General features: G+C 43.7%; 6 protein-coding genes across 12 annotated transcripts in view; 1 reads left to right on the top strand and 5 right to left on the bottom strand.

Annotated features, from left to right (window-relative positions):
• Positions 1-4524, bottom strand: part of setmar (SET domain and mariner transposase fusion gene) — a 4775-nt gene extending 251 nt beyond the window's left edge. The window contains exons 1-2 of the mRNA XM_056437460.1: positions 4362-4524; positions 1-2385 (exon numbers count right to left, since the gene is read on the bottom strand). The exon at positions 1-2385 is cut by the window's left edge and continues 251 nt beyond it. Coding sequence (XP_056293435.1) covers positions 1582-2385; positions 4362-4460 — 903 coding nt within the window. The 5' untranslated portion in view covers positions 4461-4524 and the 3' untranslated portion in view covers positions 1-1581. The remainder of the gene's footprint in view (positions 2386-4361) is intronic.
• Positions 4525-19585: 15061 nt separating this feature from the next.
• Positions 19586-31580, bottom strand: lrrn1 (leucine rich repeat neuronal 1). The gene is made up of 2 exons (XM_056438590.1): positions 31288-31580; positions 19586-22840 (listed from the first exon to the last, which is right to left on the bottom strand). The coding sequence occupies exon 2, from the start codon at positions 22686-22688 to the stop codon at positions 20535-20537; it is 2154 nt and encodes a 717-aa protein (XP_056294565.1). The 5' UTR covers positions 22689-22840; positions 31288-31580; the 3' UTR covers positions 19586-20534.
• Positions 31581-74967: 43387 nt separating this feature from the next.
• Positions 74968-78347, bottom strand: avpr2b.1 (arginine vasopressin receptor 2b, tandem duplicate, 1). Its single transcript, XM_056437348.1, is given in 3 exon segments — positions 74968-75230; positions 77443-77942; positions 77944-78347. Coding segments are annotated over 3 exon segments (1131 nt in total). The 5' UTR covers positions 78312-78347.
• Positions 78348-78690: 343 nt separating this feature from the next.
• trnt1 (tRNA nucleotidyl transferase, CCA-adding, 1) lies at positions 78691-84462 on the bottom strand. The gene is made up of 8 exons (XM_056438088.1): positions 84384-84462; positions 84060-84189; positions 82722-82915; positions 82064-82202; positions 81852-81978; positions 81017-81210; positions 79743-79996; positions 78691-79365 (listed from the first exon to the last, which is right to left on the bottom strand). Exons 2-8 carry the CDS (start codon positions 84187-84189, stop codon positions 79120-79122), a joined length of 1284 nt encoding a protein of 427 aa, XP_056294063.1. The 5' UTR covers positions 84384-84462; the 3' UTR covers positions 78691-79119.
• A 131-nt stretch (positions 84463-84593) lies between these two features.
• Positions 84594-87620, top strand: arl6ip5a (ADP-ribosylation factor-like 6 interacting protein 5a). Its single transcript, XM_056438093.1, has 3 exons — positions 84594-84831; positions 86649-86866; positions 87112-87620. Exons 1-3 carry the CDS (start codon positions 84653-84655, stop codon positions 87285-87287), a joined length of 573 nt encoding a protein of 190 aa, XP_056294068.1. The 5' UTR covers positions 84594-84652; the 3' UTR covers positions 87288-87620.
• A 4059-nt stretch (positions 87621-91679) lies between these two features.
• frmd4ba (FERM domain containing 4Ba) lies at positions 91680-137901 on the bottom strand. Of its 7 annotated transcripts, none has more exons than XM_056438085.1 (24): positions 117818-118054; positions 113871-113936; positions 113626-113720; positions 113323-113415; positions 112943-113027; positions 111616-111672; positions 111206-111228; positions 107256-107339; positions 106462-106527; positions 105878-105935; positions 105141-105227; positions 100157-100233; positions 99496-99634; positions 98376-98520; positions 98141-98274; positions 97546-97662; positions 96941-97169; positions 96752-96808; positions 96518-96644; positions 95869-96033; positions 94907-95649; positions 94662-94800; positions 93306-93452; positions 92720-92808 (listed from the first exon to the last, which is right to left on the bottom strand). In XM_056438085.1, the coding sequence occupies exons 1-23, from the start codon at positions 117977-117979 to the stop codon at positions 93347-93349; spliced, it is 3054 nt and encodes a 1017-aa protein (XP_056294060.1). In that variant the 5' UTR covers positions 117980-118054; the 3' UTR covers positions 92720-92808; positions 93306-93346. The 7 variants fall into 7 exon arrangements, with proteins under 7 accessions (XP_056294059.1, XP_056294060.1, XP_056294061.1 ...); XM_056438086.1 differs by lacking the exons at positions 93306-93452; positions 117818-118054 and adding exons at positions 93805-94059; positions 137644-137901 and having other exon boundaries at positions 92722-92808; XM_056438081.1 differs by lacking the exon at positions 93306-93452 and adding an exon at positions 93805-94059 and having other exon boundaries at positions 92722-92808; positions 117818-118060.
• Between the last annotated feature and the right edge of the window lie 6278 nt (positions 137902-144179).

Raw genomic sequence — 144179 nt, 5'->3', positions numbered from 1 at the left:
GAAGCATTACAGAGTTACATAAACACATTCAATGAATCAGGGAACAGTCGCGTTGTTTAATTCCTAAGCATAGAATTCATGATGTAAAATGTATAGAAAAGCCCATTTTGAAAAGAAAAAAAAGAAAACTAAGGTAACCCTCGTGGAGGAAAACAAATGTAGGCTGAAATAACAACCTGCGCTGATCGCCTCGACACCAGATGACACAAAAAAACCAATAAGCTTGACCGTAGTCTCCGATGTGGGTCTCTCTCGCAGGCCCAGTGTGGCTGCAGCACTAATCCCCAATTCTGCATGAAACGCGGTCTCCATCCTCATTAACCCAGATGTGGGTATTAATAAAGATGAAAGCAGGTCTAGACTAGAAACGGGGCAGAGCAAGTCCTGGTTTCAGAACGGTTCCACTCAAAGTGGGACAGCTTCACACCCCCTCCTCCGTCGACGAGGGAATAGAGTCTTGTGTCGATATTTAAAGAAATACCTACCCACCCGGCCCTTTTTTAATTGGTCCCACCTCTCCTGAGGTTTGAGAGAAATGAGAAGCTGAGAATATCTCCAAGCTGCATTGATGAGAAATGTCAAGTTGATGGAAACATATTAAAGTTATTCCTTTAACTGAGCATTTCGGTGACGTCTTCTGATTGCGGTAAAACGGGATCAATTCTGTAGCCTGTGTGTCTATTTAGAGACACCTATTGACACCCGTCGATCTCCGCCAGCGCAAATGATGTTTCTATTCCTTCCGGATTTGGTGTGAGAAACGGGATTTAAAATGTGACACAATGACAGCCGCAAGACTGTAAATCTGTTGGGAAACAACGTCTTACACAGAGCAAACATCCCCTGGCGGATGGAAAGAATTATACAAAAACAGACAGGGAGAACACCGACGGGGACCAAACTGGACGACACGATGACGGGCTCATGACACGACTCATTGTGTTAACCATCAACCAGGAGACTGAAAAACAGACAGAATTAAGTGGAGATACACTACCGTTCAAAAGTTTGGGATCACTTAGAAATGACTTTATTTTTCAAAGAAAAGCAGTTTTTTCAATAAAGATAACATTAAATTAATCAGAAATACACTCTACATTGTTAATGTGGTAAATGACTATTCTAGGTGAAACGTCTGGTTTCTAATGAAATATCTCCATAGGTGTATAGAGGCCCATTTCCATCAACTATCACTCCAGTGTTCTAATGGTACATTGTGTTTGCTAATCGCCTTAGAAGACTAATATCTGATTAGAAAACCCTTGTGCAATTATGTTAGCACAGCTGAAAACAGTTATGCTGGTGATATAAGCGATACAACTGGCCTTCCTTTGAGCTTGAAGTTTGAAGAACAAAATGAATACTTCAAATATTAATCATTATTTCTAACCTTGTCAATGTCTTGACTATATTTTATATTCATTTGATAAATAAGTGTGATTTTTCATGGAAGACACAAAATTGTCTGGGTGATCCCAAACTTTTGAACGGTAGTGTAGTTTTAATAGAAAACATTTTCTGCATCATTTCAGAAAAAACACTTGAAAAAAAAACTAAAAATGTGATGAACCGGTGTGCCGTTCATTCCCGGTTGATAATAGATAAATCCAACGGAAGGAAGCGAGCACAGTTGTTGGCGCCGCAGTGGCACTCCTTCCTCTGGAGTCCATCCGTCCGACCGGTCCGTGCGTCCGCGTCCCTTTGCGTGGACAGCAGCTCCGCGGGGAGCCGGTTCCTGTACCCCCCCGTGTAGTCGAACGTCAACTCCTCCCGCGAGTCGACGCTCCGCCCGGCAAACAGCGCCAGCCGAGGAACCGCGGAGTGCACGCGCACCGGCTGCATGACCAGGTTGGGCTGGCACGAGTGGTTGAGGAAGCGGCCCACGTTCCCCACGGCGGCGGGGTCCACGAACGTCTCGGCGACGGGGCCCGCGCCCGCGTGCTCCCTCACGGCGATGATGTAGTTGTTCTCCCCGACTCTCTGGGCGAGCTGTCGCCGCCTGGCCTCCTCGAGGCCGATCACCTCGCCGGCGTACTCGCACACAAAGGTCCCGCGTGGGACCGCCTCCAGCGCTCGCACTCCCCAGCCTTTGTTCCCGGTGGCGTACACCTCCAGTCGGAGTCGTAAGCCTCCCTGCACCACCCGGTTGGAGCAGGCCTCGCTGCAGGCGCAGAGGGCGTTGCACTCGAACACGGGTGAGCAGTAGCCGGAGTCCGTCGGGCCGAGGTTCAGCAGCGCGCCGGCGCCGTCGTACGCGGGGCCGCGCGCCCGCGGGCAGGGGCAGGTCGGAGTGCGGCAGGAGCGGGAGCGGCAGGAGCATCCAGGAAGGGTGACCTCGCTGGGGTCAGTGGTGCAGCCGGGGCCCTGAACGTTATCCGGGGAATACTGAAGAGTGACAACATGGAGAAGTTCAAGTTTACATTTTGGAACTGGGAAATAACAAATACATGTGTTTTCAATGATCAAAATTGCTTTTTGACAATCATTTAAGTACATTTTGCAGGCTGCAGCTTTTACATCGTGAGGTTCTGCTGTTTGCTTTTTGGTCTTGTGTCCTAGTTTTGGAATATTTTCCAGGTAAAACAAGACATTTGAAGGCATCGACTGGAGCATTACGAAGTCGAGAGTTTGTTTGTTTGTATTTTTTATTCAGTCAATCAAATCAAATACAATACAAAATTATCCTATAAAAAAAAATTACAAAAGAGAGAGACTGAAAAGGTATCGGTAGAAGCAAAAAAATGCTTATAAATTCCTATCCTAAATTGACATCAAAATAAATCAGAAAATTAATATATAATAAAGAAAAAATAACAAAAACAACAACAATAAACAAGATAAAAAAACAAAATATATTTATATATACTACCACATACATCTTCCATATTAATCCATTTTTAATTACATTTATAACTCAAGGATTTTTTTATAAATAATTCCCTTAAAAAACGAAAAGGAGTTCACCATTCTTACTTCTATTTCAACATTATTCCATAATTTGACTCCTACAACAGAAATACATCTTCTTTTAATACCTTTTTTAGCCTTTTGTACCGTGAACTTGCAAACATCTCTCAAATCATATTTACACTCATGTATTGAAAATAAACTTTGTACACAGTCTGGCAGTGACTTTGCTTTAGCTCTGTACATTGTCTGCATTATTTTATAATAAACCAAATCATTAAATTTTATAACTCGAGATCTGTAAAATAGAGTCACGGTAAAGACTGAAAAGATCAATCAAGACAATAATAATCTAGTTGCAGGCTGAGTTTAGAGCCATCGACCCACTTGAACGACACATGCAAGTTTGTCCACTTTCAGCTGTGAAGATGAATTTCATGTGCATGGGACGTTTACTTTTTGTTTTTAAGCAGTCAGAACAGTCTTATAGAGCATCGTGAGCAAAGAGTGTCACCGAGGACAGAACTGCAGGACTAATAAAGGGTTATCTGATCTGTATTGTGGTCAGAGGATGCGTCTGTAATGAGTTGCTGTTATCTGCTGGTAAAACAGTGCATTTCATTTGATTACATTTCATCGCCTGCAGGTTGGTTTGCTTTCTTGTTGACACAAATCAGGTTTTCTGGGACAAAGCCAAAGCAGGAGATTATTCTTTCAACATGGTCACCTGTTTATAGAAATTATCTCATATGTTTCCACACACAAGTCAATTATATTGCAGTGCATTTCTGACTATATAAATAAATATATATATATATGCATTTGGAAAGTCCATAATTAGTATTGATATCTGGAGTTTGAGCATGTCCCATGATAAATCATATTAGTCACATCACAATATCTGCACAATTCTCGCTTTTCACAACTTTGAGGGGTTATTTAGATGAGCCGATACTATCTCACTGTCAGCACAGACACCGATACTACTGTAGTTCCGGTGTCTGATAAATAACAGAGATATGTTTGAGCTAGAAACATTTTATAAAATAAAAAAAGAAGAACACACATGTATAAGGTCACACTTCTTACCAGTGATTATTGATTATCGGTAATGGTTGTAGTGTAATATCTATTCATTATATAGTATCACGTCAGATCAGAGAGGGAGGGAGGGAGGGGAGGGGGGGCACTGGTGACCCACAGCAGCACCAATCAGCTCGTAGATGATCGACTGGATCTCTGGACTCAGTTGTGTCTTGTCATGCATGTTTATTCTCTGGTTTCTAACAGATGTGATGAGGCATCAATAGGCTACGACACTGACAATAATCACATTACAATATCCCTGTTGCTACAGTTTACAGTGTGAGAGAGAGAGAGAGAGAGAGAGAGAGAGAGAGAGAGAGAGAGAGAGAGAGAGAGAGAGAGAGAGGCTACACGGAAGTAAACATTACCTGAAACTCGGGAAACGTCGTGTCGGCGGAAGTCGGCTCGATTAAAACCAGAACATTCTCGAGGCAGTTGCTCAAATCCACACGTCTGTCGGTACTCATATCCGAAGTAACTTTTTTGTTTACATGAAGCAGCGGCTGGTTAACTAGGATGTGAAGAAGAAGAAAAAACACACCAAGAAGCTGTCACTTCCGGTAGTTTAACGACACGCGAGCTCCCTCTAGAGGCGCGTCTGTGTTATTACATCCCTGTGATGACCCTCGTGGTCTGACCGTCTGGTCTCACTCAGGACAAACACAGCCCAGCACGAGATGATTGTTTCATCTCGATTACTGTGGAGGAAAAACAGTACAGGTGATCTCATAGTTGGTTTATTCTGTTTTATTTTATGGGCCCGAGCAGCGTTACAGCATTCAAAAGTGTATTAATTTAGACAGCTGCAGGGATATCATGCGGCCTGCAGGTGGCAGTACTAGTTAGGCAAAACGCTGCTACTCCTCCTGTGAAGCCACAGCTGAAATGAGAGAGACAGATCGTTTTGATCCATAGTCAGAATCAATTAAAACAAATGGCAAACACTTGAAATTGCATCAAAATGGATGCAATGTTTTATCCTCTTAGAGTCTTCCTTCTTGATGAAGCCTTCTTGTCATGCGTCTTTTCTCAAGATGGAGCACATTAAATGCCAGAGAGCATATATTCCAACAACCCACATTGAAATAAAAATGAAACATTGGCCATGTGACGCTGTGGATTCATCGAAACCCAGACTAAAAGATATGAAGAGTGACGATTCAAGGCCTTTTCACACTGAAGTTCAGCTCCACACTTCAGGTGATGGGCAGATGACGTCTGACACTGGTGTTCAGTTACTCTAGCGCTGAATGGTCTCCAGAGTGGAGGATGAAAAGTCATCTCGTTACTTTTTATTCTTCACAGGGAGACATTGAAAGCTATGTCGAGTGTGTTTCCATGTCACCTTTCTATGGGTGTTGTGTTATTCATGTGCAGTGGTTTATTCTCTGGTGGCCATCTAAAGGCAGATGTAGGGGAGGTCACATTGTCAGCTGGCATTTGTTCACGCTGCACACAAGTAACCAAGGTTTTTTCTGATTGATAATCATCCTTCATCTTTGTCCTTGGGCAACATTAACGCCGTCAGTTCTTTTGTACTGCCGGGTTTCTCCTTTGTGCATACTCAATCACAAGCTCAAGAAAATTGTACGAGTATTTAACAAAGAGCTTGATTGGCAGTTTTGCTGGAAGGAATGTGGCCTTCATTACTCAACTGTTGTGCTCCATTATGAGATATTCAAAGAAGGAAAAAGCTTTCAAATTGCATGTCAGTGCATATTAGTTTGAACGCTGATAATAATAAAATGTGACGTGTTTTAAAGAGACGGCCCGTCAAGATGGAAATACAAAGTCATCATTCTCACAGTGTATGTAAGTGAAATCACCATGAAGTCACCAATTAGTTTGTGAACTACTGTTTTGAAGTCTCGAGCATTTTGGCAGTTGCCATTTAGTTTATTTAGTCATCATCATCATCATCATCATCATCATCATCATCATCATCATCATCATCTTGTTTTAGAGGATAGGTTGGAGCTAATTACCGAATGCTTAGGCAACCAAAAAAAAACATAAATAGAATTAACTTTCATGATTTAAAACACTCAACACACACAAATGTTTCTCAGACCGGAAAACGGCGTGGTGGCGACCTAAAGCAGTGGTTCTTAACTGGTCTGGCTGAGGGACCGCACCATCAACCCCTAAATGACGAGCCCAAATCGAGGAATATGTTCAACTTCTCAAATTTATTTTACTGAAAAGATGGTACATTTTGAACCTGAGATAGTAGAGAATATGTATGCCGGCACAAAAACAAGTTTACTCATAAACCAAAACGACCAGCTGGTGATGCTAGAGGGAACTATTCCCTTTCACGCTCAATTAGCTGCATTTTGATTAAAAAACAAAAAGTGCATCTTCAGGACACAAGGTATTACCACATACATACCAATTCAGCCTTTTTTAAACAGACTGCACCATGCTTTCATGCACAAATGGGACATAAAAAAAGTCCATCTAAGAAGTAGTCCAAAAAAAAAAATTACTCAAATTACCTAACTTTAACGGAGGATACTCACTCACTGAATCTATAACAAACACTTCACTTTGGAAAAGGTCTAAATAAATTAAACAAAAAGTGCAATTCAAAAGGATTCATATGCAACATTAACTTTTCTTGTGATTAACTTTACCAGTAGGTAAATACTGAAACACATTGTGCTTTACAGACCATTAAGCAGCACTGACTTCCACCTGAGGTGTACCACTGACATCGACTTCAGTCTGGAGGAATTTCTAATGGAAGAACTGGGGATGTATTTTGTTCTTGGCAAGAGTCTCAACGTCTGGAGTTCCAGTTGATGAGGCCACTCTGAGGTCTTAGTAGTGATTAGTGAGGTCATAGTAGTGAGGTCATGCTCAATGTGCAGTCTATTCTTGTGTTTAGTCTCCAGCTGAACCCGAGCTGAGAGGCCACCCTCACAGAGATGGGCAGTGCTGCAGGGCAGCCGGGCTTTTACTGCTCGAGTGTGAAGGGAAGGATGCTCGCTGATCACGCTGCTGCACCAGAACTGGGAGAGGCTCACCTCCCGGGAATTTCTTTTTCCAGCGTGCGGTCACATGACAGCTCAACCAGCCGACACTCTCCGTTGCTTGGCAACGTGACGCTTTAAATGTCAATTACACGCGGGTCACGTACGCAGTCGTCATCCCTCGGTTTCTGGGTAAAGAGTAATCATTAAACCGTCAGGATTTCAGCTCGTATGAACAGGACATTACCTTTCCAGCGTACCTCTGCATGATAAAACATCTGTACATACATGCTCACTACCAAGCTCTTGACACTGTTTAAAAAAAAAAATCTGTTCTTTGCACTTCGTTTAATGTAGTTCACACTTGGATGACATCTTTTAATGTTCCATTGAGCACTCGGACCATATCCTTTGCTGCCAGGGCCTCTCCATGTCAAAAGAAACATTGGTGTCAAGTTGCATTGGGAGCCTTTTTCAAGAATTCTCCTCACGACCTCCAAGTTTATTTTTCTCCTGTCATGCAGGCGGCGCCATCAGTGGTGACGCCGACACACACGTCCCAGCTGAGGCCCACGGGACTCGAGTCCAAGTCCACGCAGCTGAACACGTCCTCGGCAGTCGCCGTGGTCGGGAGCGCTCTTGTTCCCGTGAGTCTCCTTCCCACACGTAAACGAGTAACACTGCTTTACCTGTTATGTCTGTAGATTCGTCCGTTTGTAATGCAAAGTGACCGTTTGGCTCAATCGAGCCATGGTCTGTTCTTTGATGTCTTCAATTCGCCTACTTCTCTTGTCATTTGACAGAGGAACTGTCTTCAGTTGATCTGCTGCGTATCGATCCAACATCTCTCAGCATGTCCATGGCCGCAGGTAAGATGCACCGAGTGCCTGTTGTTGCTTCGAGCACGAAGAAGTGAGACACGTTTGTGATGTCCTCGGGTCCTGAGGTCTTCTTTGAAAGTATTCCACGGGTCGATCTTTGAGAGAAGAGTGCTTCGTTTCCAAATGCCGCTTCAGTTTGGACGGCTTCGTGCTTTCTTGTGCCAGAACCTCGCTGCACAAAACACACTGAGGTTTTCTTGCCCTCTTTTGCCCTAAATATACGAAAAAAATTTAACGAAACTTACACAACAAAAAACACATTTTCAAATGGGTCCGGGGCATGAAACCATTTCACACCACAAATGAATGTGTTCATTAATTTCTCTGGGCCTTTAATTAAAGCCTAAATGATCATTCTGATGAGTGCATTTCAAAGGATTTGGTGAAAGAGTTGCATAATCGGCCTTGTGTGCCCCCTTATTTTACAGCAGTGATAACACAAAGTATCTTCCATTGCTCAGTCTAAACACTCGGGAGGTGCTTTTTTTACAGCTTTTGGAAGATGCAAGGTTAATTTGGGGGGAGTCCCTTTAATTGAATGATCTAACAGATGTTCCACTTGTGTTCCTGTGGTCTTTTAAAAAAAGGCCTCTCCTGGTGGATACAGCATGACTTGACATCGTGGTTCCCGTTGTGTCGTCTGACAATGGGAGTGAAACGGCTTGACCCCCAGAGGTTTTCGAAGGAGCTCTTTATTCTGACAACTCCACTGGGTTCATCAAAGGCGGTGAAACAAACGGGGAGACGGAGAGCATCGGGAAAACTCTGCGATTTGAATTTTGAAATCAAGGTGAGAAAACACGAGAGAGGAAGAATCAAATAGACCAAATTTCACTCCGTTCAAACTTTTGCATGAAAACTGCCCCCCCCCCTGCCGAAATCATCCCATGAGACTCCCATGGGCGCCCTTCCGTCGCTGCCAGGCAACTGCAGCGTCGGTGTGATTCACTCGCATGGCGAAGCAATTAGGCGGGAACTCGAGCCTCCTGAGGCTAAGCAGCATATCTAGCTCTTCACTCCGAGTTTGAAGGATGAATGAAGTTTGACGGAAAGGGTCGTAAACAGATTAATACTATTTTGATTTATTTTCCTGAAACTTTTTGGCTTTTGCATCAGAGCTTGTGACAAAACACACACATGCAAAAAGTTAAAGGACACAAACAAAAACACAAGTGTGATCGCCTGGATTCTTGTTGGCATATGATTTTAATACAGATTATCTTTTCTGCAAAAAACTTTGTGTGTAAAAAAAACAACTGCTTTTCTGCACGAAATGAGCTTCAGGTGGACATAAGCGTCGAAATAGATTTATTTTGATCAAATTAAAATGGCTAGCACAAAATGACAATAACAAGATTACAAATGGCCGGGTCAAGATCAGGACTTTAATACCGTATTGTAGGGCACTCTGTGGAGCACATAATTCACAGGACTAGTAGGGTGGCTTACAATACACGTGACCGGGTCCCTTTAAGAGCTGGGATTGTAACCAGGGCAACGAGGTGGCGTTGAGGGGTTAAAGGTGACGAGTTGTCAGTGTCACGGGAGATTTGTTTGTGTGAGTGGAATAAACGACCGCAGAGGTGTGCAGCCAAAGAAACCAACTTTGTCTGCTGCGTTCATTCCCACGCTCCGACCTTGGTGACCCTGATGTGATACTGACAACTCGTCACCTTTAACCCCTCAACGCCACCTCGTTGCCCTGGTTACAATCCCAGCTCTTAAAGTACCACATTTCATGTCTCACTCTCCTATTTGCTCTCATAATTACGATGTGCAGAAACAAAAGTCTTGCAGCGGTTCACGGAGTAAAAGGGGAATAACAGTAGTGCGTAATCTCCAGCCATCAATGCACATCTTTTGGGTATCAAATCAGCGAGGCGCGCGTTCCCTGTAAAGACGATGAATCTCTCAAGAGGTTCTGTTCACCCGATCCAATCAATACCCAGCTATGGGTCAGTGTCTGTGTTTCAAATGAGGTGTAATAATCACACGGGAACCGTCGGGCATGTAGAGAGACATAAAGAGTCTCCTCTCAGACAATAGGAGTTCACGGTCGCTGTGCCTCGTCAAACTCGGCCGGGACCTCCGTTAAATTCTGAGTTAAACGTTTGTTTTCATTTAAAATCTTGTTGGTCAGTTCAGGTCTAGTAGCAGGACGACCTGCCAGTCGTGGGTTATGAACAGCACCACTGTAGCAGGTCTCACGCCGCTACCCGTGGGTTTCCCCCAAAAGCTCCGCGGATCAGCCATGCCCAAAGAGACCAAGGTTCCGTTTAGAAACATTCTTTATTTATATCACACGCACAACACAGAGCAGACCGCACGACGACGCGTCTGCTCACTCTTCTCTCTACCTCCAGCTCTGCTGACTGATTGTCAATCAGCCAGCAGCCGAGGCCAGATTGGAGACAGCTGCCACAACCACATACCCGTTTGGACCACTGAGGTACGAAGAGGCACAGGTGTCACATCTTCTGTAACTTTTAGCCGTGGTAATAGCAAACGCTGTGTGTGCACTCACTGCCCTTTACGAGCACCCCCCCCCCCCCCCCATCAGTAATGATCACGCAACCAAACTGGCGTGCATATTTTCGCGAGCGGTCGCTACATTCTGCCTTCAGCGCGCATCGAAATATAAAATGATTACAACACGCAGCAATGAGAAGTCTTTTAACGACGTGTCATCATCAAGGAAGATGGAGAAGAAGAAAAATACTTTTTAACAATGGATGGCAACTTTATTTTGTTCCGCATATAAAATGGAACCTAGTTGATGTGAACATTAGCAAATATTTGCTATTAGTCAGAAATAAATGGATTATAATAAAGATAGACAAAGCCACATTTCAGAATTCTTTATGCATTCTACTTAAAAAAATAGTTGATAATATTATATTATTAATGTGGTGGGGAATGCTGCCATAGTGAATGCAGTCGGGTTATTGAACGCAGCGGTATCACATAATATAACCACTGTATTGGAAAATAATCTACATTTTTACCTCAGGTTGCATTACAGAAAAAGTCTGGGGTTCACCAAGTCATTAGGATTCTGTCTGGTGCCTGAGCCATTGAATCTATTACATCATGATATATTTGACTGGGAAAGTTATAACGTTGACCCCTGGGCACCACGTGTGTCTTCACTAAGTGCTCATTCAATTCATTTCAGATTCCGAGGACCTATAGCTGCTACCACGGCTAACGAAAATATTGAGCCTCAACCCGGACCGATCCGTTCAAACCTCGAAGCTCAGTCGAAACTCATGTTTTAATGTAAATCAGGAACAAGACCCGTTTGGATTTCCTGGGTCCACAGATGGTCGACCTTCTCTGACCTGCTTTTTTAATGTCAACGTTGTGCTGGAGGGAAAAGTCAGAGGCAGCATAAGGTCACACACACACACACACACACACACACACACACACACACACACACACACACACACACACACACACACACACACACACACACACACACACACACACACACACACACACACACACACACACAGAGGAGAGCATGTCGTATTTTGATGACCGGGCAATCGATGAAGGAATGGAGCGAGGCCACCTCTTGTTTGAATTGTCTCATTATCGTTTCAAACTTCATGACATAAAATGGAGCGTTGTCCCATCGAAACCAGAACGAGCGTGCTTATATTCTAATAGTCTTTTGTTTATTCCGCAGCCTTGGAATAGTCTCGTATGTGTTTGCCATGCATTGTGACTTCCTTTTAGACAGCCCTGACAGTCGGAGATGGAAGTGAACGCCGAGCCGTGGTGTCAGCGGTGAGACTTATAACACAACTACAGTTATACTGCAGGCAAAAAAGAAAAGAAAAAGCGAAGCTGTTTAATTGGACCCTGAGAGAATACACCACAACAATCGGTCCAACAATTCATAATGCACTTAACAGATGATTGAGATTACCGAAATGCGTTATGCCTTCACACGTATGCCTGTGATTCTTCTCTCCCGCAGTGCGCCTCCATCATTCAGATGGTATAGAAGAAATTAACTTATCACAATTAAGTCCTGCAATTAAAAAGAGACGTACAATAAGAAGTAAAACAAGCATCTCCTCTATTACACCCGGGCTGAATTCTCGTGTTATAAGGTCGAAAATATGCAACAACGTCACCAGCTCCAGATTCTGGATTAGATTCTGCAGGCAGAGGAGAAGAGACGTCCCGCCACTCTCCAATGAGGTACTTCATGACTAGTTGGTGGAACTCATTGCCCCCGTGCTGCAGAGACTGCATTTGTTTATTTTTCCATTTTCATAATGGTTTCCACTGTACGGTCACCATTTCACGGAATACACTAATTGCATTCTGATAGAAAGAACTAATGCAGTCGCACTACGCACATATCTTTTGTATAGATTGGTGTTTACCGAGCCAGGGAAAATGATTTCCATGCCATCAAAATGTGCCAGGAGGAGTACTCCTCCCAGAAGCATCACGCAGGTGTTGATACGGTGGTCTGCACCGATGGTGAGAACCCATGGACAGAAATTAAAAGAAGCAGCTGATGAATAAACCAGGTGTTCAATGTAGTCTCTGCTCCTATGTGCTTTTATGTTCCATCTTAAACCCTGAGTGTCGATGTTTCTGCGTGGATTCAAGATGCCAGGCTGTACACCCATGTGCCTTTTTAATCTTTCTTTATTACCCTTTTCTTTCTCCATGCCTGCCGGCTGGCAAACCCGTGTTTAACCTCACAATGCTTATGAATTGATATTTATTCCCCTTGGGCGGTCTGGAGAAATGCAAAAGTGTTCATTAAGGGCTCAATATGTCAGCGAGAGAGACTTCAAACACTTGATGAGTTGACAGATTTGACAAAGGACTTTGGGGTGTGATTTATGAAAAGTCTGTGAATGTGGAGAAAACCCTTGATTTCATGCTCAGGGTTCACCATGACATGTCGTGGTCCTGATGCTCAGAGAACCCAGTAGCTTCAACGTCACCACCTTCTGCAGATCCCATCTCGTCAGTCCAACTCCCCTCACCTGCCTCTGATCACCTCGTTAGTCCCTCATTCCCTTCACCTGGTCCTCACGCCCTTCTCACCTGCAGCCCATCCCCTCATTACATTACATTACATTACATGTCATTTAGCCGACGCTTTTATCCAAAGCGACTTACAATAAGTGCATTTCAACCTAGAGTACAAACTAAGAATAACAAGAATACAGGAAGTAACATTTCCTCAACATAGTCGAACTACAAAAGTACCATAAGTAAGTGCTATTTAAGTGCCACTGAAGTGCAAATCTGTGTTTTAATCCAGATATAGTCAGAAAAGGTGTGTTTTCAGTCTCCGACGGAAGATGTAGAGACTTTCTGCTGTCCTGATGTCAGTGGGGAGCTCGTTCCACCACTGAGGAGCCAGGACAGCAAACAGTCTGGATTTCGAGTGATTAGCTCGAGGTGCAGGAGGCACAAGTCGATTGGCTGTTGCCGATCGGAGCGAACGTGCCGGGGTGTACGGTGTGACCACATCCCGGATGTAGACGGGGCCCGATCCGTTCAGAGCACGGTACGCCAGAACCAGTGTTTTGAAGCGGATGCGGGCAGCCACCGGTAACCAGTGGAGAGAGCGGAGGAGCGGAGTGGTGTGGGTGAATTTCGGGAGGCTGAAGACCAGTCGAGCTGCTGCATTCTGGATGAGCTGCAGAGGTCGGATGGCCTTAGCAGGTAGACCAGCCAGGAGGGAGTTGCAGTAGTCAAGGCGTGAAATGACCAGAGCCTGGATCAGAACCTGTGCCGCCTTCTGAGTAAGAAGAGGCCGTATTCTCCTGATGTTGTGCAGCATGTACCTACAGGAACATGCTGTCGCAGTGATGTTGGCCGTCAGGGAGAGTTGACTGTCGAGTGTCACCCCGAGGTTCCTGGCAGTCAGGGTAGGGGCCAACACAGAGCTGTTGAAGGTGGTAGTCAGGTCATGGGTTGGGGAGCCTTTCCTTGGAAGGAATAGTAGCTCGGTCTTGTCAGGGTTGATCTTCAGGTGGTGAGCAGACATCCACTGAGAGATGTCAGTCAGACAGGCAGAGATTCGCGCCGCCACCTGTGTTTCGGACGGTGGAAACGAGAAGATCAGTTGGGTATCATCAGCATAGCTATGGTAGGAGAAGCCATGCGAACGAATGACAGAGCCGAGAGAATTTGTGTACAGAGAGAAGAGGAGGGGACCCAGGACGGAGCCTTGAGGAACCCCAGTAGTGAGAGGACAAGGATCAGACACAGATCCTCTCCAAGTTACCCGGTAGGTGCGGTCTTTAAGGTAGGAAGAGAAAAGAGCGAGTGCAGTGCCTGAGATCCCCAGGTCCTGAAGAGAAGAGATAAGGATCTGGTGGTTCACGGTGTCAAATGCTGCAGAAAGGTCGAGAAGGATAAGGACAGAGGAGAGAGGCTGCTCTAGCAGTGTGAAGCTGCTCAGAGACAGCCAGGAGGGCAGTCTCTGTCGAGTGGCCGGCCTTGAATCCAGACTGGTGAGGGTCAAGAAGGTTGTTACTGTGGAGATAGGAGGACACTTGGTTAAAGATAGCTCGCTCCAGAGTTTTGGAGAGAAAAGGAAGAAGAGAGACCGGTCTGTAGTTGCTGACTTCAGACGGGTCGAGCGTGGGTTTCTTCAGGAGAGGGTTGACTCTCGCCTCCTTCAGAGAGTTGGGGAAACAACCAGTTGAGAGTGAGCTGTTAATAAGATGGGTGAGAAAGGACAGAAGATCAGGAGCAATAGCCTGGAGAATGGGAGACGGGACGGGGTCAAGGGCGCAGGTGGTCGGTCGAGCGGAGGACACCAAGCTAAGAACTTGATTGGGAGACAGGGGGGTGAAAGAGGAAAGAGAGGGGGATGAAGAAGTTAGTGTTGGTGAGGTGATAGAAGATGGATTAGTAAAGGAGGAGCGTATGTCGTCTATCTTGTTTGTAAAGTAGTCGACAAAGTGGCTCGGCAAAAGGGTGGAAGGAGGAGGGGGACAGGGGGATCAAGGAGGTTGGAAAAGATAGAGAAGAGTTTTTTGGGGTTAGAGAAGGAAGACTGAATTTTGGTCAGGTAGAACGAGCTTTTGGCTGCAGAGATAGAGGAAGAGAAGGAGGAGAGGAGAGATTGATAGAAGAGCAGGTCTTCCGCTTGATTCGATTTGCGCCATTTTCTTTCCGTCGCTCGCAGGGTGGCTCTCTCGGCACGCACCGAGTCCGACAACCACGGAGCCGGAGAGGATTTCCGAACCGGTCGTGTCTTAAAAGGACAAAGAGAATCAAGAGATGAAGACAGGGAAGAGAGGAGAGTGTCTGCGGCAGAGTGAGGCTGCATGAGTGAGAAGCAGTCAGTTGAGGGGAGAGCAGATAGGACAGAGGAGGCCAGAGAGGAGGGACAGAGGGTGCGAATGTTGCGGCGTACAGGTGCAGAGTCTGTAGATATGGGTGGGTTGTCAGTACCAGAGAGCGAGAGAGAGTAAGAGATGAAGAAGTGGTCAGAGACATGGAGAGGAGTTAGTGAGGTTAGAGGTAGAGCAGTTTCTTGTGAAAATGTAGTCAAGGTGGTTGCCGGCTTTGTGAGTGGGAGGGGAGGGACTGAGTGAGAGGTTAAAGGAAGACAGTAAGAGTAAGAGATCACATGACACATTAGTCCCTCACTATTTAGCTCCCTCACTTCCACTTGTCCTCTGCCAGATTGTCTTGTGTTTTTCCGACCGAGCCCTCGAGCGTTCCATAGTTTGATTATTCTGTCTGTTCCGATCTTGACGACTCTTTCGGTAAAGAATCTTTATTTGAATTGTCTGTCTCCTGAGTCGTGCATTTGGGTCCACCCGAATCCCGTCGTGACAATGTATTCCGCTGCTGGCAACAATAGTGTTTAACACGTCATCGTGTTGCGTCAAACTGACTGTCAAGATTCACTCCAGCAGGATGTTTTCTTTCTGACTGACTGTCATGAGGCGCAGCGGGCCTCAACCCCTTATCGTGAAACACAGGGATTGTTAAAACCGTCGTTATAGAGTCACACGTTGTTCGTCACTCGGTAGTCACACATGAGTCATAATGTCAACCGAGTGGTTTGATTGACTAAACCGAACTTCCTGTTTAGATGGAACGTATGTAATGACTTGATATAGAAAACGCTCTGCCGAACGTGGGTGGGGGGGGGACTGGCGAGAGCGTCCGAGAGCGTCATAGACTATTCATACACTGTCATATTCATTGAATGTGTTTATGTAACTCTGTGATGATTCCTTCTGGTCACCTGACATCTCTTGCTTCTGTCCATCCTGGAGAGGGATCCTCCTCTGTTGCTCTCTTGAATGTTTCTTCCCTTTTTTCCTTGTGAAAGTTTTTTTTCTTCTATTTCTTGGGAGTTTTTCCTGATCCGATGTGAGGTCAAGGGTCAGGGGTGTCGTATGTGTACAGATTGTAAAGCCCACTATATAAATTAAACTGAATTGAACAGGGCGTCATAGAGCGTCATAGATTGAAGCTAAAGGCAACTGGCCAAGCTGCATTATTTGGCATGTTGACGTCAGAATGTGTTGCACGTATCGTCATATAGTGCATATTCAATACCCAATTCCATCAAATGCGTTCAGCTTAAAACATTTATGAATATCTGGGTTTTAAATCCAAGTCATAGCTGGCATCAGCAAATACATTTTAATACAGCAAAATCAACCGGCTAGAAATAAGCAACTGCTTTTTTTTCTTTCTCCCCTTTCCTGAAGTCAAGGATCTCATTGAGAACTGAGTGGTAATTATATTGGTAAATTGCACGGTTTGTTGTTTGCGGTTTGAGAAAGGAACGCTTAACAGGCAAAGCAACAGTAGCTAAGGGGGTCAGAGCGCACTAACAATCACATTAGCAACTTCCTCACACTGCACTGTGTGTCGGGAGCAGCAGAGCCGTGCTGCTAGCAGCGCATGCAGGTTAACAGTGATGGATTTCATTTTAATTCATTCTCCTGTGCTCAATGTTCAACGACTCCTTCACCCTCTTTCTGGTTTATCCTCTTGCTCTTCAAGCGGGCGCTTAATCTTTCCAGGCTCAGACTCGACTCCAGCCTTCTTCTCACTGGGCAGAGATTTAAATTGAGATTCATTTCTGCCAACAACTACATTAAGTTTGTCAGAAAATCAGCAGAATATTTGGAGAAAGCGTTTAGAACCGTGCAAATATTTGCACAACGGCGTCTCCTCCCCTCGTGCAGTATCCATCCTCTTCGGCTGCAGTTTTTACATGGGAAGGGGAAAAAAGAGGCGTGAAGTCCAAGCGGAGAAGCTCTCTGTGCCGTTCTACTTCACCTTTTTTCAGTGCAAAGATGCAGCTTTTTTCTCGCTCCACACCTTTTGAAAGCGGACATGATGTCTCAGTGGTGGGATGTTGACCTTGTCAGTGTTATTTCAGGCTCTGGGGACTTCACTCATTTGGCTGCTGCAAGCACCTGCAGGAGGATGGGAGGGAGGGAGGGGTTGTCATGGAAACAGGCCACCGGGATGGGACACGGTGCAGGCTCTCCAGCACAACGCTTTGAAAAGCTTTCATTGATAGCCGTCCCAATGAGACGATTTCCGGTCCGTTACTAGGCTACCCAGTGAGGCTGGTCCGCTCCGTGCAGATGAAAGGATAATAATAAAACTATTTATAAAAAGGTGATCACAGTTTAAGTAAGTCCCTGTAGTGATATTCAGACAACAGAGACGAAACGTGAATCCCTGGACAACATAAGTATATTGATTTGGACATTTTTCATAATAACTGTATAAAATACTAGGCTTATGTGACTCGCACCGGGGTCCTCGAGGCCCCCAATGGCCCCTGGCATGCATGGATGGATGCGGGCGATGGACATGAGTCCAATCTCTGTACTGCAATACTAAGAGACGCCGTTTGGTATGAAATGGAACTGCATCGACTGAGTGAAGTCGTTTTGAAGGCCTCACTAGTTTAAGCTATAAAGCTGCATTTGCACAGTGGAATTCTGGGATGAAGCCTGCTTGCTTCTTTAAAAAATATGTTTAAAAATTAGCTTATTAGCAGTGAGGCGTTGCAGTGTTTTCAATGACGTGAAGCGCTATTTTAAGAGTTGTTACTTGACCCAATGAATCAAGAGCCGTCATCAGTGGTTGAGTTTGGTCTGCTGAAGTGTGACAGTGTGACATTTATTCTGTACAAAAAAGTACACAGTGATCACTCATAAAAAATATTTGTGACTGACTGCTCCCTCCTGTCTTTTTAGATTCGCCGCATCTCTTGCCCGGAGAAGTGGAAGACCTGCTGCTTCGTGCGTGTGTGTGTGTACGTTCAAGTCGGCCTCCTTCCTTTCGGCAAACGACTGGACCAAATAAATAACTACGTGCATACTGTTAGATTTAAACATGTTTATTCCAACCGGAGGGAGTCGCTTTGAAAATTAACCAATTGTGTCGGACACAAAGAACAGAAGCAGCGCAAGAAATGCAAATATTTACCAGAACCTTGAACCTGCTGCTTTCCCCTCTCCGCTGTCCATCATTCACAGCACAGGACACAGGGTCTCTGAAAAAAAGGGTGCATGACATTCACTGGCATTTTTATTGCAGCATCTCCTGACATCTATATGCGCGATGAAAAGCAGTAGAATGAGTCTGTGTTTCACACAAAGCCTTATCGGTAATGACAATAGTGTGGCATTAAGTGTCAAGGGACTTCATCTGGTTTGTGGAATGTGTATCAGTACCACATTTATATGTATACACCACTTAAGTAGTATATCATTTATGAACAATTCAGTCATTGAAGTGTCCTTGAGCAAGACACTGAACCCCCAGAGAGAATACATTGCATGTATGTATGTAACTATATGTAATATGACAACAAAATACGGTTTTGTGTTATGCAAGTGACTTTTAAAATATTTATAATTTGTCAAACAGATCACGTGGTTGGGTTTAAAAATGGATACCTGAACAAAAGATGTCATTACCGGTGTGTTATATTATTTGTATATTATAGTGCTAATCATTCATTGCCGTTACTTCACAGGAGACATAATGCACGAGAATCAGCGTGTTGTCATGGGAGACGAAACGGACATCGTTGGATTGCGCCGTGAAGCCCACATCTGTCCGTCAACATCTGGGGCCACCGCTGGAGATCCACCAATTCCAGACACTAAGACACTGGGATTGGGATTTGCACGGTGGCTTTTTTGGCGGAATTCCATTCCACAAACAACACGACATTATGAGGATTTGAAACATTTGGCGGTTAATAGCGTTGTTGCTTGGCGCCAAATACCGCTGCAGTCTGTGCTTGCTGAATCTGTGTATTATCTGTAATCACCGTATCCTTCATTCATGTCTCGGCTGAATTATACTCCCCGTGTTGCTCCCTCTCTACAGCTTCAAGAGATACAGAGGTACGTCTGTAATAATTAAACAGACGCAGGCAACGCATCCACTCTCTGGGTTTTGAGTGACACAATTCTTTGTTTTTTAAGTTACTGTATGTACTCCGAGGCACGTTGTGCAGAGATTATATTGTACCGGGACTAGAATTGTAATTTTTTTGGGATAATTGCTTTTGCATAGGCCAGCACACCACAGTCTGCATCTTCCATTCTCTCTTTATCTACACTAAGGTTGTAACAAAACACCTGCAGCTATCCTCATTAAGACAATACATATGCGATGATGGCTTTTCCCTGCAACAACAATTCAAAAGCTTTTAAAGCTTTACTTTCAACCTCTTGATGTCTGTTTCCGCCAAAGAAGCTTTATTGAATATACAGAATACACTTTCTTTATAGAAATGACACTTAGTGTTAAAATCATGGTTTAGAAAATATGAGGAAAGAAGATTTTATTTAACTTGCTCCCCAATAAACAACATGTCTGTGTGTGTGTGTGTGTGTGTGTAAACCACAACAAAAGCAGTGATTGTAGACATATTCTAGCAAAATAAGAAAAGAAATATTTAAGAAATTGAAAAAGCCTTACATCTATTGACCTAGTTCATAACATTCATATTTCTATTGCTGGTTTATAGTAGCTGATCTGCAAACTTAAAGTCTAAATCAAACATACTTATGTTATTATGATTATTTAATGTACAAAAAGTAAATTAAGTCATCGCTGATAGAACATTACAGAGGAATTGCAAACATTATTCAATAGACAGTATATCAAGTCTAAACACACTTTGTCAGCTTATATTTGAGTTGATAGACAAATTAATATATATATATATATATATATATTTCAGTGCACAACAGTCAACAGTGAAACTGTTTCACAAGAGAAAGAAGAAAAAAGGCAGTATCTAACAGTTCTGTCAAAAACAGGTTGGATTTCAGCTTTTCCGTTGCTTGCGTGTGCTGAATCCGTGACAATGCTCATGCTGTGTTCATTAAAACACGTACTAAAAATAAAGCACAGTGACTACTAAGTCCAGGAAGCTCAACAAAGCTGCCATATCGTGTGTCAAAATGAGCGAGAGGTAAAAAGGCAATATGCTAAACTAAAGTCGTGAAGATCTCGGTTCGTCGGTCGCTTTTAAAGAGCAAGTCTCAGAGAACCGAAGGAAACAAATGGGAAACAATGAAAGAAAAAAAGACTTTGTCCAATTACACAAAGAAGCAAGTATGTATATCTGTTCTCCTGAAAGAAACATGTCTCTGTATCTCCCACTGGGTCGTAGCTCTCACCACATGTAATAGCTGCGTGTGGTGTCCACCTGACTGGCTTTGGTCTCGGTTGAGACCTCTTTCTCCTTCTCGCTGTCCGCCTCCCACAAGTTGATAAGAGGAGGGTACAACTCGTTTAGCGGTATTGACGAGGTCTTCTGCATGTATTTCTTCAGGGAATGGTTATAGTTTTTCCTCTTCCACCTCTTGGCAATGTACACTCCCATAGAGGCCAGACCGATGATGGCAAACATAGTTCCCATGACCGCTGCCAGAGCAGTGTTGGTCCCCTGGTCGGATATTTCCACGGCGAAGGTCGCCTGCTTCGTCGTCACATTCGCGCACGCCTTCTGCGCTTGTTGGTGGATGTTGGAGACGGTGAGGCACACCTCGTACTCGGTTGCCGGCTGTAAATGCGTAAGGTTGTACTCGTGGACATCGACGGGTACCCTGGCAGTGTAAGTAATATGTGGGTTGTCTATTTTCATGGTGGCAGATGACCACTTGAGGTTCGAGGTCATCACATTGGAATTTATTTTCCAGGAGACAAGGATAGAGTGAGCTTGTGTTTGTTTGACGTAGATCTGTATGAGCTGAGTGCTGTCTAACAGAGTGCCGTTCACCCGTAGAGCTGTCACTCTCGTGTCAGCTCCCTCTGAATTTTGAGCCACACAGGTGTATCTGCCAGAGTCTTCAACTTGAATATGAGAAATTCTCAATGTCCCTTCATTGCTGAGGCTATACCTGTCAGATAGGGTGTCCATCATTACCTTGTTCCCCATTGGTGTCACCCAGTAGATTTCAGGCTCAGGCTGGGACATGGCTCTGCAGTCCAAGTCCAAGGTCATGCCGATGTCAAGGTTGAGGTGGCTTGGGAAGGTATCATGGGAAATCAGGGGCAGACACTGGTTTGATAATTTATTCTGCAGCACCTCCCGCACATGCATACCCCTTACTTCTGTTGGCATGGCACAAAACATGGACAGAGGCTCCATGAAACGGACGGTGGTTTTGTTGGAGCTCATCCACTGAATGACGCAGTCACAGCGCAGAGGATTGCTGTGGATACTGATCTCTCGCAAGTTGGGGAGAGAGTCCACCGTGGACTCGTAGACGGCATTCAGGGCGTTGTTGTTTAGCATTAGACTCTCCAAGGCCGGGACATCCCGAAAGGCCTGACGGCTGATGTAAGACAACTTGGGATTGTTTGTTGCCTCCAGCTTTGTGAGCTCAGGAAGATTGTCCAGCGCAAACCGGTCAACAGAAACCAGCTCTCCCATGTTGTTTATACCCAACTCCTTCATTCTCACCATGTTCTTGAAGTCTCCTTCCTGAATCTTGTGCACTGGGTTTTTGTTCAAATCCAAGAACTTGAGGTTCGGTAGTTTCTGGAGGGCTCTCTGGGGGACTCGGACCAGCTTATTGTCATAGAAAGAGAGGCTTTCAAGATTGTCAAGTCCCACAAAGGCATTTCCAGGGATGTCTGTCAAATCCATCCCAGCCAAAACCAGACTTCTGAGATTGCCCAGTGGCTTGAAATTAAAGTCCATTATTCCAACAACAGGATTCTCCCCAATCATGAGGATCTCTAGGTTGGGCGTGGATTCAAACCACTGGCTGCTAATGGTCTTAATTTTGTTGGAGTTGAGGTGAAGCCTGAGCAGGTTGTGGAGCCCAAACAAGGCATTGGCAGAGATTGTGTTGATCTGATTGTGATTGATGTAGAGCTCCTGCAGGTTGCTGAGGTCCTGCAAACAGTAATCTGGCATTTCCGTGATCTGGTTCTCCTCCAGATGAAGCGTGGTGAGCTGGGACATATTGAAAAGACCAACATCTCGAATAATACTGAAATTGTTCTGGGACAAGTCCAGCTCAGTCAGGTTGAACAGCTGCTCAAACTCATCATTGGTCCTGGCAATGTAGTTGCTTTGTAGGAGGAGAACCTGAGTGTCACTGGAGAGGTTTCCCGGGATACGTGTTAAGCGAAGGTCATTGCAGTCCACAGTGATGGCCTCTCTGTAGGTGGACTGGGGGGTAAACCAGGGCCGGATCTCGCACACACATAGCTGGGGGCACTCATTGCTCTGGATGGAGGATAGTCCTATCGATACCAGCATCAGGCTAGCAAACACCTGGCTCAGAAACAAGCAGTCTAACCTCCGTCTAGCCATGCTGGGGTAGAACAGGAGGAAGGGCAGATGAATTTGGGAGAGAATGCGTTACATTCATTAACCAGACTTTCTGCTGATTAGGTCTTTCAGTCCAGTGAAGTCCAGTCAGGGGTTGAAGCAGGGTAGAATTTTACCTGGAGCCCCAGAGTAATCTGGAAAAGAAAGACAAAACATACATGTCATTATACAAAAAGTGTTTGCCCCATATTTCTAATAACAAGTGTATATAATACGTAATTATTTTTGGATGGATTGTCTTGACATTTTGTACAGACAGTCGTGGTTTTTAGAGAATGAATCCTCAGAACTTTGATGATCCCCTTAGTTTTCAGTTTGACATTTGTGGTTTATATCTCTGCAACTATTGACGTATTGCTATGGAATTTAGCATGTTCATCGTGTAAAAATATGAATTTGTCTCATACTTTAGTTTATGACCAAATACGGCCTAACATTAGAATGCTACCGCTGTTATCGTGAACATGTTCACGAATGGATTTCTAAGTACAGCCTTACAAAGTAGCTAGCATGAGTGTAGACTCTTAGTATTTATGTGTGTAACAATTACTGGATTATAACATAAGCTTTAATGTTTCTTGTAAATTAAGCAATTACGTAAAACAACAAACTGACTAAGAAACGACAATTGCTTCTCCACTATCCTTGGGAGACTGAGCGATGTGCCACATCAACAGTTTTGAGAAAATGCAAGTTCAGCTCATTACAATGGTTGCGCAACTCACTGCTCTGAACAATTTGGAAAGAAATCAGATTACATTGAGGGCTTTCATCTATCCAACAGGCCCATACGGACTTGATCATTAGCTTCCCCCGAACATCATTAAACACTATGAGATATTTGTATGTGCCATGCCTCAGAGAAAGCAAAGGAAAAAAAGATGCACTTCTTCATTTTTAATGCAACGTCTTCAGCATTCTGAATTTAGGGCAAACATGAACAAGAAGTTTTCAGCAGGCATGAGATTTTTTCTGGGATGATTGGGTACAGAAGGAAAAGTGTCAAAACTTTGAGCAGCATTCTTTAACTTGTGACTACAAAGGGGGATTTCGGGAGAGGGCTGTGGAAGGACGAGAGACTCTGGTCTAGTTCATCTTACGCAAACTCCTGAGAGGTACAACGGGCTGACTAGGAAGATGAAGTATTTTAGTCAATGCCACTCCTACTCTCTAAAACTCTTAACCATCTATAAATACATGGGTCATATAGCTTTTTACACTCGGGTTGGCAGTAGGTCTGTCCGTCCACTCCTTTGGTCCAGACTGAAATACCTCAACAACTATACGACGGATCGCCATGTAACTTTGTCGAGACAGTTTGTCATCTATTTGTATGTTTCCTTTCATATATTCGTGAGACGTTCTGGTTTATTGTGGGTGTATTATTGTCTCCGCACTACCACACTTTGGGATTGATGTGTTTTTGAGAGGGTTCTCTTTGTGTACTTGAATTTATCATTCTTGTTGATGTGTTTATTGGTTTGACAGTTAACCACAACTGCCATCATAGTGCCTGTGACCATTTTAAAACATTTTTATTTGATGAAGATCTGTCTGGGATTGAGACATTTACTGTAAATGACTGTGTGGTTGGGTGTCACTGTGCAGCTTTTACTCTTCACATCGACACGTCACAGACACTCATGGTCTCTAAACGATGAAGCCTCCTGACCTCTAACTCTACATTTCAAGGGAAATCTCTCAACAACCACTTGATGGATTGCTATCAACTTTGCTACAGACATTGAAATCCCCCTTCGGATGAATTGTAATATTCTTGGCAATCGTTGTCATTGGATTATGACTAATATCTGCAAAACTATTAACATTGCCATCACCTTCAGCTGTACTTTGTTTTTACTGCTAATAAGCAAATGTTGGCATCTTTACATGCTAAACTAAGATGCTGAACATGGTAAACATTATACCCGCTAAACATCAGCATGTCGGCACCGTCTTTATAAGCATTTGAGCATTTTTACATTAGAATTTAGCTTGAAGAACCACTCACAGTGCCTTATTCTCAGTCCTGTTAGGAGGATTTGGAGTACCCCATGCTTTTCACATGCATTACATCACAAATCATTTCGCTGATGCTTTTATCTAAAGGGATTTACAATAAGTGCATTCAACCATGAGTACAAACTCAAAACTCTGGAGGTTTTTTGTATGTGCCTTTTCATCTCATTTGCATGAGATATGGAACTCAGTCGGTCAATAATTCTGTTCACATGCAAATACTGTATTTAGACCTACTGTTTCCATGCAACAGTTTTCCCTCACCATTGATTATTAACAGGATTAGGTTTGCCAGCATGTCTTTAATAAGCCTGTGCACTCACAGTGTCCTATAGCCACATATATCCCAATACTCAATTAGGTCTCTTTACTTAACCCTTGTGTTGCCTTCGGGTCAATTTGACCCGATTCAATGTTTCACCCTCCTGTCGCCTTCGGGTCAATATGACCCGATTCAATGTTTAACCCTCCTGTTACCTTTATATTTACTAACATATTTTACCCTTGAGGTCAATATGACCCCAGCTATTAAAATCTCCAGAAAATTATTAGAATTAATATTGTTTTCCAAGTTTAAGTGTGAGGTACTTTATGTTTGTTTGTTGACTCCCGAAAGAACACCGACATTAAACATTGAATCGGGTCAAATTGACCCGAAGGCGACAGGAGGATTAAATATTGAATCGGGTCAAAATGACCCGAAGGCAACACAAGGGTTAAGGATGCAACCCACCCTCTGCAGAGCCATACGGCAACAACACAGTACCACAACCTTCTCCACCACACCGCTTTATGGTCCACACCAGTTTAGGGAGATAGCACTTAAGAGGATTTCAAACAAGAGACTGACTAATTCATCTGAATGCAAACTGCCTGGCAACAGCACCAGGGAGACAGGAAGATGTTTCTGCTCCTCCTATATTGGGGATTCCCGATGGGACATGGCGGAGCATGGGTGAAGCGGGGATGGCACGGTACCTTGTCTTTAAGCTAAAGCACTGTATATTGTGACGATCGATGTGCCAGTCAGGATTAGTGGATGGAGATACTGAAGTGGAGATTAGCTTGAGGCGGTGTACTGGATTTAAACCCAGAGGAGAGAAACAGGTCACTTAGCACTTTAATTAAAAGCAACATATCAGTGCAATCTGAGCCAAATACAGCAGAGAGATGGAGTGTTATTTCATTGGTCATCTCATTATAAAAAATAATTCCGTACGCACATGTTTGTGATTTTATCAATGACTAAATATTCTCTCCCATTACAAAATAATATAATATTAAATAACTTGTAATTCTGTTCTGTCACTGCACCTCAGTCATCCTATACAAATAAACCACATTGTAAGTTTCTGACATTGTTTTCAAATTTGCAAAAATTGCAAAAATTAAATAAAAAACTGAGAAATTTGAAAAAAACATTGCTAAAGCTTTGCATAATTTACCTTTAAAATAATGTTGTTTATTGGCTTTCTTTTGGAGTGATAAAGTGACTTTATTTTCATTCATGTTAATGTACCTCTTTTTAGCTGACTTAAGGCAGATTCAGGAACTAAATGATTACATTGTTGGTTCAATTGGCTTTAAAAATATACAATGCATTAAGATTAAAAGCCGGATATAAATACACAGTTTTTCTTCTCTCACAATCTTCCTCATCCAGCGTGTGCTCTAGGCACGACATATTTTTATGGGCCAACTTGGAAGTTGCCATCAGGTTTTGGATTATTCCAAAAAACAATCTCTGTTACTTACACGTGTTGTTTTGTACACGTGACTTCACCTCGCCACTAAGCTAAAGGAAGAAACCGCCTTTTCTAGAACACATAAAAGCTTAAAAACTCCCCAGAGGGGTATTTACTTATATTGTAGATCAAAACATTAAAATCTCTTAAGCTTGTTTTAACCACAGATCTTATTTCAGGCATCTAACCAAAAACACATTGACTTTGGGACGAGGGATAAAGAAGTGTCAAGGTGCCAACTCATTCCCGTGTTTTAGGACTCATTTCTGCTGTACACTATTTACCACAAATGGGGTTAATCTTAGATTCCCCCCATTCGGTAAATACTAACAGCTTTGTCTGCGCTCCCCTTATTTCAGGGTAAGATTAAAGCATTTATGATCCCATTTAATATTAAATACACAAATTATGACACACTTTTTAATTAAAAAAATAGGTTAGCTGAAATAAAAACAACAAAAGAATGCTGCTCTTATTTAACTATGAGCACTTAAAAGAGCTTTAAAAAAAACCTGTGTCAATATCCTCTTGATACTGGTCGATTTGAACCACTAAAAGCTGTCTGAGATATCCTGACACGAGTTTCACAGGTCCATTGTGATCCGAGTCCCAGAGCAACAGGAGAGCTTAAAACTCACAGCAGGTGGAAGAACTCTCAACACAACACCAAAGGGAAGGAAACAGGAAACAACCCAGAGGTTGTCAGCACAGCCACCTTTTGAACCTGTAAATGGGATCCTCGAAATAAACTCCAACAGCACCTTAATATTTCCATTGGTTCATAGAGATGCATCGCTTGTATCACACTGGAAGATGCCGGTGGTGACACAGAAACAGGGCGGACGATCTTTGAGCGGAGACGTTGATGAATGCTATTCTCACACAAGCCGAGATTAGTCTTGATAATCGAGAACTGTGTATTATTTCCGACTGAAGAACCACCACCGATAATCCACCGCTATTGTGTAATAGCATGTTGTTCCGTGGATGTATGGAGATTGATTTTCCTGAATTAAAAGTCAAAAGGCAATACATTTTATTTATAAAAAATATATTTCTCGCAAAAACAAAAGCATTAAAACAGCCTTGACTTAGGCCTTAGCTGGGAAACTTTCCATGTAATGAATGGATACAGTTATGGTGATCACACACACACACACACACACACATGGATAGCAGCCCTGAACAAACCTGGCAGCCATGTAACTGCCCACTTTTGTCGCGTGCCTGATTCCCGTCGTGTCCACTTGAGAAACTGTCACTCATCCAGCGTTTTAATTGGCATCCTGGCAACAATTCAAAAGATGTCACTTCATCCAGACATGGCCTAAAAATATCCAAACAGGTTGGGGATACAGTATCCGACCTTTTGTTATTACATGCCAGAACAACGGCTTCATTTCACCGATAACGTAATATAACTAATACACTGTGCCAGTGTATGATAATGGATAGTATCTCGACCAGAGAGAGAGTATTGAACATATATTGTCTGTAATGATGACGAATGAGAGGACAGTCATCATTTTCGTCTACGTATCAAACTTTGACTCATCCGTTGACGTGTGAGGGACGTAGATGTGCCTTTAAGTCTCCATATGAAGTCCAATAATATTTCTCAATGTCAGTCAGAGGACACTCGGGCTCGTCGTCAAGGAAATCCTCCGTTGAATGCGATAACAACCGAGAGTGGCGTATGAGAAAATGAAAACGTGATTTCAACTGGATAAAGAGTCTTGCATTAGTGCCCCCCCCCCCCCCCCCCCCAAGGAGACGCGTGCACAACTCCGCTGGCCCTGGTTTGCCCTCGAGCTTTAGTCTCCTCGTCTGAATAAAACAAATAAAATCAAAATAAATGAGGGAAAACAAATTACAGGTGGCGCAAGTGAGAAAAACAACCCCCGGGGAGCCTATCCACACATCTTGTCACATAATTGAACAAAATGGAGGTGATACAAAAAAACAAAAAAACACTCCTGAATATAGAAGATTGAACCGGAGAGACAACTATCGGCTCATCGCGTGGGGAATACTCGGGAATGGTGCTGGGGCAAGAAGGCTAAATGAAGTGAAAACACACCTGAATGAAGAGAGAAACCTTCGTATTAAAGCCTCCTGGGTAAACCATGTTTCCAGTCAGACACATAAACCGTTACTCCTCGCTCGGGGACTCTAGTTACGTAAGACATATTTTCTCCCCTCCTTTGGACGATGAGGTAATCAGGAAATGGGTTGTCGGAATCCTTTTTTCTCTTGCGCTCACACCTGCCTCTAACCCTCTGTCTTTCTTTCTTGTGATAGTATGTGAGTATGAGTGAGGTGTGCATGCGGGCTGCTTTCACACACTGATTCACTTATAGGTCACCCATTGGTTGGGGTGAGATGGGAGTGCAACCTGCTATCCATCACTCATAAAAAAGAGGGCTTTTAAATTTGCTCCACAACACAACCACATTTTTTTCAATTTAATTGAAACTGAAACTGAATTAAATTGAATTGAACACAAAAATGTAAGTTATTCGTCATACATTTCATGATAAAGCCTTTAACTTTTAATGGCGAGGGCCATAACAGGAGGTTTTGTTGTTGTTGCATAAAGCAAGGGTGGAACTGAACTAGATTAAATGGGAACGGGTAGAGCAGATATTTTCACAAATGAGGCTCCGTGCATTTAGATTAAAACAATATAGATCGGGGGAGCACTCCAGGGCCCAGTGTCTTGGTCGAGGACACTTGTGGGCTGGAGGAGTCGGGGATTGAATCACCAGAAATGACCTCCAAACCAGCAACAATAAATGGACAATTGCTTTCCATAAATGCAGCTTCCATCCTACCTTCACTAGGTTTGGCGTGTGTGTGCGTGTCAGGTTCAAACTACCAATGTCCCTGTAATATTTACACATGAACGAAGTTCACTTATGTAGTTATTGCATAATAACATATGGTTTATACATGAGGTAAATGTCCTTGAGGGTTCCGATGTTGGCGGCTAAGGACGATCCACTCCTTCTTGCCCATTACCTGCCTGGGTAGAACACACAGACACACACACACAACCCCTAGTTCCACAGGGCCGAAGGTGTGTGAAGCACAGGTGTGTGTCTCTGAAATATCTGTCAACATGTCATAACAGCGGGGTGAGCTGAGCTGTCTGGAAGCTCACAGAGGACAAAGGGTTCATGCCTCAGTCCTTCTTCTATAGGAATAATGGTGCGAGGCCTGAGCTCAATTACCCACCCTCCCCCTGCACGCCATGCCGTATACCCTCGGGACCTAAATGATGGTGGGGGTGGGGGTGAGGCCCTTTACCCCCACCACCCCGGCCCCTCTCCCCTGAGCCCTTCTGTCTCCTAACAACCCCCCCACCACACACCTGCCTGCAACACACACACACACCCTTTTGTCACACTAAATCATCATGATCAACTTCCAAAGAAAATAGACATTGAGTGGTGTGCCTGAGTGTGTGCATGCTGTGTGTGTGTGTGTGTGTGTGTGTAGGCCTGCTTTGTCTTGAGAAGAAGATAAATCAATCAAGGGATCTGCTCTTTCTAGTGCAGTCATTTTTAAAGAGTGATTCCATCTGCTGCTCTCTTCCAGATGTTCTCAGACACCAACCGAGACGCAGTTTGAGAGAATTAAAGCGGCTTTTGATCCGATGATGATGATGTTGATGATGATCTGATGATTTTGGCTGAAGGCAAACCTCAAGAAAGTCTTGATATGAGAAAACAGCCGCTCACGCTGAGACTGAAGCCGTTTTCTGTTTCCTGCTCCGCGAGGCATTTTATTTGACCCAGAGGTGCACAGAGGAAATAAAACTCTCAGCACTTTTGTTGTTACAAGAGGTCACACATAGAGTCCAGTGGAGCAGAGCAAGCAAAAACAAATAAGAAAAAAACACACATTAAGAACAAATCCCTTTTTCATCCTGACCATCCCACAGTGTGTCCCCTTCATCCATCCAGAAGTTGAGTGACGCAAGTCAGCAGTCTCTGTCTCTGTCTCTCTCTCTCTCTCTCTCTCTCTCTCTCTCTCTCTCTCTCTCTCTCTCTCTCTCTCTCTCTCTCTCTCTCTCTCTCTCTCTCTCTCTCTCTCTCTCTCTCTCTCTCTCTCTCTCTCTCTCTCTCTCTCTCTCTCTCTCTCTCTCTCTCTCTCCCTCCCCGGGTCACAAAAGCGCAACAGCTGCAGCGTCGGAGACCCCACAATGGACCCCCCCCCCCTGCCCACGAGCCCCATTCTCACCGCGGCAGTCTGTCTCAAGAACTCGGCGACTTTAAAAAATAAATACTTTTTTTTTCTTTGCTCGCGGTGACCGAGACATCTGCCGTCACACTTGAAGCATTACTATGCAAATCACAACGTTTCGTTTTTCGACGTCGCGCTCCTAAGCTCACGCGGCACGGCACGGCGCGGCGCAAGTATACCGCAACGAGATCAAAGTTTGTTTCCCCCGTGGAATCTCGTTTTGACGCATTGAAACCGGGTTTGATGCATTTGGGACCAAACGGGTCCGATGAATCCTCTTCTGTGAACATCAGAAGGGGTTTCAAGCCTTCAAGTGATACGTTCAGGAAAACACCAAAAAACAACAACAAAACTGATCATGCCCTTGAGTGTGTCTGCATCCCAATTCCCAACTCATCGCAGGGGAATGCGTAATGCAATGCGTAATGAATGGGAACTATATTCACAATAAAGAATGCAATGTTTTACACGTGAAAACGAATCACACACCCAAATAAAAAAAATACAGCTTGTAAAGAAACTAACAGCCAGTGGTAAAGCATGTCTTTCGTTTCCTGAGGGTCTCTCACCTTGTTTGCATTCCGGTCCGACGTTCCCAGGCGCGCACGGGTCTTTTTTGTGTGTGTGTGTTATCCAGAACATATACGTGATCAACGAGCCTGAGGTTATTGTGCCGCGTGCACGGCGTTCTCAAACAGAGTAAGAACACATATTCCTGTCTTCTCCTAGTGGTGGTGGTGGTGGTGGTTGTGGTGGTTCCGATCAGTCACAAGGCGCCTCGGAGAGAGGCATGGTGCGGGTCCTGAGCGGAGATCTCCGACCTGGTTGTGTTCGCCCAGATATTCCTCCGCTGTCTGCCTGCCTGCCTGCTCCTCCAACGGATGGAGAAGGGAGGGAAAACAATGATAAAGAGAAGAGAGAGAAAAAAACACCTGGCGCTGTCCAGACCAGTCAGCTGATCCCCCAGCAGACGATTGGCTGCGAGCGGCTGTCTGTCACTGTCGGCCCAAGCAAAGCAGAGCACCATCTGCTCCGGGCTTGTTGTGATGAGAACAAAGGCAGGAGAGGGCGGCGGGGCATGGGGGCGAAAGGGGGAAGGGGTGTGTGTGTGTGTGTGTGTGTGTGTGTGTGTGTGTGTGTGTGTGAGAGGGGCGGGGATGGAGACTAGGAGGGGTGGGGGGTGGCATGGCATTACTGCTGGAACAAATAGGACCTCCTCCTCTTTGCACGAACCTAGGATAATATGCTTTATGGCAGGAATACATCATAAATGAGACTTCTGTGATATCTGTGTTAATATATATATATATAATATATATATTATATATATACATACATACATACAATAGTCATTCCCATTGTTTTTTTCTCTTATAATCTTGTTGAAAAATGTAGGGAAAATAAAATAATAAAAATGCACATTGTCTGTTTACTTTGAAACATAGATTTTCTTTTAACAAAGTCCGCCATATAACGTTCCACACAACGAAAATCCCTATTTTCACTTATTTGAGGCCCACAGTTCACGTGCATTGGCTTGACCATCACAAAGCCTTATCAGAATTTCCTTTTAAACTCTGTGTGAAGATCCCACAATCTTTAAAAGAGATTATAAACATTGTCCTTCAACAATTACGGGGCAATATAACATGATGACATATGTTCACTTGATAGAAGAGTCTGTCTTTCTCCACCCGGCAGTTGAATTAAAAGGGAAAAGCCATAATCAAATGGCATACATAAGAACACACATGAGAATAGGCACAGATCATGAAGGTATATGCAATATCATGCAGTGACCTTGTAATATAAAATCAGCTGAATACTAGGATTACATTAAACTGAAGCTCAGGTGGAAAAGCAACCTGACACCGTTAGCACTCGTGCGACCGTGTATTATGACATCCGCAGAGCATTAGCGCTATTTTTAAGAATCCATTTGCTCACAGTTACGTTGAGACGAGGAGATTATGAACTCGGTGGTTGCCATTATAGTACTTGCGGCAGCCGAATGTGCTGCTCCCCGTTTCATGTTGCCGCATCCCAAAGTGCATTCATGGCAACTGCAGCGAAGCAAAGATGAGACGTGAAGGGCTTGAAGTAGAAACCAAACATTTAGAACCTTTCAAATCCACCCCCCATCCTCTCTTTTTAAAAAGTCTACAGCCTGAACACACGTGGTGGAATTTCTTACAAGCATTTTTGGACAAACACGTCTTTCCCATTAATTGTTTTTTGTTGATACGTAAGCCAAATGGTCGTTACCATGCGTGCAGACCACAACAGGGAATGTTTTGTTGGGTTCATTTTCACACAATCAGAGCTGTCAACCAAGAAGTGCGTACGGCTGGCTTCAAAGCGTGAGGTGAGGAGTACAGAGTGTGTGGGTAGGAGGCAGGTGGGGAGTAAAACTCTTATCTATCCACCTCGTCTCTGGGTCTCATCCATGGAGAGAGAGAGATGAAGACAAATGGCTCGCTCTCTCAACCTCTCCGACACCTACAGACACAGACAATATCAACCAGATAAGATACGACAACAGTGCTTTTGTATGAGCTCAAAACAGCGTTTTTTACCCAATGATTGAGAGTGGCGTATTGGTAAACAGGGCTCTAGGTTTTGTGATTTCAGGACTTGACGTTTGCATGTGAGTAAAGTGTTATTACTCTGACCTCACTATCGCCACAGCTCGTTCAGCAGCTCGTTCAGCGGCTCACCTGTGGCAGTGTTCCCATACGGGGCTGCAGAGTCTTCCTCACGGCAACCTGACAAGCACAATAGCTCTCTCTCTCTCTCTCTCTCTCTCTCTCTCTCTCTCTCTCTCTCTCAATGTTTGAATTTATTTGGAAATTCCTCCACCACATATCATGGATCATGGCGTAAAGAACACAAAAATACAGGAGTAGTAAATTCAGAGATCTGATAATATTCGGGGGGAAAAGCTCCCGCTATGACGTGTTGTCTGTGTACATGTTGTTAATTTAGAGTCAATCCCACAAACACCAAATGTGTGTTGATACATGAAAGTATGAAAATATCCCCAACAAACTCAAATGTACTCCTGTTTTAGTAACATTTGTAAAAAAAAAAAAAAAAAGAGCTACAGAACCCAGCTGTTTTAAAATAAATAAAAGTATATATTTGTGACTAGTTCTAAATGTCTTAGAAATGGATGGAAAGTCTATAGAGTGAGGATGTTGATTTGTAGATGTGTTGGCAATAAGTCAAATAAATGAGGTCATCTTATTCACCGGCTCCATGACATCATTTATCATGTTAAGCTTGTTGTTCAATATAGCACTAAAAATGCTCAAATAGTGAAATTAGAATAGAATATACACTTTTATTAATCCCCATCCCCAAGGAAATCTCTTACATTTCTTTCCTTTTTTTTTTTTAAGTTATGTGCAGGGGTGAGAGCGAAGAAGAAGCAAAGGGGTTCAGTGCCTGGCTTGCTCGAGACACTGACTTAACTAATGGGGGGAGCGGGATCGAACCCAACCCCCTGGTGTTGCAGGAGCCTCTCCCCCCCCACTGAGCTAAAGCCGCCCCTATCTCAACATGGAGAACACAATTAAAAGCCAATTTGAATGAAGTTACTGCAGATTTAATAAATACATGTATGCAGAAATGTGGGTTTAGACTACCCACAGTATTAAGTTGATGTAATTAACGTTATTATGATGTCAACACAACCACCAACATAATCTTTGCAATTTATGAATAATGAATAATAATTTTTATCTTGCAACCGTGCATTTAATTAAGTGGTGGTCCCCTGAATAACTTTTTGTAAGTGCACAGAGCTATTTCGCTATAACCAACTAAAACTAAACCAACAGCGTGATTTCAAACTTTGGGCAAATAGCTCAACGATAGAAGAGTGTAGAACAAATCCCTCTTAACTTCCATCCTGCAGATCCCCCGCAGTAATACAATTAGTCTTTTCTCTCCCAGTCCTCTTCCAGTTGTTAGATCTACTCCTCTTGAGAGTCGTATGCCTGGGAAAAGCTTGCACAACATCTCAAGAGTGTCCGAGGATGCTTTTGAATTAGTCCGTGAGCAGCCACTGACGCACTGGCCAGACACTGTGCTTGCATCGGCACGTGTTCGCCCCCATTAAGCTTCAAAAAGTTAAACCCTCATTTGGATTTACCATACAGGGCTCCAATGGTGGCAAAAGTAACGCTACCAACTGCACGCTGCGAGTCAGACAACGCTTCTTTCCTCATAAATCCTACCTGAATCTTTCTCTGAATTCCATTCATGATTTATAGAGTTTCGCCGTCGTCGTAATTTTCAGCCTTCGGCTGTGTGTGCTGTGCTCTTTTTGTCCCTTTTTGAAGTCAAGCAACAACAACAACAACTAGAATGGGCACAAACACTGCATACCATCATCATAAGATTGATGGATTTTGCATTGAATTTTTTTTTTTTGTTTGCAGTTGCATGCCAAAAAAAAAAATATATCGTATAAAAAAAAAAAGATTTTGACTTCCCATGACTTGACCTTGACCTTTGACCCGATTGATCCCAAAATCTAATCAAATGGTCCCCGGATAATAACCAATCATCCAATATGATTCCATGATGATGAAAGATTTGATGACCTGTTCCTTTTGACCTTTGACCCGATCGATCCGATCATCTAATCATCTGGTCCCGGATATATAACAATCATCAAATTGCATGCGATGCGATTCGTTTCAATACTTTTGAGTTTTGCGAATAACACGCATACAAATAAATAAATAAATACACGGCGATCAAAACATAACCTTCCGGCATTTTCAATGCGAAGGTAACAACGAAGAAAATCTATTTGGGAGAGTAAATCATTAACTTTGAGTGTGATGGTCTTACTCTATAATGTGTTGGGACCATCTGGGGCTGCTTTCTAACGTGAAGAGAATGTGTTGGTTGTTGTTAATGCTGCCAACAGTATATCACACTATATCCCTCTTGTTATTACTGGTCATTATCAAGTGTGTGTGTGTGTGTGTGTGTGTGTGTGGAGGGGGGGGGGGGCAGGTGGACTAATAATGCCTGTATCCTCATCCATACATCCATTGTTGGCGGTCTGATCTCAATTGTAGTTTGAAAAGCTAACTTTCTTGTCAGTATATTACGGCATGTTTTTTAATGTTTATGAAGACGTCCCCCCCCCCCACCCCCCTGGTGGTGATATTCTTTTTTTCCGCAGCCATTCTGTATTCAGAGTATCGAGCGCCGCCATTGATTGCCTCTTTTAACTTGTGCAGTGAACACTGTGCTTTATCAGGCATTGTCATCTCCTCACAGGATGAGACACTGTGCATGCTAAACTTTAGATAACACAACCTGCTTTAAAAGAGCCTCCGAGTGACGGCAACAAACACATTCTGTGTGTGTATGTGTGTGTTTCTCAGTTTTCCGGCAAACTTTAATCTCTCAGGAGCTGGATGGAACAAAAAAAACCGTTTTGCTCTCATTAGATGCCAGGTGCAATCAAATGATAACTTTGTTTTATGGCAGCATATGGGAAAACATCGATGAAATTAGACTGTGATGGGAATGTTTATGCAGGCAGTACACATTCTTGTTTCAAGGCGGATAACAAATAAAGATAATGTCCCAGCGGAGGCCGGGTGTAAAATAATGGCAGTATATTGTTTAATATTAGCATTTCAATCCTCCAACACTCCCCAGCCTACTACACTGCAGAAGCAGAGAGGACTATAAATAGAGGTGAACCAAACAAATGCTTCTCTTTTTCAGGTAGTGTCAAGCAGAAGGCGGGGAGGGTGTTGATATAGAGTTGCACGGGAGCGAGGATGATTGAGGGCCAGACGCGGGCGAAGCCGAGTCCGATGTGATGTGGCATTTGGCTTGCCGGGGAGGTCAGGCTGTCAGAAGAGCTGACAGTCAGCTCGGCATGAGCCAGGTGATGGTGATGGTGCTGAGGGGAGGAGGGAGCAGCCGGCTGGCAAACCGAGCAGCACGCCCAACTCTCATTTCGCGAGACTCGTCGTGGGGGAAGTGAGAGGAAGAAGGACAAAAGGCACACGCCGGCCAAATGTGTACACAGTTAGGGAAGTGAAAACAGAATTAAATGTGTTGTTGTTGTGCTTAATTTGAGCTCACATGTTCCCGAGGCACAATTCTTTAATAAACAAAATGTGCCTCACGATGATGAATTCTTCATCTGCCTCCCTTTCAGAGCTTCACGTTGCTAATTTCCTCTGGAGAGCCAGGCTACGCTAATAGTCTGCACTTCTGCTTCGCAATGGATTTTTCGCCTTCATAATGCACCAACGAAGAAGTTAGAAAAAGTTGTTCTAACTTTAGACGACAGGCAGGGGAGCGAGAGAGAGAGAGTGCAGGAGGCAGAGCCGCCGAAGGGTGCGGGGACCAATTTGTCCTTTAATCGGTTGCCGGAGGCTCTGCTGGTGCAAATCACAGACACCCCACTGTCAAGCTTTCACCTCCTGTTAATCAATCTCACATTTGAAACTATTTTTACAATTATTATTATTTACTTTTTAGCCTTCACGTAAAGTTGAAGTAGACTTTCCATTTTCCATCATGAGAGGCTCACCCACACAGGTGTTTTCAATCACTGCCTAATTAGGCCTCTGGTCAGGCATAAACTGGGCGGAGCTGTGCTGGGAATAAGGTGATGTCACCAAACTACACAGAGACCTCAATCAAGCCCAGTTGGACACGTACACATGCTGGAGAAGGTTTTAATTGACCTGAGTTAAAACACCTGTGTGGGTGTACTTTGGATGTGAAACGAGGGAAATAAAAGACGAGCAATGCATGAAATGACATAAAAAGAGACATAAAACAATTCACAAACAAACAGAAGAAGGAGGAGACACAGACTAAATACACTACAGGAACGAGACACAGGTGGAAACAATGAGGGCGGGGCTTGCAATCAAACAGGAGGCAGAGGAGCGGCTGAGGGCAGGTGAAGGGAATGACCAATCAGGGACAGGGCAGACGATCACAGGGACAGGAAGTGCAGGGAAACAGAGGACACAAGAGACAGGACTTCAAAATAAAACAGGAAGCACACAGGGTGTTACATAGGAGATATCATACACCCTGGGTTGGACTAAAGAGTATATTCATATAAAACAAAATCTAAAAACAATGGGACAAATCCTGTTGAGGGCGTAATTCCCAACATATATCAAATAAAGATATAGTAATATCTAAAAGTTTGCAATCCCATTAGTGGACATTTTAAAATCTGATGTTAGGCCTCTTCTGCGGTTTCAAAGTCGTTATTGACTAAAAATCTTCTAGATAACTTAAAGCTGTACACTTTCTGTTCTCCAACACTCTGTCGGGTCCTTTCTATAAAGCTGGTAGACACTTATAATACCAAAGTCAACTGACTAATTGGTGAGATTTATTTATATACCGTCACAATGGTGCCAGCAATAAATGTAATACAAGTTATCTTAATGAATGCCTCTTCAATCAGATGCATGTTTGTGTTTATATGCTCTGCCTCCCTGACACACTGGAGGTAATTTAGTGATCTACTTATCTACCAATGCTGCACATCAATCAATAATCAACAACTCAAGATGTGCATGCACGGACATGTTCTCTCAATGAGCGCCCACGCTGGCCTCTCTCCTCCTTCCTTGTATAAATATGCACCAGCGATATGACTTACACTCATGCACAGTCTGTTTACATCCGGCTCCCGGAGCTGCGACATCATCTCGACTTTTACCCGGCGACACGGACCGACTGTGACATTACAGGTTGAGGGTGAGAAGGTCACGGTGGAGGTAACGTCGGTAAGCTCCCAGTTATATATACTGTTTTATATATATGTGTGGATATTGTATAGTTTATTAACCGATTATACTTGTATAAAAGGGGATGTGACAATAAAAAACTTGAAACTTGAAAACTTGAAAGTTAGTCAGCTGACGGTTGCTAAACTAACTGTGGTTGCCGGGCAGATTCACATCGCTTTCGCGCTTTATCTTTTTTCGTCCTGTTTTTTTTCCCACCTCCTCCTTCCCCTCCCTTGTAGCAGCCTGTTCTCCGTGTAACATATTTTGAGAGGTGTTTCCTTACTTAGCCACATCCCTTTCTGGCTATCGGTCACGCATCACATGCAATAAGTCATGCATATGCACCCATCCAAACCAACCTGTAAATACTCGTTCAGACTTCTACATGGCATATAGTTGAAGGCAAAAAAACTCCACTGAATAAGCAGTATATATACTTTTTCTATACTTGGGGATTCTTGAGCTTTGCAGTATGAATAAGCAAACGCATAGTAAGAGGGTTTCTCTGTACTCTGTCAACCGTGTGTGACAGCGGCAGCGGAACAATCCTAACTCTGGAGAAGTACCCGTCTTATCCCAAGAGAGCGTGCAGCCTCTGCATCACTGAAGAAGTGAGTTTACGCCACAACATGCACAAGAACACTGTCTTTAAAATATTAATAGCATCTGCCTGGAAACCAAATATGACCTCTCAGTGGGATGCTCAGCGACTGTTTCCCACAGAGACATATCAAGTCTGAGCGAGAGGTCACCTGCTCACCCAAACGGATGGATTTATGGAGGGTATGCATTTATTCCCACAATCTAATTAACAATAGGCTTTTATAATTACTGTAGGAGTGGATATCCTCTTGAGCACTGAGCACCTCGAGGTCAGGCTAGGACGTGATGTCCCGGGACACTCTCGTGTGAATCACTTCTGAGATTCATAATCAGGAGCCAGAGAGCAGGGAGGTGGTCGACCAGCTGTAAAAATCTCTTCCCGGTACGAGGAAGTGTCAGAGCGGTCGCCAAAACGACTAAAAACAACTGTTCTTACGAGTCAAATAACCAGAGAACGCTGTTAAAGTCCATTCTGCCTCTATTCTATATGAATAAAGTGCATTCATCCTCACTATCTGATGCATGTAAATAGTAGCTGGACACACAGAAACAAGAAGGTGCCGTCTAATACCCAAAATGGTTCTTCAGAGTGATGCCATAGAAGAACCATTCAAACCAGGGTTCTTCAAAGAACCATTTCCTTAAAGAGTTATTCAAAGAACCTATAAAGGTTTCTCAAAGAATCTTTAAAAAATGGTTCTTTAAGGCACCATTTTTGGTTCCACATATAACCTTTCAAACCAGGGTGACATTGAGGTTTCCTCAAGGTCATTCTGGTGGCTCTCTGAGGCTCTGTTGTCCTTCTCTGGGCCTCGAGCTTCATGTCCTGAACCTGACACCAGGCGCTTTGTATTCAGAACTGGAGAGTGTGTTTTCTCCTCCGCTGAGCATCGAGCAATAAGACGTCATCGTCATTACAGAATCTGCCCCCCTAAAAAGTTTTTTAGCTGAAACGAGACAGAATCTAAATGCCACCGACGAATCCATACTCGTAGGACTGAGTGTCTTTTACTCAACAAACTAAATGTCAACTCTACACCGGATCTCGTATGAAAACAAACGCTCAGCCAATGCGCGGCATAGCGGCTCAAAAGGTGCCCGAGGTTTGCGTATTGTGTTCGATAAATAGCCGTAAAGGCTCCACACAAAAGTGGTTATTACACCTGCTGCCCCCCCCCCCCCCCTCGGTGAGGCAGGGCACAATGTGGCTCTGTTAAAAACCCATTTGCAAAAAGGAGGATTGAGTATATGCTCAGCCTCTCTCTCTTTCTCTCTTCCACCCCCACCACCCCGTGACTGGCACAGACAGAAGGAGCTTAAAGGCCGACCTCATGGGGATCAAACACAGAGTCTATGGACCGAGTAGCAGCCTGGCTAACGGCGTGACATCTCACCACGGGCGCAGGGGGAGAGCGGCTCCCGAGCGGCTCTTCAAAAAATATGTTATTGGTCAGATGACCCACTGATGATTATTAACGCTGATCTGCTGACGGCGATCTGATTTCAACCGCACGACAAAGAAAATCTAACGTATTAAATAACAGTTGATTGGCAGCGATTTAATCCTTAAAGGGCATCTTCACACTCTAATACTGTAATTGGATGGCCACGAAATCGTCAATTAACAATCGGGCAATTAATATCGAGTTTTCTGGCGGAGCTAAAAGGTCAAATACGGTGGCACGGTACTTATATATAATTTGATATGACTTAATATTATATATTTTCCCGATTGTCTTAGTGAGATCCCAATTGATTACTAAAGTGTCTTACAAGTGATGGAGTCTCGCTTTAATTTTCATACTAACACACACATACGTGTTATCAGGCAGGAAAGTCTGAGAGTCAGCCATAGTGTGTGTGTGTATATGTGTGTGTGTGGAGGGGAAAGGAGGGAGGGGGGGGGGGTGGAGTTGGCTTGTGAATTTTGTGCAGCAATGACTGGCATTTCTATAAGGGTTTTGCATAAGTCGCGACTCTGCGACCAACAAGTGGAACTGATGCTATGTAAGGTCTGGCAGTGTTGCCCTTTGAGGCAGAAAAGAGAGAGAGAGAGAGAGAGGGAGAGAGAGAGAGAGAGGGAGAGAGAGAGAGGGAGAGAGAGAGAAGTAAGAGGCTTGTGTATTTGCATTATGCAGCGGACCAGATGGAGGCGTCTCTGTCATCCATATGCATGAGGCGGGCGGCTGCCAGCCTATCACCTTGACCCTTGCTGTGGGACTGTGACCTGGGACTCAATGGAGGAGAATGGGAGGAGTCTTAGCTGCGCTGGTGAGGCTTTATCCTGGGGATGGGAACAGTGGCTGAGCCTTGTGACTCCATCTATTGAGACTGTGGAGGAATGCCGCGCTCCTCTCCAACACCTGCCTGCTGACAGGCAGTTCATGTTGGCAAATGATGGATGGCGGGAGGGGAGGACGTTGGGAAAATGTCACAAAGACACTTCTGTAGCCGAAGCAGATGCCTTCGCAAAGAAGAGCATCTTCCAGAGGCACGTGAAACATTTATCGTTCTCAACATAATAATTGGTATATATAACAAAGTTCATCCTACTGTAACAACAATTACTATTTGCTAAATGTGGGCGTATATTCCACGTCGTCTGTATACGGTCTTCAAATGAAACAGTGGGTGCAATGCTTTCCCGTAATTTGGAGTCGCTTTGGACTCGCCGACAAAAGAAATGGCAGTAACCGCCACTTAATTATACGATTAACCTTTCCACCGTATTCCAGAGAGAATACAATCACAGTGAAAAATGCAACAGAAATGACTGCAATCCATAATTTAAATGAACTTCACGGCGCTGTCTCCGCCTTGTTTTGGTTCTTCTGTGGAAAGCGATTTCTCTCATGTTGATTGGAATTTAATTTGCGCTCTTCAAAGGCTCGTCCGCCTCAGAATGCCAATGGAGGTGACCTTTGCATTAAAAAAAAGATGCGACATGCCGTTTTGTGACAACACGAATGAATGATGTGTATCGAATCCGACGATATACAATTCACCCGAAGCTACCAGTGTAACTTTTCTTTCATTCGGAGAAAATAGACTTAAACGATCAAATGGAATACTGAAATGAGAAGTTTGCTAAAAGGAATCTGGTGCTTTAAAAACACTTCAACTGTTGTCCACAGGGGTCGCCAAAATCCACTCAAACAGTTCCTCATCGTAGCTTTAAAACGAGGAGGAGGACATATCCAGTCTTCACTCACATTTTTACCATAACATTTGTAATTTATTTATTTTCCCGGACAATTAACCTGCTGGAAATTCACTTTGGTCACTGCCTTGTGTGTATATTTTGTTTTCTCTGTATATTTAGTATTTTAGTATTCGTAAGTATTTAGTATTGTTATTATGTTTTTTGTTTTATTTTTATTAATGCTCTAATGTGCACCCGCTGCTGTGATCCTGAAATTCTACCACTTTGGGACTAATAAAAGATTATCTTATCTTATTTGAGATTGTCTTTAATGTGAAATATAGTTTAAAATCTTTATTTACCTGATGTGTTATATTATCTTATTACATTATATTATGTTATATTTCATTTAAACATCATTATCAAACAGCATTTTAATCAAGTTTCAAGTCAGATATAGCCGTCAAGCATATTTCATATGAACTCTTTTACCATTCACTCTAAATGGGTCACATAAACAGCGTTCACATCGTGCTCTGAGTGGATGTAAATATTCTAATCTCTATGTCAGATGAAGCTCGACTTTGTCATTAATTTTGTGACGTGTAAAGCTTTAATGGACAAAAAGCTGGTGCAACCTCCAAACTCTGCTCTGTAGCTTAAGTGTAATAAACACACAATAAGACTCTCATTCATAGACATTAATGTAAATATTCTTTACATGCTACTCCAGAGATCTGTGGTGATTAATAGCTCAGACCTATAGCTTACCTCAGAGAGAACCAAAGAGCATATGAGCTCCCCTTCTGAATCCTATACAGTTAACTTTATTTAACTGCCGCAGTATATCACTTTTTTTGACTGCACCATGTTTGTCAGTATTCCCAGCGCAGACACCAACAACACATTCGTCACTGTAGGGATTCCCACGTGGACGGGAGGAGGGAGTATTTCTGCTTTCTGCGGAAAAAAGATGGCTGAGAAAATAAGTGGCAATGGTAGCATTGTGATGCACCGCAAAACGAGAAAGTTTGCCTCACAGTGAGAGTGTGTGTGTGTGTGTGTGTGTGTGTGTATGGTGGTGCTAGTAGTGGTATGGAGTTGTCTGTGGAGAAAGCTGAAGTGTCTCCTTGAAATGTCAAACTGCTGAGGCAAGCAGAACGCAGGAGGCGGCAAACATAAGCTGCATGGGGGATGACACTGGGTAGTGTGTGTGTGTGTGTGTGTGTGTGTGTGTGTGTGTGTGTGTGTGTGTATGACAGGCTAGTACCTTCATTTAAAACACAAGAGCTCAGTTGCCTAGTGCTTCTGGACAGGTTGTCTTGTGGTTTTATTAAACTGGGGACAGGTGACACATTTTTCCACGATCTAGCTGGTGATGGACTGGGACACCAGAGAGAGAAGAAGCCCCTCCCCTTCCGGTGGAACGCCGTGGGACCCGAGTTTGGCAACACGATGTTATTGCGAGACAAAAAAAAAAGGTTTGGTTTCGTTTGAATTGAATTATTTCACACGTGCGTCAAATTAAAAGATGAATTGTCTCGTCGCTGTTTGATCGCCCGTCTTTCCCGTTTCATTCATTCAGAGAATTACCTCCACGCGGTTTACTGCAATCACCCCGTAAGCGTATTAAATAAAGCCCCGCACAACGCTGTGACTAAAGTGATTTCAAATGTCTGAATGCTGTGGGAGGTCTGAATATGTGTGTCTGTCTGTGTGTGTGTGTGTGCGTGTGTAAGTGCGTTTGTGCTCGTATATGTACATGTGTAAGTGTGCACTTACATGTGTTTGTGTAAGTGTGTGTTCACTTGTGTGTTTAAGTGTGTACATGTGTATTTACATGTGTATGTGTGTGTGTACTTGTGCGTGTAAGTGTGTACATCTGTGTTTACGTGTGTATGTGTGTATGCGTTTGTACTTGAACGTCTAAATGGCTCAATTAAAAAATAAATGAACATATACGCCTACGTCTATAATATTCCCATCATGGAGAGAGATGGGCTACGTGACTCCTGTGTGTGTGGCGACAAGTGCAGGACGAGACTCCACCCACACACTGGGAGACACACACACCACACACACATTACACACACGTACACACACCACACACACACAACACATACACACACACACACACAATGTGTATGTACACACACTTACACACACACACGTGTGTACACACACAATGTTTATACAGTACACACACTTACACACACAATGTTTATAAGTGTACATGTGTGTTTACGTGTGTGTGTATGTGTTTGTACTTGTGTATGTACATGTGTATACATATGTGTGTGTGTAAGTGTATGTGTACTCGTGTATGTACGTGTGTGTGTGTAAGTGTGTGTATAAACATTGTGTGTGTAAGTGTATGTGTGTGTGTACGTGTGTATAAACATTGTGTGTGTGTAAGTGTGTGTGTACTCGTGTATAAACATTGTGTGTGTGTAAGTGTGTGTGTACTCGTGTATAAACATTGTGTGTGTGTAAGTGTGTGTGTACTCGTGTATAAACATTGTGTGTGTGTGTACTCGTGTATAAACATTGTGTGTGTGTGTAAGTGTGTGTGTACTCGTGTATAAACATTGTGTGTGTGTAAGTGTGTGTGTACTCGTGTATAAACATTGTGTGTGTGTGTAAGTGTGTGTGTACTCGTGTATAAACATTGTGTGTGTGTGTGTGTGTGTGTATAAACATGGTGTGTGTAAGTGTGTGTGTGTGTACTCGTGTATAAACATTGTGTGTGTGTGTAAGTGTGTGTGTACTCGTGTATAAACATTGTGTGTGTGTGTACTCGTGTATAAACATTGTGTGTGTGTGTAAGTGTGTGTGTACTCGTGTATAAACATTGTGTGTGTGTACTCGTGTATAAACGTGTGTGTGTGTGTAAGTGTGTGTGTACTCGTGTATAAACATTGTGTGTGTGTGTGTGTAAGTGTATATTTGTGTATGTGTGTACTTACGTGTGTGTAAGTGTGTACATGTGTGTGTGTGCGGTGAACTCTCCCAGTGCAGTGGGAGGTGCGTGAGTCTCGTCCTGCTCTTGTCGTCGCCACGGCCCACAGGAGTCACGTAGCCCATCTCTCTCCATGATGGGAATATTATAGACGTAGGCGTATATGTTCATTTATTTTTTAATTGAGCCATTTAGACGTTCAGCCTTTCGAAAATGTAATTATAGGACCAACGAAAGTAAATCATTAAGCTGATAACATAAAGTATTAAGAACACAAGAGAAAAGTCGAGTGACTGTCATTAAATTGTAATTTAATTGTGTGTATCGTTTAGCCTCGTACATGAAATGCTACATTTGGCAGGAACTTATCTGATTAAAGGGACATTCTGTACCAGATGTTAAAAAGGGCAACGAATAATTCAACACACTGTCTGAGCGGTTAAGGTGTTAATACATTTCTCCAGCTGACACGACCGCCACCGTCACACAAATAACGGGCGTATAGGAAATTAGAAAGGCATCCATCAGTACAGGTGGTGTTGGAGAGATACAGCGTGTCCAAAGGAAACAAATGAGGAGAGCAAAAATAAACCCTCTAATTAGCCTCGTGCAGACCTGAGCCAGGAGGTGTCCTTCTCACTCGGGCTTTGGAGCAAGTTGAGTGAAGAAGAAACCGCCCCGCCAGACGCACTTCTCTCCAAATGAACACTGACTACTATCCGTGCAACTCGGTGTCCTCCACCTGTCATATTTTCATAGAGAGCTTCATTTGGTAACCGACTCCACGAAGGTCGTTATTTTCCATTTCCTTATGAAAATATGTTTCAGTGACGGCTCGTACACTTTTTGGCCCGGAAAATAGCGAATACACAAAAACACACACAAAACTAGAACGGGCACTCGGTAGAGCGCATACCTTCGCATATCACAAGATTGGGCATTGAATTATGAACATTTTGGCATTAGTTGCATGCCAATTGGATAAAAATTGACCGCGCAATAGTAAAAAGGAGATTTTGACCTTTTCATGACCTTGACCTTTGACCCGATCGATCCCCAAATCTAATCAAATGGTCCCCGGATAATAACCAATCATCCCACCAAATTTCTTGCGATTCAAGAAGATGTTGACCTTTTTATGACCTTGACCTTGACCTTTGACCCGATCGATCCCAAAATCTAATCAAATGGTCCCCGGATAATAACCAATCATCCCACCAAATTTCATGCGATTTGGTTTAATACTTTTTGAGTTATGCGAGTAACACGCATACAAATAAATAAATAAATACACGCCGATCAAAACATAACCTTCCGCATTTTCAATGCGAAGGTAATAAGACGATCCCCGTTAAAGCCTAGTTTCATCAGCTTATGACCCGAGGCCTTATATTTCCCAGGAAACCTAAATCCACCCCGCAACCAGGGATATGCTTCCACCATTCACATACTCCCCTCCTAGCAACTAATGAAATGCTGACGTGATGTTATCTCCCACACAAGGACACCACTATGTATCTATTCACAGCTCTAAATAGCATAAATTAATAAATATGCATACAACATGTAAGACTACACCGACCTTTATTGAGATTTGAATATCAAAGAGGTGCTCATTTGCATATGAAGGGAGAGTGTTTCTACGACTGATTTAGAAATCAGAGATGAATGAAGCTTTCATCCATTAAAATCACAACCTGCGTTGTGATTGTATTTGCAGTGTGAAGACACTGCAATCCATCCCAATGACACGCTATATAGATCAAACGAGACCGTCAGTGGGCAACGTTTATCTGGACGCCTGATTTTGCTTTTATTTAAGTCTTTAAATTGAAAAAATATTCTTTTTTTTAAGTCACATTTTTAGATTTTGATTAGTGCACATATATGAAAGATACCGAAGATATAAATCAGTGTAATTTGTACAGGTAGCATGACTTCACCAGGCTGTTACTATGGCGACGTAAGTGTGCGGCACACTCAGCGATGACTTTTCCTTTCATTTTGTAGCGAGAGAGTAAAATGGCTTCAGACTTCAGATGTTCAAGGTCCTCCTGAGAAGGGTAACTTCTAAAAAACATGTGCATAAACTCAGATGGGAAAAAGAAGGGAACAAAGTTGAGTTAACTTTTGCTTAACTCTCCAAAACATTGAACATTTCAGTAAACCTCTTTGTTCATTTTTTAGAGTTTTTTTAAATGAGGACATTTTAATTGTGTGAATATTGCTTATGTTCTTATGGGACACTGTCTCTCAAATATGGAATATAATAAGGATATAAAATGTGAGTCATTTCTAAAATGCAAGTCTTCCTTCATCCTTATTGGCCGCTCCATGCTCCTTGTCATTTTACACGGCGGTAATGCTACATTTACTTAAATATACTGACATTTATTTTGTATTCACATGCTTTTATTCATCGTTTCATCAAAATGTTGTCTGCAAATATTTATCTGAATATTTAATGTGAGTTTTTGGTGGCGCTAATAATGTTTCATTGGTGTGTCGACTCTATTTGTAGGCTCTGCTTAGCTCCTGTGATGAGTCTTTGATTCCCTTCGCGGTGGCTCTTTGTCCGGGGGCCAATAAATGATGGCGACCAATCAGCAGCAGGCTGTTTCTACTCTCTGCTGTCAGGGGGATGTAATGAAGAGCAATGGCGGTACAATGAGAAACACAGCGTTTCGATTCTGATACAGATTTTTTTTTATAAAAGCTAGCGGTCTCCGTGGATCTCTGCGGCCTGATGGAGGACAACACAGCTGCTGCTTGCGTCGCTTTCTGGCCTCCGGCCCGCGAGCGTTTGGTATTCAGCTGGCGGCTCGTGGACCGCTGCCCATAAACGGAGAAGCGCTCCTCAGCAAAGACTGCTGTGTGCGCCACATATTAACCATATTCTTTTTACTCCACCTCCGCAAACAATATACTGTAATATATGACGCAACCGTTGTAGATCCCTTTTCCCTTCACCGACAGCTGGGGTGTGGAACACGAGTTGTCCTAACAGTAGATGCCGAGAGGGTTTGTACGTGAACTATAGGGAGTCCCCCCCCCCCCCCCCAACATACACACACACACAAGTTAGATGAGCTTTGATGGAATGAAGAGCTCATTGATATTTATCAGTACATTAGGTTTAGGATGCGGTGAGGAGGAACTCGCTGCTTAAACCCAGGTTGTCTGAATTATCAACAGCTGTTACAGCCCTATACCCCCCCCCCCCCCACTAGGGGGTCCCACCAGGCGGTCTGGTTTTTATCCGCGGTGAGTGATCACCCCAAATAACTGCTTCCTCATTAGCATCCAGGCTGAGACGTGACAGGCGGATGGTAGATGTCGGAGGAGAGAGAGAGAGAGAGAGAGAGAGAGAGAGAGAGAGAGAGAGAGAGAGAGAGAGAGAGACATGCATTGCAGACAGGGCCTTGGCTGTGATGGAGAGACCCCATCACTCCTCTGCCCTGTCTTGTCACACACACTCCTCTCCCCATCATCGCAGGGCTTACAGAGCGGAGCAATCGGTGCTGTGTCATTCCCACCCTGCCCCTGGTCCTTCAGATTGATCCGAGAGAGCGAGAGAACGATGAGAGGGGTAGAAAGTCATAAGAGTCTTCAGCAACTTTTAGTTTCACCTGAAAGAGCAAAAAGTGAGTGCAGAGGGAAACAGACCCGCAGTCACAACCTCGGATCGTAACCGGTGGCGGTTCGTTAAGTCGGCCCGTTTCCCACCTGCTGCGCTGACTTCCTGACGGTTCTCTGAAGCTCTTCATTTGACATTTGGAGAAAAAAAACACCAACGCACGGCGGGCAGAAATGTGTGTTTCGTGTACTTGAAAGGTCTCGCGAGGGTTGTGGAAGGCGTGCTTCACGGCGTAGAGCTGGAAATACATTTTAGGGCTGTTACGCAATAGTTCTGAAAGTAAACACAACAGAGAAGTAAACTCTAAACCGCTCCGCCTGCACGCTCTCATTAGGTCCAAAGCTGTTTTTGAACCAACTAAATGAACATTTAGTTTATTTTTTAAATTCTGAGCGACAGGATATTTTATTTTTTTCATTTTTGTCACATGTACACAATATATTTTGTGACTATTTGATGATACTGGGCTAAAATATTACAACGGGCTGATGTGCAATCAGAGTACTCTTTTAATGCAGTCTACAAGACACACTATCCATCCTAGTGTATAAGTACTTGAGAATAAGGATATCAAACTAAATATTTTGATATTTAAAGCAAATTAAGTTGTGTAAAAAGTGTATACGAGGTTATGAGTAACAGTGGTTCTCACACAAGATCATGAAGAGTCTAGACTGGATCCTTCTGGTTCTGTTTGCTGTAATATTCTGATGGTTAACATACCACAAATGAGTCAAAGTATTAGCATTTAAGGGCAGAACTGATTCTGTATTGGTCTAATGTGATCATTATTGACCATTTAGCAACACTGGAAGATTGTGTAATTTTTTTTTACATTGCATCAATTGTGACTTTTTTAAAAGATATTTTACTTTTTTATGCCTCTTTAAAAAAACAAACATATATTAGGTAGTTGCACTATTATAAGTCTTTATAATGGTCAAACCTTCGTTAATGTATTATATATTATATATTATATATGTATTAATTTTATTTTTTGGGGGGGGGGGCGGATATGAATTGTTAGAGACAGAATTTCAGAGTCATGGTGATATGTTATGCTCATTTGAACACTATCATTGAGATAAAGTCTGAAATATACCATTCAATGGAAAAAAAATATTATAATAATATATATTAATGCAAAGAATAGAGAGATGTCGATAGTTATTTCTAAAGTAGGCTTAACGACGCCCCTGGTGTGCATCATTATCCCCACTTGTATGACACATTGTGTAGAGATTACGACACATGAAAGACACAACATTCTTGGAGGTTGATCGGAGGTGCAGTGCGATCGAGGCGGGAGGAGGTTATGACAGTAGGCTATGTGTCATGCCTTTGAGTGTGGCCATTAAAAAAACTCAAAAACATTTGCCCTTAAACATTGTCACATGACTCATCCAACCTTTATGGTTGGCCTTTACCGCAGGAAGAGGTATTTCTGACTGCCACACGAAGCGCTTGCTCACCTTTGCAGCCCTCTTGCATTCTTCTCATGTCTTTTTGGGGGGTTTCAATACTCCAGTATCATTTTTTTATTTCACATGTGCACCCTGACGCTTTTTATTTTCTCTGTTTATTTATTTTATTGCATCATCTTTCACTGTGTAGTGTACTTTTTCTCGTTTAACTGTTGAAATGTTTTGCCAAATTGTTTTTAATTGACTACTGTACTGCACTTTGTGACAATTTGTCTGTGATAAGTGCAACATAAATACACTTTAATTACTTACTTTAAAGAGAAACAGATAGTCAACTATGGTAAATCTTGCTTGTAGAAAGAGCTTAGTGGCATAATCAGAAAGTATGTTAGCTTCTAAACAAAACAATTACCCATGTGCTCATCATTTTGGACCGAAGCCCAAACTCACAGATGACAATCTGGCGCCGGATCCCAGCAGCCTTCACACGGGACTCTCCTCCAAGAAGGGACCGGTGATACTTAGCAGCCCATAACTGCCCTTTTTATGGGATCATTTGGTGCACTTGGGGCCCCACAATGGTCCATAAAGACCGCGTCGTCTCCATGGAGATGTAATGTGGAGGAGGCGGTGTCAATCAAAAAGGGAGTAAAAATGGAAGCTGCTTCACATTAGTGATGGCTAATTAGCTCACGGCGACGAAGCTGTCGGGACCTCCGGCGGCTCAAGAGAAGCTCCGGCTTTTGTTGTTTTCCATGGGTCATTTTACATTCCCCCCCAGGGGTGCGCTGAAAATGACACGCTTTAAGATCCGTTTTGTTTTTGCGAAGCACAAGAGTGTGAGTGAAGAGCACAATTAAGAGCAAGATGACCTCATGCTGTTTGTTCCATAAAAAACACATGTTCGGTATAGCTTGCAGAGCGAGAGGGATTTTAGCTCTTTTATCAAGTCTGGCTACGGCTTGGAGCTTTTTCTCAAACCTTCTCCTCCTCCTCCTCCTCTTCCTCCTCCCCCTCCTCCTCCTCCTCGGCTGTTCCCTTTGCCAGAAGAGGAAGCAGCATCCAGGAGAGGACTCTCTGCGTGGATGATTCATTCTGAAGGCACTTTCTTGTCAAGAGGACCTTTTGCTCAGCGGATAGAGGCAGCGTGCTTCTGTCAGGCCTTTGAAATTTTAAAAACGATGTCTTCCACTTTGTGTCCCGCTGACGGCTTTGAACGTTCTCATGAAAAGCAGAGAGCAACAGAGACGGGACCGACGAGAGCTGAGGGAGAACAAAGACGGGCCGAATCAACTTCATCCCCAAAAATAGATGACAGCGCCGCCGCCGCCCGAAAAAGATGCAAATAGATAATCGAAAAAAAGCTAGTGTGTCTACGTTTTTTTCTGGAATGTATATAAGAACGGGGCTAATTTTGTACCGCCACTGCCACTTTTAATCAACAGGCTTGTCTTCCACCTGCCTGTTTGGCAGTTAATAGAATGACTGAAGAAAATTAGCATTTCATCTTGTAGCTTTTTCCATATCGTTCCTATCTTGGCCCCTAAAGAGACACAAATTAAATATTCTGGTCTATTTTTGAAAAACCTCAGATATAATCTGATTGCACTACATGTGCACCAGAAGGTAAAACAGATTCTTCAGTTACTGAGGCTGTACTTACTTCCCACTTGGACAAGCTTCCCCTCGCTCTCGCTGTCCTCCTCCTCGTGAACAAGATGTTCAGCTCTGTGATGGAGGGTCTCCGCCAGCAGATGTTTGTTTGTTTGTATTTTATTCAGTCAATCAAATCAAATACAATACAATATTATCCTATATAATATACAAAAGAGAAAGACTGAAAAGGTATAGGTAGAAGCAAAAAATGCTTATAAATTCCTATCCTAAATTGAAATCAAAATAAATCAGAACATTAATATAAAATAAAGAAGAAATTAAACAACAACAAAAACAACAATAAACAAAATATATTTATATATACTACCACATACATCTTCCATATTAATACGTTTTTAATTACATTTATAACTCTCAAGAATTGTTTTATAAATAATTCCCTTGAAAACCAAAAAGGAGTTCACCATTCTTACATCCATTTCAACATTATTCCATAATTGGACTCCTACAACAGAAATACATCTTCTTTTGTAGAGATGTAAAGATTTTGCTCAGTGTTTTATGGGTTTTCTCTACAATGTTGTCTTTATTGTCCCATCACTCTTCACATGAACACAGGTGTCTAGGAATGGAAGCTTCCTAAAGAAAAAAAAGTCTTCACATTTCGATGGATCGTTGTGCGTTGGTATTGTTGTGGTTGGATTTGCTCCTTTTTAATCGATCCTGACTAATCTCCTAACCTGATACGTGTAAACCTGAATCCATCTCCTGTCAGACTGCTGGTGAGACGCCACAGGATACTCACACACGGGACCTCGGTCATCAAACACACAGGACACACAGAGTTTGGATCAGAGTTCAATTCACATAGATTTATTTGCAACCAACAGCTTCAAAAATAACCCCTGAGTTGGGTCCTCCCTCCGCATCTGTCTTCCCCAACCCCCGAACAAACACATTGACATATTATTCATAACATCACATTCAATGCATGTGCCGCCTCCGTCGAGCCGGTTACTTTAAGGAACGCGGCGGTTCTTGCTGACGTCTCCCCCCCTGGTCACTTCTCTTATTGATATTTTGTCTGAGCATCCCGGCCCTTGCTCTACACTAGTCTCCGTTCTACCCGAAAATACTGGACCAGCACAAGGTCGCCGTGTCTATCTACGTCTGGCGTTCTTGGAACTCATGATATGGAGAAAGATGTGTGCGCTCTACATTATCTTTTCTGTTGTAATTTAAGCCTAATATAAAACTATGCAAAAGTATAACACATTTTCCTCTCTATGTGGATGCAGCACACAATTCAATACATTATATCTTCCATAGTATACATTGGGTAATTGATTAAATCAAATTTTAAGTGAGGCGTTTTCATTTTAATTTGTTTGTTTATTACAATGTGATCTCACTGCAAAGGTCATCCTCCGGCATCATTGAGTGCATCATAGTCACATCACGTCATAAAATGCTAATGTCCTTGATATATAAATTTGGAGCATGATATATATACATCTTTTTCAAACCAGCATATGCAGCTTCATTGCTGTTGCCGTCCACAGACTAAATTACTCTACACACAGTTTGAATGATTAGCTCCAAAAGTGTAAATAAATGATGAACTTATTTTTAACCTCAGTGTGGTTTAAGAGTCCCGATAATATCTTTCAACGCAAAGTCATTGAAGTCGCCCGCTAATGTATGCAAAGCAGAGGCAATAAAAGTCAGTGAGCTTGAACGTATAGATACATATGCAAAACAAGTGGAGTCAGTGAACCGCTAATGGGTCCGTTTCATCATCAGGAGACGGCAGAGCCGTAACTTCTGCTAACAATCTGCACATGGAGACATCTACTGTAAATGCAGGGAGCAGGGAAGAAACATTTACTCTCTTTCTGCGATATGATGTGGAAGATGCTGATGAGAGCGGCGGGACAGAGGCACAGTGGCCGGTAAAGGTGCAGAGTTCCCTTTTCCAATACACTCTGGCAATTTTAGAATCCATTACCATCAAAAGAAAGACAACTCCGTGGCTTCATGGGTCCTAAATGACTCACGATTAGAGCGAGCACAATTCATACGGACTGCTGCAGAATGCAGCCCCACTGAGCAATCAACACACACCGAAGAGGCCTTTTCCACATCCAGTCAAGCTGGGAGAGGAAAAAGGGACGAAGCCACCGATCTTCGAGGAGGGAGTGGGATCCTATCCGGATTCCACCGAACAATCCAGTGGCTTTTAAACACATCGCAATCCATATGCGCTTTTCAAGCCTCCCCCCCCCAGGCAATCATCGACAGCCTGCACACACATCGAACAGTGCACAAAGAGGGACATTTGTTTGGTGTGTGTTATATTAGCTCTGCATGGATACTTGCTCGCTGACGAGTTCTTCTCCTCTTTTCATTGTAGAGAAGAACAGAACAGTTAATTATTGTGTAATGCAGACAAAGAAGAGGTGTCATGTGTTTCCTATTTGTGCACAGTTTTGAAAATGTCCAACATCTCAGTCTTGCTGCATGCATAAGCTACTTGCTCCAAAAACCATTGACAGAATGAACTAAAAAGTACCCGAGACGTTAAATTTAAACGTGTTGACGTGCATATTCTTTCTTAAATGTTTGCATTTTGTTGGTCAAAATCAACTGGTATTAGTCTAATTATAAATATAATTATTCAAGACTATCAATCTGCTGAATAGTCATTTTTAAAACACGACACACTTCCTTCCTGCAGGTCATCATAAGTGATGTTTGAAAGGGATTTTTTTGTTTTTCTGACTCTAAACGTTGTTAAATTGGAAAATTGCTACATACTATACCTTTTTATAAACTGTTATCCACTGCACATCTTTAGAACCCCCCCCCCAAAAAAGAATTTACATTCACATGTACCTGTCTATACTCCACATGCTGACCGGTCCGCAGCAGGTGATGCTAAACTATCTGATTCGGGCGTCCGTGAAAATAGATTCCACCCCTTAAGAGGTATTTCATTTTCACCGTAAACCACCGAACTAGCAGATCAAATCATTCTGCATTCTTGGCGAGGCTCCAGACTGAGTAAGTGGAGGCTGCATTTGTGAATCCCAAAGTGTTCATGTGTGAATGCTGAGCCAATAAATTATACATGGTGTGTCACTTGCTGAATCATAAGGATGATATTTCACCAAAAACACACACACACACACACACACAAACACACACACAGTCTCTCAGCATAAAATGTGACTCAGAATAAAGACCTTCCAGTGTCACACATTTGGATTATAGCCATGCGGCCTTAAATGCATCCCTTCAAAAGACAAATCCGGCTCTATAAAACACTTTAACGGCAGCGCCCGCAGCTGTTTAAGTGACCGAAAGAGAGAAAACAGGCAGACTTGTAAGCGCTAGAACAATAAGAGGCTGATTTCAATGCAGTTATACACAGCGCATTTCACAGATAGCATCATTTGATGAAGAAACACGAGCTCGTAATACGCACATGATACTTTATTCATTCGGGAACGCTCGTACAGCACATGTCGTGTCCTGACCATGCGGCCGTCTATCAACACAGGGGGCCCTCGCAAAGACAAAGATCATCTGTATTCAGCAGACAGGAGAATAACACAGGGCCGTGTTGCTGCAGGTCTGGTGATTCAGAGTCTCAAAACAACTCATGAAGTGCGTTTGATGGATTTAACGCACAGAAACATCCAATATGGACATTCTCTCTCAAACACTACTGAAAAACTCAATCTAGCTCGTATTAAAACTCAGAAGCTGCATGATACTGACATTCGTAGTGAAAAAAAGCACAACCCAGTCTCCTAAATATCAGATTCATATACTAATTTGCAAATATTCTAAACAAACGTCAAGAGGCAGGAAGCTGGTGAAGGACACAGGGAGTTGACAACGGGATGCCGGCAGACTGGGATGGCTGGAACACACCAAAAAAGTGAAAAGTGGCCAGTTTGGTGGGAGTTGATGATCGGAAGGCGTAATATTATGTATGCTGAGTTTTCTAATCTGGCGTTTTTCCATTTTTATTTATTTTCGCGCTTCTATTTGTGAACGATCCTCTTTTTGTCATCAATGTTTAAATGGGAATGGACGCTCTGCATCCCATGTCCCAATATAACTATAAAAATGTAGCACTTAAACTATATTAATCAACGTGTGAAGAACACTGCTGGGAAAAGACGTATTTCAGACGCATGAGGGTAATAATAAATATCACTCTCAGTGGGTGAATGGTGTCTCATCCGATTTGAACATTCCACGTCACATTACATCATTTCAGCCGCTCTCAGTCAGCGGTTGCGGTGATGTAACTCATCGAGGAGGTGGCCCGTAATCCCAAACACCGGGCTCCGTGGTTTTGGCACTACAGGAAATGTAAAACACCCCCAGCCGCTGGAGGGAAGCTGGAACCCTGAGGTACCCCAGAAGATAACAATGCTCCAAGCTCAATTATTCAACACAGAGACGAACCGAAAGTATACGAAGCATGTGATCAATTATTAACCCAGCCCCATGCATTATTGATTTGGCGAGCTGGAACATTCATTGGGACTTTGATTTTTCGTGTTCGCTCGCCCGGTGAAAACAAGAAGAAGAAAAAAAAACCTGCAGCTTCTGCGCTTGTATTCCTTTGAATGACCCTCACGTTGACAGAGAAGAGGGGTGGGGTCAGGCGTTTGATGCGGTGTTTGTGTACGCATGTGTGTGCGTGCTTATGCCTTCAATTGCCACACATTTTGTCAAACATTTGTTTTCTCTCTCCCCTGCATTGATTGCCACTGGCTCTGGAGCAGAACCAGCGCGTAGGACGGCCTGTCGTCGCCCGTCATCAATATGCATGTCTGACTCCCCGCGACCTTGAGAGGGTAAACAGACGAGATGAAAACAACTTCCTGGACGCACTTCCTGAGTTTGTTTCCCAGGGCATGCGTATTGATGAATAGCACGCGCTGTAGGTGCATTCATACACTGACTGTGTGGGGTTTGCATCACCGGGGATTCTGCCATGCTCAGCTCATGCGATTTTTGGGTGGCTGTTGAGTTTAAGGATTTTTTAATGAGAGGAGCGTCTTCACAGCGAAAAGCAAAGGGTGAGCTTCGGGCGCATCAAAAGGGCGATGAATATTCAACGTGGCAACCGTGACTTTGACAAAGGCAACAAAAAAAAGAGAGAGAGAGAGAGTGGCTTTTCAACTTCACAGCAGAGCACATTCTCTATTTATTACCAAAGAAAACAGGAACAGCAACTCATACATTTTAGAGAAGCTTGCAGGAGATGAGTTATTACATGTTTAATTGTGTTTTTTCTAACTTTTCATTTGCCTGTTCTTTTTACTTTCTCACACCTTCATTTCAATTGCAAAGTAGCGATGCAGACCAAATAGCTAATCCAATCCTCCTGACAGGTTAGAGGTGTGTTTATCGGCCCTAATGTAAACTGTAAACATGTCCCGCTCACCAGATTATATCAATAACCGACCCCATTCACTTGTGGTTACAGGTTGTTCGCGACGAGCACATCCGTCGCGAAGCACAGCGATCATTCACTCGGCTTTTATGGGGCTTTTACTGGAGATATCAATCGCCTGCAAACACTCAACTTCCTGGTCTGGCACGCAGCCCAGGACCCTGAGACAGCGGCGTCCCGTGGGAGGTAATCGCTGCTGGAAGGCCCAGTCAGAAACCACACAGTCAATTTTACACATGTCACACGGGCCACATTGAATCACGCCAGGCAATTTCAGAGTTGAGTAACCAGTGTTTCAGCGGCAGTAATTGGATAAGCTGGCACCTCAAAAAGAGCTGGCTCTTAATGTACCTCTTGGTGTGTGTGTGTGTGTGTGTGTAGCCTGTCATCATTCTCATCACTCCGCTCTGTTAAAAGTCACAAGGATGAGACCATTTTTTGGTTGTTGCTAATTATTTGCTCTTTTTTGTTTGTCACCTTTTATGTGAGCTAGCTAGAGGTGGGCCATGTCATTTTGTTTTGTAATTCTTGGCCGATATTTTCAGCTTCCTCAACTTTGCCACCAAAACTTGTGTCGGTTTGGATCCACTTGGATTCTATCAGGAAAACGTTGATTAATGGTAAAAGTTAGGTTGGATATTCACTCCCAAAACATTTTGCAATGACGATTTTGGCTTCCCACCATTATGAAGATGAGATAATCGAAATAAAACAGTTATAATGCCGAATTATGTGTTGTAATGATGCTGCAATTTAGTTTTAATATTATGACACACCTTTCTATCGTAGTAGTGAACTTCCTCTGCTCCCCGGGTGCGGTGTTTTTGGTCGGTTTGCCCTCGCTGCTTTGACATGGACATCGCTTTCTGGTTCCTACTGACAGTCAATGTTAGTTTCTTTTCGCCATTTTAGCCGACCTATAACCAGATTGTTCTTTACTTCTTGCATTTTTCTGTGTCCATTGAGGTTTTAAAGAACAAGTAGAAAACCTAAAGGATGTACATTCGGATTGTACGGTTTCACTCAAGGATTTCTAGCAGATGTTCTCCATCAAGACGGCTGATGTTCTGGTTCTGATTTCCCTTTTCATATTCATCCGATTGTGAAAAATAGGGGGAACAATCATAACCAGGTGAAGATAACTTGTGAATTCAGCAGGTGTGATCCATGTTGTAAATGTGTATCTTTGTGGGATGCTGAGCCGTTAAAACATTAATATCATGGCAGGGGGTCTTCATTTCGATTCCTTTGGGCGGCTTTTGCTCAGGCTTTAGCTCAGTGGGCCCAGAGGGCTGCCTGCCAGGGTGCTTGGATCCTTCGATCGGTCCCCCCATTTTCAAGTCACAAGGCACTGAACCAGGCACTGACTGAGTTGGCGCCCGGGCGCTTCCCACCACTGCTCCTTAATAACTAAGGATGGGTTAAATGCAGAGAACTAATTTCCCCTTAGGGATTAATAAAAGTGTATATTCTCTTCTTATAAAATCAGAAAAGATAATGACATCCGACTGTGTTTTGAAATCATACCTTTACACAGACGAATCAAACTCCACCATCCTGTCTGCAACAGCTCAGTGAGTCTTTAGAGACTCGCACTTTTTTTCTCAAAGATGTGAAAATAAGTGAAAATGAAACACCAACGTTTCTATAATTAGAAGTGATGTATGCACGGTGGTGCACTCTGTTCTTATACCTTCTGTGACTCTATTTAGCTAAACTGCAAACTTAAGAAACCATTAAAAGCTCTTTAATATCAATTCTACAAAGGTTTTGTCTTCTTAATTTGTTCTAATAAATGTTTGATTAACTGTGCGAGGACATCTGATGCCAGTAATAGAAAGAGCGGAGCAAAATTATCCGAAGAAATTAATTGGATAGTAAGCTGGAAAGAGCAGAAGTGAGTCAAGTGGTTCTCAAACTTTTCCTGTCACGCCTCAAGAAAATGATCTGCGATGACTTATTATTGAAATAACTATTTGTGACTCCTCCATCTGTGTTTTTTCAAATAAAATAATAGAATAAAGAAAATTAAAAATCATATTCAAGTAGACCAAATGTGCAATCACTTTGTTAGAACAACGTAAATAAGTTAGTTGAGCTTTTGTTTTGAAGGGCAACAGCAGAAAAGCTGATCTCATGGAGTCTTGGCCGTCAAGCCTAACCTGTTAACAGCGTAAACATTTACACGAAGGTACAGGCATTTCAACATGTATTTATTATATGACTTACTTTTATGTCCGTGTACTTTGAACTTGTGTAATATGTGAAGTTCTCAATAAAAGTCTTTCTGCATTTCCTCCTGCGCCCCACCTGTAGTACCAGTGCGCCCCACTAGTTTGAGTACCACTGCATTACACACACATGGTCTTCCTCAGGTAAAGGTGAGAGAGTGCGAGCACAGCCTTGGCAGTTAGTAGAGGGCTCACACTCTCATCTTCATCTTCATCATGCGCTATCAAAAACGTCAAAAAGATGAAGAGAAGAAGTACGCAGTGTGCAGGCGAATAGGCAACACAACAGAGCCTTGAGCCTCATAGTCACGTATACGTCTGGGCTCTGTTATTGCACCCCGCCCCAAATGACATCCCACAGTGCGCGGAGACAGTAATCGGATTAGCAGTGTGGTCTGGAGAAGACAAGCATAACATGGTTGTGCTCTATCCCTCAAGACTTCCCCTTTTTTAGCCATCATCTTCATCAGGTGCCACTGTCCCCTAGTCTCCTCCCCTCAGCGTCTGTCCTCCAGCTAGCATCAGCTCTGGGGAACACAACACTCTCAGCTCAAAACCAATATACCCACATCCAACAATTCAATCACTTCCTCAATGAATCTGTGTCAACGTCAGAGACCTGGGGGGGAGGGAAACTGTTGTCCGATGATCTTTAAAGAAACGATGGAGTAAAAAAAAAAAGATTGGATACCATAAATGGCTCATCTGACTGCAGTGAAATGAAGCCTTCATCACCTGCTTGGAGCTGAACATGAGGATATAGCTTTGTAAAAAGCACTACCTCAGTGTTTTAGAAACATTTGTTTAACTGAACTCATCCTCCCTATATTGCTTTTTGAATCCGGTAAAAGCTCTGTAGGGGAGAGACGGTATTGATTGCTTTGATGGCTGCCTGAGGAATAGGGTGTAATAACAGCTTAAAGGCATGTCCTGGCCTGACTCCGCGAAACCCCACAATGCCATAACCAGGGCACAGGGCAGGAAGCACATAAATAATTAACTGTGATCTCACTCCGGCCCTCATGTAATTTAGCTCTCGTCTCTCCCCTGATGGCTTGACCAAAAAGACAGATCGTGTTCGGTTTTACTCATCCGGAGGGAACCCTACCTTCCCACGGACGAGAGGCAGGTTAGAGCGAGGAAAAAAGGGTGAGAAAAGAAAACTGCTGGACTTATCACTCGGCATGCAGTACATGAGGCAGTGCAGAGGGCTGGACTCACAGCATGGCTGGACAATTAGAGTGTTTGTAGCAGGCAATCATGAAAGCAGAAAACGGTGTGCCTGTGTGTGCGTGTACTATTTATATTACGGCGAGTAATACATCTTACTCTTTTACAATCTTAATGTTTATATAATGGACACATTCAGTTTGAAGGAAACAAATTGCACATGCCATTGCATGTACTGGTGTACATACTATAACTCACATTTTAAGGGGAAAGCCACACAGTCTGTATAACTGGTTGGTTAAATAAAAATTGTAGCATTACATTTAATTTAATTTAGACACTTTCATCCAAAGAGACTTCCAATTATGTTACATTTATACACCGTCGACACAGAGAGCAATTCATGGTTCAGTGTCTTGCTCAAGGAGACTCGGGCGGGGATTGAACCGCTAACCCCCTGTAAAAGATTTATATATATTTTGATATATATACTGTATATATTCAAATGGCAAAGGTTTATGAATGTGTAAACCATTGTCACAGCTAGCAAAATGTTTTCCCCCAGGAAATGTTTTCTCTACTTTTGCAAAGAAATGTTATGTAAAAAACATTATTTTACCTGTAAGACTCTTAATGAAACCTTTTTATTTGTCATAATATAAATGTATCAAAAGACTGAGACTAACTGTGTGATTCATTAATTATCTGGTTCGCTCTCCTAGTACACATCTTTTATGAAAGGCTCTAAAAAAAACATACTGTACAACTGAACACTGCCTGCTCAGTACCAAGCAAGAGGCAGACACAGTTAGAGATTATAGCAAAGTATTTAGCAGCTAGAAATATTTTCATCAGGAGGAGGAGACCAAAAACAGAGCAAAAAGTGAGTAAATATTTATTATTAACATGGTACAAAAGCGAAGTATTTATGCTTTGATCCTGATCCACTGATCCCTGTCAGGCTCATCCGGCTGTTACACCACGTGGGTACGTCTCTTTTTTAAATTGCTTAACCCCCTTTAAGGTAAATCAGGCACAAATATTTATATATAATAAATGATCCGCATGTGTTTAAGGCTGACACTGTAAGATAGCTGCATTTCACCTCAAGCTGTCTTGGATGTGCACTGACTCATGCAGGTACCCAGAGCCACTCAGCTGCTCTTCCAGGAGCGCAGTGAAGCCATTTAATAACCATCTGCAACAGCTACAAACCTAATCAGCAGCGCCCAGCAGAATGTTGTTCTTTTAACCGCAGCTGCTCAATTCGTCAGATCCAATCTTTGTCCCATTCTACTTCCGTTGAAAGTCAGGAAACGAGCAGCCGTGCCAGAGCCGCTCACCCGGAACAATTACCTGGTTATGAATGTGTAATCTTAGCGTTTCTGTGCACATCTGCCGTCACGCGTCTCAAGGAGAGTCACGTGATGTATGACAGCAAAAAGTAATCAAAATAATGATTAGAGTTATGAAAGCTCTCCTTCATATCTCGTTCACGTCTCATGTGCTGTGCCAGCAGCAAATTGGACTTTAGATTCTAAACGCTCGCACATACCAATGCATGGTAACAGTATAGAGATTAGATTAGATTAGATTAGATTAGATATTCCTTTATTAGTTCCACAGTGGGGGAATTTCAGAATCACAGCATTAATAAAAAATAAAAATAAAACACAATAACAATACTAAATAAATACTAAATACTAATACTAAAATGCTTAATATACAGAGGAAACAACATATATACAAAATATATACACAAGGCAGTGACCAAAGTGAGTTTCCAGCAGGTTAAAGTGATATTATACACATATATATATATATATGTGTATAATATATACAGGATATTATGTAGTTAGTGTTATTAGTGCATCTCATATGTTAAGTTTTGGGTGGGATCATCAGTTGTTATTTTTTGCTGAAAAAGGTTGATGAGAGAGGTGAATATAAACAAACTCTTATGTAATTAAAATTGACTCCATAATATACAACAAACAGGTCACAGTTTAGATAAGAAAATGTTATCAAGAAATAATCTACACTCCCAAAAACTCCCTGCTCACAAATCTGCACACGTCACATCCGCCAATCTCCTCAAAAAAATACAAACAAACATGTTAATTCAATAAAATTGGTTTAATCGAGTCAGAAATCCAATCAGATTATCAATAAGTAATTGGCTGTAAACATGGCTCATCATAGTCAAGAACGATGCCGTCGCTGGTCTACCACACATGAGCTAATGTTGGCACCAAATGTGTGTTACTAAAAGAGGGAGGAAAACCAAAGATTGTGAATAAACAAGTCTAAATCGGAGCTCTGCGGCAGATTGTTACACAACCGCCTTGAAAATCCTAGAAATCAGTTTATTCATGTGGCTTCACAGCAGGGAAGGGATGCTTGACATGTTCACTGGAGGAGAGCAAACTTCTGCAATATATATATATATTTTTTTCTTCTTCTTTTTTTTATCTGATCAGCTTTGTTGTGGTAAAATCCCTTGAAATTGATGACAGAGATATGCTCTCGCCAGCAAATCGGTTTAAAAGGATATGACGGATGGAGACGGAGGTTGCTGGGAAGAAGCCGCTCATCAGTCTTCCCTCTGCCGGCCGACGGGGGCACGGAGCTGTCGTCTTCATTCGCTCTGCTACTTGCTCTTCTCCGCCGTTCACAACTCCATCCCCGCCGGCCGGCTCCGCTACGCTGGGTTTACATCCCGATCCACAGCTTTGAAATTCACACGCATGTGATTCCTGCGCTGCAATTGTGTATTTATAATTGCATATGCATATTAATATATATATATATATATATATATATATATATATATCTTTGTGTATATGTATTCATGCTGTGAGACCAATGCCATGTCTGTGTTGTAAATATAATGCTTCAGCCAGTTAGCGGACCACATTTTCTCATATTGCCCCTCATTTAATAATCAACTCTAACTACACACAGAGAAATAATGGTTCTTTAAAGGCTTTGTGGTTCTTTGAATAACTTTTTGAGGAAATGGTTCTTTAAAGAACCCTGGTTTGAAAGGTTCCTTGTGGAACCAGAAATGGTGCCTCAGAGAACCATCTCTTGAAGGTTCTTTGAATTACTATTTAAAGAAAATATTCTTTAGAGAACCCTGGTTTGAAAGGTTCTTCATGGAACCAAAAATGGTGCCTTAGAGAACCATTTTGTAAGTTTCTTTGAGACACCTTCTCGGTTCTTTGAAGAACTATTTAAGGGAAAGGTTCTTTAAAGAACCCTGGTTTGAAAGGTTCCTTGTGGAACCAGAAATGGTGCCTCAGAGAACCATCTCTTGAAGGTTCTTTGAAGAACTATTTAGGGGAAAGGTTCTTTAAAGAACCCTGGTTTGAAAGGTTCCTTGTGGAACCAGAAATGGTGCCTCAGAGAACCATCTCTTGAAGGTTCTTTGAAGAACTATTTAAGGGAAAGGTTCTTTAAAGAACCCTGGTTTGAAAGGTTCCTTGTGGAACCAGAAATGGTGCCTTATAGAACCATCTCTTGAAGGTTCTTTGAAGAACTATTTAAGAAAATGGTTCTTTGAAGAACCCTGGTTTGAAAGGTTCTTTGTGGAACCAAAAATGGTTCTTCTATGGCATCCCTCTGAAGAACCATGTTGGGTTCCAGATGGCACCTTCATTGTTCGATGTGTACAAAGCTTTGCAACAAAATGTGTGCTGTTTATATCTCCTAAGTTCTTTCTTCTTCTTCCGGATCCTCCAACCTGTTTTTGTCCCTGCAGGCGGTGCAGCTCCAGAATGCTGAAGCGTCAGCATCCCCCCCCCCCCCCCCCCCCGCTCTCATTTGCCTTCCGGTGCTTCACAAGCTGTCTGTGGCAGGGGGAAAGTATTAAAAAAACCTAATGTGTTGATATTAAGCCATTTACCTTGATAAGCACTTAATGCTTCTGGACCCCCATGCTTTGGTTCTATGGGAGTTTCTCAGAATCCTGCCCGGAAATAAGTGTTGCAGGGAGAATGCGGCACGAAGCCCGCATTACACGCCATGCTGACATCTGTTCTTCATACCTGCGTTAACATATTCATCTCAAAGAGATTGGTTGGGAATTTGATCACCATCTGGGAGGAGGGTGGTGAATTGACAGGGATTGACGGACGATGATGATGATGATGATGATGATGATGACAATGTCACAGAGAGATGCACTTTTTATGAGGTTGAAAATGCATGGTGACATTCACACGCACAGGTGCTGCAGGAGGCAGACAACGGATGGAAAATGTAAAGACCAGGGGGCAACTCCACTATAAACACACACACACACACACATCTTATCTTTATTTTACAGCCATTACTTGACTATAGTGACAGTGCAGGCAGCTTCATCAGGCTCTTTATCGCTGTGCTGCAGGAAGATTAAAACACGAGACTAGAGGTTGGAGGAACAGCTGTGAAACTCCTCGACACCCAAGAACCACCACAACAAATGTCCTTTGTTTCTTTTGACATCTTTTTATTGGTTGTTAGATTGTGCAATGATGTGGCAGTGACACGACGGAGGCGTATTTGCAATAAGACCCGTTCTCCAAAGAGAATCGCCCAACGACTGCTCGGCAAGAAGCGGTTCTTCGCCGGCTTCGTCAACGTCGCTCGGTCAGCGGAGGATCGGCACGAGTTTCCGTACTCGCGTCTGCGTCTGGCTGCATGTGGCCCTGTGAATAATATGGATAAATAATGTAGCGCACTAAGTGGCAACCTCTGCCAGCCAGCTGCAGCAGAGCCTCCTCTGCATCCATTGGAGGAGCTGGTTATTTCCGGGGGCCTCTGTTATCCTTGGTCCAACGGGCCTATCGCGTTGCTTCTAAATATCAGCTACAGTATGTATATATATATATATATATATATATACACTACCGTTCAAAAGTTTGGGGTCACTTAGAAATTTCTTTATTTTTCAAAGAAAAGCACTGTTTTTTCAATAAAGATAACATTAATCATAAATACACACTATACATTGTTAATGTGGTAAATGACTATTCTAGGTGGAAACGTCTGGTTTCTAATGAAATATCTCCATAGGTGTATAGAGGCCCATTTCCATCAACTATCACTCCAGTGTTCTAATGGTACATTGTGTTTGCTAATCACCTTAGAAGACTAATGTCTGATTAGAAAACCCTTGTGCAATTATGTTAGCACAGCTGAAAACAGTTATGCTGGTGATATAAGCGATACAACTGGCCTTCCTTTGAGCTTGAAGTTTGAAGAACAAAATTAATACTTCAAATATTAATCATTATTTCTAACCTTGTCAATGTCTTGACTATATTTTCTATTCAATTTTCAATTCATTTGATAAATAAAAGTGAGTTTTCATGGAAGACACGAAATTGTCTGGATGACCCCAAACTTTTGAACGGTAGTGTATATACAGGACTGTCTCAGAAAATTAGAATATTGTGATAAAGTTCTTTATTTTCTGTAATGCAATTAAAAAAACAAAGATGTCATGCATTCTGGATTCATTACAAATCAACTGAAATATTGCAAGCCTTTTATTCTTTTAATATTGCTGATTATGGCTTACAGCTTAAGAAAACTCTAAAATCCTATCTCATAAAATTTTAATATTTCCTCAGACCAAGTAAAAAAAGATTTATAACAGCTGAGTGTTTGTCAAGGCTCAGGAAACCCTTGCAGGTGTTTCGAGTTAATTAGACAATTCAAGTGATTTGTTTAATACCCTACTAGTATACTTTTTCATGATATTCTAATATTTAGAGATAGGATATTTGAGTTTTCTTAAGCTGTAAGCCATAATCAGCAATATTAAAAGAATAAAAGGCTTGCAATATTTCAGTTGATTTGTAATGAATCCAGAATGCATGACATTTTTGTTTTTTAAATTGCATTACAGAAAATAAAGAACTTCATCACAATATTCTAATTTTCTGAGACAGTCCTGTATATATATATATATATATATATATATCGTTGCGAGATGGATGAATATGCATCTGATCGAGACCCACCGGCGGTGTTGACAACGCGCTAAATCAGGTGTGGTATTGACAAACTGGGCTGTGACCTTGCTCGGTGTCTAACGACTGCCTGATGGATGGCAGAGAGACGCCAAGCACAACAAAGATGGAGTGATCGATCTGGCCGGGACTCGCCGAGTCCTCCCTGATCCCCGCCGAGGCCCGGGCCCACACAGCTGTCACAGTGATTACAGCTACGGGACCAAGTGTTTTACGTTACTTTACAGGCAGCGATCACACTTGACAACTCCTTGTGTTCGGGACGATCCGTGACATGATGTCACATGCGGTAAATACAGATTAATGGTGTGTTTATGAAAGTACGGTGTCTTTAGAAAAGCCTCACGGAGGGGAATTTAAAGTGAAGTTGCTCAGTTGACCCTTGTATCCGTGGCTGTTTTCAAAAACATAACAAAAGCTCAGGGGGGAGGGGGGGGGGTCATTTTCCACACAATTATACACAATTTCTAGCAGTGCGTTGTTCGTGTTTCCTTGTTTTAAATGGCAGCACTGACATCTCCTGGATAAAGAGCAAACCTGCAAGAGTAAAAAACACAATACAACATTTTGTTTTTATCCTCTTATAAGCACCCCCTCCCCTCCTCTCTACCTCCTTATGTTTTCATGGATCGTGGACCATGCCTACTACAAATATTTATACATTCAGTCATATTCATTGAACGTGTTCATGTAAATCTGTAATGCTTTTCATTCTGGTCACATGACATCTCTTGCTTCTGTCCATCCTGGAGAGGGATCCTCCTCTGTTGCTCTCCTGAAGGTTTCCTCCTTTTTCTTCACGATGAAAGTTTTTTTCTATATTTTTGGGGAGTTTTTCCTGATCTGATATGAGGTCAAAGGTCAGGGATGTCATATGTGTACAGATTGTAAAGCCCTCTGGGGCAAATTCGTAATTTGCGATATTTAAAATAAACTGAATTGAATTGAATTGTTATGCAATCCGAATTAAGTCAGATCTGGGTGAGGGAAGCTCCGTCTCCAACCAACCAAAACTGTATAATATTTTCAACATAATTTCATACTGAGGCTTTTTTGGAAAACACTTAGCAGTTTGAGTAGTTCGAATCTAGAGGTGTTGACGAGCAATTTCCCCTAGAGGGCGCTGTGTCTTTTCTTTAACTGATCGAACGTGTTACTGTATGGGGTTAGTCACCTGCGATGGCTGCACCAGGCTGTTATTGTTGATGAGTGCAGCTGAACCTGATCTCAATCTAACTTTACACATTGAAGTTACCATTTACTTTTTAATAACCATATTTGTTTGTTTGTTTGTTTGTTGCATGTCTTACTATAAATCTATACATGTTTTTCAAACCATTAAGGATGCCTTTTGTATCCTGTGTTATCTTGCTTACATATTAATTCCTGATAATATCAGCTTCACTTTAAAGAAAAATGTTTTTTATTACTTTCGGCGTAAGTCATAGCCTCGTGTGTTCTTCTTGATAAATAAAAATAAATAAAAAATTAGCACTTCAGTGGCACTTAAATGGCACTTACTTATGGTACTTTTGTTGTTTGACTTTCTTGAAGAAATGTTACTTTCTGGATTCTTGTTGTTCTGAGTTTGTACTTTTGGTTGAATGCACTTATTGTGTGTCGCTTTGTATAAAAGCGTCTGCTAAATGACATGTAATGTAATTTAATTCATAATCAACGAAGCATAAGAATGTATTTGAATTTAAAACATTGAGTTTATGTGACAAGACATGATTGAATCGTAGAATACATCCTTTGTATGAACAGACGACAAGACAGAGTGCAGCCAAGAGTTACTTCAGAAAGGTTTGCAGCCATACAAATACAAAGGATAAACTGCGGTTTGGTCCTTTAAGGCCTTTATCTTCAGATGAAAGTAACACTATTGATCAAGAGCTATTGACTCTGACAGAGATTTCCACGTTAAGAATTTTGGTTTATAAAGACAAAGAACGGGACATTTTCTATATGTCAAGGGTTTGTTGGTTGAGCACAAGTCATAACCTGCATTTCACCTGTAAATGTCAGGGAACAGACGGCCTCGCAGCTATGACCCATTATTCCTCTTCCTGATCCCGGTCATGTATAAACTTCTTCAGTCTCGCCATATCATTTTAATACACCACATATACCTTTAATTTGAACATTTATCTTAAAAACAGACCAAGAGTGTACTAATTACTGAAGCAAAGAAGAAAAATCCCAACTTTTCCATTGACGTCAACGGAAAGTGGTTCAGAGAAGGACATTTGATCGTAATTGTTTTGACTTTTTGAATCCTGATTGAAAAGAAAGAAAGACAGAAAGACAAAAAGATGTCAAGAAAGAGAGAAAGAGCATATCAACCTTTCCAAAATCCTGTTTTATATAACCCTTCTGATTTCTATGATCCTGTCCAGTGCTCAATCATGATTGTAAACTCCACTTCCGGGAATTTCTAGATAATAAGCACCATCTGAGAGCTGCTGCTGAACTGGAGCAGAAGCATGCTATTAGTGGCTGTACTTGTTCGGTACACTTAGGGCAATAATGATTGCAATGATTTGCTTCCAGTGACTCAGTAGAAGCTGTAATTACCTTTTTGACAGTGGGAAATGGCAATGTATGGGTTGTATTGGCCCTCTCAAGGTATTTCAACAGGTAAAGTCATAGATAACCTTTCAATGAGACAGTACGAGCTGTTATCACTTTTTTTGTCAATGGGAAAATGCATTTTAAAGGTTTTGGGCCTACGACCGCTTTAAAGTCACTGCCAGTTTGCTTTCAATACATGAGTGTAAATATGATTTGAGAGATGTTTGTAAGTTTACCGTACAAAAGGCTAAAAAAAGGGACTAAAACAAGATGTATTCCTATTGTAGGAGTCCAATTATGGAACAACGTTAAAATGGATATAAGAATGGTCAACTCATTTTTGGTTTTCAAAAGGATTATTTATAAAACTATTTTTTAGGGTTATAAGTGTGATTGAAATGTATGCATATGGATAAATATATATATATTTTTGTTCTTCTTTATTTTATATTAATTTTCTGATTTAATTGATTATAAAAATTTAGGATAGGAATATATAAGCATTTTTTGCTTCTACCTCTACCTTTTCAGTCTTTCTGTTTTGTACATTATATTTAATAATATTGTATTGTATTGCAATGATTGACTGAATAAAATACACAACAAAAACAAAGACATAATTATTGGGTTGGTTATAGTTGAGGCACAAAGCAGGTGCAATATTCAAGAGTTATAATGCAAAAGGAATCATTCCTACAACCCATCTGTAAATCATTACAATTACAGTCTAGTTTCCAAATATGAACAAAGGTTTTGGACTTATCAAACATACACAGTATATTAGTGGAAACAATAGTACCGACTATATCACGTAAATGTCAAGCATTGTTACAAATCTCGAAGCGCTTGTTTGGCCACACTTGTGATTTATTTTGGGTTAAAAGAAATATTTAAGTTTTACAAAGACAGACTACTCTGCTTTTACAAAAGCATTTAACTAAAGGTGAAAATAGTGTTATTTTCTGAGAACCAGTTTAGATATGCCTTGAGTGCAAAGTCTTTATGATCATTATCTTTCCGTTTTATTTCTGTAGACAGAACACAAGTCAAAATGTGTTCCAATTCATTCAAAGTAGGTTTCTAGTCCAGAAAAAAATAATTCCGCTCTTCAACAGACACAATAAGAAACCTGGAAATTGACATCGCCCGCATGCATTGAAGTTTTGGATTCCAAACGAATTTATTCTCAAACGTTCTCTTTCATTATTCAATCAATGTTTTGAAGCTATAATAAACTGCTATACAGAAAGATGACATCTCTAAACCTCTGAACTATGAAAAGAATCCCCCCCCCCCTCCAAGTAGAATACACCTGCAGAGATCTACAATGTGTTCAAGAAACGGGGGACAGGAGATAAACGGAGGCAATCTGCAGGGCGGCGGTGGTGAAGGTGGACGAGGGTTGGAAACAGCATTTATCTGCACAATGTACACCTCATGTGGCTGAGCGATCACAGGATAATGTCTTTTGTAGCTAGCAGACCACACCGCTTCACATTTAACACACACACACACACACACATCCAATGGAAGGTGCACATGACAGCAAGTCGGTTTTGGATCATTAATCGCCGAACAAACGGGAAGCCTGCATGGTTGACACAAGCCATCAGTCAATTACCGCTCCGTGTCGTACGACTCCGTTGGCCGTGTGTGTTTATGAATAGTGATGCTGCATCGTAAAGAAAGGTCGTGGATGAATGCAACGCTGCGTCCGTAGCCGCTGTTTTACGGCGTCTCTCGGTTGCCCAAGGGTACACGGGCCGTAACATACATGTATAACAGGGTGGAACAAAGGAGGCAAGCAATAGGTCAGGGGAAATACTTAAGCAGCAATAGGGATTTCACTGGCACATATTTTGGGAGTGCCCTGTCATAAGGCCTTTCTGGGCAGATTTTTATCAAATATTGGAAATTATACTTAACACTGACTTGCCCCTGGAATTTGCAACTTTATTCTTCGGAAAATTTGATTTTCAAACAGGGCGACAAGATAAATACATGTTTGGCATTTTAATAACCGCTTGTAAAAAAGCGCTCACCAGACGCTGGCTGCTTCCTGAGCCCCCACACGATTCAGGAGTGGATAGACATAGTAAACTAGAATGGGCACTCGGTAGAGCGCATACCTTCGCATATCACAAGATTGGGCATTGAATTATGAACATTTTGGCATTAGTTGCATGCCAATTGGAAAAAAATGTATCGTGCTATGGTAAAAAAAAGATGTTGACCTTTCCATGACCTTGACCTTGACCTTTGACCCGATTGATCCCAAAATCTAATCAAATGGTCCCCGGATAATAACCAATCATCCCACCAAATTCCATGTGATTCAAGAAGATTTGACCTGTTCATGACCTTTGACCTTGACCTTTGACCCGATTGATCCCAAAATCTAATCAACTGGTCCCCGGATAATAAACAATCATCCCACCAAATTTCATGCGATTCGGTTCAATACTTTTTGAGTTCTGCGAAAGATTTTGACCTGTTCATGACCTTTGACCTTGACCTTTGACCCGATCGATCCCAAAATCTAATCAACTGGTCCCCGGATAATAAACAATCATCCCACCAAATTGCATGCGATTCGGTTCAATACTTTTTGAGTTTTGCGAATAACATGCATACAAATAAATAAATAAATAAATACACGGCGATCAAAACATAACCTTCCGGCATTTTCAATGCGAAGGTAATGACATCTATGCTATGGAAAGGATCACCTTCTCCCTCCGCCTTCAGAGAAGTATCTTTATTCAACTCTGGGACAAGTGGGTGAAATATGCAAATCCAACACGGACAGATCTTGTGGAGATAATAAATGAATGACCCTGCAACGCTGCTCTAGTTTAGGAAACCTCTCCGACCTCTATCCCTCTCCCTCCCAAGTCTCCCCCTTGTCTGATGTATTTCCTTGTTTGTATGTACACTCTCCCAAAAATGTTCAATGTTATTTAATTTGAAAGACTGGATGGTATATATTGAATACTACACCTGTGCTGATGTATACTTTATAAATTAAGATACTATCCAAAAACGAAAAATAAAAAATTATTTAAAAAAGAATAAAATGTAACGTAATGGTAATGTCATGTGTGAACTGAAGAGTTATGAATTAAAAACGTTTTGATGTTGCTGTCACAGCTCAACTATTGCTGAATTTCACCACCATTTTTATAATAAATAAATTAAAAGCAATAGGGATTTATTGACCACTTTAAAGGAATAACAAATATACAACTAAAACGGAAGCAAAAAAGGCATCAGAGTCTCCAAGGTCAACACGATAAACCAAAATCCCCACGCTAACTACGACATAAAGGTCACACTGAACTACCGTAGCAAAAGGAAAAACAACACAGAGCTACCTGTCGAGCCACAACACAGGAGAAACTAGAACGGGCACTCGGTAGAGCGCATACCTTCGCATATCACAAGATTGGGCATTGAATTATGAACATGTTGGCATTAGTTGCATGCCAATTGGCTAAAAATGGTAAAAAGATGTTGACCTTTTCATGACCTTGACATTGACCTTTGACACGATCGATCCCAAAATCTAATCAAATGGTCCCCGGATAATAACCAATCATCCCACCAAATGTCATGCGATTCAAGAAGATGTTGACCTTTTCATGACCTTGACCTTTGACCCGATCGATCCCAAAATCTAATCAAATGGTCCCCGGATAATAACCAATCAAAACTCCAGCGCTCTGACTCACTCAAAGCATTCTGTACATCTATTATTGTGGAATTCATTTGTAGGTTTCTTTCAACTTCTTCCTGTGTATACGAACCAAAGTACCCGTTAAGTCTTTCATTTGCACCCCATATGAAATATCTACACAGTACTCTGTATGCCATCCCCAGTATTTCCCTTTGGTCTTGATGATTCCTCCAGTTCAATATCATTTGTCTCATATAATATAGGTTTTCTGTCAGCTGACAGTTTTTTCATGATCCCTTCCTCCGAATTAGGAATGAGGAAACCTGCAGAGAACAAGAGAAACCGGTGACTATGACTAACAGACTACCAGGTAACGCTGTTGGGAAGAAAAGAACACACCCATGTGAAAAGTCAGTTTATTTGCCACGTCAGAGATCATCGCTCCAGAGAGGAGGAGAGGAAAAGGTCTTTTCATAATGTAAACATGTTGTGACATTAATAGCCGAGCATTGTGCTGCATATTTGAAGATACTTAAAACAGGTTCTTTTGTTGTGTGATAAGTTACTCTTTAAACATATGATCACATAGACAGAGTTAAAGCAGACTGACATAATCACATACAAAGGAAATATAATACATGTGAACTATTGCATATTTACAGGATGAACAACTCTTTCATATGACACGGCACGGTTACATGAACCGTTGCCAAAAAGGATTACATGCAACGAAACAAACGTAATAACTGTTACGCAATCGTTTGGAACATTCAATGCTTCTTGTTAATATTTCTGAGAAATAAGGCTGATCCATATTGTCCTCTGGCTCCCAAATAAAATGTGTTATTTGCTAAATAGAACTAAAAACAAAGTGCAGGCTGCTGGGAATATGAGTTTTAATAATAATAATAAATAAACCTCCCAAATACAAAATGTGACCTCATGACACTTATAGAGGGGAAGTTGGGGGTCAAATCATCCTCTGAGGTTCATAAAAGCCTGAGATCATAAGAGACAAAATCAGTGGAAGTCAATCCAATAGTTAGACATGTACCTCAAAAACACAGACGTCAAGATGCTGGTGGTGGAGGATCAACAGAGTTCCTCTGGGAGCCATGCATGGCTTTACATTGTCTACCAACCCATTGGATAAGGGACAAACTGGACCTGCTGGTGGCGCTAGAGTACAAAAATCAACAAGATCATCACTGTTGACGGGATTCATCCTCTTGGGAACCTGAATGTCTGTAAAACATCTAATGGCAATCCATCCAGAAGCTGTTGAGATATTTCAGAGTGGTCGACCAACCCAGACAGATGAAAAGTATCAGTTATGTAACAGTGACTCTATAAAAACCGTATCATACTCAACGCTTCCCTGAGTGAGTGAGTTTCTGCATTAATTAAAAGCCTCCCGTTGATTGTTAATTTCCACAACTGATGGTCTCATCATATAATACACCGTTACTGCCGGGATGGTTCTCCTCACACTTACTGGAAGATGTCATAACAGTATACGACTCTTGAGGAATACCATTTTTTTTTTTTAAACAAGTGTTCAACCAGAGACTATAAATAAAGATGGACAATATAACAGCTATCCAGAAGTGAGGCAGCCCACCGGCCTGGTATTGTACATTTAATCAGAATAGCCAATTTAGCCAAACATATAACTTAACTTGTAATTGATTGTCCGTTTCAACCATACGCCGTATATAAAAAGGTCGCCAGCTGCCTTAGCAACATATCAGCGGAGAGGCGAACGACAAAGAATCAAGAATCGTGTAGCATAAGCTTCCATTTGATCGTAATTATATATTTCTAGAGATGCTGTGCCCAACAGCTGTGCCTATAAGTGGTAGCAGAAGCGTTTGTGCGTGAACTCTGTGCCGACTGACTCCAAATGATGTCAAACAAGAAATGTGGCAGCGTCCTCATCCAAGATGCATCGGTGTTCACTGGTACCGGTCCGACAGGCTCAGTAGAGGGAGCCGACCACGGTGGCCTCCTCCTGGGTGGACTCCTCCTGGGTGGACTCCTTCCGATCGGGCTGACGCACACGCGTGAGGGCCACCAGCGTCTTGGGCATCTTCCCGCTGAACAGCAGGTAGATGCAGGGGTTGGTGCAGCTGTTTAGACTGGCCAGCAGCATCAGGATGGTGAAGGTTGCAGCTGGAAACGACGACAGAGGACCGAGTGAGAACAACAATACATTACAGTGTCTTTCATTCTGTCACTTTTGAGCCGTTTTACAGGGAGGACCCATTTCGAACTTTTGAAGTTTACCCATATTTTCATTCTAAGGAATGAGGGACGACAATATATACTTCATGTTTTGCACTATGTTCTATCCAAGTGAGAGTTCATATTACACCCTCCGCTGAATAATATTTATATATATAATATATATACATACATATACAGGACTGTCTCAGAAAATTAGAATATTGTGATAAAGTTCTTTATTTTCTGTAATGCAATTAAAAAAACAAAAATGTCATGCATTCTGGATTCATTACAAATCAACTGAAATATTGCAAGCCTTTTATTCTTTTAATATTGCTGATTATGGCTTACAGCTTAAGAAAACTCTAAAATCCTATCTCATAAAATTTTAATATTTCCTCAGACCAAGTAAAAAAAAAGATTTATAACAGCTGAGTGTTTGTCAAGGCTCAGGAAACCCTTGCAGGTGTTTCGAGTTAATTAGACAATTCAAGTGATTTGTTTAATACCCTACTAGTATACTTTTTCATGATATTCAAATATTTAGAGATAGGATATTTGAGTTTTCTTAAGCTGTAAGCCATAATCAGAAATAAATCAGAATAAAAGGCTTGCAATATTTCAGTTGATTTGTAATGAATCCAGAATGCATGACATTTTTGTTTATTTTTATTGCATTACAGAAAATAAAGAACTTCATCACAATATTCTAATTTTCTGAGACAGTCCTGTATATACACACACACATATACACGATATATATATATATATATATACACACACATATATAGACATAAATAGCATATACATGGATATACATATACTGTATGTATATACATATATATATGTGTGTATATATATTTATATACACATATATGTATATATAAATATATATACACACATATAAATATATATAAATATAAATACACATATTTATATATATATACATCTATGTATATATATACACACAAAAATATATATATACACATCTTCAGTGGAAAATAAAAACATTAAGCGGAAGTGAACATTATTTTTTTGTTTTGCCAATTAATGACCAAGGACATATAACTTTGTTTCCCTCTGTAAACGTGTGTCATCCTCACATCTCATCAGGCACGTGCACAGATAGAGCCCTAGTGGTGCTCAAGCACCAGCCCCTTTGCCCTGGATGAGTAAAGTGCCCTTTTTGCTGGAGACACACTTTTTTTATTCATCCGTATTTAAGAATAAAAGTTACTCTTTCTGTCATCAAGTCCCCCCAAATGTGTTTTAATATCCGACGGGGCATTTATTTGAGTTCTTGTGAGAATTTCGCCTAGACCTGCTCCGCGGCGCTGACGTCACAACTGGTCCTAAAAAAATAAACAAACAAAAACTCCGTGATTTCAAAGCCTCGTCCAGCTGTTTACTGATGTTAGTTATGTTTAGAGAAAAGAGAAGAGAGAGGAGAGAGAAGAGAGAGAGGGAGAGAGAAGAGAGAGAAAGAGAGAGAGAAGAGGGAGAGAGAGAGAAAGAGAAGAGAGAGAATTCTTATTCCGTTCTATTCAACAGGGGCTAGTCTAGGATTTTCGTGGCCAGACTGAAAAAAAAATCATAATGCCTCTCTTGTTCAGAGGGCCGGGCCAAATGTGGAGGCGGGCCGTATCCGGCCCGTGGGCCTTAGTTTGAGGACCACTGCTCTTGGCTGTTGATGTCTATCAATATCGCTCATTTTGAAAATGACGTAAGAGGGCAATACGGATCCGTGTCAGACCAGCGAGGAGGGCAATACGTGGCTGGCATGACGACCCATTAGCCAATCAGAACGCTTGTACTGTCGTTGCTATATAATAATTTTTCTTTATTCATAAAGAAAATGTAAGCTAGTGGTCTGATGCTGCCAGAGGAAACGCAGGTCGAGGACAGCATCATCAGTGTATTGATGCTAATGCTTCAACTCTGTCAGAATTTTTTTTTGGCATTGGGTGCCCTTTTTTTTGGTTTGAGCACCTGCCCCCCAAAATGTCTGTGCACGTGCCTGCATCTCATAAGCAGTGTTGACAATCAGATGTTGGCGCGCCCTCCAGTCTCAACCCCGTTTAAAAAAAAAAGCTAAATAAGTTAGAATTTATATCCCCCCCCCCCCCCGTGAGATCCCGACCCCACCCGGTCCTCTTACTGTGACTGGGCGCCTCCGCGTCCCAGGCGGACCACAGCTGCACGGTGAAGAAAGGCGTCCAGCAGATGACGTAGGCGAGCACGATGACCACGGTCATCTTCGCCGTCTTCACCCTCGCCTTGGACACCCCCGCCAAGCTGCTGACCCTGGAGGTCGGCGGCTGGCCCATCGCCGTCGTCTCCGCCACCTGCTGGGTCTTCATGTGGAAGTTGACGCGCAAGGTATGGCAGATGCGCACCTGGCACACGATCACCGCGAGGAGGGGCAGCACGAATATCACCAGAGTCGTCCAGGTCACGTAGGCCCCCTGTCCCCACGGCGTGACGAACTGCGCAAAGCATTCGTACACGCCCGGAGCGACCTCGACCCGGGAGAAGATGAAGATCTGCGGCAGGCTTCCGACGAAGGAGACGCACCAGGCGGCGCACACGGGGCCGTTCCAAAGCGCCCTGCGCCTCTGGAACGTCACCATGGGGTTGCAGATGGCTTGATACCGGTCGAGTCATCACCACGACCATGTAACTGGAGGCGAACATGCCGACCACCTGCAGGTACTTCACCGCGCGGCACAAGACGTCCGGCCCCGCGAATCGGTCGGTGATCTCCCACATGAGCTGGGGACACACCTGGAAGAACGTGACTACCAGGTCGGCGACGCACAGCTGGAAAACGAAGACGCGCATGCGGGAGAGCGGCTTCCTGCGCGTCCACAGCACCAACAAGAGCCCGAAGTTAAGGATTCCCGCGGTGATGAAGATGATAGACAGCACGGCGATGCTCCCTTGAACCACGCGCGTATCCCGCGGCTCGTCCCCGGAGAGCGCGCTCCCCAAAGTGGCGTTACTGACGTTGAAGACGAACCAGGCCATGCTTCCACCGCCAACACAGGAACCAGCTGAACACGGTTATACTCGAGGTGGATCCAGCAGGGCGGAAAAGGCCCAAAAAAAGAATAAAAAGCATAAAATAAAAAGTTACTAGGAAACCTGTAATTATGTTTGTAATAATTTAATAAAAAAATTAAAAAAGGTAATTCCTAGATTAATTAATTATTGTGGGATTTTAGTGGGTGAGTGCCCAGTGAGCAACAAGTATTGATATAGACTCCAGGCAGAAAGTGTAGTGTTGGTAAAGGACAGCAGAGGGCTTTATATCTCCTCATCTGTGCAGGGAGGAGGAGGAGGAGGAGGCGCAAGCTCACCCTACAGAGAAATAATATCTCGCATTGACAAACAAAAAGAGTCAGTCTTTTCAATAAAACATATATATGTATATATATATTTTAAACAAACAGTTTTACAGAAATAAAAGCAATACAATCCAAACTTCTGCTTTTCAATATGAATTCAACAATTCATACGTTTGATAGTAACCGAGCGTTAACAGCTGCTTAGCCAATGGATTTGCACGGAGCTCTGTAATAATGTCATTGCACACGTTCACTCATAAAAAGGGTAGCAGCCGTGCTGCGTATATCGTGTGTGTGTGTGTGTGTGAGATCTTTTCACACAGTGATGCAGGACACCGGGCTTACTTGGAAAGAAATTGGCATTCATCAACAACTACGCTTTTCTCATTTCTTGCAGTGTCTTCTCTCGCCCTCTTCTAAACGACGCGCGGCGATCCGCTCAACCCGTATCTGTAAGGAGTCCCCGGTACCTCCCCTTCCCTCCTCATTTAGGACTTGACGTGGCTGAGGAGTTCATCTTTGTCCATCTGGTAGCGACTGTTCTTCCAGATGTCGCGGAGCTCCTGCAGCATGGCGCCTATCTCCTTGCCCGTGGTGACCCCCAGCCGCCTCAGGTCGTGGCCGCTGACGGGGAAGCGGGGGACGGACCAGCCGCTGAGCTTCGCCAGCAGCTTCTCCTCGTCTTGGTACTTCAGCAGCTCACACACTTTACTCTGAGAGTCCAGCTCCCGACTCTGAAAAGACAAGAAAACTTGCATTCAGATTTGAAGTATTTTTCTGTAACATAAAATAGTTACGACCTTGAGACGCAGCGATAACCTAAACACTCTGCTGTGGCATCAACACCGCGTGTCTGATCAGATTTGATTGACAGCCGCTGACGACCAAAGCAGAAAAATCACCCTTACCGTCGTCACCCTTTGATTCATGCAATCAGTCCTCAAACCCGATTGGTTCATTTGCGACGTCACTTATAGAATCCATTCAACTCAAGATAATTATATTGAAATTTAAAATGTTCTGAGAGAAGTACCAAACATTTTTTTTAAATCCCCCAAAAACATGAGAACAAAAATCGCCACCCGAACAACTGGAGGAGGCCGACACTTACGTCAAAGATAAAGTCGGTGAAGGGTTTGAGGCTGTCCGGATCGTCTTGGCTCTTGCAGAGCTCCCGCCGGTATTTCACCAGGAACAGAGCCAGAGTCTTCTCCTCCCGGGACACCTTCAGCCGGATGTCCATCTTCTCCACCTCCTCTGGGCGGCGGAAGAGAGCGGCGAGGACGGTCATGGGCTTGGGAGAGTGGTCTTTGGCGGCCCGCCACACTCGCTTCATCTCCTCAACGTTGCCACCTGGAGGTAAACCTGGAGGAGGAGAGTTGGGGACGGGAGAGGTGAGCGGAGCTGACTTTTAAACAACGGCAGAAACTAAGTACGACGGAAATGCCACATTTGATTTTTTTAAACATGTTTTGGTCTCCTGGTGAGTCTTCTGTGGATTCTAAATAGCCTGAAAGGAGTTAAACTCACCAGGAGTCATTGAATCCTCTCTAGTGCAGAATAACATCAGAGATCACAGTACCAGAGGTCACAATACCAGAGGTCACAGAACCAAAGGTCACAGTGCCAGAGGTCACAGAACCAAAGGTCACAGTGCCAGAGGTCACAGTGCCAGAGGTCACAGAGCCAAAGGTCACAGTGCCAGAGGTCACAGAACCAGAGGTCACAGAACCAAAGGTCACAGTGCCAAAGGTCACAGAACCAAAGGTCACAGAACCAAAGGTCACAGTGCCAGAGGCCACAGAGCCAAAGGTCACACAAATAAAGGCTCACACAGCCAAAGAGGTCAGTTGCCAAGTCAGTGCCAAAGGTCACAGTGCCAGAGGTCACAGAACCAAAGGTCAGTGCCAGAGGTCACAGAACCAAAGGTCACAGTACCAGAGGCATCAAGAGGCATTGAGTCCACTCAGCCTCCGGGATGGAACATTTTCTCATTTCTAATCTCTCTCATTTGTAGACAGCTCCAAATTGTCCGGTTCTTGAGAATTGTTGAGTGCCGACATTAACGATCCCACTTTGCACAACAGCCCGATCCCGACGTCCCCTCTAGACCCCCGAACCGTGAACCCTCAGGGACTTCATTTTATACCTGGTAAGTGTTTGAGTGCGAGGGACAAGAACGGGACATCTCTCTTTGGTACCGTGACGACACCAAAACATGTGATGCACATATCATTATTATTAATAGCTCCAGCTTCATATTCGGAATATTCATATTTGGGGTTTTTAAAATAGGGGCTGACCAATTAAAGCCAATGTCCCCGGCTCAAATCTGGCTGAGTATCATTGTCTTTTCACCCCCACCCCACTCTCTCTCTCGCTCACCTATGTACTGGGCCAGATCCAGACTGTACATGAGCTCCAGCAGATGAGCGCCGTGGCCACCGACAACCAACTTCTTCAGTTCCGTCCAAATGCGTTCTCCCGATATGGCCGCTAGTCCGCGGCCGTTCTCCCGAATAGCGTCCAGCGTCTCGGCCTCGTGGCCGCCGGGCTCCAGGGCCACCCTGCCGTAGAACCTTGGAGCGAAAGGAGGCGGCTCGGGGTCAAAGCGCTTTAAGGTCAGACAAATAGAAAAACAATAATGTTCTTCTTTTTGTTCTCCATGTTCACGAAATTGAAAGAGATACACTACCGTTCAAAAGTTTGGGGTCACTTAGAAATGTCTTTATTTTTCAAAGAAAAGCACTGTTTTGTCAAGAAAGACATTAAATTAATCAAAAATACACACTATACATTGTTAATGTGGTAAATGACTATTCTAGGTGGAAACGTCTGGTTTCTAATGAAATATCTCCAGAGGTGTATAGAGGCCCATTTCCATCGACTATCACTCCAGTGTTCTGATGGTACATTGTGTTTGCTAATCGCCTTAGAAGACTAATTGATGATTAGAAAACCCTTGTGCAATTATGTTAGCACAGCTGAAAACAGTTATGCTGGTGATATAAGCTATACAACTGGCCTTCCTTTGAGCTTGAAGAACAAAATTAATACTTCAAATATTAATCATTATTTCTAACCTTGTCAATGTCTTGACTACATTTTATATTCATTTGATAAATAAAAGTGTGATTTTTCATGGAAGACACGAAATTGTCTGGGTGACCCCAAACTTTTAAACGGTCGTGTATATATATATATATATATACACGCCCACCTGAAATAGCGTAGTATTCTCAAGTAGTCTTCCTGGATTCTTCGTTCAGCGCTGCCGACAAACCGAACTTTGCGATTCTGCAGGTCTTCGTATCCGTGGAAATAGTCGTACAATGTGCCATCAAGGCCTGGGACAAAAGGTCAAGAAAACGTTATAAAAGAATTCGGACACACGTGCAATAAAATGAGCGACAGTGTCCCCCACGCCAATACCTAAAAACATGGAATTGATGGTGAGGTCTCGCCGCTCGGCGTCTTTCTGCCAGTCGGTGGTGAACTCCACCTCTGCGTGGCGGCCGTCCGTCTGAACGTCCACGCGCAACGTGGTCACCTCGAAGTTCTCGTTGTGGAGCTGCGAGAGCCGACCAGAGAGCAGAACACACGGATGACTTGAGGCGCCGCAAAGATGGCCACGTTAACACAGTCGCTCATTCTGAAGTCGACCAGCTCTCGCTTGCAGGTCGTGCAGTATTTCAGAAATTAAATAACCGTGTGTAAAGCTACCAAACGCCGTTACCACATCGTAGGCTTTTTAAAAATGTGTATGCCGCCATATGGTCCGACACACAACATCTGCTTGTTGGATGCAACCGATTTATATATTCCGGAACATTTAAAATAAATAAAAATCGTAGAGCCTGCTGTTGCCGTGCTGCCTATCTGTGGGTTGTTCTCCCACAATGCAATCAGGACGATTGATCCATTAACATCTTAAATTCGAGACGTGGTTTTGAAAATGCCAACATCGTTAATTTAAAAGCAGTTGCCCACCAACTTTAATTGGCATATCCGTCGACAGAGATTGATTTAAGCTATTCTGCGGCTCACAGAGAGTCTTGAGCTTTCCAAACGATGACACATGGCCTCTTACTCTCGCTGTAATGGTCCCGTGCTTCTCTCCTCTGTTGTTGATCATCCTGATGCCAGCTTTCTGGAACATGCGCTTCATCTCCTCCGGAGTGGCCGTGGTGGCAAAGTCCACGTCCTCGGGCTGCGTCCCAGACAGCAGGTCGCGCACAGCACCTCCCGCTATCCTCAGCTCATGCTGGTGCTTCTCAAACACCTCTGGAGGGAACAAACGCACCTTTTCAGAGGAAGTACACAAAACCATCTCACTGGTTCAATAAAACCATGAGGAGAATCCTTGAAAATGAACTCGCAAATTTATACATTATATGTCATTTAGCAGACCCTTTTATCCAAGGCGACTCACAATAAGTGCTTTCAACCATGACTTACAAACTAAGAACAACAATAATACAGAAAGTAACATTTCTTCAAGAAAGTCGAACTACAAAAGTACCAAAAATACAAAATCATTGCAATTATTATTGTATCCCCTTTATATTATTATGAGCTTCTTTTTAACTACGTCTGTAGATTTCTCAATCAATGAAAATATTACCACCTCTGAAGCAATTTTGGAAACAAGCAGGGTCTTACTATAATAATATATTGGTTGCATTGTGGGAAATATAGGATCCAGCATCTGTTGGCATCCGTCACAGATTATGGCCTCTGCTGCATCACTATTCTCTGGCCCAGAAGGTTAGAACTTTGTGAAAAACATACAACGTTTTATGAGGCATCATCTTTCCCAGAACTCATAGAATTCGGATTAAACAGCCTTTAAATTTGGATTTAAAACTTGGCCAGTACTGGATCTTTAAAAATAGACTCCTGCATCTCGAGCTAATCACTCGAAATCCAGACTGTTTGCTGTCCTGGATCCTCAGTGGTGGAACGAGCTCCCCACTGACATCAGGACAGCAGGAAGTCTCTACATCTTCCGCCGGAAACTGAAAACACACCTTTTCCGACTATATCTGGATTGAAACACAGATTTGCACTTCAGTGGCACTTAAATAGCTTTTATTATGGTACTTTTGTAGTTCGACTATGTTGAGGAAATGTTACTTTCTGTATTCTTGTTGTTCTTAGTTTGTACTCTAGGTTGAAATGCACTTATTGTAAGTCGCTTTGGATAAAAGTGTCTGCTAGATGACATGTGATGTAATGTAATGTTTCAAAAGTGACGTCAGTGCACTCTGGTGGACACACTGTTAGAGTAAGAATATTTCTGAGAAACGGCCCAACAACTATTCCTCCCTTTACGTCCCTGGACTGCAGGTGGTTGACAGCTGCACGTGATCGGCAGCTTTAAGGGACTACGACAGGTGTCGGCGTCCAGTCATTGATGTCCTCTCACCCGCGAGTCCATTCAGTCCATCAGAGACCACAGACTGGAACTCGCTGGTCTTCAGCTTCATCGTGAAGAGACTCCTCCAACACAGAGATGTTCTACCAATCACACGAGGACTCAATATTCTGCTCCACATCTATACACAGAAACAAAAACGAGAAACAACGCGTTAGCTTTCCATCATTTGACCTTTTATCGCGTTGAGCTAACACATTGCCAGTGGCGCTCGCGGAACGTTGGCGGTGCGCGCGCACTTGTCGCTCGTGTTCACACGAGAGACGTTCATTTATCAGCTGTAAACGCACTGAAAACATAACCGACGGGACTGACCTGCCACTTAAACGGGAGCTGTTATAACCCAACAACGCTGCTGTCACTTCATGGGACGCTTTCTCAGTCGAGGCTCGACAGGAAGTGTTTCAACACGTGCGCTTTCTGACCAATAGCGTGAGGTCTCACCAGCCTGACCAGGCGGGGTTTAAGAGAGCGAGTGTTCTCGTAGCTTCTCGCGAGACTTCAGTCGTGTCGCTTTGGGTGATTTTCCGGGGCTGCTGAAGCGGGTCCGGTGCTGTCAGACCAGGGGACGGAACTGGAGGCAAATGGCTTCAGTGGAGCTGACGCCGCTCAGACCGTGGGAGGACTTCTTCCCCGGCTCGGAAAGATTCGCGAAACCGGACGGCAGAGATCTGGCTAAATGGAACAACAGAGTTGTCAACAACCTGCTTTATTATCAAACTAATTATTTGGGTCTGGCCATCGCTGTTTTCCTGGTTGTAGGGTAAGTTACATATGGTAACTTATGAACATGCAGTTATTGTTATTTTTCGGCTAAATGGTGGGCGACTGCTCAGTTGCTCTTCGCAGTGTGTTGTCGCTTCGGTTGCCCTGTTAGTGTAACCGTGGATGTAACCCGTACCTTAACAGGATTAAACATGAGGACGCAGACGGGATGCAGCAAGAATAGTCCCATAAACAATAACGAAAATATCATATAGTTCCTGCTGTAAAGTGACGCAGCTTTACTGTCCTGCATTGTCAGTGTGAACCAACAACTTTGACCCAGTTTGTTGTACCCCTTCACGTAGAAATGACACACTCATTCATAATTAATCCGTGATTAATAATCAATGAACAGTCTCGAGACTAAATAAAAAGTGTTGAAACGATCAATACAATGACGTGAGGATCATATGATGTACTCAAGAGGAAGTACATTGAAATTAATCAATATGGGGCCCTGACTCATCTCCAATAAGAGAACCACAATCAAGATTTCCATGAACCTGAAGCACACATTCTGAACCCAGATCGCCGGACTGAAGCAACTATTATTATTATTATTATCTGATCAGAGATACCAGGTATACTCAATCGGATTGGTTAAGTGTCTCTTGGCTCTGGCCGCTGCTTTGGTTCCAAATAAATCCCAGCTTACTAAAAATAGTGAGGCCCTGTCATGGTCTGTCCCTGAGCTGTATGATGACATATCGCTGCTGGTGTCTAGTCAGCTGCTGGAGGGGGAAACAGCAGCTTAATCAGCGGGCCCTGTCCCCCTGATGAGGGATAATTTCTCAATAAGTCTATATTGAGTCATGAAACCAACAAGGATAAACTTTGACACGTCAGTTCATTCGTTTCATAAAATCTTGTGTATGTGTGTGTGATGGAACAAAACGTGTGACTGTAATCAATATGAAGTCAGTTTATATAAGCTCATGTGAAAGATATATTTTGAGGTCTGAGGAAACGGTATTGTATAGAAACATAATTTGTCACTAGGCCGCAGTGGCAAGTTAATTTTTTTTAATTGTGAAGTGTCCTGCTCAGAGCATATCATGGTCACCACGCTTTAAAAAATAATTAAAGGGGATCTTTTAACAAGCATGTGTTTTGTACGTGGTTATAAGGGAAGTCTGAGTAGAAAATGTTTCCATAAACTCAATTATATAAGGCAAAAAACAGTTTTTTGAAACCTGTTTTCCAGGATCGCCAGTGTTTAAGGAGGCCTCAAAGAGAGCCTGAGTGAGTTGAACTCGGCTCACTGAGGTCATGACCAGTCGTGCCAAAGCTGCATTTATTTTCTATCCAAGCCGTCTGTCAAGGCAGGGAAGTGAGGCAGGTTAACATCTATGTCCTGATGTAAAATGCCTGTTGTTAGCAATAACTACACTGGTTAGCTTTATTTAAAAACATTTTTATGTCCCAACTAAATTATTGCAGCGGTGAACTTATGATTTGATGTCGTGTTTTGGAAATAAATGCGGTTTTGTGGGGTTTCAGTGCTACAACTAAAGCCTATTTTCAATGTGGATGAATTTGACATCTTTTTCCAATTCCTGGATGAATCATTTTAAATCCATAACATATTTCAAAAAATAGAGAAACTATTTAAATAATAATTTCCAGATGTTCAAATGTCTCTCTGTGGCCCCGCCCAGTTTGAATGAGAACAGACCACATGCTCATAAAGTGTCTTGTTGTTGTCCTAACAGCGTCTGACCACCAGGGGGAGCCAGTGACCACACACAGATAGTAACCAGAGCCTCTTTAAACTGACCCCTCTGCTCCCATGTGTGCCGTGTCGCTGCCTCGCAGGTTCCTGAACCCTCTGGGGATGTTCACCGCCATGGCCGTGGTGTCGGCCATCTTCCTGGCGTCGTTGTGGGCCGGAGAGAACAGAGCGGCGATCAGCAACTTCAAGAGGCAAAATCCCACGGCCTTCGTGGTCGCCGTCATGGTCGCCAGCTACATGTTGCTCTCCATGCTGGGCAGCGTCATGGTCTTCATGACGGCCATCACTTTACCCCTGGCTTGTGAGTTTTGAATATAATATATTCCTGTTATTGCGATATCATTCCTGAGGGAGGGGGCGGGGGGAGTACACTAATCAGCTAAATAAATATGTTTTATGACATAATAGAAGTTCTAGGTGTTGTGAAATCTTAAGAGGCCGGATGCTCTGACTTGAAAGAAAAGTTTCTAACTTTTGTTTTTCGGGCCGAGCATTTCAAAACATTAACTCTTTTCTTCTTCTCTTCTTCGCATTTGTTTTCCACAGTGATATTTGCGCACGCTTCCTTTCGCCTCCGAAACATGAAGAATAAGCTGGAGAACAAGATCGAGGGCGCCGGGCTGAAGAGGTCACCCATGGGCATTCTGCTGGAGGCTCTGGGTCAGCAGGAGGAGAACATCCACAAGCTCCACAGCCTTCTGGAGGGAAAACTGAAGGAGTGACTGGACTCTGAGCACTAGTCGTGTGTTTTTCTTTTTTTGTCGGCCAAAGATCGAGACATTTTGTCTCGATCCATTGTTTTCGCGTGTGGGTGCGTGTGTTGAAAAGAACGATTGTAGTCTTTTATCTTTTCCCTCAGGCTATCTGTCACTCCACTCCACTCAGAACTTGTCGAGGCACTTTTTCCTCACGTCTCCGCTATGCAACGTTCTGGTCTTCACGTGAAAAACACAGATGCGGCCTCTGATATCTGTGCTCAATCAGTGTGAGCCTGAAATGATGTCTCTTTGTAACAAAGAATAAAAAAGACTGCCGGGTCTGCCCCGTTTGAGGTTTTTGGGATAAAATGTCTCTTCACTCAACATCTGAAATCTTCCTGAAGTATGCACGTCGAATAGAAACAAACCAAACGTCGTGGTCACGCAGAATGAAAGAGAAAGGACTGCTTTCATGTCATATTCCACATCACTGTGTCAATCATTGAAATGAAAACTTCAAAAGGAGTGCAAGGTCTTAACCTATTGGCTATCAGTATTCACCCCCCCCCCCTCCTGACTGCTCAATCTTGACAATGCCCCCTGGGTGATGGATTGGCCTACCTTTGCTTTCCTCTCCACTTTACCCCAATGCTAATCAATGGGCTGCAGTAGATTATAGAGAGCTGAGCGAGTAGATTCACCTCCAAAAAAAAAAACAGCGTTTAGCTCTGCTGCGTCAGCGTCTTCCAGCTGCGTTATTTGTATTGGATCCCATTTGAAATTGGCTACAGATAATGAAAATCCTTGTGGAACACTGTCGTTTGGTTATGTGGCAAGTGTGTACGGATGAGGGGGGGGGGGGGACATGACAATAAAAATTATGGGCATGAAAAAAAACATGTCCACATTAACTCTTTGCTTCCAAAAAAAGTCATCTCCCCGTGAGGTATTTCTCTTGTGATGACCTCTGCATTCTCGCGTGAAACAGAATCCCAGTGGCTCTCCACTTTAACTTTGACTTGAGCTCTAAGGCCGCCGCGCCTTCCTCTGCACCACAGTAGTGATTTACGTCCTCTCGGGCGGTGCCTCATCTCCATCCATATTGAGGAGTGAACCAGAGCGCTGGTGGTAATAAACTCAAGTAAAGTCGTGTCTCCCGGGGCCACAGTGGAGGCCCTTGTTCCGCTGCAGCTGCTGTTCAGGATCCGACCGACACGTGTGCGCCGCCGCACGCCCAACAGGTGCGCGGCTTCTCCTGGATGGATGTGAAATCCAGGAAAGGAAGTCTCTCGCTCTCTTGCACACACACACAACAACAACACTGAAACCATTCTCGGTGTTTTTGCACGACTTTACACTGATTAACCAAGTTGTTGTCGTTGTGAAACGATCACAATTGCTTCTGAAGGTAACCCTCGGTGAGGCAACGCAGGTCCGTGGCTGGGACACGAAAACAAACCTGTGTACTGTTTCTCCCCCGGGTGCTAAGAAACGGCGGCGTGCGTGATCGTGACTTGCAACATCTGTTTGGTTTCCGCGACAGAATAATAATAAAAACAACAACAAGGTGTGGAGGCAGGGAGCGGTCTTCGTGTTGTTGATGCTGCACAATGCACACAGGCCGCTGCCTCTGGGTTGACCCCCTCTGTGTTGACATCCCCTCATCCTTCAGCTCGCCTGAGAGGCTTTTGGCCGGTTAGCGAGCCTCATAACTCAAAACAGCCTGTCAGTGAGCAGAATGCTTGGGCCTACGCCAGATCATGTGACAACGTTAACGACGACAGGCGGGTGACCTTTGCGGATCTCCTTATGATAGCTCGTCAACAGTCCCATAAAGAGAAATATACCCCGTGCTTTCCTTTTTAAAGTTGCTCAGTGGCCCATGAAGTGCAGAAAGTTCAGCTTCTGAGTATATAATTCAGATGAAATTACTTCTGGTGATCTCCTCCCCACATTCATGGATCCATAGAGCATGCGCACTGGCGTCTCCTTTAGACCCGCCTCCTTGACCGCCGCGAGTGAAGCCAACAAGGAAGTATATCGTTGGCTTCACGCGTATTCTCTCTGACCAGCAGGGGGCAGCGACTCCGGTTGCATAAAATAAAAAAAGTCAGATTGTATAGAAGTCTATGAGAAAATAACTCTCTTCTCACTTGATGTTTTAACTCACTAAACATTGTGAACATAAGTTTATGGTTTTAATCTCTTGTTTCTAGTCTTCTTCAATTCAGCGGGATGTTCATTTAGTAAATTATGGTCCATTTAGAGTCAAATAGACCATAAGCAGGGTAAACTTTAGGCCGGGCTTACTGTTATTGACAGGTCGCTGCCGCTACCGGTGTCGTACATCACTCACGTGGCGACCGTATTCCACGATTGCGACAATGAAATCGCCGAAATCGATGCTTTATAACGGCGGTCCACAAACTAACGGGGGACGTCACGACAAATAGGTCCAGTTCTTATACAGTTTGTGGGCCAGCCTCGACTTCTGGCTCATTCACAATAACAAAGGAAGGAAAATAAACTCTGGATTGGGCTATTGTGCATTTTACAACCTAATAAATTATACAGGGGCTATTCCCGTGTTCAGTGAGTAGTTTACTTACCAAGAGAAAAAAGGTCTACTGAGTTACGGACCTCTCCTTCCCAATGTAAGTTTATGGGAAAAAAGCCCTTTTGGGCTTCATGGCACCACAACGACAAATAAATTGGCCACTAAATGTGGAGTTAGCTTCAGAAGCCTGGCGCTCTTCCTGGGGGCTTGTGCCGTACACCGACGCTGCTTTCACTACCCCCGACAGGAGGTCATCTGTATTTGCCCGTGCTTCACTCTTCATAATAACTAGTCAGAGACATTACATCCTTGGATCAAGGTAGGTGTGATCCAGGAGAAGCCATAACACAATGTATCGTCACTTTAGTCAGAGCTTGGCTGAGTGGTGTGCTCTATTGGTGTTGTTTAAAATATGCCATCCAAAAGGGACACCGAAATAATACTTATTTATATACCGTATCGGTGATTCTACAAAAACATTTAAAACGGACCAGTGTGTCCAGTCTGACTGCATCTAACGGTAAAACGTCTCCCTTGTGCAAAGCGCGTAGAACTACGGTGGCCGACGTGAAAACGCAACTGGGCCCTATAGTGTTTGGTTTGTCCCTTCAGGGCTCCCGTAGAAACATGGCGGCAAGCTCCGACATAGCTATATTACATCCCCTTCTGCCAAGAGGCCGAAATGCTAAACGCTCTTCCTTTAAGTTCCCTAATGCTCATGTTGAAACACAAGCATCTGTATTAAAGACATTAACTTCATTAGGATTATTTATTTAAAAAATTGACTTTACTGTAAAGAGCAGCACCCAGTGACTCGTCGCGTTCTGCAGCGTGTCCGATATGAGGGGAAAGCAGATAGGAGCTCATTGTTTAGAGTCGAGTGTCAGCTGGAGCTCGCCTGATACGTCTGGCTGCAGCTGGTGCGAAGCAGCAAGAGACAGAGAGGGAGACAGCTGGATACAACGCACACACACCACCGCCTCCCTCGCACTGCCCTGGGGTAAAGCCAAGGAGCTGGACGTGTCTGAGACCTCCCCTGAGCTCAAGAAGCACACAAAAACACAGCTCCTCAAACTGTGTGGCTCTTCACAGAGAGAAGACACGCATAGAAAATGTGTCCCTGCTAGAGAAAGGAGGGGAAAGGAGGTGAAGGGTTAAAGGATACTCTGCAGGTTGAGGGAGGAGGGGGATGGTAATAGAGAGGGGGCAACGCGTGCGTGTACAGCAGGTTTTACAACATGGATGCCTACAGGGAGGGTCCGGTGTTAAGTAACCAGCAGCTTGTCATTCACGGGGAGGACAGAAGAACAGGTTATTGCTCACAATGGGTGTGACTGCTTTTAAAGACCGGTTCGGTGGGTTTTTACGGCTCAAGGACACAGAAAAGCAGCCTGGAAACGCAGCAGCAGCCGGTGGGAACGTAACAGCCGAGCGTCTCTAAAAGCTGATAATTTATTCATAATTAGCCCTCGTGACGAGTGATTGTAGCTCGGCATACAAGCATGAAAAGAAGAAGAAGAAAAAGGGGGAAACTAAAGTGGGGCGCACCAGTTTGAAGCGCTCTTCAGTTCTTTTCCCAACTTTATTCTGGCTCCTTGAACACACCGCATTGGAGAATGTATTCATGTGTTCCAGTTTACCAAGACCGCCAGTCTAAGCCTGTTTCTCCGAGCAATACGATGTGAATAATATACTTTAGGTTATTGGGGTATTTCCCTCTGTAAGTGGTGACACTAAATGCTTTATTTAAAATCTAATTTTATTCATTAAACTGGCTCGACAGACATTCAATTACCTAATTGAAGGGATTTAGATTGAACGCATGTGCACAATGTCCTCGTGAATAAATATGACCCAAATGCAGATTATTTTTCTTTTTTTTAATTCAAACAAATTAAATTGTACAAATTACTAAGAACCAGCTTAACATCAGTTGCTTACTATATATTACATGCTTTTTCAAATACATAAAAATGCTAAAAGACAGAACCAGTGTATTTACAATACCAACATTTACATACAGCTCCGATCTCTTAAAAGAAAGCGGGGGCACCAGTCCATGATTTCCAGCATGGATGACATAACCATGTTACAATTAAATGTTAGAAACGGGAATGTCTGTCTCTCTGCAGTGACCGATCAGATGTGGCAGTGATATCAAAGTGTGTTACTTCAGGTAATACTCAAACGGTAGTATTTTGGCTCAGTTGTATTGCAAGTACTGACAGTGAGATAGACTGAATACTTTGTGAATGACAATCAAGAGTACACTGGTAGTTACGCGTTATGCAATGATACAACTGGCTCTGGTGTTCCAGGAAGTCGCCATCTCTCTGACTCATTTGTCATGAATTCAATCCTTCATTTGTTTAATAGTGTCCTTGAACAAAGCTTGTCCAATCCTTCATGGTTACAGTGTTCATACATGGGCGAAGCAGTGTTCCTCGCGGCTCACTCTGCTCTCTCAGAGACGGTCCTAGTCCTCGGTTTGTGAAGCCCAACTCTCGACAGAGAAACACTGGAGATCTTTAGTCCGCGATCCCCTCGGCCTCCACCACGCGGTCCACAGCAGCAGGTCCTGGCATAGGTCCAGTCCACACGGGGCCGTCACCACAACGCAGCTCGCAAAATCCAGTGACGACGACGCTCCCGTTGGGTTTTCGGTACGATCGCTAGGTCGCGGTTCGGTTTGGCATTCACGAGAACGGGAAAAAAAACGAGAGGACTCCAATTCCTTTAAACGGTCAAGTTCCTTCATTCTTTGGATCCTCTTGGAAAAGGAAAAACCAGTTAAGTGCAGTCTAAGGCACATTGACCACTTGGTCATGGTGAAAAAAAACACGAATACAGCCCGTCGGCAGGATGGGCAACTACACTATTGTTCCCGGTTTTGAGTCCTCGTGCCACTGGATCTGGTCCTCGGGCTCCAGCTCAGTGTGCATTTGGTGACCGATGTGCGAGTCCACTTGGCTGACGTCTATAGAGGACCTGGAACAGACACACGGGAATGAAAAGCGTTAAGACCGGGCGGAAAACTGAATGTCGCTTGTGATTGGTTAACTACGGGGTTGAGAATTAAGTAACCCTGGGCTGTCAAATCAGCTTTGTCGTGGCATGCCCGGCAGTGGTTACCTCGTGTGTTTTCAGGCATGTTAATATCGATCGCGAACCCAGGGTCAACAATTCTCAACCGGGGCGACACAGCAGATGCACACAGACATTAAAACACAAGCGCAGCCTTCAAATGCGACGATACTCAGGGGCCACATTTGTCTTCTTCTCCTCTGCCACACAAGTGTCGTCCCACCACCGCAAGACCCCCAGAGTAAAGAAGCAGAAATCAGCCAGAGCAATGTGAATTGATTTGGAGCGTTGTGTTAGTCCCTGACACATATATTTATATTTATAGATATATAATTTGTTTTAAAAGACACACCATCACCATGATAACCGTGTGGTGGAAGTTTTACAATCTCGTCTCTCACCCATTCTTCTGTGCTGTGACTGATAATTGGGGGAGGGGGGGTTAATTTCCCTGGTCAGTAGCATAGGCAACCGCACCGCGCCTCTCTAAAGGCCCCGCGGGGCACGCCATCCTATCACCGCTCCGCCACTCAAACTCTGGGGGACATCTGCGCAGAAGAGGGGGCAAAGGTCAAGGGTGAGTGGCAGCACAGTGGGCACGGGAGCCGAGAGGACGGAAAAACAAACTGCGTCAGGCGCAGAGAAATGTGACCACTGGATGACATGATGCCGGCTGGAAGTAGGGCAGCCGCGTTTATTCTTCTTCTCGTTATTTAAAAAAAAAAAAGCCATGCAGTTACTTCATCATACATGACAATGAAAGGACGGCCAGTCAAACATCTCACAATGCAAAAAAAAAAAAAGTTCACTTCAAAACATCGACAAGCAGACTCCGAAGTCACGTTGCAGACAGACTGAAGGCGGCGAACGCTCAGGCGCCGGCCGTGGCTGTTTACTTACTATGAACTACCTTGAGCAAAGGACCCCTGATTGAGCTTGTGCCCCCTGGAGGATTGAGGCGGCGCGGGGCTGGAGGCCACCTGCCTGACCCGACGGCCGGGGGAGAAGGTGGAGGGTAAGGGGGGAAAGGAGGTGGGGGGCAGGGGGGAGTTGGAGGAGGAAGCCGAGGAGGAAGAGCTAGCGGGGAAAACGGCGCAGTGCCTCCGGCCGTCGGGGCTGTACCAGGGGCCCTTAAAAGGCGGGGAGGCGTCATATCTATAAGAAAGCAGGGGCCAGTGGACAGTTAAGGAGGAGAGCAGGACCAGCCTCAAGCCCTGAGGAAGAACTGACCGCAGGCCGCACAGATCCTATCATCCTGCGGCTAAGCCAGGCTGTCAAGTGAAGCACGATGACGCTTTCTCATTCCCTAACTCGCGATTGAGGAAAAGGTAACAATGGCTATACATCAGTCCACGATACTGTTGAGACAACAGACCCAAATGGCAGCCTTTATTTCCTGCAGCCAGCCATCTAATTAAAGGTAAAGGTTAAGATCAGTGGGATCGGGGAGTGTCTTATTACCTTCGCATTGAAAATGCAGAAGGTTATGTTTTGATCGCCGTGTATTTATTTATTTATTTGTATGCGTGTTACAAATAATTTTGGGATCGATCGGGTCAAAGGTCAAGGTCATGGAAAGGTAAAAATCATTTTTTTTTCATAGCGCGGTCAATTTGTATCCAATTGGCATGCAACTAATGCCAACATGTTGATAATCCAATGCCCAATCTTGTGATATGCGAAGGTATGCGCTCTACCGAGTGCCCATTCTAGTTAGAGAAGGTGATGAGTTGGAGGCCGTGTTTTTGTTTTCTCACCTGTTGTGGGCGGAGTGGCTGTAGGGGGCCGTGCTGTAGGAGTAGGTCTGCGGAGCGTGCGCCGGCATGTCGTATTCCGACATACCGCGACCGACACTCATGTGGCCGTGCCAGTTTCCGCGAGAGGACACCGACGACACTGGAGGAGGAAAACAAAACTCAGCAACTGAGCCGCCTGCATGTGAAGCCGAAGACGACGACGTAACGCACGAGAGACGGTATAATGCAGGGCGCAGTGATCTCACTTGAGGAGTAGGAGACGTTCCTGCTGTGGCTGCTGTGGTGGCCGTTGTGCGGCGCCGGCATGGTCTGGTATCCCAGGCTCTGCTGAGAGCCTCGCTCGTAGTTGTACGCCACCTGTCTTTGTGCCGCGTTGCGATGGTACCAGCCCCTCAGGTGCTCGGCCACCAAAGCCTTCTGGACGTTCTGGACGGGCTCGATGCCGCGGGGCGCCTGCCGCGGGTTCCTGGGCGGCCTCAGCGTGGCGTACGGGTTCTGCGACATGCCGTCCATCTCGTCGGCGCCGTAGTGGCCGTGGTACCCCGTCGGGGCGAGGCGGTACGAGGGGTTGACGTTGTAGTGTCCTTCCATCTCGTCGTACATGTAGGCTCCGTTGGAGTACGGCTCCGGGTCGGCGTAGCTGGGGTAGCCCGTCACGTAGTAGGCCGTCGTGGTGGGCCTGGCCCGCGGTTGGTAGGCGTGGCAGCGGGTGTCCGGCTGAGCCAGGTTGGGCATGCTGCCCGTGTTGGCGTACTGGTCTTTCCTGTGGCGGCCGCGGGTTCGGCGCTTGTGGTTGCCGGGGACGCTGTACTCGGCGCTGGACTGGCTCGTGTAGGAGGAGCCGTCGTCGAGGACCTCGGTGCTGTTGCTGCGTCGGGCCGGGGAGAAGGGGAACGTCTGCGCGGGAGGCTCCGCCTCCGTCATGAGCTGAGACTGGGACTCCAGGCTGCCGCTGCGCTGGCGGAAATGTTGTGGAGCGTCTTCTGATCTACGATTTCAAAAGAAACAACAATCATCAACAGCTGTTCATTAAAAGCCAAACATCATTAGAATCCCACTTTTTTTTTGCAAAACTGTCTATGCACACATGGCCACCCAGGAGATGTGTAATTTGCTCCAAAAACTGTCAATGAGGCAGATATTTTAGAGTATAAAAGGTAACCAATAAATCAAATAAACAAATACAGTGATGAACCGGGGCCCTTACCTCAGCTGGGTGCTGCTGTTGGCGTTGCGGGTGAGGAGGGGGGTGGGGGGCATGCTGCGGGCATCATGTGGCTGCCGGGAAGCCGTTTTAAACGGGCTGCTGTGGCTCGATAAGGCATCGCTGTGACTGCAGTGGAGTGATTCCTGGACGTGGCCGTAATTTAATCTGGAACACGGATAAGAGCAATGTTTTCTCTTTAGGCCAGAGCCTGTAATTGAGATTAAACACCTCTACCTTTCTTTTCACGCAACGGAAAGCTTTATGGCTGCTCGACATTAAGATTAAATCGCCCGCATCATTTTTGTAAACGGCCCTTTTTAAACCACGTTTCCAGGGCCGCTTTCCTGTTTCCCCCCTTTCTTCCCTGCTCTCGGCTTGCAGTCGCCGTCTGCTCCTTTCACAGGCAGCGACATGTTTTTCCCCCCATCTATTTTTAAAGTCGGTGCGTTGTGGCTGATAAGAGGGAGATTGTTGGAGAAGGCAGGAAAAAGGAGGGAGGAGGAGGAGACTGGCAGGAATGCAGCTCTGGATCGACTATACAGGTCTGTACTAGCTCCACGCTTAGTGCGTCTACAAAAACAACCGTCAGACACACACTGGAAACTCATACATTCATACATTTCACGGGGTGGCAGTGCTAGCTGTGTACCTGCTGTCTGCACGCTGGTCAGAGCCCCGTCTGTCGTTGTAGTGGATGTCCAGAGTGCCGGCGTGGTGTGGTCTCGGGGAATACTGAATCGATCTGGACCGCTGCCTCTGGCAACTGAGCTCCTCGTCTGGGGGATAAAAAAGTGATTGCTTGGTTAAAATGGCTCTAAAATGCAGCAAATGGGGGAGAGTGAGCGCACACACACTGAGCACACGGCTGTGCCTGGGCACGTACCATCATCCAGAGTGAGGCTGTCAGACAGAGAGCTGAGTTCTGACGGGTTGACATCATCTGGGAGAACAGAAGAGAAAACAGCCCTCAGAGACGCCTCCGATATTCCACTTTCATAGAAAGTGACAGAATTTTAAAAATCAACTACCACTGATGAGTTCTTAGAGGGGTTTAACTGCTGTTGACATCTACCTGCTAAGATGAGCGAGGCTCTCTGGGTGGGTTTCTTTCCTTTCTTGATCCTGTAGGCGTTGATGTCCTTCTCGATCTCCTCCAGCTTCCTCATTGCATCCAGATAGTTGCTTCTCCTCTTCTTCTTCACCGTCTTGCAGAGGTCGCCCTCGTTGGATAACCTGCTGGCCGCTTCCACGATCTTCTGCTGCAGGGCGAATCTGCTCTCCAGATTCCTCAGATGTGGGTCCTGCAGGGGAACACGCATCTTCTCCGTTAGCGGGGAGTTTCCCCCGAAAATAAAACGCAGATCCTTAAAACTCGAAGCAGGGGAGCAGACTTCAATCATTTCATTTTCAGCGTGCCGATATATTTCATTCTCGTATTATATTCATTTTGCCCAATTGAATTGCTGATGGAAACCGGCTTAAAAGCACAACAAATGTTTCACGAAAAAAGCCTTACGCAACATGAGCCTCAAACCACATGTTAAACTCTTTAAGCCTCATTTCAAAAAGTCAAATAATCCTAAATGGTCTCCAGGTAAACAAACAGTGTGGCGGAGAGTAGAGTGTAACATTCATAATTACACAACGGAGATATATCACAACAGCAGCGATACTGACCTCATCATAGGGGAAGAGGTCATCCAGCTTGAAGGCGGTGCCGACACGCCGTCGTATGTGAGGCGCCTTCTCCCCGGTGGCCAAGGGATACTCGTTAGGCAATCTGCCCGTAAGCTCCTGCAAATGAGGAGCGCAACCAACAGTCAGCTGCGAGTGTTGACATTTCTAAAACGTCGTTGGAGGGACAAAGAGAACGAGGGAGAGAACTGTTGATGCCACCCTCCTCTCTGCCTCCTTCAGTTTACATGAATTGTGGAAATCTGGATGGTAGTCCAAGGGGTGACGGAGCCGTCTCTATACGGCACGGACATTTCCGTATTCAAAGCCCACCTATTCAGAACTGCTTCTGATGTGTGATAGTGTGCTTCTTATTGTTTTCATTTATTGTTTTTTATTGTAATTGTAGTTAATTGTATTGTTTAGATTTTAGGATGTTTTAAATATGTTATGTAAAGTGTCTTTGGGGAGTTTTCCCTGATCCGATGTGAGGTCCTGGGACGGGGATGTTGTGTGTGCACGGATTGTAAAGCCCTCTGAGAAAAAATGCGTAATCTCGGGCTATAAAAAATAAACTGAATTGAATTGAATAACTCACGGCTTCTCTCATGCAGATCTTCTTCAGTTCCTCGATTTTCTGCGCCAGTGTGTCTTGAAGGTTTTTTTCTTTTTTTTTCAACTTGGCGACCTTCTCTTTCTTCTGCTCCTCGCTGACTTCGGAGTCGGCGGAACCTGGAATATGCATCTGATTAACTACAGATTATAGCACTCGATCGTCACCCGTCACTCGGATGCGGAACCAGAGGCCATGAGCCGATTAACTCTCTGCTTACCGGCCGAGATGAGGCTGCCGTTGCTGGCCATGATGAGCTGGTCTCTGCTCTCGATGCTCGACAGTTTAGTGATGATCCGCGGGGCGGAGATCTCTGTGAGGTCCATGGCGATGTCTCCCGAACTCCTGGTTGTGGGCATGTTTGACTGTAAGGAGGGGTGTGGGGGGGAGCAGTAAAGGAGGGATTGTGAGCACTTCATTTTAATGATAGCAGCGGCTCCATTATTCGCGTGCTCGGTGCAGCTCTCTCATCAATCAGCGGGGGCTCTATTCCTGGATGAACACTGACACGCCATCTGCCTTCGAGGGAGACAGTGGGCTGAATAACCTCATTTGACTGCAGCCACGCGCTCATCCATCTCCGCGCCACAAAGTGCACGTCAGACAACACTATTACTGTATAATAACCCCCCCGATGCTCGTCAAATGTGCACCGCAAACACAAGAGCGAGTGTATCTTCGGCGTATTCGGACAGCTTTCAACACTGGAACAAGGACCTAGGCTGTGGACACATTGTGCCCTTTTCCCTTTATTCTCAATGCTGCGGTAGTAAGAAAACACATTACTGATTTTACTAACAACATCCCACTTTATATGGCAAATTGTAGTTTAGTTTGGGTTGTATATGATTCTTCTTAAGCCACATACAATGCAACAATAGGCATAATATTAGGCACTCCATCTGCAACTGTATCACTCTGCTTGCTATATCAGCAGAGTGATTCAACATATTTGACTTAATTGCATGCTTTGATGCTTTTTTAATTCAAGCTACCCAGCAGCCTGTCACCTTCGTGTCAATAGACCAAGGACATGACAATTTCTCAACACCAGGATCAAGACCTGGTGTCATATCCCGATATTTACACAAGTCACGAGCGCGGTACGCGGATCAGGCGCATCACATGATGAACAGTCATCATTTCACCATGCTGTGACACAAAAAACCTTTTAAACAGAACTTCTGTCCATATTCAAACTGGAGGAGAAGCACAGGAGGCTCAGTATATTTTAAAGGCTCGCTTCACAGCCTGCTGAAGTCGGTTACACGAGCCTTGGAGAGTGTGAGGCTGTTTTTAACAATATTCGAGTTGGCAAGAGGGAGAGAACTGACACTCACTTTGCTCGTCTTCCTATCCAGGTAGAACTGGTGCTGACTGATGGCCATCACCCAGATGGTTTTAATCAGAGCGTGGCTGGCATACCATGTGTGGATAACGAGACCAGTCTGTCCGAATGTTCTCTTGGTCACTGTTCTTCTGTGGAGGACATTAAGAAAGACTTTCAGTGCTTGTCAAATCTGTTCAACAGCTGCATACAAACAGAAAACAGTTGAAGGGAGATTAACAAGGCTTTAATTAAGATTAACACAAACAAAAAAATGCAAATCAAAGATTAAAAAAAGAAGATTAGAGTCTTTGGCTAATTACATTTGTGGGCGTTTGTGTTGTAAATATACTGAAGAGCGACGAGCAGCGACATCAAGCTCCTTTTGAACCAGACAGAGGGATTTAATAACAGCTTTGGGGGCTTACAGTGCCACAATAATGCTAGTGTGAGGGGCAGAGGTCTTATAGCAACCTTACAGTGATCTAGTGGTCGTTATACAGCAAGAGAACAGCAAGCCATTAAGTGGGCCACTGGCTGCAGATACCCTTCACACTGTTTAAAGGTGTAGAATAAGGACATCTGAAGCAAGCAGCAGCTACAAAACAAGAGGGCACAGTGAAAGGACCTATTAAGATCAGTGAAGATAGATTCGACCGTTTGCCTTCTCTGACCTGTGTGGGTCGTTTACTTCAACGGCGAATTTCTTCTCTCGGAAATACAAATTCTCTAACTGCTTCCACTGGTACAGCTGCGGAGAGAATGAGACCGAGAGGGGGAGGAGGGGGAGGAGGGGCAGAGAGGCATGACACATCGTTAAGTGCACGAGCCAGCACAGTGCTTTCACCTAAAATGTGGTTTTGCACTACATGAAACAGAAATTGCATTTGACACACAAAGATAGATAGATAGATAGATAAGTCAGTAGTTAGTGATCTGGCAAGAGGTGAACTGTTGTAGAGCCTCCTCCTGTATCTCAGGAGACGTCTGGAGAAAGGTTTGCACCGATTCGCTCTGAAAAAGCCTTTTTTTCCCTCTGGTTAACTTGCAACATTAGAAGAACCAACATAACAGCAGCTGGAGCTGTGAATGGGGCTCGGCGGGGCCAGCCAGTCAAGTGTAGGTTTGGTTTAATGCGGGTGTAATCATACCGCTGCTGCGAGAGCACGGAGCAGACCGGTTTCTCATTGCACCGTGGAGGGAGACAGAGGCCGGACTTCTCCGAGTCAGAATGAAACATCTGCTCCGCTGGAACGGGGCTCACAGGACCAACCCGGAGGCCACTTGCCTCTGAACAACTCTTCCCCCGCTCGCTGCTCCACCGAGACCCGGGGGCTGAGATTAACCCATCGCCGTTGTTCTACCCGACACTTACCTCTAAGGGCACAACCTGACACCGGGTGATACATCTCGAACCTTGCGAGGAAACCATGCCGGGGGTAAGGAATCAACACCGGGTGAACACATCTCCACTTCCACCGGGACAAACGCATTTACCGAGTAAAGTTTAGACTGGGCGAACTGACTGTAAACACACATCTTCCTTTACAACAGTGCGGCTCACAGTGGCAGAGCGCCTGTGTCCCATAGAGCAGGTACGACGCCACGCCACAGAGGACATGAAAGAGCAAATAAAACACGACGTGTCTATTGAAAGCAGCTGAACAGGTAATAGTTGGACACAATGGAAAGGCTTACCGTGAAGTTCTTTTTAATTACTCTTATCAAATCCCTGCTAAATTGTCTCGGGTTTGTATTGAATCCCTCGGCTCCCGAGTTTCCCACAGGGCTAGAGCTTCCTCGAACAATACGCTCTCTTGTCTGTTCTCAAAGCCAGATAGGTGTTGCAATAGTTTCAGCTGAGCTGGCCACGCCCCTTTCTCCACCCCCACCTCCTCTGACATCAGAGATACCTCAGGCCGCCTCCGAGGCTCAGCTCTTCTCTTCTCTCTCTCCTGCACAGCTCACTTCCTTTTAGTCGGACCAGACGAGCAGGTTGGACACAAGTATTTGCAGGGCTAGGTTTTTGAATTTTTTCTCCGCTCCACTTCCCGTAACGCGCTGATAAGTCATCACTCCTGCACAGACTTTGAATACTCGGCTTCCACCGGGGACGTTCTCTGCTTTTCATATTGTAAATACCACACAAAGCACTGCTGTGAGGCGGGATCTACTATAACCATCTCCCCCACTGGGGAAAACATGCGAGGAATCTGTAACTGTGGTCTAATCATTAATAGCAGGGGGGAACAATCTGTCAGCTAACCAGGCAAAAAGAAACACTGAGCACTTTGACAACTGGCACCTGATAGTTTCAAGCTACAAGTTTAACAGCAAACTTATATTTGATATGAACTATACTGCCATTACCCATGACATCAGATAATGAGAACGTTTATTGTCAAAGAATAGCGACATTGTCTTTATAATTGCCGGCATCGCATATAGTCAGGCTATCAGTGAAATGCAGAGCGGCACTAAATGGACAATGGGAACCACCCGGCCGGCAGGAGACTTCCATAAAAGCTCGCCTCGCGGCAGAGGGGACCCACTTCACACCTTGTCGTCACAATCAGTAGCGTCATTTACATGGCAACAACAGATCTGGAACAAAGGTCTCGAGGGACATTAAACACACCTTCACAGGATCATTCCTCCTATTAGAGAAACTCCGTCCCTGTGCGCCAGGAACTACGTGAAACTGCTACGGGACTCTCGTGTGGCGGCTAAGTATTTCAAGGATGTGGCACACCTCAGTCCCCACAATCACGAGACTGCAGGAAGTTAAAGAGCAACTTGCAGCTTGAATTCACTATTTATTAAATGTATTTATTTGTTCCTGGTCTCTTGCTGCAATTATAACCTCTTCAACTTTGAGAATAAAGTTGATTCTTGTTAAACTTGACGTAGCTTTGGTCATTTAACATTCAGTATTACTCCCATAAAAGGACTACATGTGTTACTATAGTGTATGGATGTATTTCCCTCTAAAAATCGAGTTTCTGCATTGTTTTCTTACTCTGTGGTTCACTGTGGTCAACCTGCAAGACAAATTTCCCCTTGGGGATTAATAAAGTATATATCTATCTATCTATCTATCTAAACGGTCCGAGGGATCATCGTGCACACAAGCAAGTTGACTTGTCGAGCGGTGAATCATCGATTTAAGCCTGAGGGAGAGTGAACAACAATTTTTGTTTGCAGCCAACACGCTATCTTAACAGCGCACTCAAGATTTGAGCGAATGCACTGTATTGTGTGTAGCGTCTATAGTTGGTGTTTCAGTTCATCTCCCCTGGTTTTTGCCAAACATTTCATTACATGCGGGTGGAAGTGAACCAGAAATGCCTGTGGTTTCAGATGGGATCAGGCTGCTGCCACCCACAACCCAAGGAACCCCCAGCAGAATCAGCAGAATCTAACATGGACGCGAAAAATTTGTCAAAAGGCTCCGACTTACACGCCTGTGGACAGAAAGAGCTGCCACACCCTTCGCACAACGAGTCACGTGTCGGCCTGGCAACACTGTACGTTTCCACAACATGACGCACAGTTTTAAGTTGTGAAAACGTGAGAAGAATAAGACACCGGAAGGAGAGTTCAATATTCAATACAAATCATTTCAAAGTTGCTGTGTTGAGGTCCATTCAAAACGTACGCAACAAAAGACACCTAACACTTCTTACAGGTCTCTCATATCATGCAATTACTACCCAGGGGCGGATGCTGACACATGGTAATAAAACTGAAGATTTATTTGGGTTCTGTGGTCTCAGAGTGTCCCAATACCCACTGGGAGAGCGGCGCAGAGAGAGGAAGACGAACAGAAGAGTGTCCCGGTTTGATTCAGGGAGATTTAAGTCTCCACTGCCCGTCTGCTTCAGTCCCATCGTGTGTGCCGGAAACACACCTTTCTAGTCCATGCCCTGTTGAGGCCCTCCATTTGTGTTCCTCTCATCACATCGTGTACCTTATCCTCTTCCTACATGACATGTCGCTTCTCCGCTTGGCGTCTTCTATTCACCCTTTGTGCCCTGCCGATCTTTGGAGCGCTTCGCCTCGGCCTTTTGTCCGTCTGGAAATTGCTCGCATCTGACGTGCAAACGGAAACGACAGGGTGTTCACGCGACTGAATGTGCCACTTTTCTCCAACACAGCAGGCAAGAGTGGGCTTTTGAGTGCCAGGCTTTTCATTGGAGAGTGGTGAAAATGGCGTATGCACTCAGGGGAAGATGATGCGAGTGTAGCGGCTTTTCGATGATTTTCTCAAAACGTAAAAAATGTCGGGGGAAAAAAATAAAATAAATCTCCACAACTGCCGACCTCCCACCAGTACTACCTCTCGACCCAGCCCCCTGCGTTGATAATTGTTTGGCATTGTTTGATCGATTGTGTTCCCTCCAAGACACACATCTAGATTACCATAATGAATACAGCATGCTGAGAAGGGCTGGGCAGAGGGCAAGGACGGATGGGCCGGGCTGAATACAGGGGATGTGAACTGAGGGGCGGTGAAGCTTATCAATATTCACCAGATACAGAGGACTCTCTTGGAGGCAAACGGAAAGTAGCCATCCGTTTCCATTAGTCAGAAAGTAAGGAAAAAGGAAGGAAAAATAAATCCCATAACAAAAAAAAGACTCCCCAACACCGACTGGCTGTCCCCAAAGTCCAAACGCCCACCCACCTGACTGGTACCGCGCCATCCGCCAGTCCCAGAGGTCTGCCGCTGCCCACAGAGAACCATAATTACACCTTCCGTAGGAGGGTCGGGGAGACATACTGGGGCTGTGCCCATTAATGCTTCAGTGTAACAGCAGCACACCCTGCTAAGTCAACAGGTCCCTGCCGTGTGACAACAACTACGGCGAGTCTAATGAAAGAGGCTGGGCAAGACACGCTTGATTGGGACACTATCACATCACATTGAGGTGAAGGAAAAACTCAAAAAGGTTTCTACGGATCAGAAGAGTTGGTAAAAAAACACCATACAGTTACGAAAGTCCGATTTTTTCTTCTTCAATGTGAAAATAAAGGTATTTTTTACTTGGGAAATGGTAGTTTACATTCTACAGTATGTTATGCTCTGTGTAGGTATTTTTTTGCACTTTCCCCTTTAAATCTTGTTTCAGATCGAGCTGTTTTAAAACCAGAAAACAAGTCACTCCACCATTGATAGTAACGTACTGTATTTGCTCGTCTGCCTACAGCCTTGACTGCACGCAGCACACACTGATACTCCCAATGTATTTTCCCATCCGTCTTCCTCGTTCTCCTGACTGACATGTGAACCAGGGTCTTCCTCACACCTATTTACAGTCTGGGTGGATCATTAACCAGCTAACAAGAGGCACGGTGACAGAAGCTGTGCTTTCAATTCGCAAATATATTTACAACAGCGCTCTACCCTAAATACCTCCACAAGAACTGAAACACCAATAACTTTTAAAGGATTACTTGTTTTTCTTATTATTAAATTTCAATGTAAGAAAACCATGTAGAGTTTTTTTTTTAAGAAGTCCAAACCCCAAGTTCGTCCCTGAGGGCTTTACAAGTTGTACAACCTATGAAATGCTGTATCATTAGATTCTTAACATAGATGAGGAAAAACTCCACAGCAAAAACTGTAAAAAAAAAGATAAAAAAAGGTCAGCGTACCTTTCTCGGCTTCAGTTTATCCTGCAGGTCGTACTGGCCGATGCCTTTGTAGCTGACTCCCAGCCACCACGGCAGTCCTTGCTTGTCCTGCATGAGAACACACGCACAAATCACACCACCGCTCATTAGAGGTAGCTTTATTGGTGAGTTTGAAAAAAAAAAGAGAAAGAAAGAAGAAACAGGCCTGTTACAAAAGCAATTATCCCATTAGGTTCACAGCAATAGCAACAAGAGAAGAGATCAAATACATTGATGGCCTTCAAATCTCTGCAAGCCCGACCGAGTAATTTAACCACCACTGTTTGATCTCTGCAGACACCTTGATTTAATACGGCTTGGTTGGGGAAGTCAGAGGAAGCAAGTAAAAGTAAAGCAAGGTTGTAGGAATCACGTAAAACACGCTAACTAAACGAGCTACAGAGGTTTACTGGATTTGTTATTTTTAAATCATTCAAGGTGCAAATCTGTACCGAGCCAGTTTGTGTGTTTCTATCCGACCCAAGCAGGTCGAGTCCTGAATGTTACTGCGGTAAAAATACATGTGTTACTGCTTTAGATGCAGCACAGATTTTCAAAAGTAAAACATCTCATGATCAAAGCTTTAAGCTCAACGCTAAACATTTCATGAAGTTCAGATTGTTGTGTTAGCTCGGCTGCAGAAAGAAATGAAGACGGCATGTTGACAGAAGCTCATTCGGAGGTTAAGCTGCTTCATGACTCGGGGGCACCACTGTTACCTTCACTGGGTAATAATGGACTCCGTATGCCGGCAAGGACTCCACCAGGGCCAGATACCTTCAGGGAGGAAGGGAACAGGTTAATGGGAATTCCACCTTTTGCACTTCATCACTGTCAACCGGTGGCTGTTTAACAACAGACTGAGTGCGCTCTAAGCTACAGCCGTTGAGCAGCCGCAGTCATTTGCAGTGGCGAGCTGATCGATTTGTTTCAGGTCCGTGACAGAGGGGGGGAGAGTCCATTGATCGGTTCAAGGGCACAAATCATCCCAGCGTGAATGACCCAGGGTCGCCACGAGGGGAAAAAGAAGGAAAGCGCTGTGGAGGACCGACATCCTCCCGAGGCTGGCTGGGTGCCTAGTCCAAGAGCACCTCCTCTAATTAATGACACATCCTGGCGTGGTGACAGACACTTCTTACAACAGCAGCCACTCCGGTGCAGACGCATGCGGTTAAACAGGAAGGCCTGCAGTAGGTGCTTGAGAACTGCGACATCAGAAGCAGCAGGGCATAACTTTTGGGCAACACATGTTAATCGTAAAAAAATATATGTTAGATACAGTATGGACTTGTTTTTGACTCACTGCACAATGGCTTGCCCTCTGGTCAGTCCTTTCAGTCGCTTGTAATGTTCAATCACTTTGTCCTCACTGCAAATGGATAGATACAAAAAAAATACAATGAATAATCCATCAAGTGTTGCCCATTCCAGCAGCAGAGGGGATTGTGAGAGGGCTCTTTCTTTGACACACATTCTGTCTGCTCATGCAGAAAATGCAGTCTGGCCTCCTGGCCCGCTGATGGCTCTCACCTCTCCTGCAAATGCATTCACTCGCCACTGTAATCATCCCTTTTAACAGCATAGACTGCAAACCAACTGCGGCTTAATGGAGAGAGAAAGAGAGAGAGAGACAGAGAGAGAGACAGACGTGTGCATGTGCTTATCCGTGCACCAAAACACTCTGATTTTAATTTGGATATTAAACTGAATGTGGCCGCCTCAGAGGCAGCAGCAACAGCCTCGGATGACCGTTTAGCCAAATGAAGAGGGGACAAGCAGAGGAGCGAGAAAAAACCCAGCAGCGAGTGTGGATTGAAGAGACAGACAGCGATCCTTTAGATAGCCGGTGGCGGTCAGCACCTCCCTGTGCACTTGCAGGGGCTAATGGGCAAACGTAATTAACACAACCCAGGCATTAATTAGTCGCCCCATCGGAGGCAAAAGCCATCTGCCGAGTACCGTTCTGTTGACACAGTTCCCCTCAAAACTGCTATTCTGGGTGAAATGACTGCTCTGTGCACCCGCGTGGTACTGACCACCGAGGTTATTTGACATCTGAATTGTGATTGTATCTTGTGGAGAAAGAGCTGAACTTACCAGTAATTGAGAGACGGGTGCTCCCTTAATACTCGGGTGGGCAGAACTGGGAGCTGCTTCAGGTCTGCTCTGGCAGTCTCCTCACTGACAAAAAAACAAAACATCATATACATGAGCAAAATAAAGAGCAGCAAATGTATTCATTCACAAGGAAAGAGAGTCATTTATTGTTGCTCATCTATGCTTTAGCTGGGCGAGAAACAAAATCACACCTTCACTCCATTGATTGATGAGAGACATTTTATCATGGTCTAATTACTAACTCCGCAATACAACAATAATCTCTACATTTAGACGATATTATTAGATTTTATTTGAGGCTGAACTGAGTGCTTCAGACCAGCATGTGGACCATAAGTAAAGTGCAGGTAGCCGTTTACACAAGACTCTCAACTTAAAGTCTAAAAAAAGTGTCGAGGACGTTTCGCCACGTTGGTATTTTCAGTGTGGTTTTGGACTTCTATCTCAAGGCATGACAGCGATATTTCAATGTTTGCAAACCTTTAGAAAAGGTGCCATGTCAGGATATTGTTTTCATCTTTTTTACTTATAAATAGTAGCACTACTTGCCAAGACTAAACTTGAGCCTCACTCATCTCTTGCCAGACTTGACATATAAAAGCACACGCAGGCCCTTCAAATCACAGGGAGTCTTTTAAAAAGAAAAGAAAAGGAAAAGGGGGCCTGGCAAGGTATCTTTTAAAAACAATCAAAGCCAGGTTCTCAGTAGTGATGCACTCCACACGGCTATTCTTTGTAGTTGTAGGTAAACTACTCTGTATTGATTCGCACAATGACGGATGCAACAAGTTCAATTGGTCTCACGCACAAACTGCCAAAAATGCTTCAAGTCGTAAACAGAGAACTGGCTTTCCTATCGGTTTAAACACATTGTGGTGTTTGTCACTGTCAAGGCGCTCGATAGTGAACTGTGGGTGACTCAAACATCGCGTAGGAGGGACTTCCGGATTTACAGTTTCTGTTGGATAAAAAGGGCTCTGATTTGGCGAGCCAGTCCACTGGAGTCCTGAACAAAAGCCATTCACAAGCACTTGGCTGCCTCTCCCTGCGTTGAAAAGCATTGTGTGAGCCCCTCTGGGATGAAACTCAAACGTGTAGTTCAGACCATACCCGAGGAAAAACTCTTGGAACGTCCTCAGGTATTTCTAGCAGCTATAACAACAACGTAATAATATAAAGTAGTGGATGTGTTAAGGCCAATGGCCATTTGACCTTAAACAACAACTTAAGTCCTGTTCTTTCAAGATAAGATAAATGGAATTTAACAGCCGCTGCCATGGCAGGCCAGAACCATAATGATCCAGTTACGTGAAGCTGCTTACTAAACAGAAACAGGTATAAGCCGCTGTAAGGAAAGAGGCACTTGAATCACTCTTCCCCGTAGCTACCTCTCCGAGGTTGACTGAGTTCTGCTGCCGCGGCAATTTGCCGCATGTTTGATGGTGTGCGTTTTATGGCGAGGCTGGGGCCTGGCGTTGTCTGGGTGATCTACTCCAGCCACGCTGCCGCGTCAGCAATCTGGAATTCATTACTACGTCTGTTATCTCCCCACAGCCTGCAGCGCGGGGGCAATTCCTACACCCGGCCCGGCGCAGCCTTACCCAGCGTGGGGAGAGATAATACTCATGTGTCAGCTTTTTCCGCGGGGCTGAGACGTGGTGACTGTGTGGAGGGAGCACAATGAGAGGGCCTGTTGCTGCGAACCAACCACTAACTACAGGCTACACCTGCAAATAGATCAGAGGATTAAAACCGTTCGGCCGTAATATTTGTTGATGTGGGAAACACAAATGGCTTTGTGCTGATCCCAGTTGATTCACAATTACAAAAGTTAATAGTCATAGTGGTAAAGACAACATCTCAAGCTCACCTTTGAAGTTGATTTCAATTGCAAGAATATAAATCCCCGCTTGGTTACTCTGAGCACATTATTATAGACATCAATCAATTCAGTGCTTTCCTGCTTTTTCCACAATCTCTTTCATCAACTTTCAGCGAGGAGTTGTAACTTGTGCAAATCTGCTTTGGATAAAATGAGCAGGTGGGGCGAGTCGGTCCTATTTGACGCAACGTAACACTGACCAATGGAAATTCTGATACAAGTACAATGTTAAACCTGGTGGCACATGTATTGCATGCACAGCAGGGGGTTTGCCCACACCGCCACAATAACAGTGAGTCCTACTGACGCCAAGTTGACTACCATTGGACAGTGGGTCTTGGATCATCCCTCTTAAGGCAGCTGACTGGAGGAGGAGGAGGAGGAGGTCTCCCTAACTCCTCCACAGCTAATCTCACTGCTCCAGGGCCCTTTGCTGATACAGTGTAGAGGACACGCATGTATATTATATGCTTTATGAGGAGATTTAATGGGCCTGTTCTCTCAAAGAAGTAGTTAAAAGGACATTACAGACATTGATGAGAAATACTGCAGGGGATGCATCGCTGCAATAACGCTGTTATGAAGTGGAACTTCAATTGCGAGTGAAAAGGTGTCGTAAAACCTAACATCTACAAACCATTATCAAAATGCGCAGGGGGAAAAGTAGTATCTGTGCAAACAAATAAAAAAAATAGCTTGATTTGTCGACACTCCCATCTGATTCTACCAGATTTGTTGGCAGGTTGTCTTTTATTGTCCTTTCAGAGTCCGTACAAAGAACAGCCCATCCCCACACCCACATGAGTGGAAGGTTCAGAGAACTGTACACTACACTTCAGGGTGAAGTAGCTTGAAATCAAAACACCCAGGCATAAAACTGTACAAAAGCTGCGATGAATAACGTCGAACACGTATCAGATCAATCATACCTGTAAATAATTTGCTCAATGAGCACAAGCAAAGTCAGGTTTGTTGGGGGGAGGGGGGGGGGGAGATTTGACACGTGTTCAAACTGCGTTTTCAGCAATGCATGTATGACCATTCAAACCATACACATGCAATTCCTCACAGAGCACACATCTCTGTGTCCACATAATGGACGGGGAAACCTTTAGAGGCAGAGAGCACGGTGCCGCTTCAACCTGCTCAGTCACAGACGGGGGCAGTGTTTACTAATCACAGCCAATGCCCTTCACTCCTGCGGCTTGCAAAAAAATCGCAACATACCTTATCAGCAGGTCAAGCCTCTGAGAGCACGGCTCACAATGGAAACATTATCTCCACCAGTGCACAGATTAGCAAGGCGTTGTACATATTCTCTCACCGGAATCGGCCGAATCGTGTACACGTTGTCCATGTGTTTTATTTCTTCTTTTTTTTATACAAGTGTCACACATGCTATGTTTGGGAGTACATGCAACATTTACTAAGAGGCCATGCAGTCACAACACGTCTGAAAAGCCGAGCCTTTGTAGGGCTTTTGTTGCAAGTGTAAACACAATGCGGCCGTCTTGATAGTCAACAGTGTGACAAGAGAACAGGAGTGTTTAGATTTTAAAAGGCAATGTTTGGACCATGTGGGTGGCAGCGAGCCAGCAAGAGGGGGGTGGTGGGGGTGGGGTTACAGTTCAATGTTTCATGAACACTTCAAGTGAATTATTAACTCAAGGGAAGTACAGTGTGAACAGCATAACATCTGACTGAGTCGAGTTGAACATTAACTGCCTGTACAGTCATCGTGTGTGGACTGAGCACTGCCCAAACAACTTGACAAACCAGACTCTGCAGGAAAGAAATGCACCCTTCATGAAGTGTGCAGTTTGCATTCAACTGCACGAGTTTACAAAAAAAGGTGTATGGCTGGCAGAAAATATAAAACAATGTTATTACATGTAACTTAACTGACATTCATTGACATGTTTATTCCCAGCTAGTCTAGATATCTCTCTAAATATGTTTGAAATGACACCTTTGGATAACATTCCACCTTTTTCCCATGTATGTCTAAAATAAATATTTTTCGGTTTTAATGTTGAAAACTTCTTACCTGCTGTATTCTCCCTTGGCTTCCTAAAAAGAGAAATACTGGGATTAGTGAAAGCACTGTGAGAAAATGCAAGAATTAACGCAACCTAACTAGCGTTAAATGACCCAATGAATTAGGTTAAGTGTTATGCTAATGTTAGCTAACGTCACCCATGGCACAAACCGCACCAAGGGGTTAACGTAACAGACATCTAATTTAAACACGTTTTTATTTCTATAACAATTAAAGTTAAAGCACTAGTACATTTTAGAGGCGAATATAAATATAAAACAGCTCATTTATTTTGCCGCGACCAAAGCAGGAGGACAACTGTTTTCAAATGCTGCGTGCCCCAACCGTCTTCATTCCCGTTAGGGGGGGCGAGGGGCAACATATCGGTGTCGGGAAGTCTGCGATGAACTCTTTCTTACCTGCAATGCGAATGCGGCTAACTTGAAAACATGTTCACTCTCCACTTCGATGGTCTCCTGTTATAAAAAAAAATAACGTCGTCTTTTAGAACTACACACACGCACGCAGAGTGCAGTCTTGTCCGAAACACTTGACTTGAGAGGAAATCTTCCCGTCCCGTACCTCTCGGTCCCACCGTTACCGACCGAACCAATGCCGCAGAGATAATACGGTGTTTGAAACTGTCCGTGAAGTGGGTTTACTCCCGTTATTTGGCGCCCGAGTTAGCTTTACACTTTCTGTATGCGACAAAACACACGGTGGTGCATTAAAGAAAAGGCTAGATAAAGGTCCTGCCTGAAGCGAGAGCCCCCTCTGTGAAGTGGTACAGTCCGAAAGCAGGTTCAACAGTCTCCGGCTCCCATGGTGACCAGCCTGCTCTCCCCGCTAAAAGAACTGCACCGCAACGTCTCATCATGCTGCATTCACGTGCATCTCGTATGGTTCAAAACCTTCTGTATGCGCCTATCAAAACTAGGTTAGGTTACCTGCCTACATCACATGGTTCACAGGAACCACTTGAAATTAGTGGCCCAGCTACAACTAGCATGTGAATGATTTAACTTAGCTTTAGCACTCAATTAGATACCCAATCAATTTAAAACAAATTGCCCTCAAACAACAAAACCCCATCTTATCTAAATGACAACCTGAACATCTATTTGCTACGCTGTGGCTATAGTGTAGGGTATTGTAAATGCGATGCCCGACATCTGCATTAAACGATACCATATTGCTTGTATGACAGTGAACCATGAGCTTTGCGTAAAATTTTAACTTTTTCAACTGCGTTTGAACGCACCATACAGGATAACCTTTTGAGATCTAACGGCAGTCTCAGATCTTCAAGAGGTTTTCCAAATTTAAATGTTGTGAGGTTAAAGATACTAGAATTCCCTCAATAAATAGCATGATCTGAATCAAATGCTGCGTTATAAACATTATGTATACAAAACAATTTAGTATAAAGATAAAAGAGGCCAGATTAGGCAATGAAGTCGGGAAAATACAAACTGTATGAGATGAACAGTATATATTGTGTCGAAAAGTTGTTTAAGATAAACATTGTATGAACAACAATTCGGAAGATATTAATCCCTGACCCTCAACCCCCAGCAGAAAGAACTATTGATGGTAAATCAAAAATTATGTCAGATCAATAGTTGGATTAGTCATTAGATTCTCATAAGGCTTCTCAAGGATATGCCAAATTCAGTTACAATGGTATGAAAAAATATATAGTCAATTAGAGTTCAAACTTAATACAAAATGTTTAAAAACACTTACATTAAACACGAAAGATTTAGCGTTCAGGAAGAACAGCTCCACTGTCGTGTTGTCTTTCAAGAAGGTGATCTTCTCAATATAAAACCTGTCAAGAGTTTTTTCATGTCAGCAAGGTTCACTTTAAATCAGAATGTCAACACATTTTATTCACAGACTTCATCATGTCAAATGCAGTTCAGCAATCACAGAGCAAGACGGTGCAAAACTGTGTTGCATCACTGCCACCTGCTGGTCAGGACAAGGCTCTCATATTAGGCCTTTACTACTCACAACTCAGTCTAACATATAAAATATTGAGATCTTCAAACCTCAGTTTATTCTGACGTTTCCAAAAAAGCAGTTTTCCAAATTTGGCAGGTTTCTGCAGCGAGAGCACTCACCTCACTAGGAACTTGAGCTCCAAAGGCCCTGAAGTCTTGGAGAAGTCATGATCCAGGACTTTACGATCCAGCTGGAGCCAGTTACTCTGGCCACTGGTCAGGGAGGTAGAAACACAAATCATGTGTTGGAATACTGGAAAAGTAAGTTTCCTCCCTTCTTTTTTTTGGTCCTCTCTTAAAGCGTTGGATCGGTTCTAAATCAACCAACCCCTTTGATTATAAGAAGATGTGATAAAAACCAAGCGCGCCCGACCCATGGACATTTCACTTTAAAATACCAATAATGTTAGGAAGTGCACTCACGTGTCATCTATAAAGGACAACCCAAAGTATTCTTTCTCCTTCAGGTTAAAATGTGAGGCCACAAGATCCAACAGCTCGCGGGACAACAGCTTGGGCTGGAAGGTATGGCATGAGGTGGAAAACAAGTGCATGTGGGACAACGTCAAAATAGAATGAACAAGAAGAAACAAAAACACGATTTCAGTGCATCAACAAAATCTTGCATGGTGCCTGAGAACGGCCAGCAGTGGGAGTGTCCTCTATACCTGAACCAGCAGCTCCAGCTTCCTGTCATCGAGGAGGTGAACCTGACACTGACGGCCCGCGGTCATCTGTAGAAGACGGACAGATGGACAGCGTTAGACAATTCCTGCAAAGTGGCAAAGCGCGCTGTCTCCACCTCCACCTCTCCACTCAAAGCCGTGCATGCTATTCTAGCCCAGAGAATAAAGTGACTTTTGTCCTGAATGAATAAGAGGATAAGAGGGACACACGCTCCAAAACGTCAAGGTCATTGCCAACATCATCATCCTTATTTGTAAAAGACACAAAAAAAAGAAAATGGAAAAAGGTGCAGCTGTGAAGTTCAGCCGTAAATCAGCTCTTTATAGGAGCACCGTGAGTCCTAAACAAAGACTCATGAGCTTCTTCTGTTGTTCAGGCTCCACACATGCTATTGTCTTTCTCGCCCACATGTCCTTCCTCTGCAACAGCGCCGATTTAATGAAAATCTCTGAAACGTCAACATCCAGCGCGTTCGTTCCTCTGCCGGTGTAAGAAACAAAACCGAAAGACAATTAAGTCCTGGTGTGCAGGGGTTTAATTGAATTCCCGCTGCATTGTTCAAGATGAATGGCTCCAGGATTCATTCTGTTGCAGTCAGCAACCTGCCTTTAACTGCAGGACAAAGGGAGGAATATTATTGTGCTGATGGATATTAGTCAAGCCATATTTCAGGGTGCGAAGTTGTTGCCAACAATCCAGGCTGGTGTTTCTCAATACTTTAATTGCGTTATATACAAATTGCAGGCGTGGTGTTTATATAATCCGCTTCAGGGCTGTAGGTCAAATGTAATCTCAATAATAGATGTCGTGAATCGTTTAGGAAATCATGTGTAATGTGGCATTGGGGATTTGTTTTCTTCTTTTGTCTTGTTCAGAAAAGTGTGTGCCTCATGCATTTGTTACCATAAGAGTCGGACAACAGCAGGCTAAACCCATATTACCCACCTCTTTATTTGCATTAGTTGTTCACTCCATTCTTCTTCTGTAGGTCAAATTAAATTCAGTACTAAAGCATTCTTAAGTAGGCTGCTAGGGGAGGTTTTAGGATACACTAAGCACCTATCTCCTCTTCTCTCTCTACTTAGAGATGAATTTGCATCTCTCTATCACACATTATTCTCTCTGCTTCCTCCCCCGGAGTCTTTGTGACTTCACGTCTCAAAGGGTCCATTGGACCTGGCTGTGTCTGATGCCTCCTGCCATGGCCCTGATGATTTTCATTTGTGTTATGTCCACTTTCAAAAGTGATAGTATGACAAGCTTGAGGTAATGCACCACATCTTTTGTTGAATACCATATCAGTCAGTGGCGGTGGTCCACCAGCTCACCACCCGGGTATAGGCAAAGTCTAATCTAAAATAATACATCCACATAATTAAAGCCACTATATGAATATTTGTATCATTGAATTTGGCGCCCCCCAGTGGCAGACAACAGGGGGGCTAAAAGCACACTCTTCACTAGTCATTTACTTATTTCATTTTTTTACACTAACAAAAACACTCATTCCCTTAGAAAGTTATCGAAGATGCTTTAAAACCAAATTAAAATGATACACATAGTAGCTTTGATTTGTTAAAATAGTCTTTTTAGTAGATGGCAGATTAGCACAAAGTCAGAACAAAGGAGCGTGCTCATGCTAAACAAATTGTTATTGCATCATCCTCCGCATCAGAGTAGTTTACTGTCCAGTTTCTGTGAAACTAAGCAGAACCCACATGGTTGTTGATCTCCAGGACGGCCTTTTTTGTTATTTTTGTTTGTTTGTTTCTGTTACTTCAGAGAAAAAAACATGTGGCATCCAACGGCTTGGCAACGTCCGGCGTGACCGCATTGGGCGGGAACTGCGCCTTCTAACGTGGCGTTAAGCCTCGCTCCGTGACGAAGACACATTGTTCTCTGCGCCACAACAAAGCGTGACGTTTCACTTTTATGCTGCGAGAGCTACTTTTCCACTGAGTGGTTTTTCCACGCCCCCGAACCGCAAGCGTGATGTACGGGTTCGGTGGGACGAGCTGCAGATTCTCCACAAAAGGCTTATTTTTTTATTTGTAGTCACGGCGACCTGTTACTGTGCTATCTTTGGCTCTGATGCCAAAACATATTTCAGCACCATGCCCACTGCGTCGACCGTCTGGTGGGAGCTTTGTATCTCAAAAGGTCCAGAAGAGGCAATACTCTTTAAAATAACATACATAATAATAAAGAACTGCTGAAGTTAACCTTCAATTGTCTTGATAGGGAAAAATAAATTGTGTTCCATCATTCAATCTGGGATTATTCGCTATCGTGGCCCTTCCATTGTTGTGGCTGTCCCATGGCACAATCTTATCTATCAATGCTGCATTGTTGCAGGGCAGTGACATCAAAACATAAATGGACAAAGGCCTGTAGTTATCAGTCTGACGTCAAGCTCATGACCATGGCCATCGGATTTCAGATTCACCTTCAGTATCTGTGGACATGGCGGCAAAGTCCAAGGCTTCTCCCCCCTGAACGCTCAAAGAATTCTTAAAACACAAAATGAAACTCTTCTAAACAATCCGATGGGAATCCTTTGTTGCATATTACGAGCACTGGCAACGCCGCGGTACTTTCCAAAGACACTTGCATCCACTTTTTCTAGAACGGCTGACAGAGATCGCTGCCCTCAGACCAGCCGAAGAGCGAGGACCTTCCTTGGTCCCAGATGATGAAAAGAAAAAGGTCACGACTGTGTCAGAGAGGTCAACCCCCTTAAGCTCTGTCGTTACGGCCCACGATGGTTTCCGAGCTCTTCACACGACCCCTCCAGCCACACTGACCTGCTCAGGCTGAGCCGGGCCCACCCTGCATTTAATACCGCTTTATACTTGGAGCTGCATTTCAAAGGGCCATTTTGTACTTTCTTTTACTACATTTATCTTTAGTTAAAAATATTTTCGTTTACAACTGATTGGTTTAAAAGTGCATAAAGCGGGTTAAAATTAGCCCCAACTTGACCAATTACAATATGATGACAATGCCATAACAGGCATGACCTTTACATATTATTGGAGTCTTTTTTATTTGTTTAAAACAAATAAAAAAGTGCCATTGAAACTTTCACTTCAGTAAATATTCGGAATGCTTCTTCCATATGTAATTGTGAAAGGAAGAAAAGGGGAAACCGGTTAAAGAGATTTGGTACTTCTTAGAACTCGTTTTAAGAGAAGGCAAGGGTGTCTATGCACTTTTAGGTATTGCATCACCTGTGAGAGATAATCTGAATATTGTCATTGTCCTCAAGTGTGACATCATTCCAATGTCTTGCTTATTGTTCCTTTATTACTATGTCATTGTATTAGTAACTAAAGTAAAACATTTTTTCATGCAGAAAAAAAATAAAGAGAAAGGGCAAAGAGGAGCAAGCTGAGCATGCAGTTTCAAGTTTACACAAGTAGCACGCGCACCGACGGTTTAGCACGCGCACATACGGTGTTGCACGCGCACAGACGGTGTTCAAGTGCCGCGGCACAACAACGCATTTCAAAGGAAAACTTGGGAAAGTTCTTCTCCTCCGCCAGACAGGGAGAGAGAGAGAGAGAGAGAGAGAGAGAGAGATCAAACGGCCTGGTCGTGCTGCTTTCCTAATGACTGCCACATGTGCTGCAGGAGAGACCCTCGTTAACTCGGTGACTCACCAAGAGGCAGCACGATGAGTGTCTTCACATGCACACAAACAAACACACGCAACGAGGAGCCAGATGAGGAAGAAAAAAAAGAAAAGCGAAAAAGGAAAGTAAAACGGAGGTAATGGGCAAAATCGAAGCCATAAAAAAAATGTAAGGAGTCATTATAGAAAATACATCTGGGGCTCGCTAATTATGCTGTCATTAAAGCAATCATTTAGACCTTATTTAAAACTTCTTCTTTTATTTACAGAAAGCATCCACGCTGCTGTCATTACCTGGTAGCACTTCCCCATCCTGAACCAGGCTTCTAGTAAGCGTCGGCACGGCATCAGGCCACGGCTGTACCACCTCCTCAGGGTCTGATGCGCCAGGCTCCAGATGAGCTGGCTGCCCGACGCCACCCGGTCCTCCATCCCGCGCGCAATACGCACAGCCATGGTTGGCACCAAACTTTGTTCTTCTTCTATACCCGACTCGAATGACGAAGCTCTCGCCGCTCGGGAACCCGGACAGGAGACACTTTTGTGTTTTCGCGTCGGAATCAACAAGCTGAGAGGAGCGAGCGCGCGCGCACGCACGGGTATAGTCTCCCCAGCTGACGTGATGTCAGTGAGAGTCGGCGCTCCGGAGAGGCTGGAGAGCAGCAACAGAGAGCCTCGGACTCGGTCCAAGAAAACAGTGCCTCATAGTGAGGGGAGCGCAGTGGGGAGGGCAGGACCCACGGAACCACAAGGCCTCGGCTGCACACGTTTTCCGTCTTCCCCATAAACACAACAAAACGCGACGAACTCCAGCCGACCGCTCAACCTCGAAAGTCATAAACACTCATGTTTTTTTTCTCTTCATATTTATTTTTAGCACGCGTCTGCAAACGCGCTGTGGGAAAGTCATGTCACTTTGTCTGGGATTTGAGGGCAATTTCCTGAGGAGGCCAGACATCTCCACCCATCATATTCTGCAGTGACACTCACAATAATTAGTCCCGTTTGGATGGCAAACTGTTTAAAATATATAAATACGAGTGAAACTATACAGGGGTGAGGAAGACACGTTAAGGAGAGGCTCTGATGTAAGAACATGGACTAGACGTCTTCCTTTAAACAGCTGTGATCAATAAGCAAACGCACACCTGACTCAGATAAACAAGTCAGGGGCCCAGTCCCTATGTCCCCCCCTAAGGCCTTAAACCCTGACTCCTTAAGAGACTTACTGACGTCACCTGTTAAATCGTTGAGTGCCACAGGCTGTAAAGTCTTGACATGGTGTAAATCTGAATGGGACAGCACATAACTGCAACATCTCACGTTACCGTGACAACGTCCACAAATATTGGGGTATTGAGTTTCTACTTTTTACTCCCTCAGTTGTCTTGCACAGGCCCCTTTCCTCACAAGGTGATGTCATGATCTGGAGTTTGTGTCGTCTGTCTCCCTGTGATTGTTTGCCCTGGTCCTGATTGCTTCCCTCTGTGTGATTGCTGGCCCCGTCCTCATTGTGTTCACCTGTGTCTCGTTCCCCGTTGTCCAATCACCTCCGCCTGCCTGTGTATGTAAACCCTGTTAGTCTCATTCCCAGTGTGGCTTCGTACTGTTCGGTCTGCGTTTTTGTCGTTCCTGTCTGGTCTTTGGAAGTTTTGGAAGTAAATATTAGTTTGTCCAGTAAATGTCGGCATTTGGGTCCTCTCTCGCTGCGACAACCGTGACAAGTCATGATAGAACGAAGCCACCATTAATGGACCCAGCCTTCAGTTTCCACTGTACGGTTCCTGCCTGGCCAGCTAACGCTCATGTTCTTCTCGAGGAGATGTGGGAGTCCCTCCAGGCCCTGCAGTCAATGTTGGCGGTTCCTGTCCCCGATGTTCCGGCTCGAGTCACCGGCTCCTGTTCCCGGTGTTCCGTCGCCGGTTCCAGTCCCTGATGTTCCGGTTCCAGTCCCCGGTGTTCCGCTCTAGACCCCGAGGTTCCAGTCCCCGGTGTTCCGTCACCGGCTCCTGTCCCCGGTGTTCTGCCGCCGCCTCCAGCCCCCGATGTTCCAGTCCCCGGAGTTCCATCACCGGTTCTAGTCCACGATGTTCCGGTTCCAGTCCCCGGGTTTCCGCCTCCGTCCTGCCCGGCCCCGGTTCTCTCCATCCCGCCTCCGTACCGTCCAGCCCCGGTACCCCGTGATCCGTCCAGTCACAGTTCCCCATGTCTCGTTGCCCGGTCCTGGTCCCACAGAGCCCCCATCCCCAGACCCCGCTACCCCTGTGACTTCCTCTCCTGAGCCCGGTCCCCTAACTCCCCGCTCATGTCCTCCGGCCCGCCCTCCAGAGTGCGCCCCTTGGCCTGGTGATCGTCCTGCGGCCCGCCCCCGGACTGCTTCTGCAGCCTTGGACCCTCCTCCGGCTCCCCTCCACCCACCCGCTTGGGACGTCTGGAATTTGTCCCTTGGGGGGGGGGGGGGTACTGTCATGATCTGGAGTTTGTGTCGTCTGTCTCCCTGTGATTGTCTGCCCTGGTCCTGATTGTTTCCTTCTGTGTGATTGCTGGCCCCGCCCTCATTGTGTTCACCTGTGTCTCGTTCCCCGTTGTCCAATCACCTCCACCTGCCTGTGTATGTAAACCCTGTTAGTCTCATTCCCAGGGTGGCTTCGTACTGTTTGGTCTGCATTTTTGTCGTTCCTGTCTGGTCTTTGGAAGTTTTGGAAGTAAATATTAGTTTGTTCAGTAAATGTCGGCATTTGGGTCCTCTCTCGCTGCGACAACCGTGACAAGTCATGACAGGTGAGAGGTCATTTTTAACAATCTATGTACTTGTTTTTGTCAAGACCTTCAATGACAAAATAAAATGAGCGATGATATAAATAAATACATATCCTCTGACTTCATGTTCCATCTTTAATCCTTAATGTTTCTGGGTAAATGTGACTTTACAGGCTTAACACCAATGTGCCCTCTTTGGTTTTCATTTTAGTCTCCATGCTTCCACTGGGACCGTGTTAGATGTCATATTGCAATGAATTGTGGGTAAATCCCTCGGGCAGAGACTGCACATAATGGGTTTATAAAAGGCCCAAACACTCACGGACTCACAGATCCTCGCAAAGTCCGTGAGGGTTTAGCTCCGTCAAATCGTAGAGTGTTTGAGTCTCGCAGATTTTTTGAGGCTTTTATGAACCCTTTCCATATAAGTCAGCACCAGATGCAGACTCTGCCCACAATTACCGACAATTCATAGCAATGTGACTTCAAACACAGTACCAGGGGAGTAAACAAAGACTATGGTTGGGTGTTCAGCCTGCTACAATTACTCAGAAACATGAAATCAGAGGATATTTTTGTATTTATCCGTGCACTTCATTTCATTTTGTCGTTGAATGGTATGATACGTTGCAACATTCAGATTTACACCATTTCAAACCCTCACAGTCTCTCAACCATTTAACTGGTGACGTCAGTGAGTCCTTGAGGGTTCAGGGTTTGAGGCCTTAGGGGGACTTTGGGACTGGTCCTGAGAATCCTGAGTCAAGCGATTGAGGAGAAGATGGAGAGGCTCTCGGCGGAAACAATATCCTACTGTTTTTTTTATTGATAACCCTTACCCTAACCCTAACCCAGCTTTCATTGTCTGAGGTTGCAGAAATATGAGGTAAAACGAGCGGGCTGGTTGTTTATCTTTTTTAAAATCAATAAATCCCCCAAAACACGCCAACCACAGAAAATGAGTGACGCTTTTTCCCGGCTCATCGACTGGTTATTGAGGAGACAGTGGAGAGCTATACTCAGACCGTGACACACTGTTCCGGTCGGTTCCAGAACTCTCCATTAGTGCTCAGTCACCCAACGCCATACATACATGCAAACAAATTATGAGCAAAAAGCGAGGGCGCCCCGCCGTGCGTCTAATTGCATCTGTGCATGCAGCGATGCATGCGAGTGTATAACTCTGGAAATGAGCGTATAGATCGGTTACCACGCCTGTGCAGGCAGTGGACTGTCCCGACTGAGCAGAGGCAGCTGGGACATTGTGTCTGTTTATTCTTTTTTTTTTTTTAATGTATTTATAGATTTTTTTTTCAGTTTCAGTGAACAAAAAATAATGCAACAAAATATTGTAAATGACAAAAAGGAAAAAAAAAATTACATTCTTTACTTTAAAAAAAAAATAGACATACATTGAAAATCTATATTAAATTAATAGAGGGTCATCAATTGCTCTTTAACATTTTATTTAGGTCAGCTGAGAACATTACACATATTTTCCTTTGTATACAGTCCATTTTCCCCAGCTTTGTTCGTGGGACCCTGCTCTGAGCCTAAGGAAGAGAGTACATTTTTCCATATTCCTCTACAATATCCAGCCACTGTCCTGGGCTTGGAGGGTCACTTTTCATCCAGCTCCTTGTGATGACCTTTGGGTCTTGAATAAATATGACTAAAAAGGCTCTGTGAGCAATGAACAAATCCATCCGGGTATACAAACGTGTATGTGTGTGAGCTCTGGGAAGTGACTGCGCTCGGCCAAGAAGTCGTCCCCGCACACGACCTCTTGTTAACTCTCACCGTGCGTTTTAAATCGTCCTTCTTGCCACAACCTACAACTTTAATTCTCGCACTGTTCAGGGACCAGTTGGCGGCACCAATTCAGGGTTCAACGGCAAAAGACGAGCAAAATTCCATTTTCACTTGCCCCATAGTTTGTCATGTTTTATTCACCTTCCTCTCAAACTCAGATACATCCTTGGAGTTTTACCCACATCCTCACTAAACTCTTGTTTCCAGGGTAACTGAAACGCTCGCTTGCACTCCAGCTCATAAACTCGGCCTTTAGCCGCCGCCAGGTTTATCCCCAGTGCCCGATCGGCACTATGCATGTGCAACTTTCAACAGAAACTAGAGGAAAGGGCTCAAGTGTCGAGTTTATCTCATTTATATAGCACATTTTTATAAAAAACACACACAAAAGCTGACCAACAAGAAGGCTCACTCCTTTAGATATTTCCACCATCAGCTCTGAATTTATTTTTAAAACAATGTCTTTGATTCTTCTTCTTTTTATAGCAATTCAATCGCCAGATTCCTTTAAAATCTTTTGGAAAATAAATCCCAAGCTGTCTGTGATTGGCAGTGAATCTCCGATCACACTCTTTATCTTGAAGACAATACACATTCTAAGGTAATGAATACCCACTGGCGGCTGTTATAAGAAAGATAATGTACAGAGTTAAACCAGATATAATACTGACACAGCCAAATGTGCTGTTTGAAGTTCATTCCTTTGGAGTGTAGCAAATGGCCCTAACAGGATTAAATACTATGGATGCTGTAATCCACCACTGTAACCACTGGATGGATCTATTTCTGGAAAACAGGATTCATCACCACCAGGGACCCGTTCTGAAGGTATATAGATGGAGCACATCCAGCTACCCGTGATAAACACGGACAGATGTGCGAGGCCACGGCCGCCTGGAGCAACAGTGGCCCGAGACAGACGAACACATAGCGGGCACAAGTCGCTGCAACACATGATCGCCACATGTTCTGGTCCACGCGATGTTCATGAATGCATGCAGGCTCTCTGGTAGCGCAGTGTTTCATGAGCCGTAAAAACGTTCTTTTTAAATAGCTGCCAACATTCCACCTGGATGATTTATTTATTACATCTAGAAATAAGCAATTAAACATGACATTAAAAGTAAGACGTGCAGATTTATTTTTAAAGTGGAAGGAAACAGACAAAGATGTTGGCCATATTTCAATGTAAGGGCACGCAGGCATTGTCTCCCGAGCACATTTATAGAAAACTGAAACACATACAGACACACACGTTCACACACACCTATGCCAAATGCCTTCAGGCGGGAGATAATCCCAGTTGATTTCCACGCTCCGTACCGGGGGTTTCGGCGGGGTGGAGATGTGGGAAGGGGCAACGACCTCGGCTAGGATCAATCTGTGGGAGTCGACGCTCAGAGAGGGCATCCCACGGGAAAGTGGGAATGAACTGTCTGCTCCGGCTCTGAGAGGCGCACAATAAGCACTGTCTGATCCTCAAGTAGTCTCAGTGCTATATACAGGACTGTCTCAGAAAATTAGAATATTGTGATGAAGTTCTTTATTTTCTGTAATGCAATTAAAAAAACAAAAATGTCATGCATTCTGGATTCATTACAAATCAACTGAAATATTGCAAGCCTTTATTCTGATTTATTGCTGATTATGGCTTACAGTTTAAGAAAACTCAAATATCCTATCTCTAAATATTAGAATATCATGAAAAAGTATACTAGTAGGGTATTAAACAAATCACTTGAATTGTCTAATTAACTCGAAACACCTGCAAGGGTTTCCTGAGCCTTGACAAACACTCAGCTGTTATAAATCTTTTTTTTTACTTGGTCTGAGGAAATATTAAAATTTTATGAGATAGGATTTTAGAGTTTTCTTAAGCTGTAAGCCATAATCAGCAATATTAAAATAATAAAAGGCTTGCAATATTTCAGTTGATTTGTAATGAATCCAGAATGCATGACATTTTTGTTTTTTTAATTGCATTACAGAAAATAAAGAACTTTATCACAATATTCTAATTTTCTGAGACAGTCCTGTATATATATACATATATATATATATATGTATATATATATCATACCATAAAAAATCCTCATCAACTGATCTTAGTGGAACATGTAATCTGTTATCACTCGAAGGTGGTGACTGTCAACACTGGTGAACATTGTGAATTGAATAAAAACTAAATAGTTAGGTGCAGGATGATATCATGCTTTGGGTTTAAACAAATTATAGTTTGTTATGTTACTTATGGGTTATGTGTCTCGATGTAGTTTGTGAATTAAAATGAGTTCTTTAATTGAGACACAAACAGTGGTTTCCTGGTTGAAAGTCCTGTGTGTGATTGACCCATCTATACCCACCCGGACCTCTTGTTAAATATTTATGATAGCAGCTTTAAGCTTTGCACATGAACTAATTACCATAATAACCTAATGTGTAAAGTGCTCTTCTTCTTTAATATCTCTACACAGACAGCGTTCATTGTCACTCAGTATACATGGCCGCTGTCTCCGTCCTGTAAACACCGTGACCTCACACCCCTCCGTCACACTCTATGATGTCGCTCGAATGTCACTCCATTGCTCATGTGATGCACACGAGGAGACTGAGTTCCCTTAACCTTCCTCTTGTGTTAGGGTCGGCACCGACCCATTTTAGGTTTTAAATGCAAAAAAGAACCACATACATTTGTTTATTTTCATCAAGGCTTTTTGACTTTGTCAGGAACCTCTATTTCAACAAAATAAAACAAAAACATTTTGTTTCACTAAATTATAAAATGCTCTGGTTGAAATTATGACCTTTGTGTTGTTAGGGTCGGTTTCGACCCGGTTATAAAAATAAGATTATAAAGCAATAATTAGAGCCAAAACTGAAATCATAAGTGCACTGTCAGCCAACACAGTGGCAGCCAGCTCCTCCCCCAATCATGGGAGCTTTAGGGGATTCTCATTTTGCATTGTTCTCTCCAGAATCTACAGATTTACACAGGCAAAGCTGCGAGTGGCATCCCTGAGAAAAACCAAGGAAAACGTGTGGTCCTCGATATGACTACTGGACTGCAGGGTCACAATATCACTTGTGACAATTTCCTTACCAGCGATGACTCAGGCCACCTGATTCTAAAAGAAAGAGGTGTGAGGTCTGCCCAAGCAAGACACACGTATTGTGCTTCAACTGCAAGAAATATCTCTGCAAAGAACACAATAAAAGTGTCACTTTTTGCCACACATGCATCTAAACACACACATACACATGCAAGTTCTTGCACACAGAGACTTTACTCTGATTGAGTTTTTGTTTGTTTTGGAACTAGTAATTGATTTCTATTGGTTTGATTTGCTTGATTGGTTGTTTGTTTGACCTTGCAAATCTATATTTTGTGTTATGACTTGTTCTGCTTTTTATTTTGTGTTTGTATTGAAGTTCTATTGCTGAAAAAAATACTTTTTAGCCTTTTTCTTGAAGTAAATATATATGGGTCGAAATTGACCCTAACACCATAAATGTTACTATCGTTAATAATATTAAAATAAAAAAATAAATATAAAAAATTTATTTCAGAGATGTGTTCTAATACCCCTCAGTAATAGTCAGGTAACACAACAACCCTTTATTTATTTAAATGATTCTCTTGAGGTTCATTTTACCATTTTTTAAATTGAAATATGATATACTGACAAAGAAAAGGCCCAGAAGCCCACACCAAAAATATTTAAACCAATATTTTCATGGATAAGGAAGCCTAACAAGGTAACCAAGAGATGAGAAACAAATTGGATGATAGATCATTGTTGTTGGTGTATTTTACAGCTGATTTAAGACACGGGTCGGCACCGACCCGCTAACATAAGAGATGGTAACAGAAAGCTAACACAGGAGGAAGGTTAAAGGCTCATTCTTTTCAAGCTGTTGTTCTACTTCCCCTCCTCTGGCGGAGCACAATACTCTGTTGAGGGAGTGACGTACTCTTTGTTCCCGCTGCAGTGCCCCTTTGCAGCCAGCAGATGGGGAGATGGAGTGTCTCACGGCGACCCTCTGGGACAAAAAAAAAGGGGGAAGACATCTCGTGCTGGAAATTGTTTGGTATATTATGCTGTCTGGAGGGGTTTATGCCAATGTCATACCCTTTCCCCCTCATAGAAGGGCCTCATTCTATACTTGTGACGCCTGGATTTAAATGTATTTTTGTGGGAATACAGACAGGCAGGACGTAACAATTTGGCCCAAAGCTTTATTCAGTCCCAGAAGTTCTGTATTAATAGGCCCGAATCTGTTGAGAATACAAGGCAGGGCATGACAGGGGGAATGATCATCACCCCCCCCCCCCCCCCCGTCCCATCCCATCCCTGTCCCCGTCCCTGGGCTCCCTTCAACGTGGGACGGCAATTACCATGTACAGTAGGCTAAGCGGTAGATTAATTGTCTAAAAGGGGAAGGCCTCCGAGTGATCATAGCAGAGCCCGGGCGGAGCGGAGGGGGGGTGGGGTCGTGGGGGGGGGACAGCTGTCACCCTCACGGCCCGCAGCTGACGAGCTGTGCCACATACTGAGGCTGCAGCTGACACGCTGAATGGAAGACGTTCTGTGCAGTGTGCCCGGCACGCTCCCTAACACACACACACACACACACACACAGGATTGTGGTAAGTTGTAACGTGCTGGCCTCACAGGACCCCGCCTGCTCGCTTGCCATGCTTCCTGACCGTCACTCGTGGTGGTTAGAAGCGGAGCAGGTGGACACAGCTGTCAGAAGTGGCCGATCGCTGGGAGGGTTGATTTGTAGTCATACATCATAGATGAATAGATTAAACTCATAAAACATGAAAGAGGGCCACCTCTACTCGTGTACAGACCATGTCCCACATCTCACCACCGTAATGGGCTTTGGTTCTGCAAAGCCTTGTGAGTGGCCAGAAAATACAATATATATATCACTGCTTCTGTCTGTTTTTTTGCCGTCGCTATAATTCTCTCCGAGACACATGCTTTGACAGCAATACTTCACCCATAAAGGAACTACAATTCTTTATTTTACAACATGTCTACCCTGGATACTTGGTGAGTGAGAGGTTGCCATAATACATCTCGACAGAAGTGATCAACGGGTCTGTGAAAAAGAAGAAAAAAAGAACCAAGACATCTTAATTGCAGCCAATTAACACCATGTGATAGAGCTCCATTTGGCAAATGAATGGCGAAACAGAAAAGCTTTTTGTGTGTCTTTGGCGGTACAGTCAAGCCCAGCTTTGTGTGGCAAGGCGGAGGGGGGGGGGCGGGCGGTAGAAAAACAAAAGAGGACAAGGAAAGAGGCAAGGGTCCCGGGCCGCTGCCATCCACCCATCGGCTCGTATAGCCGTTGCGTCTGGGGACATATGGTCAGCTCCTCTCGCTGTACGGGACGCCGCCCAGGGGCTCGCTGCAGGCCACAGGCCACAATAAACCATGTGTGTGTGTGTGTGTATAAACCAGATGCTATGGAAAGGAGGAGGTCAGAGCAGGGGGTTGGGGGGGGGGGGGGGGGGGAGACAGAGGCCACGATGGCAGCCTCACACTGTCTGCCGCAACAAAAATGTTGGCCGCGGGTGTTGCTCTTATTTGTCCAGACATTTCTTAGAAGGAGCACAAAGAGCCTGTGTCATCAGTTTTCAATATCATAGCCAAGTGCCGGAAAAATATGAACGGCCACTGTGGGCATCTCCACGGGCGTACGAATGAAACAAAGAGAGGGCGAGGGAGATGAAGCAGAGAGGAGGGGGAGGGGAGGAGGAGGAGACACCCCCAGTGAGGGGCTTCAATGAGCCTCGAGGCGGCGGAAAGGGGTGAAATAATTGCAGGGAGAAAGAAAAATGAAGAAATTATTTTTTAATTGTTTGATTCCTGGGGATTATTAAAAGGATATTGTCTCTGAAAGAAAGGATAAATACGGAAGAGGGTTTACGGTCTGAGATTGAGGAGATATTCCAAAAGCCATCCCGTGTTTATGATTTAAATGTTTTAGAAATGCTCATGTGAAATAAAACATCATAGTTTCCCTATGCTATAGCTGTGAATAACAGCAAACAGCTGTTTTCATGACGAAATTATTGAAAGCACAAGAGTGACAACCCTTGAACAAAAAAAACCCACAATTGATTTAAAATCATAATCTGTTTAATTTCTCTCCATAATTGTTAACGCCGCCTCAGGGAAACTGTGCGGGGATCATTTCATATCACGCTTCCTGAGCACACAGCGAAAACCAAACCTCAACCGTCAGTGAAACGAGTGTAAAGCCACACTCGCTGCGCCGCGAGGCGGTGAATGTTTAACGTGTTTAACGTGTTTAGCGTGTTAGCGTGTTAACATTTGCTCCCAAGCGCTACACACAAAGAACAAATGAGGCTGATTGCGGTGTCATCAGTTTTTGCAGATATTTGCTCCCAAGAACTGATGAAAAGTCAAATTTCACATGGCAATCTATCCAATAGTTGCCATCTCGTGAATACAAACATAAGGAGCCACCTGCAGTTTGTGTGGTCCATATATATAATTGTATATATATATATATACAGTATATATAAATTGGAACTGGGAAGAGACCCCGGGGAAGACCCAGGACACACTGGAGGGATTATATTTCCCGGCTGGCCTGTGAACGCTTCGGGATCCCCCAGAATGAGCTGGAAAATGTTGCGGGTGAGAGGGAAGTCTGGGCCGACCCCGGAATAAGCGGATGACAGCGGATGGATGGATGGAGCCGCCTGTTTTGCATCACTATAAACGGTATACAGTCCTATTCGTGGATGTTCACTTTGATTTGTTCTTTGTAATCTGGTTTTAGAACTGAATTAAGGTAATTGGTTTCATCTGATAGCACAAATTGAGCCCTTAACACATGTTAAGCACTGCAGGGGTTACAGCCCTCCTTCAATTATACCAATACATCGCTGTATCGACACACCGAAGTGTCTAAATCCATTTTGCCGAGGCAATTAGGAGATGATATCTGCATTTAGATAATGTATAGTAAAGAGAGCCCCTGGTTTATCGCGCTGAATCCAATTTACTGACTTGATAATCAGATCAGAACCGTGGCCCTTATCTGGCCAGACAACAGAAGCCACCACTGATCCACATACTGCCTGTTGAAAGCCCCGCACTCTGCTAGGCAATGTGCTGTGTAAACACACTTTGAAACGGGCGAAAGACCCTGTATCAGTATTATTAAGCCACCACGACGGCAAAAAACCCGTATTTTGGTTCGAAAGCTCTCGCTGGGCTGAAGGCTCTCAAAGATTTCCAACGCTGTCAGACATATTTCAGGAGGTGCCATGATTCGAAGGGCGTCAAATGGGGATATTTAGAGCTTGGAGAAGAAAGGGCCTGGAAACAGAGCATCTGTTCCTGCTTTACTGTCTAATTCAGTACTTTTACTGTGACTACACCATCACGTATTCTGGAACAGCTGCTACACTGCAGATGGAAAACAGTGCTTTTAAATATTTCATTGGTTCAGTGAGATTTTATGGCGAAGATCCAACGAAAGAGGCTGAAAAAATAAAGGCTAGAGGAATTTAAAGCTGCATTTATCTAACATATATTACAATATTTACAACAATCGCATTGTAATAATATGAATGTCGTGCAAAACGAACCCACAGAGAATTATCGCTGGACTACAATATCCTAGCACAAGGCCCGCAACTTACTTTGGTTCACTCTCGCTACTCTCTTCGAGTTATTTTCAACTCGCAGATGTTTATGCCGCATCATCAAATATCACACGGAAAAACTAAGCAACTATAGAGTGAAAAAAAGTCTAGCTAGCAACAAAAGAGCAAGACAATCGTAAAAAGGAGTTGGAGGAGACCAAAACAGAGCTAAAGGAGAGTGAATGTTGGACTTAAATTCAACAGGGGGACACAAACACAACGCCAAATGAACTCTAATGTTGCTTTGTGTCTGCTAGAGTGAAATGTCTAATTACTAATTATCTTTTAGTAGCAGCCATACAGTAGTTTGAGTCTGGATGCAGAGCATTAGTACACACGAGCACTGTGAACGTATTACCAGGGGATGGCAGTCATTCCATTTGAGATAATCTGTGCTCTGGACAGTTAAATCAATTTCAAGCGGTCCTTTCCAATCATGGGATGTGCCACATGATGCGAAGATTTCTGCAATATTTTTAACTTGTCTAGACCATCAGATGGTTTAACGCTTCAGAGGAATTAATCTATGTAATGTCAGAAATATGAAGACGGTAAAATGTCAATTTTTAATTTTTCACGCATACAATTTGTTGAGAAGGGCTGCGACTAATGATGCTCATTTCATATTACATTCATGGGAACCAAGAGTTCAAACCTCAAATACATTGAATTAAAAACAACAACGAGAAAAGCATGAAATCCTCACTTTTGAAAGCTGGAAGAATACAAGTTTAGTTATTCCGCTTGGGAAAATGAGATACGTGATAACTGATACATTATCAGTCCACTTACTCGTCAATCAATTAACATGTTTTATTATTCTGTCGAGTAAACATTTCCAATCCCAGTCTGCTTTGGAAGACACAAAATGAGTGAATCAGGACATGTGCTAATGCCACCATTCATTTCCCCTCCGCCTCACCAGCCACTGCCTCCCCCATCGTTCCTCCCCCTCGTGCTCGACACCTGTTACAACTGCGCCCCGCAAACCAACTGCACCATCTGTTGAGGACAACTAGAGAGGCCGAGGACGCCGACGGACACGTTAATGAGTCGCGTGGAGAGGCCACGCCTCTTTTAAAGTGACCAATCCAGCACCGTGAGACACCTGTGCCATGCTGTCCTCAGTTTGTAGCTACACCCTCGAAAATTGACGGGCTGTAATACATAGGCACCGCACAAAATCAATTAGTATGTTATCTTGAAAATGAAGGCGACATCTGATTGGCTACAGATAGGACTATGTTGTAGTTCGACTATGTTGAGGAAATGTTACTTTCTGTATTCTTGTTGTTCTTAGTTTGTACTCTAGGTTGAATGAACTTATTGTAAGTCGTTTTGGATAAAAGCGTCTGCTAAATGACATGTAATGTAATGTAATGTTGGAAAAAACGCATTTAAGAATCGAGCCCAGCAAGGGAGTCTCAAAAACTCACGAACAAATGTGTAGAGATCCACAAACAAATGCAGTGCGATCCACAAACAAACAAATCGTAATATATTTATGCGTGCATTGGAGTGTTATTTGTTAGTCGCTCTGCGTGCATTTGTAAATGGAATATATTTGTGAATTGCTCTCTGCACATTTGTGAATCTGTGTGTTTGCATTAGTGAGTCTCTCTGTGTGCATTTGCAATTATTGAGACTGATCTGACTCCAGAGTGATCCACTTCATCACGATTGCAGAAGTGACTGCAAAAAAACCCACACAGTCGGGGTGGGGGGGTGGTGAATGGATCAAACCAAAACCGTCGTTTTTTTGGTCAGGAGGCCGCTGTTAGTTCCCCGTGTGAAACAAGAAGTCAACGATGATCACTTCCGTAGTTATTTTAAACCAAACAACGATCTCTTCCTGAACCCAACTAAGTCGTTTGTTAGCTAAACCTATGATGTTAATTCCCGGGAAGATTTTTTGTTTTCTTTTGTTGGGAAAATGCACGAAGAACGAGGCGTCACTCTTTCACAGGATATCACATGAACCGTTGCATGAGGCTACATTGCGCAATAGAGTGCAGGACAGTATGGGCCAAAGGGTACAGAAGCCATGCATTTGAAGAGGAAGTGGCCGAGCCTCCTAGGAAACACAATGCGACCTTGAAAAATGACCTCCATGCTGTCCTCTGACATGTCTCCTCCCCTATACGTCTGTCCACCATGTTACGGCTAATATGCAGGCTCTCCGCCCCCGTCACGGAGCTCAGAGCAGCCCCACCTGAGCGGACCAGCGGGGGTGCTCGGTTATCGGGTCCGTGTGGCGGGTGATAATGACCGCCCCCCCCCTCACTTCTTCTCCTCTTTGTCGCAAAAAAACTGCAGAAGTCGTATTTGAGTGAATGTGGGCCAGAGTGTTGGTTTCCAGTGATAACACAAAGTGAAAAAGCAACACTCCATTAACGGTGAGCAGCCGCAAACGCACTGACAACCGGGACCCCGAACAAAATTGACTCATCGAGGCAAAGGCTGAAAATGAGAAGAATGGAGCACACCCACTCAACAGGAAATTACTGGTGGGGGGTTTATGAGCAGAGCATATTCAAAGAAGTGTGTTCTCCTCAGCGCGGCCCGTCCCTTCTGGCTGGAAACATGTGAAGGCGGCGTCGAGCACAATCGATCACAGTGGATCCGAAAGCTGTGGGGTACGTCTCGATTATTCTTTTTTCAGGCTCGACACCAAGTACCCTTTTTCGGTTCGTGCCTGAGAGGCTAATAATAGCACGGGCCCCCACCCCCCACCCCTCCCTCCACTGTGAGGGAGTCTCATTCCGGTCATTACCATTCGGGCTTTCAAACATCCCCTCAAACAACATTACCACAGCTCTCCTGTTGTGTGTGGGTGTGATCTATGTGTGTGTGTGTGAGTGTGTGTGTGTGTGTGTGTGTGTGTGCATGTGATCTGTGTGTGTAGTGTATGTTTAAGAGGAAAATGAGTAAAAATAAAAATGGAGAGCGATCACAAGTGGAGGGATGGATGGAGGCACACTAGCAGCATAATTACAGTGAAGACCCCCCCCCTCCCCTTGCTTCTTTTTTCCTCTTTCCGAAAACTATAGGGCTAGCGGGGTAGCCAACAGCAGCACAGACAGAGAACACGTTGGTGGAGGGTTGCTTTGTTGTGATTTTTCACTTACTCACCCTCACAGAAATTACATCCCAGAGACAAATGAGGAGGAGGAGAAGGAGAAGGAGGAGGAGGAGGACACAAACAAAAAGAGGGATTTTCTGCTTTGGAGGGAGTGAATCACTGCACAGATGTGTTGGGTTCAAGGCCGCCTCCACTGCCGGAGGTTGTGGATGAACCCACCAGGAAGCGGGTGCTCCCCCCCCCCCGCTCAGATCTATATCTCACCTGCCTGTGCAGCAGCAGTGCCGTATTTAGATTGTTAGACACTGAACAGTTGGGTTAACAAGGACATCTAGATAGTGAACATCAGGAAGGACACAAAAATCATTTTTAATTCAGATGTGTCCTTTAAAAAACACAGTTTTTGGTTTCCTTGAAAACCTGTTTTAACCTACAGCTTTGCCTTAAAGCTCTTTGCAGGTGAAAAAACATGGCGGGTAAAAGTGGTCGTTCCTGCTGTCTCAGCGACTACAGCGACACACGATTAATCGTTCGAATGGGGGTAAAAGGCTGTGTGAAGAATGCAAAAAAACGAGAGCCTGAGAATTAAGGGCAATTCTTTTGATTTTCCTCACACCCGGATGCTGGTGTCGGAGAGGTGAGGGCTCCAGACTCAGGACCTTCAAATGCGGGTCAGACATTTCCTCCCACACCTTTCCGACATTAGAATTGCAGGGGCTGCAACTTCTGTAACTTCCCTGATAATCTGACATGCACGCCAAGTTATTCGCTCCAATCTCTGCCGTCGAAAAACATTTGACCTTTAACCCCAACACTCTTTTGGTTTGTGGGAATCAGGCCGCACTGTAAATACTGTATCAAATAAATAAAAACATAGCGATGTATTGTTTTGATTTGTTTGTGTACTGTATGTCATGGATGCCAATGTGATTCTGTGAGGTTTTTTTTTTTACATCCTGTTTTTTTACTTTAGCTCTGGATCAAGTTTGTTACAGGGAAAAACACAGGATAATGATTTCTCCATCTTTTTAAGTATTGTTTACAAACTAAAATAAGGCGTAAGCTGCTGTATTTGACTTTTCACACATTTTGTAAATACACGTGAAATCAGTTACATAGATTTATTTTGTGTCGTCATCAGAGCTGAACATTACCTCATACATTATTTCGAAAAGATATATTGTATTTTGATAGCACCAAAAAAAAGGTTTTCTATTTGCTTTCTGTGTCATTAAAACAAATGATGATGTATAACCAGCCTCGTGTTTTAAATAATGTGTATAGGTTGTTGTAGTGGCATAAAGCACGCACTGCTGGAAGTGTGATTAATTCCCCACTAACATCCCCCCGGGACAGGGGCCTTTCACTCTGGAGTGCTTAGATCAATAGCCACTGATCCACATGGGTAACCTATAAATCCATCCGTGTGACCATTCTTTAAATAATTCATAAGAAAGCAGATTTTTAGCGCGGATATTTTGAGGGGAGTTTGTCTGTCCTTAAACAGAGTGGAGCTTGTTTTAATGCAGTCTCTTTCATCTAAATGATATGGAAACCACCTCCCGGAGGAATAAGCAACCAGCTGAGAGCCCCTCTCCCGGGCTGATGCTCATGTTTTCTGTTGTATTGTGAAGGGGAACAAATGCAAAAGAAAACTGAACCTCATTATTAACTACCCAATTCACCAACGCACAACAGTATTTTCATCCCATGAAACACTTTCCATGCGGTATTTCTTTTGCGTGCAAGAATCATACATTTAGAAGAAGAAAAACACAATGAGAGCGACGCATTTTCGCAATGTCTGTGTTTTTGGAGGGCCAGAATCTTTGTTTGGCTCAGGATGTCCTGTCTGAGGGGACAAAGCAGACATGAAACAAGGAAAAGATATGTAGGAGCCGGGCTCTGCTGAGTTGGTCCACGGCCAACGAGGAACAGATTCCTGTTGACACAACTTTCGGTGTGAACCAACGTTTGCAGTGAATGATTATGTTACAGAAGGAACTGGAAGCACTGATGGACATGTACAGTGACCTCTATGGACTAAATCATTTTTTTCTGAATATGCTCCACAGGCGAGGCCGCAGCCTCTTCGGTCAGACGTCCCATCTGGACGGACCTGAATTGATCTCCACTGCTGAGCCTATTGATTGCTGATGACCCACAAACACAGTATCTAGAAAAACACGCCAGTGCCCAACCCTGGACGAGGCCTCGGGGCAGCAAGGCTGTTTACATATATTAAACTCACATTCCACAACCTCCGTGTTTTCTACTTCTGTCAACAGCTAGCTATGCACTCGTCGAACCGGTGTTCGTTTTTTTCCCATCGCACTTCAACATCGCCTGTCAATCATCTTTTTGCTCTGACTTTCTGTAAGTTAAAGCAAAGTCTCTGTAACTTTTGAGGAAAGAATGAACAGATTGATGAATAAACAGTGTAATTTATTCCAAAGCACTAAAACACAGCCTTGTTGGATTCATTTATGTTTCTGTTACCATAGTTTAGCATTTTAGCGAAACTAGTGTTTAGCTAACGGTAGTTTAGCATAAAGCAGTGGCTGCTCTTCAGCAGTAGTTGCTTTAAAGGGCCACTTCACTAATTTTACAGAGGTTTGAAATCTGTTAGACTGTATAGCAGTGGACATAGTCATCACCCATTTGTTTGTGGAATGCACTTTTTGAAACCTTGAGTTTGACTTTTTTTGCCAGAGGCACAGACCTGTCAATCACAGTTAACCCACCCTGAAGCATACACTGCCTTATGGTCTGTTATTTAACTCTAGTTGGACCATGATTTAAATGATTGAAACCCTAAACTCATGTCAACAATATTTAATGAATCAAATGAGAATTAGAGAAATTTTCTCATAGACTTCTATACAATCCGAGGAGTCGACCACTGATGATGTCATCAGGGTTAAACTTGTAGGGTTTAGTGTTTTTCGAGCCTAACTTATAATAAGGCGAACAAACTTCTGCCGTAACAATGTTTTCATTTGTCTGTCCTTTTGTGACCCCCCAGCTTTATGTAAGTGTAATAGTATATCACTAAATTGTGCTTTTAAGTTGCCATTTTATTATCATGATTTTGATATAGTTTTAGAATATATATATATAATATATATTTTTTCTATTTACAATATATACATTCTGTTTACCTGTACAAACAGAATGTCACATGCCAGACTCTGAACAATGGTTGGATCTTTTCTGAGCGGAGATCTGTTGTCAGAACCAGTCCGGCAGGAACTTATTTTCGAGCAGAAGCGTCGAATTGTATGAACCCCGCGTGACCACAGTATCACATCGCCCAACTGACAAACGCTCTCACTCACATCTGTGCGGACAGAGTCACAATAAAGAGGCGTGGGAAAGAAGAAGAGAAATTGCTGACGAACAATTTTGAACCCAAAACAGGGGCTTTTTGATCAGAGGCGGGAACTCGTCGTCAACTCAGGTCACACTCGCCCCAGGTGGACTGGATGTGCTGTTGAATCTGGTTCTCTCTCACAAAAGGCCGCCTCGTGTGGACGAGGTCGTCACTGGACCCTGATTGGCAGCTCGCTCATATCTGTGCCGAGGGGCCCGGAGCCGTGGCGTTGGAATATTCTGCATCGGTTAATAGCTTTATTGAATCGGAAGTGCTGACCCCATTTAAAGCAGCTGAACATCCCAGAACAGAAGTCAACACACTGCCTTTGCAGTTTGTCTCTCTCTCTCTCTGTTTGTGTGTGTGTGTGTGTGTCAGAAAGAGAGACAGCACATGTTCCTCTCACGAGGCACACATATGAATATCATCAGCTACACAAACCAGTCCTGTGTCTTCTGTTCCGTCTCACTCACACAACTGGTGTCACTGGGTTTCATGTGAGTGTGTGTGCGTGCCATTACTTTTTTATGTATGATATATATTTTTAAAACTCTATGTGAAAGTATTTATCCAGTTTTTTTTTGTCGATCCCAGCACCTCGCACGCACACACACACACACACACACACACACACACACACACAGAGGACATTATATGCCTGCCATGCTTGCCTCCCCATTGTTTGTTTCGTCCAGGAAACAGGATATTCACACAAAGCAGACCAGCTGACCACAAAGCACAAACAGAAAGGGGATTTCTTACTTTAAAAGAACCACCAGAAGTTTATCTTTTTTTCTCCCTCATCCTTTCAGTTTTAAAGAGCATCACTGTGGTGTCCACATCAACATTCTCACCAGCAAAAGACACTTCTGTTGACATGTCAACACTTCCAACACACACACATGCTGACATTCAGCAAAAGGAGCAGTGCTGACTGATGGAGTGAGACGCTAAATACAGGATAGACATCCTGCATTTAAAAAAAGATAATTGGAACACACATTGTACGTCTTGAAAACACCAAATAGACCTGATAGACCCTGATCATATTTTCAGAAATTAATGAATGTACAATAGAGAATGTACAATAGAGAATGGATCACTCCCTAGTTATACATTGATTTATTTTTCTTCTTTTTTCTGTCACTTTTTTGTTGTTTATCCTATGTTTTACACTTCTTGCTTCATGTAGCCTATAACTAAAATGAGCATCATCTACAAATCTGCACATGTAATATCAATTGCCTGAAAGACATCTGGAAATGCCGACTTTCAATAAAAAATGAAAAAAGAATGAAAAAAGAAAGAAAACACCAAATAGGAGCAATGCGCGTGCACGTTATGGACGATGAAAGCAGGTTACAGGTGATTAGAAGGAGAATGAAACGTTTTCCCACCTTGTGTCTTTTGTTGTGATGTGATCGCTCCCACTTTATTGTCTGTGCGCGCGGGGCGTCCCTACCGGCACCGGGTCAGTGAAACGAATCCACTTCTCTCTCTCTCTCTATCTTAAAAGATGAGTGTGAATTATTAATTAAAAAAAGAGAAGAAGAAAAAGGCTCGTGCTGGATGAAGAGATGGTTCCGCGGAGTTCATCCGCAAAGTCCAGGAAGCGAAGCCGCTGCCATAACAGCCAGTGTCTCTCCGGCACGCCAGTCAGACAGCTCCATCCGTCCACACACACACACACACACACACACGCACACACTCCTCCTCCTCCCCCTCTTCCTCCCCCTCCTCCTCTCCGCCGCCGTCCACAGACCCAGGACGGGACAGATGACCCGCGCGTCCCTCTCACGGAGGCTGGCTCTCTGCAACAAGCGGAAATCAATAACATATTTAAATGTGACACCACTGTCTCTGTCGGGGAAAACATAAAGTTATTCAACTAAATTCCTACTTTCTCTATAATTTTATATTGCTGAGCCTGAAATGGCATCGTGCTCCACATGGAACGGACACAGTGGGGTTTGTGGACGTTGTTTATTTTGGGAGATTTGTCTCACTTTAAAACAATATATTGTTCAGTTGTTGAATGGGGACATTTATTAGTGTGAGAGGGCCAAATGGGCCCAATATCACGGATGATATATTATCATTATGTCCTTAGGGTCACACGATGAAATCCACATGTAGCCCACTTGTAACACAACACACCCGATAAATAAAACAATAGCAGTACATTCATGCGGTGCATTTTTTATTAATTTGCATCTAAAGGAACACAACGGCTATTTACATGTAGCTTGACGTATTCTTGAAGCTGCGTAACATAAAAAATACATTTGATGTCAGAAATGGGGTTCTCCCGCTGAGCATCATCCCCCAACTCTACAACTCCACCGAGCATCATTTTGACTTCACTCTCACGGTTCTCATCGACACTGGTCAGGGGTCACTATAGCTGCTCGGCACCAAACAGCCTCTCTGATAGAGACTAGCTTGCGAACGTATGTCTTTAGCTGCACATGAGTCAGATATTAACCTCAGGATTGATTATCGGATTAACGTTCAGGTTACATCCACACTAATACGTTAACAAACCATCTCCTTCCACAGCAACCTTTGAATACGCATATCACATGAGCATTCATGTACACTCATCTCAACATTACATGTCAAAGTTGTTGTTTAAAGCTGGTTGTACTGCTCACACGTGGCCCAAAAGAAGAAAACAAAAGAATCAGACATTGAAGGTTGAAATATAATCGTTGGTATTAATACCAGGATGCTCTACGCTCTATATTATGCGCCCCCTTACTCCGACTTAGACCTCTGTGAGTCAAATGTTCTTTTAATATTTAAGGACAATCCCGCATCTCGTTGTGTTTTACAGTCGTGTAAAGTGTGTACTCAATGTCTATTAGAGTTAAAGATTCTGCAACTACTTTTAGTCTCTATTCTAAGCATTGTTTATTAGAAGTAAGGTGTCTCTCTGTTTAGAAAATACAGTGCTTTAAGAGAGAAGGGTAACCTCGAGCACTTTTGCAGTCAGAATCATTATGAGTTGCACGAATGGCTTTCCAGAGTTTGTCAGAATATCACATGTTACATTTAGACATATAGTATAGTTGATTTTCCAGTGACTGCACTGTAAGGGGAAGGAAAGGAGTGCCACACCGTTGCGGCTTGGTGACAGACTGAACAATGGAAACGCTCAGTAATCCACAGAAACTGCAGCAGCGAGGAAATGGGAGGAATGAAACTGTCCGGCTGAACCGAGCGACGTGGGCAGCCACAAGGTGCCTCTTCCTCGGCTATCTCAGCTGTGCAACACACACAAAAACAAAGGAAAAAAGGAGAGGAAGAGATGAATCTTCATGTCCAGGAAAAGGTCGAGTCTGTTACTGGGACAACATGCTTTCTCCGAAGTCTAAATGAGTCACTCCTAGGACATCCCCCATCCCCCTCCCCATTTGTGAGGATTTCTGCGAGCCTGTGATTAGGCTCACCCCGGTGCCATGTGTGCACCAAGTACCCCCCCCCCCCCCACACACACACACACCAGATCTCTGCCTGGCTCCCAGTGAGATTAGCCCACCAGCTATTGTTCTGATGACACTTCATATAAGCTTTACTCTCATTATGGCAACACGAAGACAGCATTGCGGTACTGGACGAGTTGAAAGAACACAATAGATGTCGTATTCTTCTTGGAATTGGTTAACGTACCGCAAATAGACACATGTAGAGCACAGAAAATGATCCATATGAGCAAACCTTTGTTGACATTTACAGATGACAGATGGGAGCAGTTCGATTTATTATTTGTCAGAAGATGCTAAGAAAACGTCAAAGTAGTCTAAATAACTAAACATAACACAAAACCAAAGACTTGTGGGTCATGTTAACCAGAATGTAACGCAGACAGTCCCAGTGAGGGGACCTTTGTTTGTGCGGTGGGAGGAAACGATGCATTTTAAGTACAAGGGGATTATGTTGTGCTTTGGAGAGGTCTACCCTCCTGAGAGAGGGCCCTGACTGACGCACCGTCCCACAGCCATCGGCCCATTGTCAATGTGCATCCTGTTCCTCTGAGTCTTTAGTGAGCGATTGCCCCCCAACCCCGCTAGGACAGATTAACTCTGCCCCCCCCCCCTCCTCCCATCCGTTTTGACCGAGATGGACTGGTAATGTCATCTTCTTTTGTGTTTGGACTGGCATTGACTCTTGCCAACTTCCATGCTTTCCTTTCAAAGCAACCTTTATGCATTCATGAAATAGCTTTACATGACAAAAAATGCATGACAATAAGTAGCACCAACAATAAGTGAGCGCTGAACCGTTCACGCCATCGCAGGTCAGCCGTTGTCCTCTACGCCACCAGTCTTCAGTCCTCTCGCCATTTCATTGCGTCTTTAGTGTTTTCCAGGTCATGGTGAACAAATGAAGTCGTTCTCTTCACAGTCGACTGCCCCCCCCCCCCCTCCCCCGTATCATTGTGTAAAAATGATGACCCTTTTCTTGAAAAACTGGGGTCAGGAATGTGTGTGTGCTCGCGCCACAATACGTGATAACTTCAGACTCTTTATGGACAAACATTTTTTAATTATTTTTAGCATTAGTTGTAGCACACGTTAGTAGCACAATTTAGAAGCTGTAACTAGCCCGCGACTCCAAAAACTAGCGGCTGAAAACTCTCCCTTTAGCTGGTAGCATCCCCTTTGTCTTTGGAAGTAAGCTAACGTAAGTATTTAAGACCGCAAGCTAGCGGTAAAATGGGCATGCTAATTTGCAGTTTACTTAAAAGCAGATAAACACAATTGTGCATCTACTACTTTGAATGATTACAATAAAATGCGAGCAGTGTCAACCTGCAGTGATCTAATAGGTCACGTTTTGTCATTGAAAATATTTCAAATAAATGTATTGATTTGATCATTTTTACAAATATGCAATACAATAACATTAAAATGTATTACATTCAAGTGCCAATAATTTTTGGAAGGAAAAGCCCCAAATAAAAACCTTTGTTTTCATCGACGTACTTGATCTCAGCAAGATATGGAGATGTCACTCCAAATCTTCTCTTGAGAAAACGACCAAAGGTTTTAATTGTGTGTTGGACATTCCCGCGGAGGCCATATCCTGAAACCAATTAACTTTGTTCCAATCCAAAACACAACGTATGAAATCAAGAAGATCGGATCAACAAATATCGCCCGAAACACAAATTACATTTCATTTCATTTAGCCGACGCTTTTATCCAAAGCATCTTAAAAGCATATTACATTCATACACACAGCTACAGGATGCAAACCAGGGTTAGGTGTCTTGCTCAAGGACACATCAACTCGGGCGGGGATGGAACTGCTGATCCTTTGATTGAAAGACAGACCTGCTAACCACTGACCCACAGTCGCACAAATTCAAGCTACATCTATTGTTTCGGACTAAATGATGATGTAAGCATTCCCTCTATCTATATATTGTAATCTGTGTTTGGCAGGAAATGTCCAAGATAAAAATATAATTCTCTGGTGTCTTCAGAACTGGTCATGGCTGGAAGTCGCCGTGCGTCGTCCTTTATTTAACGACTTTGCCTTGTGCCGCTGCTGAGAGGACCTTGAATCTTGTATCGAGTGTCCCGACTCCTCACGTAGTCTCGGTTTAACGAGGTTATCGTGCAAGGTGAACTAAAGGTCAGGGTGTGTAGGACTACTGTACCGAGATGTATGGCTCCTGTACAGCATCGAGTCTCATGACTGAATTTTCCCTTTGGCTGCTCACCTCGAAACCTAATGTGATCACACACTGTGTGAGAATTGAAACCTCTCACCATTTCTTTGGGATCGTCGGGGACACAGCTGGAAAGACACTCATCAGGAAGCCGAGGAAGGATGCGTCACTCGTAAGCGGTGAAACCAACCAGAAGACACGACAGATTGGACAGAATAAGATGCCGTGCGCATTTCTCAGCCTTATTCCCACATTTGTTTTCATTCTTTATCTTTTTAAGTTTTTCATGACGTTTATCAATCATTCTTTAGGTATTAAAAGAATATTATTTTAAGAGATATATTTATCAAACTTCTTCTTATTTAACTAAATCGCTATGCTCTATATAAATGTTGTTCTATTTCACACAATTGGATATAGAGGACACTTATATTATTAATATATACTATTGTGAGTGAACATTTGCCAAGACAAGCTGTTAGAGTACCACCGTGTGGAGAAGATATGTATTTATATAGTTTTACACTTCTGGGTCTCTCTTATTCATGTGAAGAACATGAACACAGTATGACAGGGGGTACACACTTTGATTTAATTGCGCAAAAATGTATAGACAGGCAACTTTTGATGACTGGTTGTGAGGACATATTGTTTCATATTAATTGCACAATATGGGGGAAAAAGGAAGGTAAAGAACTTGTTCTCTAAAATCTACACCAACAGTTTTGGTTCCATACCCTAAATGGAGACAGACAACAACATTTACTGAAATGCATTAGTTATAGGGATTGTTTCATATTTTAATGATGTCCAGAAAAGAAAACTCAAAGTGAAGTTGCCATTTATAGTGGTTGGCTTCTTATTTGTATTTGGCGCCCTCTGGTGAACATGTTTAGCAACCTAAGAAATACACAGCCTTTAACTTGGATGCCCCTGTATGGCCCCCAAACCCCAAATATCCAGACATCTAATACAAAATCTTCCCTGGGGGAATTAATTAGATATAACCAAAGAAGAATGGTAATATTTATCATGTCTAAATCTTTATGTTTTTATCCTATCTTTGCTCTCCATCATGGTAACGACCGTTCTGATGTCTCGCTACACACAGGCCCTCCAGTCATGATTGACTATCAGATGAACTCCGCTCTGACAAAGAAGTAGGGGTGGATACATGTGACTAGCCCATTAACAATTACATACACTGTGTCAAAATGTAACTCATCTATTGTAGAATTTAAAGCCCATTCGAAAGAGAAATAACTTTATTTTCTGAGGAGAATACAACAATACACAACTGTTACATTGACAGAAGAATTATGATAGTATATATTATATCTGACAGGGTGTAACTTAGTCTCAAGGCACTTTATGAAATAGTCACGCAATGTAAACTTGTGATTCGTGTTTTTTTGGCACTTTTTTTGTCACGAAAAGAAAAAAGCCAAGAGCAAGTCAATTAGGATTTTATTTTTGGGGTGGACACACAAATTAAATGCATCCACGTGAAAATGCAACAGTCATAGTGACTATAAACTGTAAGGCTGCGTAAGTAAATAGTAAATAATAATCGTAATAATAATAGTATATAATAATATATAAAAACAGAGATTACAAAGTTCTTAGGCCAACAGTAATTAAAAGACAAGGAATGCACACACACACACACAAAAAAAATCGAAACTAGTGTTCAGAAATCTTATTGCTCATAAAATACACTCAGTGCGACAAACATAAGTACATGACAAGGTGTTATGCAGAACTACGTCAGGACCGTGCCGATTTTTTTTCAATTGACCCTTTTCACCGTCCAATCCTTCCATAGCAACCTTGAGGCGCAGGAGGCCTGTCAAGCTTTTAGTGGCCTGTGTGGACCCCATAAGTCTGACAGTAGATAACCTCAAAGTTTAGAGGATTGTCGTATTGTTTGTCTTACTGAAGCCAAAAACTCAAGAGGAAAGATGCCAGACATGGACGAGGCAGTGTGGAAGACATCTGACACAGCTGAATCCTTATCTCCTCTGGAATGTCTCTCACTGATATTGAGAAAACATCATATTGACATGATGGGTGCAAAAATAGCTTGACGGGCCAAATGACCGTAACCAAGGGGGAAGGGCTAAGCGAAGGGTCAATTGGGTAAGCATGACCCACCCTACTCTGCCTCTTATTACTTGACTTCTGTTGGTTGAGTTGGCTAGGTGTAGACATTAGTTTAACCAGAGGCAGATATGGGTGGGTCATGCCTTTGAC

This window comes from Pseudoliparis swirei, chromosome 18, assembly GCF_029220125.1.
Source record: "Pseudoliparis swirei isolate HS2019 ecotype Mariana Trench chromosome 18, NWPU_hadal_v1, whole genome shotgun sequence".
NCBI lineage: Eukaryota > Metazoa > Chordata > Actinopteri > Perciformes > Liparidae > Pseudoliparis > Pseudoliparis swirei.
Note: the sequence above shows the minus strand (reverse complement) of the source record. Positions and strands in the feature narration are given on the sequence as shown.

Excerpts from the sequence above, each read along its gene's own strand:
- lrrn1 (XM_056438590.1), bottom strand. The coding sequence starts at position 22,688 with ATGGCTAGACGGAGGTTAGACTGCTTGTTTCTGAGCCAGGTGTTTGCT.
- frmd4ba (XM_056438082.1), bottom strand. The coding sequence starts at position 117,979 with ATGGCTGTGCGTATTGCGCGCGGGATGGAGGACCGGGTGGCGTCGGGC. Across the intron at positions 96,034-96,517 it reads GACCAGCGTGCAGACAGCAG|ATTAAATTACGGCCACGTCC; the intron begins GTACACAGCTAG and ends TCCGTGTTCCAG. Across the intron at positions 94,801-94,906 it reads GAACGTCTCCTACTCCTCAA|TGTCGTCGGTGTCCTCTCGC; the intron begins GTGAGATCACTG and ends TTCCTCCTCCAG.
- arl6ip5a (XM_056438093.1), top strand. The coding sequence starts at position 84,653 with ATGGCTTCAGTGGAGCTGACGCCGCTCAGACCGTGGGAGGACTTCTTC. Across the intron at positions 84,832-86,648 it reads GCTGTTTTCCTGGTTGTAGG|GTTCCTGAACCCTCTGGGGA; the intron begins GTAAGTTACATA and ends GCTGCCTCGCAG. Across the intron at positions 86,867-87,111 it reads CATCACTTTACCCCTGGCTT|TGATATTTGCGCACGCTTCC; the intron begins GTGAGTTTTGAA and ends TGTTTTCCACAG.
- trnt1 (XM_056438088.1), bottom strand. The coding sequence starts at position 84,189 with ATGTGGAGCAGAATATTGAGTCCTCGTGTGATTGGTAGAACATCTCTG. Across the intron at positions 81,979-82,063 it reads CATCAATTCCATGTTTTTAG|GCCTTGATGGCACATTGTAC; the intron begins GTATTGGCGTGG and ends CTTTTGTCCCAG. Across the intron at positions 79,366-79,742 it reads TCACCGACTTTATCTTTGAC|AGTCGGGAGCTGGACTCTCA; the intron begins GTAAGTGTCGGC and ends TTGTCTTTTCAG.